Raw genomic sequence first — 144179 nt, forward strand, 5'->3', positions numbered from 1 at the left:
ACACACACACACACACACACACACACACACACACACACACCGTAGATATTCTGTCCATGGTGTGCAGAACCCAGGGACTGCTTTTTGAGTGTGAGTTTATCGCTTTGGTATTTGTGAGACCACCTGCCTTTCCAGTCTCGGCCCCTGCACTGCACCTCCCTTGGCCTACGGGCAGCTCTGCCCCCCCTCCCCGCTCCTGTCCCTGTCCTGGGACTGTCCACAGCAGCCCCCACAGCCCTCTTCATGGAGGCCACTGGCCAGCAGGTGGCCTGGCTCTACACTGGCCAAATGCTCAGCCGGCTCAGCCAAGCTAATGATGAGATTATTCATTTTATGGCTGGATTGAAATTCTGCAGACTCTCCAACAGTAGTGCATTGTAAATGTTCCTATGAAATGTAAGTTAATAAGCATGTGATATCTCTACCACATTTTATTGAGCTATGTCTATTTTTTACTAAATTAGTGTTTGAGTTGTGCTGAGCCTGTCTACATCTTGTGTTTTTATGAACTGGAATGGCTCAGTTGTTTTGGTTTGGAAAAGGCCTTTATGGGGATGTTGCCCTGTATTCCACCTGTGCTGCAGTACTGTATGCACTGGTCACTAGGCATTTTAGTATATTCCTACATTTGGAAGATGATCATTCCATGAAGTGTGATGAATGTGAGCGTAATGTTGTTTGAAAGTCTGGTGTGCTGTTTGAGATGAGAGAGCCTGCTTCACCCTTTCGTTTTTGTTTTCATATTTTTAGTACTTTAACCTTGGAAGAGGTCTCTAAAATGTGTCATTTCCTACTTTATTAAAGCATTTATTTACCAGTTGAAGGCAAATGATAATGCTTTCATTATAGCTATCCAAACTTCTTTTCATGGAAGTCACAGATCACAGTCATGCTGTTAGCTCCATGTGACACATTCATTGTGGTGAAGGGTAGATTGAACTCAACCTGTGTGATCTATGATCTAGCCTTTATGCCTTGATGATCTATCAAAAATACATACTGTAAATGTATTGCTTTAAATGATAACCATGCAGCTCTATGATGACCACTTTGTTAATAGCAAATTCATTGAATACCGGCTTTTATTTCTCTGAAATCTGTGTGAAATATCCCTTTGTGTGGGGTGCTTCTCCCTAGTGCATTGCTGTGAGTTTGTCTTCCATTATCGCACCCACAAGCCTCTTTCTCTCACAAGAGCTGTGACCCAACACATGGCCACAGACCGCGGTGTGAACCTTCACCCTGAATGGGAAGGCAGTCACATTCTGTTCCATTCTGTTCCTGGAAGAACAGAAGAACATGTGGCGTGCGTGACAATGACACTGCTTCCAGTGGGGGTCTGAGCTGAGGCAGCTGCACTGCTGTCCGTCTCTGCCCCACCAAAGACAGACAGGAGCTGACTTTGGGGTGAGCTAGCACCTCAGCAGGAGATTCAGGAGAGTCATGCATGATGAAGTTGTGATTTGGTCTTTGCTGCGATTGGTAATTCTGGCAACCTGACCGAGCAGTGCCCCTGGTGGCCAAGATGCGCAGCGACAAGGAGGCGCACATGAGCCGATGGCCGACAAGCTACCAGTACGGGAGATGCACAGTGTTTACCAATCAGAGCTCCACAGCTGGCCCCCGACTGGACGCTCGGGAGCAGACGGAGCGGACCCTGCCAAATCGATTGTCTGCATGTCCCTCATCCGCTCGCCCGTGTGTTCTCTCTGTCCCCGGGGCGTGCCGCACTATGTTGCCTGGCCCTTCTTTTTGAAGTCCCCCTGAGGCGCTCCGCTACCTTGTGATTCATGTCTTACCTGCTGCAGCTGCCACCACTTTGAACTGAGACCAGGGTCACTGTGAACCCCCATCCCCCAGAGCTTCCAGCACCTGACTCACTCATACGCTCCCAACTCTAAGAGGAACAGAACAGAGAGAAGACAGGCAGCAGGTGGGGACATACCTGGGAGCTCAGCTCAGAAGAATTCCGGTTGACTTCTCAGCTGTAAAAATACATTTGGTTTGGCATTTTGTACATTTGCTTCAAGTGGAAGATCTTGCTTTAACATGTTTGGACCACCCTTGAATCACATGTGGGTTTCTCTAAAAAGTAAGGCATGCTCTACTTCGCCATTGCCATGTGTGTATCCAATTAGAGCCTGATAAAAATAGGATTATTTTGAGATATAAAAATTACACTTGGGGAAAGTATTTGGATGCATCAAGCGCATATAAAGTTGATATATATTTCAAGGCTCTATTTATACTTGATGCTTTCAGCCAAACGCTCTGTAATGTCACCTTGAAGGCCATATTGCACCTGTGAGCCACACCAAGTGAGGAAAGACACAGCCCCGGATATGCACTTCCTGTCAATGAGCTTCCTCAGAATGCACTTTCTGTGACACCCCTTCCCCAGCAGCTACAGTGCTTGGAGCTCAGCAGCAGGTGGAAGCTGAGATGCCACATGTAGGCCTGCGCTGTGCCTATGTTTTTTAAAAAGAATATGTCCTCACAGTGAAAATATTACTTTGAATAAACCATGTTTCTTGCTTAGTAACTGAATTCTGCAGAGACTCATAGACCTCTGGTATGCTGTACCCTGCACCATGCTGTGATTCTCAGAAAATGTCTTGCTTTGCATGTGTCTCCAGACAGTCTGCAGAGGACTAAATTGTGAAATTTCTTGCCCTCTAAGATATCTGGTACTATTTTACTGGGTACAACACAGTGGGTAGAGTTCACGAAGTGTATGCTCAGTACTGATGGCAGTCGTACTTAGCACTTAGTGTGACTTAAGGGCATCACGTGCAATATGTGGTGTAGTCTTTGTACAGCACATTTCTCTCGCTCTCATAATGAAATTCATAAGATGGTTGATAAGCAGTGAGAGAAAGTGTCTTAGACTGGTGAAACCCTAATGATTTTTTTTTTATGCGTTAGCTGTATATTCATCTTTATAGAGACACATATTTAGTGTTTGTTGAGCATACATTAAGAACGTGTATGCATATACTCAGCTGTTGTGTTTTGTATTCAGTGTGTCGTAGCAGACAGTTTACCTCAGGTGACTGAGCTTCGTGGCAGTGCTGTTACAAACATAACCTTTGTATTGAAAAGAAACGGAGGCGTGTGTTATCGTGTACTTTTTTGAATAGAAAGCGATCAGCTGGAGTGACTGCGTGCTATATGAGCCTGGCAGGCAGTCACCGCTGGGTGTGATGGAGATTTTTAGCAATGCGATCCTGCCCGTGGGGAATGTAATGAGCAGATTTGTGCATAATGAACCTTTTGCTGTGATTTTACCTCCTGCAGTTTGTGCAATGAAAGCCACTACAGTCTCCCTTGCTGGAGGTGTTCTGGAAACATTACTTAATGTATTTGCTTAGCAGAAGCCATTCAACAAAGACACACATTGCTTACGTCATGTAAATTCAACAAACCATTCATATGGCTGGATTTCTACTGAAACCTTGGAAAGTAACCATGCTCAAGGACAGAGCAGTAGTGTCCACCCCAGGATCCAGATCTATGGACCAGTTCAAATCATTAAACAACCAAACTCTATTCTGCTGCATCACCTGCCTCTCTCAGGGACAAGATGGATCTGCTAAACAGATATTATTCGGCAGTCCCTTTGACACACAGAGATATGTGTCTGTGGGCCTCAAAGCAGATGTGGCCTCCACATATAATGGATGGAATTAGAGGTGCATTGTTAATTAACAACATGAATATGGAACAGTGATGTGACAGGGCCTCTCCCAGTGGACTCCTTCAACGTACTCCCACAGAGTTCCAGTGTGTGAATGGCATCTGTGGCTCAGAGTTTGCAATGGGGCAGGGTAAGTGCTACTTCAGTTTTGACCCAAAGTAGTCTGGTGAGAACTTTCAATAAACGATTTTTCACAATTTTTTAATTGTTTTGAAGTGTTATGTTAATAAGGGCTTGCCCACCAAGGAGGTAATCTAAACTAGCTGCCACTGTGCTTTGCCCATGAGTTTCGCCAGTGCATTTTCAGCAAAGTGTTTTAATCATATCTTTCAGTACTGGATATTTCTCAGTAATGTTAGTGACTGTTGAACGTGTGGTGTGGTGTAAGACTTAAGTTCATAAGCACCGTAGAAAGATTTCAGTTAGTCTGAACATCCCCTGTAGGTATTCTGGCCTCCCTCCTAAACTGTTGTCTTATTTTAGCCTCAGTACTCCACAGAAACCACAGAGAGGGTGAGAAGGGCAGGCATGGCCTGTTATTCTTTAGTAGCATCAGCGGCTGAGGTAGGCTGTGCTCTAATGCATGGGGCTGCAGTGTGGTATGGTGGTAAGGAGCAGGACTTGTAAGCTACAGGTTGCCGGTTCCATTCACTGGTAGGGTACAGCTGCTGTACTATTAGAGCAAGATGCTTCAGTAAATATCTAGCCATGTAAGTGGACAATATTTAAGCTGTGTAAGACACTCTAGAGAGTAGTGTCTGCTAAGCAATTAAGGTGAAGGATTATTAGCCTTAGGTTGTGTACATGGAGATCGGTGTCACCTTCTTCACCAATGAGAAGGCTAATTGAATTCAGATGCTTCATTTCAGTGGGCAGCATGAGTGTGTGTAAGGCAGTGGGGGGGGCGGGGGGGTGCAGGCGCTGGAGATGGAAAGAGGGAGTGCTAGTGTGTGTGGCAGAACAGGTGATAGAGTCGAGGGGTTTGGTGAAAAAGGGGAAGAGGGCGAGAGTGAGTTTGCTTGTGAGTGTGTGTTGTGCTGGAGAAGGCGCCAGGGTCAGGGCAACTCCGAATGCAGTTGCTGTAGAGACAGAGGCTGGAGTTAATCTGTGGGTTGGACTTATGGTGCAGATGGGTTTCTGCATGTGCGCATGCATCTGCCAATGTGTGTGTGTGTGTGCAAGCGAGCGCGCGCGCGTGTGTGCACGCCCTCCCTAGCTTATAGAGGAAGTGTGCTCCGCTACCAGCTCAGGAGCTATTTTGATACCGGTGCTCAGGCAGTCTCCCTCTGCAACTCTGGCTTCCCCGCTGCATCAAGGCTGTGAGCGTGGGCTGGCTCTGTCACCTGCTAGATCATTACCCTCCTTCAACTTTCTCTCTGTGTCACACGGAGTTACAGTGCAGCCACAGCAGCCAAGCAGAAGGAAGCTTGGATGATACACTGCCTGCATCTCTCAGGTTGTATACAAATGACTTATTTCTGCTTGTTATGACTCTTCTCTTGCTGTGATTTTAGTTCTGTACTGGAATGCAGCACTGTTTCTTTTTGACATTTTGAATGAAATTCCTCAGAATGAACATTGGTACCTTATCTGAAGTTTGATGTGTGTGAGGCTGTGCAATAAGCAATCAGGGGAGCTAACTGCTTATGGTTTGCAGACAGAAACGGGAAATTTCAGTGACAAAACAAATTTTTTTTTGGCTGTAAAGCAGCTCCTTTTTGGAGGCTGTTCACTCTCTGCTCAGGGAAACCTGGGTTTTGCTTCTCTCCCCTTAATCCAAGAAGTGATCCTAATTTTTGAAAAGATGATCCCAAGAGATCAAGCTTGCTTTTATAGCTTATCGAGCACATGTTGCTTTTCCAGCTTGTAAAGCAACATTCATCAACATGGTCATCTGATATTAATGAATGAAGTTTTCCTTTGCTATTAGTCTTGGGTAAAAGAATTTGCAATGTCAGATGAACTCATTTTTAGTTTCCATTTCCCATGATCCCCTGTTGACACTCTGCATATGTGCGTAAAACCTGCGTCAGGACTTTGCTACTGTGTTTTGTTTTGAACCATGCAGAATAATGCGTATGCTGACAAAATGATGTGGCATTGCGACTGTGCAGAGAGAAATGATTTGCACCCAGACGTGTGACTGCTTGTCTAAAAGCTCAGCCAATGCTCTGTATCAGACTTTAACCATGAAAACCACACAGGCAGAGGTTGCATGCATATAGCAAGTTAATTAAAAAGATTGATGGGCTGAGTAAAAGAAGTTATGTTTGACACCAAGATTTTTCAAAGAGTTAAAAAAAAGTTATTTCAGATCAGGCAGAAGCAGAAGGTAGGATTACTGCGTTCTGTTTTAATGTAGACAGCCAATTAAAATTTTCACTGACTGCGTGAGCATTAGAAAAGAGAAACTCTAAGAATGCTCCCTCTGTCCCCCAGGGAAAGTCTCTCTGCGATTACACTGCTTTGTGTGGGGGAGAGGGGAGGCAGACAGAGCTGTGTATTAATAGCTGTTTTTATTTCCTGAGTTATTCTAGCAAGGCTCAGTCAGAGGGGTAAACTTCCAGTTATTCTCCACCTTCCAAAACAACACAACAACATAAAACAATCCGCTGAGAATTATGTAGGATAGAGCAAGAACTGCTGAGGTGTCAAAGACTGAAATGAAAATTTAAAATAATAATTCATGAAACAGGTTTCCAGTTCTATAGGGAGGAACTTTATGGACACGTAGTGTGGTTTAGTGGTAAGGAGCAAGGCTTGTAACCCACAGGCTGCTGGATTAATTCCTCGGTGAGGTAGTGTAGCTGTTCAACCCCTGGACAAGTTGCTTCAGTAAATGTCTAGCTGTGTAAGTGGGTAATCCGTTTTTAATCAAGCTATCTAAGCTTCTCTGGATAAGAGCATCTGCTAAGCAAATGTAATGTATGTCATAATGACAGAAATAAATATAGATATCTGAGCATTTAATTAATATCTATCATTGCATGTATTCCATTTTCATAGTATATAATTGTGCTCAGGTGTTGATCATGGCTAATATTGCCAGAAGAGGTTAAGACATGAGGGGTCTCTCCTCATGGCCACCATAGCTGTCTGAACTTAACACAGACAGAAGGAGAACGTTAGGTTGCAACCATGCATTGTCTTTGATGTCCACCGTTTAAAATAACACATTGAAGTCTCCAGGTTATGGGCTCCTATGATTGCAGTAATATCATATATTAATATCAATATATTATTGATCTACACTGTGTATAAATATTCTGAATGGAAGAAACCTGGACATTAGTCCAAGTGGAGAGGTGTTTGAATGACAGAGCAACAGACATGGCTAGCGCTACGGCTACGCTGCTGGGAACAGCCAGCTGCCATGTCATTTGTCATACGCTTCAGGTTACTCTGAACAATTATTTTCCTATTTAAACCTATTGTCTCATAGTTTCATTGTAGATATGCTGTATGAGTTACCAGATTATTTGCATTCCAGAAGTTTACAATGGAGCATCACAGCCAGATTTGAGCAAGGATAATAAAACATTATATGAAGTAGCTCAATAAGCCATGTAGAGGTAGTCAGGTAAACATCCTGTATGGAATACTATGTGAAGATCAGATCAAGTGATCAGAGTGTGCACACGGTATGTATGCTGTTAGAAAGTGTGCAAGGCATTTGCTTTGAATGATCCTATCTCTGCACTGTTATGTGTCACGCCATGTTTGTCTGGAGTCAGTCATTTCAGTGCATTTAGTGTCCCTCCAGAGGCCTTGGGGAGTGACTAAGAGGAATGATGGAGGGGAAGCATTTCCCTGGAGGCTCTCTCTGACGCCTTCCCATTACAGCTCTGCTGTCTCTCCGTCTCTAAGCATTGCGAAGTGGTTTAGGGTCAGCAAAGCTGTCACACAGAACTGGGTGATCTGCGCTGTACAGATTACCTGAGCCCACTCAAGTACAGAGAGTGGCATTTATTTTTGATTACTCTAGGGTGACATTTACAGTGATTTGTGTGTAAGCGTGGTATTACAGTCGCTAACATTTACAGTCAGACAAACCCATTATCCTGTCTGTTCCGAGTACAAGAGGACACTGTTGTACTTTCCACTGGCTGCCTCGCCTAAGACTTGGAGGTAAATATTTGGCTGCTGAGTAATGCTGGGTTTTTTTCTGAAACTGGTGGCGGAGTTGGGAATAGTTTCCCTCCACTGAGGTGCACTTTACCATGGAAAACAGGCAACAGGGTTCTTGATGCTGCCACCATGCTTCTCCATGCTCTGAGCCAACAGCCTTTAGCCTTTAGTGAGTAACTCCAGCAGCTTCTCGCTCACAGCCCTCTTCTCACACCTGAGCAGTTTCACTGGCACTCCCTGCTGCTAGAGCAGTTTTTGGCATCTTTGTGTCCCTGTCATGGCCTGCCCTTGGTACCTTTTCCCCCATTCATAATGAATAAAGCAAACAGTGTCCTGTCTGATGAACTGACCCCAGGCTATGCTTTTTTTCCACATCCCTCTGCAGGTGTGGTTAATGCTGAGTGCCGCTCTGCATTTAAGCATTGAATTTGGTTAACAAATTACTCATTCATTTATGATGTTACAGGAAGATCAAGTAGATATAGAATAGGTCTTACTTGTCACTACCTGTGGGTTGCAGAGTCCAGATGTGATTACGATTGTTAAATCTGCAGTATGAAAGGGGACCAGTGGCATGCTAGGAGGCATTAATAAGAGTATGATAATGAGTTTGGTTAAAGAAGAGGCTAATGCCATTTGTGTGATGGCATACACTTTATACACTAAGCAAACAGTAAAAATAATTATAACCAATGCAGTGTGATCTGATTCTCTGCATGTAGGAATCAACTGCTTGTGAGTGGTAGATGCGCATGACCTTTAAGAACTGATTGCAGTGTGTAAGTAAATTCTGAAGCATAAGAGCCGTTAAGAGCTATTTGCAAGCTCAATAAATGTTAGGCTGTATTGGTATCTAGTGAACCAGATAATAGCCCCAGTTTTTATCTATATAATCTGATATGCTCGAAAGCTTCTACGCACCTAAGAAGAAGCCTTTTATGTTTCGTTCTTGAAGGAAAATTAAGATAAGATGAGGTATGATATTGTTGGTTATCACAGAAATATGCTGTATGGGCTACAGTTGCTTGTATATCATCACAACATATAGCTTACAAATCGCAAAATATATTTCTGTAAAAATGTATGAAAAATGTTATTTATACTGCTAAACACACTGTTAACCAGTGTGCCCCATTGCAACTATAAATGCATACTGCCCAGGTAAGTAGTAACTGAATTTATCGTGCACTGAACATATGGTGCTGTTGCAGGACTAAGAGCAACTGCAGAGAGATGAATCGAGGCATAACCACAAGGGTAAAGCGTGGTAAATACACACTCTCAAACCTGAAACCCCCCGCCCCCCACCCCCCCTTATAGTAAGAATGGGGGTGAGAACACATACTGCTGGGCTACCCTGACTTCATGGGCATCTGGATCACCTTCAATCTCCATTCAGTAAGAGAGTTTGATAATTGATGAAAATGGGGGCAAAAGCTGATTAGTGACAGATGCTGTGGGCTTAAGGCTGTCCTGAGTGTCCTGATGGATGCTGGGAAAAGGGCCGAAGTGTTCATATCCAGATTCATTTATTTTTCTGCTGACACTAGTCAAGTATTTCTACACTGGTTTCTACCTTATTGGAATGCAATACGAAAGTACCCACGACATCTGTGCCATCCCAGCATGTGGCTGCAGCCTTTATTTATAGCAATTTAGAGCAGTTGAGCTGAATTTTAGGATTTTAATGTAGTGTCCCTATTTTAATGCAATATCCCTCAACCCAGCAATGAGATGAGAAATATGTGCTCTGTACTTGCTTTAGAGAATTATATCACCATGGTGACAGGAGGTATAGCAGTGACATGCGTTCGCAATAAGCATGCCTGTTTCAGGGTGAATTCAGAAATTAATGATCTGTCCTTTCAGAAGCTTTGTTTGATTACATCCACAGCAACACTGGTTTAAAGCCCATTGTGTGGCAAATAATCACTTACCTCTGCCTTGGTGAGGGTAAGTCCTTTGAATGGAAATTTGCAATTCATCAGAGCTTGCTGTACGAGACACTTTCTAAATTATTCCTGCTTTAAACTTATCGGCTGGAAGGAAGGGTACAAAAAAAAAACACCCATTTGAAGTGATCATTGGCCATTAACAGAGTGTTCCTAAACATTTTCTTTTAAATATTTGCATCAAAGGTGATGGGGACTTGTTTGTCTGACACTCTTTGGCTGCAGTAGAGCATTTGATTCCTTTTTATCATGCCTGTTTACCAGCCAGGATAATACAGGACATTCTGTCCACACGTCACGTTGTCAAGGCACACTGACCGTGAGCAAACTTCATTTGGCAACATCAGAGCACCCTCTCTAATTTCAGGAACAAGATTAACCCACAGTCTCCTTGATGCTGTCATCCCCTCCTGACATGGATATTAGCACTCAGTGTGCACTGTTAAAATAAAGTGCTTTAGTAGCTACTAAGATGGCACCAATTTGGAGAAAGTGGAATGCCATCTTTGAAAAACCTTTTATCAGAATCCTGAAAAAACTGAATATTTGAAACATTGATGAAATCATTCACTAGGATTGATGAATATTCATTCAAATGGACTGCAGAATATTAATTTACATCATTCATTGAATGCTTTTTCAACTCATAAGCTATAATCCAAATACTAGTGCTGGGACAGTCAGGCTTTTTCATCCTAATAAAGGGGAGAGCTGTACCATATGCTGTCAGTTGCTGGCTTGTTTGAGACAATTAAAAGGTTTTCCTCTCCAAAGCCAAGCAGAATGATTCACTAAAATCAATGAGTCACTGATAATATAGCTCCAGACATTTCATTCTCACCCCACCAGTGCTACCAAATGCTTCTTCATTACTTTCCAGTGATAATACTGCTATGCTAGACTTATTCACCATTGAGATGCTTTTCCACACAATCTTTGGTTGCTAACAAGTTACCACACAATTACTCTGGGAATGCCAAGAAAAACTTCTCAATTTAACTGAAACAAATTATGTATATTATGTATGTATGTATGTATATTATGAACATTCACATTTGAGGTTAACAAGAGGACAGTTTTTCCATGGTAATGCAGGCTGGGCATGCATTTTAGGGTTAAATGAATTCTGTCAGCAACTACAACTTCAGCTACACACACCCAAACTAGATTTTCACACAGCATTTTCAGTCAAAAAACTGCTTTGAAACACATCCATGACTGACACTGTCAGTTCTGAAACCCCTCCTCTGGAAATGAGTATTTTTTCAATGGCTCAGAGTAGCTGACCTGGTCTAAAGCAAAGCCAGAGGGCTGCTCTTTGACTCTGGTTTTCGGACTACCACGCAGAGATGGAGAGGCAGTTGTGGGTAGTGAGGGATGTCTGTAAACAGCAGAGGTTCTAAAAATAGAGCACCCTCCCCATCACAGGTCAAATGAGCCATACTAATCTCCTTTCACACACTTCCATGTCACTGTTTAATTGTAAACCGTGGCAGGTTTACTCATATAAATTGCAGTTCCTGCAATGTTTAAGCAAAGATGTAGTTTAACAAAAAGAATATTATCTGTTTTTAAATTGATGATAGACTGTTCAGGCTGTAAAGCTTTCTGCTTCCTGATCTTTGATTCCGACATGCGCTGCAGTCTCGTTCCTTTTGTGCAGGAGTCTGCAGGGATATCATGGACGTGCATTTGAATATGCAAAGCAGCTTCATGGTCTATGGAACATGTGCAAGTGTACCATGGGTAATATCTAAGGAAAGTACAGTCTTAGATTGAATGTAGAACATCTTGACCTAACAGGATTCACTTTTAGATAGATATTAAAGGTTCACTGTGCCAGCCTTCATCTGTCAAGAGAATGAATAATCCAGGGTTTTAAAATCTGTTTTCAGGAACTAAGGATGGATTCCAGCTGTTTTTCTCCTGTGATTTATTTTTCAGGCATGCACCATCAATCTTTTGTGTTTTGGTATTAGAATTCACAGTCTTTAGGCATAGCAGAGATGATTAGTTATGCAAGAGTCAGTTTCAGGTTAGTGTCTGGTGTCAGTAAATTGGACAATAATCCTGATCCACACTGAATGTGACAATGTTTTGTGTCTTTAAACTAACAGTGACAGTGTGTGTGTGTGTGTGTGTGTGTGTGTGTGTGTGTGTGTGTGTGTGTGTGTGTGTGTGTGTGTATGTGTATGTTCATGGGTACCATCATGAGTGCTGGATCTACATACAACAGGAGAGCTTCTTGGCAGTAGCAGACTGTCTTCTACCAGACCACCTCATGCAGTAACACAGGTGTCAAGGTTGTGTCACTTACACGTCAGTCTACGTACACTCAATCTAAACACACTCATAGTGTGATCTCAACACTATGTTTAGCACTGACACTTGTTCATGTGTGGTTAGTGGTGTGCTGTTTGTGCAACTTTTCATGCCACTTTCTGCAGATGCACGGAATAAGTTGCTCTGGATAAGAACGTCTGTGAAATGACAATTATGTAAAAATATGGGTGGCATGGAGCAGGGCTTGTAACTGAAATGTTGCTGGTTCAGTTCCCCACTGGGACACTGCTGCTGTACCCTTGGACTCGGCACTTAACCCTGAATTGCCTCAGTATATATACAGCTGTATAAATGGATAACATGAAAAAAAATTGGCCTATATGAGTCACTCTATACTAAATGCCTTTAATGCAATATAATGAGAGTGGGAAATGAATTCATTAATTCAAACTGGATAGTAGTAGGAGTTTAGTCTTATTTTCTGTTCCATTTGACACCTACAACATAATGATTTGTTTTAAATGTCCTGACTGTAAATTGCTCTCTAGAAGTGTAATGGAGCTGCTTTTGGCCTTAAGAGCTGTTGACAAAAGTTTCGAAAATGACAAATTCACAGTCTTTGAGCAAAACTACTGTATGACTGTTACGTGTTGTTGTAACTGGAGTAATTCTGGGAACTGAATTGACTTTTCAGACAGGCTTTGGGGCTGGTGTTTTCCAAGCAGTCAACCCAGTGACACTGATACAGAGCTAAAAATAACTGTCACTTTAGAGCAGCTCTCTAAGGATAATTACACTGTCCGTATCAGTTGTCCAATTCAGACATCATTGCAGAGGGTAGCATGTGTACATCCTGGAGATGGATTCAGAGCCTAATTTGTTATTTGGTAAGCAACCTGCCACTGCATATGTACATGTATACGGGCTGTCAATATTAACATTAATTTCAATATCACAATCACATTCTGCGATGCATACAAAATGGAGGATTTTATGGAGTCTGGGGTTTAAAATAGAATTTGGTAAATGGAGGAATCATTGCTTAATTCCTTCTGGAAAATGCCACAAATATTTTGTAAATCCCGAATGCCCTGACAATATCATCCCTGCCCCCGATTACAGAGGTTAAGCGTGGGTTTTTGAGCAAGGGCTCAGTTACTTAGCAACAACGTTGCATGATGGAGAGGTGTTAACTTGACGTGTGCAGCTAGTATGTACGTAACAAGCTAGCTAGTAACTTTAGTCAGGTCTAAAAGAAATTCCTATGTCTAAAGAAAACAATAAAGAAACTCAGAAACACAGCTCTGCTGGCAAAGTTCAAGGCAGATGACTATCTCAGTCATTTCGTATCTCGGGTGAGGGGGATGTTATTGTTCTGCAAATTTTGCATAGAAACACTTAAATTTGTATCTTCAAGACTGCAGGAATAAACAGACACTGTGCATTACAATTCAGAACAATGCTATGTGTATATATTTCAAATTTTAATTCTGTTCTTAATATCAATTCTTCTTTGCTAAATTTAAGCACTTTAATAGATGTAATAACTGATGTGTAGTCTATAATTTTTCGAAGAGATGAACTTGTGGACATTTTTACAATGAAAATGGAAAGTGTGATTTTAAAACCGAGAAAGCGGTATTAAGAAAATAAGCGTGGATTTCATGTGTAACCTATCATACAACTAGTACATCACTTGAAATGTCAAGAGTGCTACTGAATCTTGTCTAAACTGTGAATATATACAATAGAGGGCATTTACAATTGTTAAAGTTACTTGTCAAGCCCAAAAAACTAAATTGTGCCATAACAGAGTGCCTGTTAAAAGCAAATACCTAGCTAACTTATCAAGTGATGCTTAACAGGCATCATAAACACAGTGGGGGTAGGCGGATATTGGCACGTCCCATTATGAATATTTATGATGTGCTACATTTTCAGTGACACTCTTGTCCTGTGACAGTGCGATTAGGATTGTAAACCTTTCAATTTACAGATCATTTCCATGTGGTGTACTCAAAGGGGTCAATTCCATTTCAATTCCAGTGCAATAAAAGGAACAGACAAGCACCCCTTTCTTATAATGAAATTCCAATTCGATTACCAAAGTCAGTGAATTGAAATGGAATTGACCCCAACTCTGATTCAAAGTGACCGTTTCGTCTCATTGTGCTTGTGAGTTTCTTAAAGGAGACCATTAAACATTAGGAAGCATCTAAGCTGTTGCAGCCAATTTTTCTTCTAGAGTTGTGAGTATATCTTCAGTGTAAAGAACCGAATTAGAATTTAAAAAATACAATTTTGAGCTCAACTTGAAAAGCTTTTATGTTGGCTAAATTGTTTGTTGCGGATTTCATTGTGTATGTTGAATGCATCTCTTAACACGCAGTAAAAATCGTGATTGATTGTATGGTCAATGTTTAAAATCCTCATTTGATCATGCTTGATCATCAATTTTTTAATGGTCAGTTTTAAATCATATTTACATATGTAGCCTACTGACAGGAAGGTAGATGCACACAGTGCTTTTGAGTGACATATTTTCAGAGATGGTAAGGGATGCTTATGAAGCTTAAGCCTAAGATTCAGAGCTCTTTGAGGGATTCCACAGGAGATGGGTTAATGATTGAGGACTGCCGGTGGAGTGCTGTGATTTGCTGGGCATTTCCTGGTCTGGTAAAGGGCAGTGCTGAAGTGGAGACTCACCCCATGAACCACAGCTGTGGCAGATCAATGCAAAACTGACGCAGTGTCTCTGTGGATTCACTGATACGGGTGGGTGCGGTGGAAAAGGCCTCATGGGGGATCTGAATCCTGATTTCCTCTGTCCTGCTTCAACTGAATGGACGAAGGTCTTATTTGAGCCAAAATGGCTGTTTCCATTTAACTTATCACGTCTCACGCTTCCCTAATCCTGGAATGTCTTTGGAGTTTAACCTCTCTGGTATCACCTACACTTATGTGTCTTCTGTCTGGCTGCAAATAGATGAATGAGAATGCTTCCCTGTGTGTGCAGTTGCTCGCTATGGGATGATGGTGATGCTATTGCTTGTGTGTTTGAATGTCAGAGCTATGAATTGATGGATCTGGTCTTGGGGATCCACAGTACCTCTCTTAGGGGCCCACAGTAGCAGCTGTTTTTTTTTTTTTGTTCTATGTGTGCTCTGAGTTTCATTGGTCACACAAAGTCAACTCATAGCAATGTTCCAGGAGTAAAATCATAGCTGAAAAGTAGAGTCAGGAATATAGTACATAATTTCTGCCATGATTAGATGTCTACAATTGCAAAATATGGGGGGTCTCGGGGGGGTCCCTTCTTCTCGGTTGAATTGCTCATGAAGTATTCATCGCTAACGATGCTAGTTGCTTGTCTATGCAACAAAGTGTTGGTGAGAAAAATAATTTTGAATTTACATCAAATTTAATCATAGTTACAATCTGCATACAGCTCTGCATCCATCTCCACACCGTTACTCTTGTTTGAATTAATCATGAACTTGTCATTGCATAGATATGGAACACATATCACAAGAAAGAGCAGAACCGGAGCTTTGTAATGATGCTAGTCGCATATTTGTACATACCGAAGTAATCACATTATGAAGACAGATCTCTAGTCTATGTTTGCTGTGACTGAATTGTGATAGATCTGCTGTGCATAAGGTGAAAAGTTGTACAGCAATACACAAGTGTGTGTGTCAGGTTCGCGTGTGTGCATGTGAGCGTGTTTGTCGGGTTAGGTGAGTGTGCTGTGTGGATTCTGTTGCAGGGCATAGTTGTTGCGTGGTTGTGTAGTTGTGTGAGCGGCCTTATTGTTAATGATATAAGCCTTGGTGATGTGCGTGCAAAGCGTGTATAGCCTAGTTGATTGCCTTGGCTTGCATCCATGAAATCTTGTATATTGTGTATTGAGTCTGTATAAGATTTAAGCATAACACTGGAGCACTAGGCAGGGGCATACCTGCCACTACTCCCGTTTTTCCCGGGTTTCTCCCGTATTTCAAGGCCATCTCCCTCCCTCCCATTTTGTTGTTTCTACCAGGAAACTCCTGTAATTTGCATGGCCAATTATGAATATTTATTATGAGTAATCATACACAGATCCATAAGTTTTGTATGTTTGTCTGATGTCACCCAAGTTGCCAGATTATCTATGAAACACAATCTACACACACAATCCACACACTGCATACATTATTTATTTACTTATTTATTTACTATCCACAACACGCCCCCCCCCTGCTGAAAAAACCTACCGTAAATGTTGGCATGGGGGGGCCCCCCAATTGCCACCAGATATTTCGCACACTGGATGTAACTGAAAATATTTTGCACGCAAGGTTGTGAGCTGTTGCTGATGCCTTTGATGTCTGGAATGCAGGCAGGTTCTCAGCAAATAATCTCCCTCTGAGCTGCGAATGCTCTAGTGTCTGCCTTTGATTCACATTGCAGTTCTAATTTTACCGTGTTTGAGTTCTGTTGAATAAAATGTGAAACCTTCACAATGGCTTGCTGTGGCACCCGTAAAAAAAAAAGAACAAAAAAAACAAAGTGCCTCTTTTAACAGGCAGCGTGTTGAATCTTAGATAAAACCTCCTTCCGCAGCCGCACACCACCGCAGAATAACGTTCATCTGTCATGTGACTCATCACTCTCTGCGTTTAAGGTGTCTGGGTGAAAGTGTTGGAGACCGTGCGGCAAACAGAAGTTGTTCAGCTCTGTCTCTGCGATTAAAACAAACGGGATCATTCAATGGCTACAGAGCCATAAACTGGCTTCGTTACACTGTTGCATAAACATCGTGTCTATTTGCTCCTCATCTGAGGCTCATTTATTCCTTTCATGTATTTCTAATTCTCACCTGCGGCCCCGTCCTCTGCGGGCTCTATTACCAATCAATTAATTCTCTGTGTGCAGCGGAAACAATCTCCTCTCCGCCTTTTCTTATTATTCACAGCTCTCGTTGTGCTTGCCCCCCACCAGCCCCCTGCCCATCTTTTTTTGTTTCCTGGACATTTTTTTATTTTTATATTTTCTCAGCAGAATAAATGATGAGTCAGATCAAAGAGCCTCGGCGCGGTTTAGTATTCGATTTAGATTTAAATGAAGATGGAGGTTTGTGGGGGTGGTCAGGGGACAGAACGTGACAGGGAGAGGACATAATGGAAGAATGACCAATGGCTCTGTGTCCTGGTGGGTCCCACGCTGGTTTAAGGCTCACCATCAGCAAAGCCATTCATGCCAATTCCGTTTGCTAAGTAAGTGCTTGTGATAATCTCCACAGTTAAACCCATCTTTACACATGCCTTTAATTTGATCTTACAAGGGAAACATTTTGATTGCACATTTAATACTCCTACCCCTGCTTTTGGCCTTTTTATTTAAAAAAAAAAAAAAAAAACTGACAGCAGCACTCAGTGGCATTGCACAAAGTGCAGATAGTTGTCAAAATGTTGATATACCTTCACAGCAAGGTTGTGAGAATGTTGAATGCTTGCGAAAGTGCTCCATGACCGGAGGCGTTCCTGGTCTCAGACACCCAATCTGCTGTTGTGTAAGTGACCTTTATTCACGGGCAGGCTGTGGGAATGGAAGGCTGCTGTCGGGAAGCGGTGAAAGTCTCTGTGGAGTGGCGCCCTGGCCTGAAGGGCCTCCTACTGTCTCACACGCTCAGCCCTTGTTAACCACTCAGCAAAGTTAGCGTGTGGGCTGTATGACCTTTAAATGTGTCCTAGAAATGCCAGGGGCTTGCTGTCCTGGTGAGGTGTTCCAGTTATGGGTGTGATATTTCGGTAACATTGTTCAATGACTTGATGGCAGCACTCCATTTAATGTTCTAGATGGTGTATTTTTACTTCTCTAGCCATTGTAATAGTTTATATCTCTGTAAATGCACTACTGATACATGTTTTGTAGTTTCACACGCAGCCTCATAAACAGCGTGAAACCATCTGCACTGGGGATACCACCGCTGGTCTAACAGTGGTATAACAGAAAGCAGGGTGCACCCCAGTATCGTAACCCCCCACCACCACAACAGACCACCTCACTCAAATTAGCAAACCCAAACCCCACTATTCCCACCCCAAATAAAGAACAATTTTTATAAATTGTTACAAATGTATTTTTCAAAACCAGAACAGTGAGAGGCAACACATTGTCAAACGTGATCACATTACAAACATGAGATTTAAGCATTTCATGACAATTAAAAATTAGCATGTCGATCTGTTTGATGAAAGAAATAATACACTCATTATTGTGACTCGTTATTGTGACTATTGGCACTCTGCTGATAATCATAGTATCGTACGTCCTCTCATTTAACATATTTAAGAAAACATGAATTTTTTGCAGATGCTTTATAATATTACCTATCAACAAAAACAGATATGGGCATAATACCACTAAATAAAAGTGTGGTATTTGCTGTGATGGCTGTGATCTGAACAATAGTCATACAGATTCCTTATAGTATAGACCTGCATATTATTATTAAATATTATTTTGAATATTTCCATTATGCATTCTTTGTAAGGGTTGAATGTCCAGTGTTTAAAACTCCATGCGGGGTTACCTGTAAATTTGCCCTGGTGATATGGCAGTTGTTAGCTCATAAGCAGGGTATGGGCCAGAGGTCGATGACCTCTTCAGCTCCTTCCATATACTGCAGGGTCTACTGCATGGGATGTAGCATGAGTCTAAATCCGACAGCTGGCTCTTGTGAAATTTCTTGAGAGATTCTATGTTATTTACATTACATTACATTTAGGGCATTTGACAGACGCTTTTATCCAAAGCGACTTACAAGTGAGGAACAGCAAGCATGCTACGGTAGTGTAGGAGACCTTGGAGTAGGCTTTAAGTGCAACCTAAACAACTAAACTCAGCTAAATAAGTCAAGGAAGGTAGAAAGAGGTAAACAAGGTGAAAACACAAGGATAGACAGGCAGAGAAGACAAGCAAGTAGTGACAGGAGAAAGAAGTGTGAGGCAGAAAGTGCGCGGAGATGGAATTGTGTTAGAGAACTGTGTTGTATCTTGCATCTTGAAACTTGTATTAGTCATAAAAGTGACAAGTGCATTATATTGTGGTTATGCCTTGAACAAAGGAATTCTAAACTAGCATATTTGGAGTGAGATATCGAACAAGGTTATTAAAGCAGAGCTGGCCTTGCTACTTTTCCCTGAGCACTGCACCTCAGGGGTGAGTATGCGTGACATTGCACAGACTGGAGAGTATTGGTGGAGCTGCACTTTCACCAAGACACATAATACCAGCGGAGAGAGGTGTATAAGCTTACAGGTGCGGTGCTACCTTCGCTGTGGTAACAAAGCTGGGCTGAGCTGCAGTTTGACGTGCTTAGAGAATGGATCTGCTATCAGATCAGCTCATTTGTTTTCAGGTTTAAATTAGGTACCGGTCTCAGCACGTTGCTGTATTCATTGGGAACACTTTTCTTCTGGTAATTCAAGTCCAATGACTGAGTTAGCCCTTTGGTTTGTTTTCAGCAGACAGAATGCTTTCCTTTGTGGTTCTTTATTCAGCCCCTTCAAAGGCATCACCTCTCTTTTTCCGTTATGAAGTCAAAAGAACAGTGCTGCATTCCATACGAGGGTAGAAGGCAGTGCTCAAACCTTTAACCCATGCTGACGGACTGATTTCTGCACCAACAGCCACCACAGAGGCAAAAAGGCAGGACCTTAGCTGCTTCCTGTGGGCACCATGGACACCTTTTTTCGAAGGCATTTTAAGAGGAAGGAAGCGGGCGGGGCTTCAGGAGGGGGCGGGCCAGAGTACTGTCGGCACAGGCGGCCAAGCGTGGCGGTGCCCACCAGCAAGGCACGGAGGCGGTCTAGCGCGGGACTCCCCTCGGCCATCCTCACCCAGCGCCGTCGCTCCAGCGTGCAAGCGCAGGGTATCCTCCCGGTCACCAGGGGGCGCTGTCCGGGCGGCGACCGGCTGGGAAAGGGTCATTACTCCCGTCGGCGTTCCAGCACCACCACGCCCAGCCTGAACCCTCGCTTTGCTGTACGGCGCCGCCAGGCAGGCAAACTTCGCACCATCGACACCCACCTGCTCGGGCCCTCCATGCTGCTTGCTAGCCTCATCCAGATGACAGAGGAGGACGAGAGCGAGGCCCCATCTACAGGGGAGCCACAGGAGCAGCGGAAGGGCCACAAGGGGTCACGCTCCTTCTCTGACTCGGACAGCGACGGTAACAGCCAGTGCTCAAGCAGCGAGTCCGAGGAGAGCGAGAGCGAGCACTCAGGGCCAGACGGCTGGAGCGAGGTGGAGGTGTCGGACAGGGAGTTTGAGGACACCTCCCTGTGGTGGAGCAAAGATGTGTCCCGGGGAGCGGCAGCAGGAAGCATCCAACCCAGGCCTCTGATCCGTGCCCCCCGCTGCCTGCGCCGCAACTCCTCCCACCTGCTGCCTGCCGAGGCCGTCTACTACGGCAAAAGCTCCTACGGTCTTTACGGCCGCTACCGGCGCACCAGCCAGGGCCGGCGTCGCGTTTCCACCATCTCCAAGGCAGGCAGCCCCTGGCCTGGGAGAGGGGTGCCCCTGCCTAGCCGTAGGAACTCAGTGGCGGCGCGCCGGGCCTCCCTCTCCCTCTACAGGAACTGCTCGGCCTGTTGGAGGCCTCCTGGCCGCCGGGGGTCCCTCAGCCCCCTGCAGGGTACATACTACGACCCCCAACTGGACACATGGAGTGGGTTCCTCTCGTATGTAGACCATTATTTTCATCAGGGTCTCTGGCTGTGGTGCAGCATTTGCTATGTTCAGAGGGAGGGACATTCGCAAAGGCAGATATTTGCAAAGCTTTTCAGGGGTACCTAATCTGATTCAGCACCATGTTAACAGATGAAGAGATTCCTAATTTGGGTTTATGAGGTTGATGTCAAGAACATTACCAAATGCAGCCAACAAATGAATATTATTACAGGGGAGGTGTGAGCATCTTATTATGGCTTTAATCAAAAATTCTCTGAAAGTCATTAACCTCAGACACTGTGAATTTTTGTGCAGGTCATTTATAATTTTATTATACTGTTACCATCATGCAAGCATTTCTGAAGATATTCCAAGACGGTCTCGGCATAGAGGGATTGAAGGTACTGCGTGCGGTAAATTAGACTCACCGACAGAATGCAAAGACCCCGGGAATGTACTAAATGCAAGTTAGCCAGTGAATGAATGTCTGATCTGACACAGCAGTGAATGATTTAAGAAGGCTGTCTCCTGGGTACCCTGGTATAATGTACCAGAATGCTTTGTAGGTATTGGTTCTTCAGTACTATTTTGAAAGTGTCCTGAGGTGAAAAGAAACCCCAGTGAACACTTCCATCAAAATGAATGAGCATGAGAAGCATTGGCTGAGATGTTATTGGTAGTGTTCTGCACACGATATCCAACTGTCCCACAGTGAGGAAAGGGGAGTGTCTGTGAAAGAAAGCTTTGTGCATTGTGATATTGGCAGACTTGATTGAAAAACGTGGTAGAAATAATGCAGTTGACCCCTGTGCAGTAAAAAACAGGCTTGACAAATGAAAATTTTAGGAAGGTGTGGACACGTTTGTGCTTCAACAATATCTTGAAAACAGGAAATAATTATCATTGATCTGAGTACAGTGCAGGCTCCTCTTAGTCTGTAACTTTCATTTCCTGTTGAATGGTGCATTGTTATACATCCCTCCCCTTTTGTTATATACCTTTGTTATTTTTTCTGCCCTCAATGCTTCCACCTACTGAATACAGTAGCCTACTGTACAACAGTGTCAGATACTATGCCCAGAACTGCAAAAGCAGAGAATCCCTTCAGTTTGTCATTAGATAAATGTGTCCTGTAGAAAGAAGTATTGCCTGGCATGTGATTCGCACATGATCAATACCTCTGAATCAATTAATTCAGGGATATGTGCAATGTGTATTCACAGAATCATTTTATTTGATGCATCAATTGTTCTTTTTGTTCTAAGACACCCCCCAGTTATTCCAGTTGACTCCTTAGATGGAGGCCCCATAAGCTGAGCACACCTGTGTATTAAAACATGGTAGTGAGCACATAGCATGTCACTAGTGACATTGATCAGCCAATCAGCAGGCTACACATCTGTAGCTCATCTGAAATAAGGCTAGGGCAGTTTGTATGACTGTGAATAATGATGTCTTAGCTTGAATGTGGCATTTCCTCATACTGTATTATTGTCATTGTATGACAATAGTGGTGTAAAGTGTTGGCTGTCGTAGTTTGCACTTACCACAAGCCATGTTCCATTTTTCCTGTTTTTTTTGTGTTTTTGTCCTATGCTTGTTTGGTGTGTATGTATGCATGTTAAAATTCTGAGTGCCATTTATATGTACTTTTTGAAGAAATGTCCAAATATAGTAGTGCCATCACTTCACTGTAAATATCCCAATGAGGCATGTATAGGTTTGTAGCACATAGATAAGTATGTGTGTGGAACATGGTACTGTGTGTTTCAATTTCACATGGTCCACAGCATATTATTTGCTAGTAATTATATAATGCCACTGTGCTGAATTATTTTCATACACCATATCAGTAAAAATGTTCCTTGAAGTCTTACCCAAATACCTGAATATGATTACCTTTAGTAATTTTATGCTTGCTGTAACTCTGTATATAGTGTCATTTCCACTTGCGTCGTTAGGTCCGATCATTCGAGGCTATAGACCCGAATATTTTAAGCCTTTTAACCCCGAATATTGTCGACCTGAAAAAGGAGTTGTTAATAGCAAAACAACAGACAGACTGTGTAAAAGAGCGGAACTTGACTTGCAGCATCCAAAGGTTTGATAATATTTATTTATTATAAAGGTAGATATAACCTCCCCAACCTATTGATGCCCTCCCTTCAAAAAAAAAAAGATAAGCACCAGGCAAACTTGACTTGATCTTTTCCATAGCTAGAAAAGCCCCTGGTCATTTCCCCACTAACCTGGTCAGTAAGGCTGAGACCTGAAATGAAGAGGTCAGAAGTGAGGTGTCTGCTTTGAGCAATTGCCACTTAACTGTGACCACAATATTCACTAACATATCATGTCTATTTTATGAAATTATGGACTCTGTAGAACCAGCTATACATTTGGTGTATTTATTGACTTAAACTGAATGGTCAGTTATGGATTATTTGTGCTTGAATTTGACACCATTTTGGCACCATTTTAGTTGAGCTTTTCCTTATTTTCAAAAAAGCCAGTTTGAAAAACCTTTTGTGTTTTGCTGTGTCATTGCACCTTTAGATATGAACTGATGCCTTAAAAGCTGCTTTGTATGAGGCTATTAAAAGGTGTTGGATTTTTGTCATTTCAGGAAAGCCATAGCAAAATCAGGTCTGCAGCACCTGGCAGCCCAACCCAGCACGTCAGCCATCGCGAAGACCGACCTAGACCGAGAGATCCAGAGCACCGTGGACTGGACTGTGAGTTGTTGCCACCAGAAACGCATCCCCTCCTCTCCCCAACATGAACACTAGAGCAGGGCAGTCCAAACTCGGTCCTGTGTGCCAGCAAGCATTAATTTATCCGAATAAATAGGGTACATATTTTTATGAAAACGACCAGCCATAATATATACATGAGAATGGCATACATTGATACTGTCTGATGGGTAGTAGTAACACTGGTCATCAATGCAAAGACATGATTTTATAAGGCTGCAGTGTGGTGTGGTGGTAAGGAGCAGGGCTCATAACTGAAAAGGTTACTGTTTCAATTCACCGCAGGGGTATTGCCTCACTAAATATCCAGCTGTATAAATGGATAACATGTAAAAACATAACCTGTGTAAGTCCCTCTGGATAAGAGCATCTGCTAAGTGACAATAATTACATTACATTTTCATATCAGTCTGCAGCTTAGTGACTCACCCACTGAGATTGGTTAGATACTTTTCTAGCCCTAGCTGTTTCAGTTTCACTGTCAAAATGATGTATGGGTCCTGAGTGGTTCAGTCAGTAAGGCTTTCATTTTAGCGCAGACTAAGCTCTACAGCCCAAGTTCAAACCTGCCAGTTTTTGCCTGAGCTCATAGTAGCGGAACAAATTGGCTTTGTTCTTCTAGGGATAGAGTGTCTCAATGAGCCAAGGCTTGCTTATCTCATGATTTTCTGGCAACCTGTGATTTGTCAGTTGACTGCGAGTTGCTTGGATGATGTTAGTGGGGGGTACCCACAAGAGGAACTTAGGGTAGACCTGGCAATTCTAAAAAAGGGGGCATTAAAAAAGAATGAGAAAGGGGGGTGAGATCTGTCACCAAAAACATCCAGGAAACCAAACATTTTATACCAATGGAAAAATCCCCCTTCATATTTGGAAACTGCAGTATAGATGCTAAATGTCTCTACAGAACCTTATTAAACAGGGATTGTAAAGGGATTAATATATGTCTGGGGTTTTGCTCTCTATGACAACTTATCTTAAAATATTAAAATGTTATTTACATTTACAGACATGCGTCAGTTAGCGTGCTGAGCTACACAGAGGCTGAGATTGATTGGCGAGTTGAAACAGAAGGTAGAGAGACAGAGAATGCTGTCCTTCCGCTGGTGCAAAAATATGAAGCAACCAAGCAAATGAGAAAGTAAATACAAGCAATGTAATTTGGTGGTAACATTTCTTTAAGTGCAACAATTAATTACATTAATGTGCTTCAAAATGAAAGGATATTAAAAGAGTCACATTTCTTTTTTGTTTTGTTTTCGGCAGGACCGATGAGCCAGAAAGTTCATTTATTTTGCTTACCTGATTTTGTAATTACCACAGACATACTCAAATGGTCCTTTCCACAGAATCTAGTGTGTGTCTATTAGTCAGGTTTGTTAATCAGTGCAGACTAACATTCAACAAACAACTACATTCAGGGAAACTCCACTGAAACTAACTGGCATATTAGTCTAGCTCGAGAAGATGCTGAGAAAATAGGCTTTCACACTTAGTGAGTCATGGTAAAAGATTAGATCTGACATTAACTGCAGCTCATGAGGCCATATTAAAAAATTTAAAGTTCCAAAGGGGACTCAGCACACTGCAATGTTAAGCCATTCAGACAGGCTTCTAACAATCCTATAAGGTCTCTAGCAGCTTTTGCATGGCCATAAAATGTTTGGCTGGTATCACTTAACAAGTCAGTGACATAAGATCTTCGTGGTGACAACACAGTTTCCTCTTCCTTTCTCGTGTAGAACCACAGATAAAGAATTTGACTGATTTTGAATGGCTTTCTAATTATTTTTATTTTAGAGTTTTGCGCAGTGCAGAAAAAAGTTCAACCTATCTTGAGTTTGTTAGATATGGAAGTATCGGATAGCCTCTTGGGGTGTACGCATAAGTGTGTGTGTGTGTGTGTGTGTGTGTGTGTGTGTGTGTGTGTGTGTCTGTGTCTGTGTGTTTGGTGATAAGCAATAATCTCCCGTCTTCTCTACTGGTCTTCCAGTCAATCTTTCTTTGCCACAGAAACAACTATCTCTGTAAACATTATGCATACGTATTGGCAATGTATGGTGTTGTGGATATTGCACCATCAAGATGGATGTTTTTAAATAGTCTAGTCTTTGCTTTGACAGGTTGTTATTAAGTGACATTTTCATTCTCTTTGAGAATGAGAATTTGAGAATTGGCGCTTAGAAATTTGCATCAGAGTACATTACTCTGAAACAACTTCAAAGGAATCAGACAGTGAATTGAGACAAGCCTTTGAATTATGTATTTGGAAACAAGCACATATAGTGCATACTCTGAAATAAAAAGTCTCCTCATTTTATTTTGTACTGTGAAATTCAACCAGTACCTCAGCATACATACAGTACATGACCCAGATGTCTGTTTTTGGTTTGAAATGTGTTCCTTGTAGAAAATAACACTTCCCTTTGGAATCTTTACCTGAAGTTTGGTAAGGATGAAGGACAGTAAAGACTGACATGTTGAATTTTAATTCCAGTCAGATGTATAGAGTATGTCTACCTTAGCTGAAATTAACAGGAGCTCCCCCTGGATTGCTAATACTGTTCTTTTTTCCGCTTGTTTCAGGAGAGCGCCCTGTACGGGGATCACATCTGGTTCGAGACCAATGTCTCTGGGGACTTCTGTTACGTGGGAGAGCAGCACTGCATTGCCAAGACACTGGTGAGCCCCCACCCCCCTGCAGCTGATGTCATCTTGACCCCTTCCTTTTACAGAGAGCAGTGTATGCTGTCTGGGCTACAGCAACACCAGGGGGAGGGGGAAGAGGAGGAAAGAGGAGAGGAGACAAAGGAGGTGGCAAAGGGGAGAGCACCAAAAAGAGAGGCCATTAAAACGGATATGTGGTCAAAACTGGTAGTATCCACACTATTCCAAACAACGGCAGTGAGGTAAAGTGGTAAGGGGCAGGGTAGTAATCAAAGGTCACTGGTTCACTGCCATGCTGGGGTACTGCTGTTGTGGCCTTGGGTAAGGTACTTAACCCACAATTGCCTCAGCACATGCACAGCTGTATAGATTGATGAAATTGTCAGTTGCTGTGCATAAGAACGTCTGCTAAATGACAATAATGCAACATGATTGAAATCCTACAATAAATGACAAAATAGTAAAATACAAAATATGTACATGTTTTTAGGTCTTATAAGAGAGCTCTTCTCCAAGCTCTCAATTTTTCTATGACAATTATTTATTTTTGTTTTGCTGAATTTTGTTGTGGTATAGAAAATTATAGGGACATTCTGTTCATGAGAACAGAATCGTGAGATTCTGAAACCATCAGAAAATAAAATAGAGTGCTCTCTTTAAGTACTATCTTGGCTCTGCTCTCCATATTACCGCCAGTTTGCATTTAATGGTAGGTCATGGAAGAACTCCTCTGTGCCAGATCAAAGCAACAAAGCAGGATATCAGATAACATTCTGTTAGAGGGAATATATGCAATTACATAGAATCCTTGTACAGTAGGTTACACCAGCCAAACCATTCTGACAAAAAAAGGTATATTACATCAATGTGTGACCATTTGCCAGCATTCTGAAATTTGAATGATTGAAATTTTTCAGTGTGGATAAAAGTACAATCTTGGAATTGAGCCATTTTCAAAAACTAAAATGAGCCTGGAAATTCAAAACCAGCAGCAGGAAGTACCACAAGCTTTTTTAGTTCAGTAACAGCAATAGTTGTTAGTACAACACGTGTCATACCGTTTCTGGTATGAGAGCTCCCTCTAGTGGTAAAGTGGTATGAATGCAGAATTTACAGTCTTTTTTTGCAGGGAGAACATGAATAGAACATTCTAAAAATGGCACCACCTAGAGGCCTGGGTGTTCTTTGCATGTCCACAGGCACAAGGCAAAATTTTGAGTCAGTCTTTCTTTACAAAAGGGTTGGGTTCTGTATTACATATTATGACATATAACATAGCGTATTATAAAATGTTGTAAAATTGTGTGCCATTTATTTGGATATAATGAATAGATTTATGTCCTGTGGTAATAATGTCACTTGGGATGTGATCATATACTATACTTTAAGACAGTCAAATCCATAGCAAAGTCTTAAGTTTTAAGTCACGTGTTAAGTTATTTTAACTACTGGATTCATCCCTCCACCTCAATGGCCTGCTGGACGTATTTTGGAAGTGAAGTCGTGACCTCATTGTTGGGATCAGAATGCAGAGGGTAGAAAATGTACTCTTTCTGCAATGTTTCCAACATTATTTCTGTATTGTTTTGAATTGTATGTACAGTGTGCAGTCTAAATGGGAGTCATATTAGTATCAGTGAAAACATTATTATGATATTTTAATGATGATTGTGATGACAACAATGATAATGATAATGATGATGATGATGACTATGATTATTATTATTGGTAGAGGCAGTATTGTTAGTACTATTATTTTAGGGATGAAATCTTATCAACATAATTGACCTTACAATATATGTTCTCTGAACCAAAACCATACACAGTACTGCACTAGATAGCAAAGCAAGGAAAAGCTTGTCATAACAGGCCCTTGGTTTTACTCTTACTCTTAACTTAACTTCAAGTGTAGTGTTATTGTCTGGCTTTGATGTAGAGATGCAATGGGTCCTGCTTACGGCACCCGATCAATATCTCTGATTATGCAGGTGTTTAAATGCGGGGATACCCGTGAAAACAGTATCTGGCATGGGTCTGTCTGTGTTTTCTGCTGTTCATATTGATAGTTTTTTTTTTCTCTTCCTGCAATAATGTCAAAACAGCAAAAGTCAGTTGCTCGGAAGAAATGTGCAGCCTGCAAGATAGTGGTCCACACCATCTGCATCGAGCAGCTGGAGAAGGTATGTGTCACAGCAATCACCACTGCCACCTGAAAGAATGTAAGATGTGAGAGCTCTGTGAAAGTGAAGCCGCAGTTGCCATGACAACATATACAATCATATTGTCAGATGACATGCCCATCAGTGGCTCATCTGTGACACTCTGCTATCCTGCTGGACTGCCCCTGGGAACGGTCACAGGCCCTCCTATGGAATGTGGGTATTCGAGTTCAGCTCTTTTAATTCATCTTTTAAAAAAAAACCTTTTCTTTTGGGAGGGTTGACCTTTGGGGCTAGGGAGTTAGTATTGCTCAAGGTCCTCAGTTTCTTATTTTTCAAGCAGCAAGACTGATCAGGGCTGGTGTCAGGTCTGTGAGTGCTCTCATATCTGAAGAGTTTAGCACCTTATAAAGTACCTAAAGTACCTTCGTCTTAGCTACCAGTGAGTTTACTGTATCTCCTTTGCTAGTGATTGCACTTTGAGGAAACAGAATGGCTGATACACAGGGCACACAGCTCTAGGGAGGATTTTCTAATATTTAGCCAGATCTTTATGGTAATCTGGAATGTGTTATCTGTTATCTAGGAACCCAAAAGTTATTTTATTGTTGCTCCAAGCAAGAAGAGAGAAGACGAAACACACAGACAGGGTGGAACCAATGTCACCATTTCAAATATGCTGATTAATAAAAGCCATCTCCCAAAAGCAGGCCTGGAAGGGTATGAATCCTTATGCACAGTAATGTCTGGATGGTACAGGTCCATATGAACAGTAATGTCTGGATGGTATAGGCCCACATAAAAGTGAGCTCTTGATTATCACCAGCTGAATCTTTAGGGGGTTGTCTGTTTCATGGACCATCAAACTCTTGACAAGATCTCTGGTTGAAGAGCTGAACTTGGTCATTGTCAGACCCATTTCACTTGGAAGAGGTTGTTGGTGACAGTGTACTTTGAATGAACTCCAGTGTTACATCTGATACTGTTCTATTTGGAAAGCAATCATTCACAAAAAGCATTGAGTTACATGCATTTGGTTTTCTCTCTCTAGATAAATTTTAGGTGTAAACCATCATTCAGGGAATCAGGATCGAGGAATGTACGGGAGGTAAATACCTTTTCTTTGACTGAATTTTAAACCAGAGCTTTGGTACCATTTTTTTACCAGCAGAGGGAGATGTAAACACTTGTTTCATTCCTTTCATGTAATTTCACTTCACTCTCACAAAGCACTGCTTCCCACACACTGGATATCTGTGATTGACCCGACATTGGCTTTTTCTACCGTTGCTTTAGAATATAGTATTTTATGTCTGTTAATGCTCCCATACAACGTGTATATCTGAAAGTTTTTAAAATGGATTTCAGCTCTCCAGAAGTTAGGATGTAACAGAAACTTTATTGTGCTCAACAACAGATAAAATGTATTTTACTTTACTGGCTAGATTTCTTGTTGACTCATAGTAATATAATAGTATTTTGGGGTTTTCATTTTAACTTAAATATATGCACTCTGAACTGCTTAAATTTTTATAGTGTAGTGCTGTTGTGCATGCTCAAAGTACACATATCTGTAATTGATAGAGAGAGTATGCTTGAAGATGATAGAACTGTTTCAGGCGTTTGAGAGCAACCAATGGAAAGAATTATACTGGATGTATTTGAATTAATTTATTAATTCTTTATCAATTATTTGACTGTTAACGTGATAAAATATGGAAACAGTATGTAAAGATGACTCACATAGCAATATTCATGATTTGATCTGTGTCTACATTATGCCCAGTTCTTTAATTTCTCCTTCAGCTTTACCTCCTGTAGCCACATAACCTTTGTCTTTGTTTGGTGTACTTTCCTGTACCTTTCCTTCACTTTTCAGTTATTTTCCACATTTTATCCTTTCCCTATCTTCTCCATCTCAACTGAAACCTCTGAACCCTCCGAACCCTCTGAACCCCCGGCCCCCTGTCTCCCATCATGCCTCACTCTTGTTAGCCAGTCCGTGGCCGAAGAGCTATAAAAAAACCCCAGCACATTGTGAGCCACGTAGGGGTGGCTAACCGCATGGCAAGAGCATGCGTGGCCCAGACTAAGGTACCTCATCTCCATCAAGCACTCTTCAAACTGTGTAAACAAACAGCAAGCATGTCTGTGGGTTGTTTTTTCTGGCCTGTTAAAGCAACTCAAATTTGTCACTCAAAGACTTCTTGCAGCCCATAACATCACTTCATTGGTTGAGTCATTCTACTACCCTTTTCCTTTTTGTCTTTCTTTTCTCCTCACTGGCCATTCTGACAAGTCCTCCTGAGCCTGATGTGTGTATCGATTTGAAGCTGAGCGTGGCGGTTTTAGAGATTATATTTAGGGCATGTAAGCTCTCCCAAATTTAGTTATGAGGTATAGACAGCCTGGAGGTCATGTCTCTCAAAATTGTATTAGGCAGAGGTAAACTCATGCATACTGTAGGGTTCTTGTTTGAAGGGCCAAATTAAATGAGTGGGTGTTCTGAAAATGACATCTCAAGGTTAATTTTTAGGAATTCAAGGGTTTGACAGTCTGGTTAACTAACTGACTCCTATGGAGAATGTATGAGTGTGATGAAAATGTAAGCATGGAAGTGATGTTATTGTCAGAATGAATTTAAACCAATATGGCGGGGGGAACATGGAGTTTTTCCTGGGAGTGCATCATTCTAGAGGATTTACTCATGTGAGCCTATTGATTTCAGCCCACCATCGTCCGACACCACTGGGTCCACCGGAGGCGACAGGAAGGGAAATGTCGACAGTGTGGGAAGGTGAGGGTGGGTCACTCAGACAGTTTTATGTAACGCTGAGTTATGTAAAGTGGAAAACACTCAGCGAGCCATCATAACACTCTCATAGCATGCGGCTGCTGCATAAAGCACGCACCCAGCCGGAGCCTCTAATTGCCATTTCACTTGTAAATATCCTTTTTGTTTTAACAGGGTTTCCAACAGAAGTTTGCATTTCACAGTAAAGAAATAGTGGCCATCAGCTGTTCCTGGTGCAAGCAGGCTGTAAGTCACAGTGGTCGAATGGTTTGGCAGGGCTCTGGTCTTTTTAGGGGTGCCACTGATTCTATACTACATTAGCTACTCATTGGGAGTGGAGTAAACACAGTAAAGCACTCTTTAGGTTCATGATGGGTGCTATACGAATACTAGTATTTCAATACACTCCACTTTGAGAGTCACATCCATCCACGATATTTACATTCTTAGAGGTGATTTAGTCACAAAAGCTGAACTTCCAAGAAATGTGAAAAAATGGACATTAATGTTTTTCTGTTATTCATCTGAGTAATGTCCTCAGCTGAAATCTCCGACATGGATAAAAACATGTAAACACTAAAATATAGAGCAATTCCACACAATACTTTATCAATACTGTAATATGAGTTTAATTACTTCATGTTCACAGTGATGACTCCATTCATCCCCTCCTTTGAATGGAGTGCACTGTCTTATTATCATTATTACACAGCTGAATGTGTTAAAAGTGCTGCTGCTCTACTTGTGCATGCATTTAAGTACCTTCCCAGGAACAGACATTCTCATGATAAAGGCATACAGATTTAGTGGCTTCCGACTGTGTGGTAGCTGGTTGGTGTGTACTCTCTCTGCGTGGTGTCACAACAAGGTGACATGATCTTTGTTGTGTGTGAGTGTGTATGTTTGTGTGTGTAGCTGACTGGTATCTGCTCTTCCTACAGTATCATAACAAGGTGACATGCTTCATGCTGCAGCAGATTGAGGAGGCCTGCTCACTGGGGGCACACGCTGCTGTCATTGTGCCCCCCACCTGGATCATACGCGTCCGCAGACCTCAGGTACCCTGTCACAGAGCTCAGGTACCCTGTCCCAGACCTCAGGTACCCTGTCACAGAGCTCAGGTACCCTGTCTCAAACCTCAGCTACCCTGTCCCACAGCTCCCCATCACAGAGCTCAGGAACCCTGTGTCAGAATTCAGGCACCCAATCTCAGAGCTCAGGTACTCTTTCTCAGAGCTCATGTACCCTGTCTCAGACTTCAGGTACCCTCTCACAGACTTAAGGTACTCTAATCACTAAATTCCCCAGGTATTCCTGTGGGAATATTAACATGCCCAGTGATTTCTTCATCTTCATTTACAAAACGGTCCCTTATCACTGTTTCCAGTTGATCCTGTCTGTCTCTGCAATAGTAAAACACACAATCACACAATTTTTACTTAGGTCTCTGCTGTCATGGTGATGAGTTGAAAATTATTTTATACACTCCACTGAAAAGAACAGTGCACTTTCACTGCTAAATATAGTGCCTATCAAAGCAGTTTCCATGAAGGTAGAGAAGTATTCTACCAGTGTAATAGCCCAATTTTCTGGAAGATTACTTCTTAAAAAGGGCATATGCTTTACATACTCATTTATTTAAAAGGGTAATTTGTTAGGGGTACAGTAGTTTAATCTTCTGTTGTCATGAATTGAAAAATGAAATTGAAAAATGTCAGTGTTTGAACACAATACCATGTTGTGTTGTCAGTTAATGACTTTATCTGTATTCTTTGCCTAGACTTCACTAAAGTCAAGTAAAAAGAAGAAACGGACCTCATTCAAGCGCAAGTCCAGCAAAAAGGGTGTAGAGGTAAGATATAATGTAGTATTACACTCAAGGATAGATGTCAATTCATATTATCTGTTTACATTCAACACTGTTACATTTCATATCTGTACAAAAATAAATTTTTCGTGGGAAGATAATAGTGTGTATGTGCTAGCACCTCACTTCTTCTGGGTGCTTGTCATGGCTCAAATAGGGTAGGTTGTACCTCCTTCCAATGACGGCACTGATGAATGTAAGTGCCCTTTAAGACAGAGAGTCTAACAATCACATCAGTAATGGTATAAAAACAATTTTGTGAATAACTGGATTGTGTGACCTCTGTTGACTAGCAGTGCTGCTTTGTGGCATTTATTTGACCTCCAGAAGAAACACTGAAATGTATTGATTTGATCTCAACACAGACAACCTCACAGGTTCCTGGCATGGAGGTTTAGGGAGTGTCTAAAAATTACAAGACAAAAGAAGCTGCTAAAGGATACGTAGGCAGTTAAAGTTGTAAATAACCTACATCCCTGTTTTGGACACATAAGCTAAACATATGTTGCCCAATTCCTCAGAGTACCATCTGCGCTTAAATGTAAATACTGTAATATGTCTCTAAGAAAACTAGAAACTTGCCATAGCCATGCCAGGTGTAGTGAGATGATATTTTAAATACCTGTTTGCACAAGCATTTTTATTGCCAGAAATTTTGACCCATCTCCAGTAGTTGTGACAATTTAATAATAACCCAGCTTACAAATGTAAATAAGGAAATATTTTAACAGTTTATATTCCTGTAACTTTTCTATTTTGTAGAGACTTAGTATTCCTTTAAACACATAGACCCACATCAATGGTAGTCTGTACTTTGCCATAAATGTTGTGATAGTGTTTTTTTTTTTTTTTTTGCTTGGACTTGCAAAAAACTACTGGCAGTGTATCTTAAGCACCATTGGGCTATCCTCGATCTTGTGGGGCTGCAGTGTGGCATAGTGGTAAAGGAACAAGGCTTGGAACCTTGGTTGTTGTTTCGATTTCCCAAAGGTGCACTTCTGTTGTATCCTTAGGCAAAGGGCTTAACCCACAATTGCCTCAGTAAGTAGCCGTATCATAATAAATCAGCTGTATAAAGGGATAAAACTGTAACCAAAGTAAGTTGCTCTGGATAAGAGGGTCTGCCAAATGACAATGTAATCTTAGCTGTGTAATCAGCAGTCCTTCATGCATTTCAGTGCCTGCAGATTTAAAGCCTTTCAACTAGGCAAGCATACAGCTACCTTTTTAAAGCAGTAATACTGGAACTAGTTATCCATGTTTTTGTAATTTCATAGTGATATCTAGGAGATATTACTGTTAAAAAAAAATGTTATTTTTTGCTGCAGTAACTAAGACATTTTATGGTGTGTTAACAATGCCATGTATTGACATGGCTTGATAAACCCCCCAAAATATATAAAAAAAACAAAATACTAAATGTAAAACCAACCACACAGGAGCAGTGAGTAATGTGATAATTTGAATGGATACATTTCTGTTCACTTGCAGTGGAAGTCACTCTGGGTAAGCTAAATGAATATAAAGTAATGTAAATGTAATTTTCTGTCATTATGTCAGTCTTAAATTGTAATTTTATGACCTGGACTGGACTTTGCGACGACTCATGATTTGAGCAGCACAGATAGATATCATGTGTCCTAAAGTATATAAATATATTCAGGCAAAATCATATATATATTCAGTTGAACATATATGTTTGTATATTTTTTTTTTATTGTCTTCAAATTCGGTTATAATGTAATATAAGTAATCATTAAACCATGGTTTGTGGCAGAGGAAGATGGTAGAAAACCACTTTACTTCAAATACTTACTTAATAATATATAGTGTCCATAGCCCTGTAAACAGGTGCCCTGCTTGTTTATCATCAGCTCAGAGCAGTTGTGTTGCCTGTGCCATGATTTTTATGTTTTTGAGGATGTGGTAATCTGTTCATCTGTGGCCTCTGATAGGTCTGGTTTAAATATCAGTTTATTAGCACTGTGCCTGCTATGCAAAATGCTGCTCTAAAGGAAAAGCCTGATTAATCAGCAGACAGCCTTACATGAATCCAGGGAAGAGAATCTTTTAGGAGTCATTTTTAGAGGAGTGGAATGTACAGTGCCAGAGAGACAGAAATAATCCTCGTGATTCAAGCAGACGTGCTTGAACTCTTGAACACACACATGCGTACATACAGACACATGTACACTCGCTCACACACACACACACACACACACACACACACACACACACACACACACACACACTGTAGTGCCCAGGGCTTGAAATCTCTGTCTGCTGGTTACCACATGGGCCTTGCGTTGGTGCTGTATTGCTTGAGTAAATCAGAAACTGGCACTGGGGAAATGTTAACGCAGTCAGATAAAATGAAGAGTATCCCCAGCTGTCTTTTGACTGACAGAAAAGGGTTTACTGTGCTGAAAAGAATAAAAAATGGAGCTGAAGATTCAGGACATATTTGACAGTTTATGTCTCACATATTGTGGGCATCCCTCCCTAGTTGTACAAGTAGTATTTCACTGGCCCCCAAAGAAGAAAATTGCACGTAGACATTCAATCTATGTAAGATTGTGGGTGAGTGTGGGTTGCTGTGTTGCAAATACCAGTGAATGTGAGTGGGAGTGTTAAAGCCACTGATGGCAGTGCTGTAGCCTAAAATGAGTCATCCTACAATATGTACAGTCATAGTAGCAGAGCTTATAAAGGTGTCTGTTAACAAAAAGAGAGCTCTCATGCTGACTTGTGCCATGATATTTCTTTATTATGTCTCTTCTGTAATCTTATTACGATTCAGCACCATTTGCTTTTCAGATCTCATCATTTACAAACATTAGTGGTCTGTTCTCTTGGCCTTTCTCTCCCTGCTCCAGGAGGCCAGATGGAAGCCTTTCATTGTGAAGCCTATTCCCTCCCAGCTCATGAAGCCCGTGCTGGTGTTCGTTAACCCAAAGAGTGGGGGAAATCAGGTGAGTTCCCTGCCCAACCCACATTCACAGGCAGCAGTACTTCACAAAGCTACAGACCAAAAACTGGATGCCCAATGTCAGTCCTTCTTGGATTGGACCAAATCAGTATAAATCAGTATAAATGACCCATATAGTTACAGAAGCTCCCAGTCCAGTCTGCTGTCTCTTTCCACTTTTCCTGCTTGGTTAACTTTTGCTCTGAGCTAATTCTTTTCTTCATTTTACCAGGTTCCGCTTAGTTCTAAGTAAATGACATGTGACACTTGTACAGGAGTAAAGGATTTAGAGTGTTTTTACTGTGGATCCTTGATGAATGCTGTTGCACTATTCTTCGGTTTGATGGAACAGCCTATTCACTAAAGTAGCACTGCCGTTCTAAGCTTTGGGAGCAGAAACAATTCCATTTATGATACTTCACTGTTTGTCTCACAGGTATGGTGCCGCATGCCTTTTGAGGTTCAAATGATCAATTTGACTGTATCTTTGTCATACATCACAGCAGAGTTTGTGTTGAGGGACCTGTTTCACAAAGTAGTTTTACAATGTAATCTGATTTCTTTGCCCTGTCTCTCATTTAAGGGAGCAAAGATAATCCAGTCTTTCATGTGGTACCTCAATCCCCGGCAAGTCTTCGATCTGAGTCAGGGAGGACCCAAAGAAGGGTGAGATTTAAATAGAGTTTGTGAAGGAAAAAGTAAAATGGCTGCCATTGTCGTTAGATTGACTTCTGCCAAACTCTGTGGGGCATACTCCGAACCTTTAAAACACTGAGCATGAAGCCTTTTTTGGAGTGTTACATCAATAGATATCAAGAGATATACAGAGAATTCAAGTTTAGCTTTACATGGTCACACAATTATTGGCAAAATGACAGTGGTATGGCCTGTTGTATGAATGGATATGATGTAATGCGTAATAATAATAATAATAATTATAATAATATGTTAGGCAAGGTATACTATGAGAGGCAGTACTTATGATCTGGTGACTTCTCATCCTCATAAATTCAATGGCACTACTTTTACTTGCACTCCACAGTATGCTTCTGTCTGATTAGATTTTTTGTTACATTACACCAGGGTAAAAATGGAAACACAAGAATAATTGACAGAAAAAACAGACAGTGCTCCATTATTTTCTGTTGTAGACCTGCTCCGCAGTGGTTATATTGGATGCTCATTAAGACTTTATGGAGGGAATGCTTCACATAATGGCCCAAGAAATTGGTTCAGGAAACATTTTTTTGCATAAATTTGTAAAGATTAATGGAAGTCTGCATACTGTGGTACATATAGCATTATGATAGCTATAATAATAATATTTCATTTTTCTTGGTATATTTATTTTTGGTTTTCTTTTCAAGGTTAGAAATGTACCGCAAAGTGCACAACCTGCGGATTTTGGCATGTGGTGGGGATGGAACGGTGAGTATAAAGATTTTTTTTTTCTTAATTTGACTTATATATGGCCTTGTAATTCTTTGAACAGGAAATGAAAGCTATTGTTACCTCATTGTCTTTTATGTAGTATGTCCTTTTATGTCAAGGTGAAACAAAGGCGTGAACATGTGATCATGAAAAATGTGATGGTTCCTTTACGTTTGTCAAAGTCACAGTAAAAACTGCAAAAAGGGATTGAAGTCTGTCTGAAGCCCTGAAACCAATTGAAGTCTATAAATATGTCTATAAAAGAGTAATACCAATGGTGGTCATGAACCATTTGTATTCTCTTCTCATTTCATTTCATTTGCAATAATAAATTAGGAGATGAGCTGTCATATGAATTATACTTTTTCCACTGAATACCTTTTTCAAGGGAGTGCTATTTAATCATAAATTGTAGAATGAAAGCTAAACAAGATAGTAATGTTAAATATGTATATTTTTAGGCAAAAGTTTTTATGCGTGATACAGAGTTTTCCTGTTATTCTTACTCCTTTTGTAAGTTGACGTGAGAATGCCAGTCTCTCCCCACATCATTCAGCTCCTCAGTCTGCGGATCAGTGATCCATACTCTCCCCTTGCGCAGTGAACATTCGCTTGCAATAACCAGTTGGCTTTGTCAGTCTCTGCAGGCTTTTAGAGACGTCCATCAGCTTTGCTAGCTCTCCCTTTAGAACTGATAATTATGGCATAACGCTTCTGATCTAACACACGGGCACCAGCGCAGCAGACGCCATTGCCTGGGGGAGCTGGACAGGCATACGACAGGCGCAGACATTATCAGACCATGCATTCCAGTGACGGTTCTTGCTGTACTTTCCAATAAAGCCTGGAGCTGCCTGATAAGCCTTGATGCCGTCCAGTGAGATTGCAATCTCTTCATGTTTTTATGTTATTAGGCAACACCAACAGGTTTTAGTCTCATCCAGTAACATTCGATTCTCTGTTTGATCTTTTCTGGAAGTGCTCGGTGCTATCTTTGTCCTCCCCGACAGAGAAATTGTGTTTGAAGATGAGCACAAAATCATGGCATAAAAGGCTTTAAATCACTAAGCCAGTTGTACACAAGCGCTTATATAAGAAGTTAACCTTTCACCTCCGCCTCAGTTATGCCTGTCTCCTGAGTTTCTTTGAATCAGTCTTTTAGCAGATGCTTTCTGCTGTGGTTGGGTTATTTTTAGCCTAATCCTTTGACCCTGCCATCCTTTGTTAACAGGCGTGAATTCTGTACACACATCTGATGTGATGTGTGTGTTCAGACTAATTAACGCAGGCCCAGCCTGGCCAGGAAAAGTCCAGCAATATGACTTCAGTAATAATCTTCAGAGAGGAGGGGTGGTGGGGCTCAGAGAGGGGATCTGATTCATTTGTCTGAGCCTGAGAAAGGCTGTGTCTGTGGGGAAAAGGGTGTGACACTGCACTCAAGATTTGTCCTCCTCTCAGAGGTCTCTCCTGTGATGAAGGGATTGATCTGAAGCAAAGCCAGTTCCTGTGGTGTTATTACTGTCTGACACATGCTTGCAGATTGAAGGGGGACATAGGACCGCTGGTAGTCCCAAAGGCATATATCTCAAGTGCTGAGCATATGTCTCTCTTGTCCCTCACAAGAACTGCTCTTGGGTGGAGCATGGTCGGTGAAGGCTGTTTCCCAGAGTGGTGTATCCCTCTGCTGTTTGAGTGGATACTATACAGTAGCATTTACAGGCATCTTTGGTCTAGCATGTATGAGTGCATGCATGAGTAATTCTACTAATTCTACTAATTTTACTCATAATGTTAATGCTGTGGAGCTGTACTGCTAAGTTTGACTAAGGACCTCACGATACTTCACCTTAAGTGAACCTCACCTCACTGCACACCCTTTCACATTTAACAGTGTTTTGTACAGGCAGTGTGTGAATGAAAATGGAAGCCTTATTATATGGAAGGTGATGGCCCTCTTCCTTGGTTGTGCAGGTGGGCTGGATCCTCTCCACCCTGGACCAACTGCAGCTGAAACCGCAACCCGCCGTAGCCGTCCTGCCGCTTGGAACTGGGAACGATCTGGCCAGAACCCTCAACTGGGGTGGGGTGAGTCTGGGGGCTTTTTAATACCTCTTACTGCTTATGTAACCCTATTTTGGAATCAACAATATATATTTGGCTCTTCTCGCCAAGACAACCTCTGCACTCGCACAAGAGCACTGAGGTGAGATAATTACAATCCTCAGATACACTCACACACAGCCAATGGCTGTATTTTGTGACTGATGCATTGGAAGGTGTCTTAGAACAGTGAGAAGTTAGTTCTCCTGCTGTAGGACTCTGGTCATCATCAGCAAATGACACAGCTGGTTTGGAACCCAGTCCATAGGGCTCAGCCTGTCCTCAAAGTGAACGTGTTGCTGAGTGAGCTGCTCAGATCACTTTTAAAGAGAATGTTTAGTGTAACACAGCAGCCAACTTTCCCTTAGGGATCACAAAAACATTATTTCTAATTGTTATAGAATGGAGTGCAAAGAGATAAATGTGTCATGCTGTTTGTTACCCTTAGAGTTCTTGAGGCATTCTTTTTAAATGAGAGATCATATTCATGTTTGCACGAATGTTAGCCCTTTGGTGTTTCAATGTGCAACATTAGGATAATGAATGAACATAAACATGATGACAGAATGATTTTATTGGTGAAACTTGTTAATTAACTTTTTGGAAATGTGCATGCACGGGGCCATTTAGAAATGCAGGGAACCTGTATTCTGGAAATACACAAAAATAACAGACCTTTGAAGTATGTATCTATATGTTGTATTTTGCAAGCTTGGTAAAGGGTAGCTCTTTCTGCAGGGGTACACAGATGAGCCAGTGTCCAAGATTCTCTCCCATGTCGAGGATGGGAACATCGTCCAGCTTGACCGATGGAACCTCATTGTGGAGCCCAACCTGGAGGCCAACCTGGAGGAGAAGGACGAACAGACAACAGACAAGGTGAGGGGATGTGGCCTGCTCAGTCCCCAGCAGCCACTAACAGCCATGGGGAGAGAGAATGCCATATTCAAAACATGTGTCTCCTATTTGTTCAGCAGGAAGCAGTATGGTACATTGGAACAGTAGGTAATAGGTAAAAAGGATTTTTCTTTGTGCAAAAGAGATAGCTATTTAGATATGTTTTAAAACTTGTACATTTTAAAAGTCTACAATATTAGTAATTAAATATCTTAAAGTAATATTTTAGATTCAGATTTTCTGAGGCTTGAATGTAAAAAAGGTGTTTGAAAGAGTGTGTAATGCGTCATGTGCTTTCTTTTTAAAACCCAAGGGGCTCTCATCATAAATCTAAATTTTCTGTCATAGAACAGTCAATGGTGAAATTTTCTAAATGTTGTAAAAACAGATTGTTGTAGAATAGGGACTAGCTTTATGGGACTTATTTAGCTTTAGCTTAGCTTTATTACTTGGCAGTAAAAAATGGCATGTTACTAAGCCACATGTATTTGCATGTGATCTCTCTGTTACTGGTACTGCCTATACTGCCCTGGTAATCTCATACATTTAAAACTCTACTAATGCAACACAATATCAAAGATGTTTGCCTTTGACTCAAAGTGTATTCAAATTATTAAAGTGTGAAAAATAGATTGTAGCGTACTTTATGGACATTTTGCAAGTCTGATTCTGTAGATGACTATCTGGCTAACTTTACGGGGGATAATGTGTATCTGGTTAGTGCTAATTTCTTCAGAATTAAGATTATATCAGAACTGAGTTTAGAGGATTTCAGTGCAAGATTGGAAAGAGACAAGGATGGTTTGATTCATAAGTGTCCATGTTTTCTCCTGCCGATCAAAACGTGACATTGTAGTTATTTAAACGTCTGTAGAAATCTTACATTTGGCCACAAACCTCATTAGGTCAACACACCATGTTGTTACATGTACAGTAGATCATAATTTTCACATGACAGTTTTAGGAATTATCTGAAAGGACACATTCATCTGATCAGCCACTTTTAAATGGGTATTGTGGTGCTACTGTGCTTACTCAGTCTTATAATCGACAGACTCATAGCAGCATATAATATGTGTACGAGCATTTCAGCCTTCAAATGTAGCTGCATATCATCAATATCATCAACAATATCATATACACTATGGTAAATTATATACACTATGATAAATCTAAACTAGCATGAAATGGGACTGTGTTTTTCAGCTAACATTATGAAAATAGTGTTTGAAATGTGTAAAGTGTGTTCACGTATAACAGTAACAGTGGGGTTCATTATAGTCATTCTAGTTGTATATCCAAAAGAACAACTGCAGTCAGGTTTTTCATGGGAAATTGATAATTAAAAACACAGTTGTTTTGTGAAATAAATAGTTAATCTTACTGGTGTACTTACTATTATCATTTACCCATGCATTTAATTTGTACAGTTCTTTGAAAAACCCACTATATATTCTAAAAATCAAACCCACAAACTGAACAGAAACCAATATGTTAAATACAGTACTGAAGATATCCCAGTAAATGTCACTGTGAGAACATGGTGGTAGATATTGCCAGTGGTGAGCTAGTTTGCTAATAACCATGACCTTGTGCAGTGAAAGGATGAGAGGTGAGACGATGGCCAAGAGGACCTAAAGTACAATATGCTACATTTACAGAATTTAACTCTTACCACCCTAAAATATCTTTCAATGCAATTACTATGTATTCTCTAATGTCTTTTTTAAAGCTGATTTTGTGGTTGTGATCAGACATGCCACGCTCAGTTTTCCTGGCTGGACTCCGTGTTTCTGTATATTTTCCCAGCAGAGATTGCATGGGGCCCTAAATAACCTAGCCCCAGAATGGCAGAAAATTGCTCAATATCTGTGTCTGGTGATAAGCCTTATCAGTAGCCTGCAAGAGGAATGAGAAGATGATGGGTCCCTTCCCAGCGAGGGTATCACTATGGCAGACACTGTAGTAGTGATAGGCAGACAATATGAACTAGACGTCTAACTGTGTCCTGGCAGCTTGCCGTCCAGCTGCCCCTCGCCCCTGCACCCATAAGCCCCTAGTAGCCCTCCTCCATCTCTGCTCCACTGATGAAACACAGGGGGTGTGTGAGGGCAAGGGGGTGGCCTGCTGGCTGATTCAGCGAGACAGCAGGAGTGATGGCGGCCACGATAGCTCAGGATATGTTATTGACTCCAGCCTGACCCGCAATTAATAACCCGCCGTCTCAGATTGGAGCCGAACTGCTATAGACAACCGGAGCGAGGGTGGAAATGAGGTGTTTGTACTGCCAAACAGTTTCAATTATTATCATTATGGAAACCACGGAGCTAATTACAGCAGGAGCTTCTTTTCAGGTATAGAGCTGCACATCATGCAGTAGGTCTGGGCGTTCTGCGCAGATTCTTTGCACTGATATTGTGACTGGGCTTAACAACACTTAATTCACTCTTTGAGAAAAATATGCCTGATGTGTTTTGTGTGGCTGTACAGAATGTTAGCTCTTAGAGACCTTGAAAAGCCTCCAAATTCCCATCCATGGTGTAGGTCATTGCACCTACTTTTTGAGAAAAGGAAGAGTGTGCTTGTTTTTCTGTTTTCTGACCTCATGGCCTGTGTGTGCTCTGTTTAGCTTCCCCTTGATGTCTTCAACAACTACTTCAGCCTTGGCTTCGATGCCCATGTAACACTGGAGTTTCACGAGTCAAGAGGTCTGTCTGTTTGTTTGCCGTGTTGATAAGGGGTTGCCCTAGCGTTCTTCCATCCCTCCATTGTTCTGTGTTTCTGTCACAAGAGGTTTTCCTTATTTTTATGTTGCCAGTTATGCGTGCATTTTGAACAATCTCTTTTGAAATATTGTTCCCCACACCCCTATTTATGTCTAGGTCAAGAGGACAAAGGTGAAAGTTAAGGGGGAGCGGAGACTCCTGATAAATGTTTTTAATTAGAAGTTTCTCTTGCAAACATAATTCTCCTGCAACATGGCCATCCATTATATGCTTGTGCACCCTTTTTATACAGCAGAACATATACATTTTCCACCAACTAAATGTGAGTAAATTCATAGGTGTTGTACTTACACCTTCCACTTCCCTGTATTACATTAAAGTGATATTCACACATTTCATAGTCCTGCTTCCTGTCAAACAGTTTTCATGCGTGTGGGTATATGCGTTCTGCTTCATGTGGAACATTTCTAGCCTTACAGAACATAGCAATTCATATTGCATCTTCTCAAAGATCATGTCTTATTAATAACAGTAACTCATTTAGTAAGTACAACTTATTAAACAGTTCTATGAAAGGATTTATGCAAAGCTGGAGCCAAAACACCAAGCTATTACATATTACAATGGGTATAGTTTCCTGGGGGATATCACATTTGATGTTTTTTAATTTTCGTATCCCCATCGGTTTCCCAACACAGTAAAGGACTCTCATTTCCGTATTTGAGACAGATTTTTGTTTGTATGTGACAGTTTTATTGAAATATATATCAGAGCTAGTGACACAATCTGAAATTGTGTCTGTCTTTGTCTCCTCAGAGGCCAACCCAGAGAAATTCAATAGCCGATTTCGGAACAAGATGTTCTATGCGGGGGTGAGTACTGCTGTCACCCGTAGTGGTTCCTGATGGAAACGGACAATTAAGCCATTCTTTTCATCTCTGCTATGAATGCCTTTTATCGCTTTGTTTTCTTTTGGTGCTTTGTCTCCAGACGGCCTTCTCTGACTTTCTGATGGGCAGTTCCAAAGACTTGGCAAAACACATCAAAGTTGTGGTGAGTAGATCTACCTTCTATCAGAGGAGCACAGCCTGCTGCAAGTGGTGCCTGTAGCTAACTATTAGCAGGAGATCTATGTCAGAAGGTTTTGGAGTTAAATGGATGAAATGGTTAAGCAAGGAGTATGATAATTCAGGCTTCATCCCTCTCTAGTCCCCCCCCCTAGTTCAGCTGAGCTGTTTCAAGAAGTAAAGCATGTATGATAGGCTGTCATACAGTTCACCCAGGATGGGTTATCTAACCTTTTTTTGGTACTTCTGTAAGCAACCGAACTCAAGATGGTGGCAAGGAAAGCTGAAACCTCAGAGAACTGGAGTTGAGCAATGCTTACTGAGAAAACCTTAGTGAGGTCAGCTGTCATGTGTGGCCCTTTGCCATCTTTCATTGATTTCTTTTGTTTTTCATTTTTCCTATGTATATTGTTTCATGAAGTGTCATTTGCCTTATAGGGCATGATCGTGCTAAGCTTCATTGTAGTCAGAAGCGTGCTAGTTGTGAAGCTTAGAAGTTAAAAGGAAGACTTTGCAAATTTCTCTAAGCATAGACTTAAACCATACAGTTTGACACCCACAGACCTTCTGTAATGATTTGATTGCGGTAATCAGCACCGGAGGCTAAGTGGGTCACCCTGTTGACTGCTGTGACCATTAGTGCATATCCGTTTATCATTTAGAGCTTGTTAAACAGACCAAGCCCTCTGCTGACATTTAATTGGCCCAGGTAACCTTCAAAGATGCTTCTGCATGGAAGCGCAGAGCCCTCCTTCTCCCTGATGTGTTTGTGCGTAACCTTCCTTCCTTCCTGTCTTCCTGTCTTTCCCCCCTCATTAGTGCGATGGCACGGATCTCACCTCAAAGGTCCAGGATCTGAAGCTGCAGTGCCTTGTGTTCCTGAACATTCCCAGGTAAGCAATGCCACCCAGCCCTGCTTAAATATGCCTCTGTCTTCCCCTGTAGAATATTCACAGTAGAATATATTTGACATAAAAGCACTTCCTGTATTAAAAAGAAATACTGCATCCTACTGCATCACCGGTGCAGCACATATTGAAAGGAAGAGCAGCAGTTGTATGGGCATGAAACAGAAATGAGGGTATAGGCTAGGACACTAAGCTGTGGTCTGCAGACTCTCAGGTTAATATTCTACTATTATTTCCCATGTAAAACGATGCTGTATTTACATGGAGTGGGCACAGATTATGTATGATGGTAAAACACATTTAGAATCATTACACTGAGAAAGATTATTTATTGCTGTAATTGGTAACAATGTGATCTGGTGACTGTTGTTTGATATTCTGACTGATACCCCATTTGTTTTGCTTCACACTCTCCTATGAGTCAATAAGGTCACATTCAAAGAAACTGGTGTAGCCAAGTTATCTAGATCGATATGTTTACTTGTCTACTGCACCTGTAACTGATGCAATATTTCTGTCAGCTGTCACTGCTACTTAATGTATATATTCTGAGTTGATTAAGTCATAACCTCATTGTCTCCCAATTTTTGACTATGTGAGCCAAAGCAGACCCAGGCATACTGTGACATTGCTATATCAACCTTCTAATGGCTATTGATCCAGAGTCAGCATTGATGACCTTGTTTTACCCCACACCACTTGTATTGACTGAGTTCGCCTTTGTGTGTCACAGGTACTGTGCCGGTACAATGCCCTGGGGTAACCCTAGTGAGCACCACGACTTTGAGCCGCAGAGACATGATGACGGCTACATCGAAGTCATTGGATTTACAATGACCTCACTGGTATGGGAATCAGACCTTCTGTACACATGCCAGCTATGTCTGTCAGTGTAAACCAGAGATCAGAGCTGCCTTTCACTTCGTCTCTAAATTACCATAGTCATGCACAAACTAGTAGTTATGTTCAAGCATAACAAAATTGTGTTTGAAGATCTGTTTTTGGGAGAGATTTTAGGTGAGAGAGGGTTCACACACTGTGGAAATGGCTTACTGAACTTACTTTATATTGATTCTCAAGTGAACTATACGTTATGCTATACGTTGAAAATAATCTCGTTAATTTTTTTTTTAATTGCAACTGAATTAAATTTGATTCATTTAAATTTAAAAAGACAAGATGTGGTGGCTTTGACTTATATTTCAAACATATTTCTATGCTGTTTCCACTTCATCCCAGTGGCTAACTGTGTCATAGCCTCCATTTATCACAAGCACCTCTAACTCTAAAAAGTAAACATTTCCAGTGCTAAATCACTACTTATACAGCACATCTTCTCCTCCCATGGCTGGCAGCGTACCTCCCCCTAACAAGATTGTCCTCGAATGTCTCTTAGTGACAGCTACATCTGATATCATTTAATCCCCCCTTACTCTTTTGTTTAAGGCGACATTGCAAGTCGGAGGTCATGGTGAGAGGCTGAACCAGTGCCGAGAGGTGACCCTGACCACCACCAAGTCCATCCCCATGCAGGTGGATGGGGAGCCCTGCAAGCTGGCCCCTTCAGTCATCCGCATCTCACTGAGGAACCAGGCCAACATGGTGCAGAAGACCAAGAGGAGAACTTCTATACCCCTGCTGAATGAGTGAGTGCAGTCTCTCCTAGTCTTTGTCTCCGTGGCACACTCTGCAGAAGCACTAACACTTTTCAGGTCTGTTTCTCCCTTTCTCTGCTGACTCGCAGAGACCCTAAAACACTTAGTTCTTACCCCACTTTCTTAGCACATTCTTAGCTAACCTGGTATAGGGAATACACCTAGTGTATGTGTGACACCATCAGTATTGAGTGAACAGTCCATCTCACCCTAACATTCTTAAAAGTCATTGTGAATCTGATTGCCTGACAACAGTGCATTCCTTTTTGAATTCTCTACAAGCCTCAGTACATGACAACTGGCAGCTACCTTTACCCCAGTATAGAAATCTTTTTTTACTAGGACCAAAGGAAGAGTCTTTCTTGCATGTCTTAGATAGCTAATTGAAACACTGAAAAATTTCCAGCACTTGATGGTATTCAAATAGCCATTTAAGTTGCAGAGATCCCAGATCCCAGAGATTTTTCAGTAGCCCACATCTGGTTTATTTTAATGCTTACTGTGTCTTGCCTAGAGTTAAACATCCCTACCATTATAGCTGTCATACTAATGAACTGTTTTAGTGTGTTGTTTTTCACATTCTCTGTACAACAGACATAAATAATGAAAGGGCTGTCATGGCAGAAGTCAATTAGAGAACATTACAGGGAATTTAAAGAATTAAAAATTAGCATAATGTTGTAAACAGAGATGATTTCTTTCTCAGCATAGCCTCATGACCCAGTCATATCGTTATACTTGAACTATAGATACAGAGAAGACAGAGTCAGATTATTAAACCCACGGGACATCTGAGTCATGCCTTTTCATGTTTATTAGATACTGGATGTAATAAAAAAAAAATGGCTTTGTAATGAAATATACTCAGCTGTGGCATAGGTCACATTTAAGTTCTTGCTTTGTGATTTAATGACACACTGGAGTGTGAGCCTGACAGTCAAAACAAGAAAGGATTGATCCGGGTTCACCTGAGTCTTATAGTGCTCACAGAGAGAAGCCTAAGGGGTGTGAAGAGTCAACTGCCTAATTCCTACTGACAAGGGAAAATAGGCACTTCAAAACCTTAGACAAATTTATGGTTTCCAAACCTTTTCCTACGTTGTAGTTTGTATACTTGGGTTACCCTGCAGGTGGTTCAGAACTGCTGTATTGACTACTGGTTTTTGGTCAACTATGATATCTCTGTTTGTATAATGGTTGTAGTGGAGAAACACTGTGTTTGGGAGAACCCTGTTTGGGAGAGTTTGGTGTACTGTACTGTTACAGTACACTGTAACATATTTAGCTGCATAATTTTTCTTGTCATGTAATGTATCACTTTGTTCCATCTTTTATAATCTTTCACACAGAATTTTTTCTCTGAGTTGAACTCTGTCCTTCCTTCTTGTCAGAGTTCTGTGTGAGCATGTAAATGTAAACAGTAGCCCTGGCACTTTGGGTCACAAGTCAAAACAGAAGGAAAACTTGATGACTCAAGTGAAATATTTACATATTTCACATATTTACAAGAAACCAAATGTTGCATCTTAAAAAAAGCTATTAATATGACAGTGGTTGCATAAGCACCTTCAAAACATTAAGTGGGCAGTGAGGCTTAAAAATCTACTGGACTTCTCATTGTTAATCTTGTTTAATGTTTCATTCAGAATAGTAGCTTTGTTCCCTCTTGAACTGCTCCTGGGGGTATGGGGAGTCACAGATTGATTTATAGAACATGAGTGAAGTTCAGATGGTACACTGGGTATTTACATGTGACTTGCCAGTTGTCCAGTAATTCATGTCTTTAGTGCATGTTGGGCGTGCTCCCTCCCTGGGCTGTTGTCCTAGTCTGTCCAGCTCATCAGTCACCTCTAGAGTGTTCAGTCATCTAGTCGCTATGCGATGAACAGGCCCTCCCAGATGCTTATTACACATCAAAAAGCCTTTAAAGCACATTTCCACTGGAAAACCATATTAGCAGTTGATGAGAAGGCAAGGTAAAAACATCTGGATTCCCTCCTGAGACCTGGATGTGAGCCTCTCTGATTGTACCCTGAGGTCTCAGGGGGCAGCTAGAGGTTGGTCTCTTTCACTTTGAAGCAGAATATGCAGAAATATGTTAATACTTATAATAACTGTCAAAACGATTCTGTTCACCTTCGTCGGTTCAATTTTGCTGGTAATCTCATACTTTTATTACCAGCATTTGAAAGAGTTCTATTCATGTCTTACTTCTTGTTTTGTGGTGCTCTCCTGGAGATGACAGTACTTATTGAAAGCTTCAAGTACTATCAAGGAGGATATGGTGAATCTGAATTTATGAGTTCTTCTGCAAATAAAAGCCATTATTGAATGTTGAATGCTCATTGTAGCACAAGAGACAGCAGGACCTCATAAAGTGTATGTACAGCATCCAGGTCAAAAGGGAAGGTGTTGAGTAAGTCTTCAATAAGATCTAGTGTAAAGATGTTAACTAATGGCAACTATTTTACCTACCTTAGCTAAGTTACAATACAAATTATTTTTACTTCAGTGCCGTCTGACTATTCTAGCTTAAGTAATTAGCTTGCCAGTTTATTAGGTAGTTTGATTGTATTGTCAGAATTAGCTCAAGAGATTGCTAACAGGATTCAGCAAACATACAGTAAATAACAACTTGTTCATGTGTGAGAAAAGCTAATTTCATGTTTGATAGATGCTAATTTAGACAATCTGTGAAAAATATTTGGTGGAACAAATAGCAAATTTTCAAATGTGTTTAATTAATCTGTCTCTATATGGCTAATATGTGTAGCCATAACTACAGCCAGCTGTATGTGTGGCTATAGCTACCTTTTTCAGTTTATTCTTTGCAGTCTGAAGACCCACCTGTCCAGATTGCAGCTTGACACCCCTAAAGCTGACTCTCCCCTTTTCTGTCACTAGTGCAGTCATCATTTAGTGTAGTCCTATTTTTCAGATTATGGCCTTCATTATGGTCATGTGTTCTTCAGTCACTGAGCTTTTCTTGATTCTGTAGCACTGTAGAATAGCACTGCAGTGATTATAGTACTGTCAGACACCCCCACTTTAATGTGTTACTGCTGTTTTCTGGATCTGCTCTGTTCCTGTATCTTTCACCAGTATTCACTAATATTGACCTATGTATTGTACATTTTATTGTAAATTGCTCTGGAACACGCTATCTGCCAAATGAGAACATTTTTTAAAAATGTAAAAATACTCCTCTTTTAGGTCTTCCAGCTCACTCTTCATCATTTTTGGTTCAATGCATGTTGACCTTTCACCCTTATGAACCCAATGAAAAGTCTTTTCTTGTCAACTTCTAGTTTGAGGGTGTAATAATTGCTGGTCTTCTCTTGTGTCCCCACAGCCAGCAGCCCATTCCCGAGAGGCTGCGAATCCGCGTCAGCCGCATCAGCATGCACGACTATGAGGCCTTACATTATGACAAGGAGAAGCTGAAGGAGGCTTGTGAGTAGCCTGGCTCTCTGGCTCATGCACTCCCACAACCTCACACCACACACAGCCCCTCATCGCCTGCTCCACAGACGTTCCCACTAACGCTGTAAGGCAAAAGATGAACAGAGTCAAAAAGCAACAGCTAACATGTACATAAATGACAATAAAGACAATTATAAATTATAGGAATATTCATTTACATATTTATATTTTATATCATTTAATAACAATAATAATAATAATAATAACAAACAACAATAATAATAATAATGAAGACATTACATTACATTCATTTAACTGAAGCTATTATCAAGAGCAACTTCCAGCACAAGAGAGCAAGTGTATCCATCCAAATTAAATGAGGAACAGTGTCAGATCAGGCTAACAACATTCCCAATCTATTGAAGCACTACCACAAGTTAGTTTGTACTATCTGGAACTAGACAGCCTAGAAAAGCACGGGAAGTCACGTACGTACACTACCTTACATTTCCATATCACTGGATTGCAGTATCCATAACTACAAGTAAATAAGCCGAAAGTAACAGTAGTACAAGAAGCCAAGACATAATTAGATATTAAAACGGGGAGGCGGTGTAGCATAGTGGTTAAGGAGCAGGCCTTGTAACTGAAAGGTTGCCGGTTCAATCCCCATGCTGGGACACTGCTGCTGTACCCTTGGGCAAGGTGCTTAACCCACAGTCGCCTCAGTAAATATCCAGCTGTATAAATGGATAACATTGTTTAAAAAAAAAAAAAAAAAATGTAACTGATGTAAGTTGCTCTGGGTAAGAACATCTGTTGAATGAAGTAATGCAAAGCAGTCAAGAAGCTTGACAATGTCATGCTTTCAAAGTATATTTTGTACTGTCAGGTTTTTGTTGTTAGCTCTGAGCGACTTTCAGGCAACATGCCACTGCCCAAAACAACAGTTTGACTGACCTGATGTGACCCCAGCAGACAGATCAATCTGATTGCCAGGGCACACATCGATTTGAATGTGTAATGCAGTCCCCCAAACGTCAGAGCAGGCTGTACACTGTGGGAAGGCTGAATGTCACCATCAGCCTGCTGGTGAGCATGAAGGTGATCCTAAATCTCTGTTAGGAGCACATCTCTCTCAGTCACTGTCAGACGCACATTAGTACAGATACATCATAATTGTGGAAGGCAGAGTCAGCATCAAGGGGGGGCATTCACGGGCCATGCCCCCCCTCAAATGAGTTATTGTGCCCCCCCTTGCAGGCCAGACCTTCGGTGCCAAACTTTGCATTTTGTTCATTTATATTTATTATATTAAAAGTGAAAACCTTTTCCCTCAATGATAAGAATATATATAAGAAAATAAAAAAACACATCCTGTTGGTCATATTTGCGTAAGGTCACGTGGGGAAGTAGTATGCTAATTTGTCTGGTGCTTTGGTGCTACTGGTTTGATTTGTTTGATTTGTTGATTTGTTGTCATTACGTCAAGATAAGCGCGCACATAATGTACATTTAGCATTAGCAAGTCAGACGGCGCTTGGCACTAATATGTTTCAGTGAGAGCAAGCAACTATCAGACTGCACTTCGAACAGAAATGGATATATATATATAGTCTGTTTCAAATGATGGTCAAATGGTGCGCACAGTGCAGTGTGTGTGTGTGAGAGAGAAAGAGAGACAGAGAGAGAGAGAGAAGGATGTGGCTTGCACTTAGGCTATATTTTGTGCAGTGTGTGTGTATGTGTGCGTGTGTGTGTGTGTGTGTGTGTGTGTGTGTGTGTGTGAAAGAGAGAGACTTTTCAGCATGTTTTGAAATTGGAACCAGGTTGGTGTGTTGGTTGTTGACGGCAAACTCATATTATCAAGCATTTACATCATAGATTGAGTTCTCGAACGCCAGTTTGTGCCCCCCCCCCCACGGTTACCCTAATGCCCCCCTATTAGATTTGTTCTGCCGCCGACTCTGGTGGAAGGACACTTCTCGGCTCAGGATGGTGTTTAAATGGTGCAGCCATTCATTATGTCAGCTAATTTAGTATGGACAGGGAAGTCCCTTTGATTTATTCGGTGCTTAGCAGCTTCCTCATGGATACTGACGCCTTTCAGTTCGCCTGGCTCTGTTTTTGTCCCCCCTCCTCTGCAGCTGTTGGTCTAACATGCGGGATGCAGATTGATGTAACTGGCCAGACATCAAGGCAGTAATGTGCTAATGAGAGAACAGCTCCTCGCTGTCACTAATTGATGCCCTGAGACACTATATTGGCAACCCAAGTCTTTCAGATATTATACCTGTGTCAGGACAACAGGAGATCTGCCTCTGTAAACCAGCAGGGTATGCTCCTCCTAAAAGACGACAACATCTGACTACCAACACAAATACGCCACCTAACTTTTCCAGACATTTTTCCAGACAGTTTGTTCTGTGCCTAAAAGCAAGTTTGTTTGTTTGCATTCCCGTTAAATGTCAGCAGGAGCAGTTATTTGGTCTGGTCTTTGAAGCTGGTTGCCCTTGGTTTTGCAGCAGCGTATGACAACAGCCTCCCAAAACATGGCAAACCAAGGCCGCTGTGAGGCCATCTTACATAAACAGCATGAGAGGCTTCCAGAGGCCAAATGAGTCCGTTCTGTTTCATAGCTCAAGGCTCCCACCCTTTCGATTTTTTTCACAGTGGTGGAGCTCTGATCATGCCACACTTTAGTGATAATTGCTAGCTTATGCTATCGTTCATACCTTTTGTAAGAGTCTGGTATGAAGAGGTTTTAAAATAATGTGTAGATGAGTGATGATGGTGAGTTTATGCTGGCTTGTTGCATAATCAAAGTGTCTGAAAATAGAGCATGGAGACATTTTCATGAGATGAAGCATCAAGCTCTAAACACAAATCTCAACACTAGAGGTCAGCACACACAAAAGTGTGTTTGGTCTGTAGATGTGATTCTCAGGCTGACTGATTAACTGGTCCAGTAGACAGATAACAATTCATGACTATTCATTCCTGTTTACTTTGTGTGTACACTTACAGTTAGTCACAAGTAACATATTTTTGAGACTACCATGATAATGTGATACCAGTCATAATCTGATTTAGACTCAAATAAAGTGTAGATATGCATTCCTGTTATTCATTTGCCAAGGTAATGCCATTATCCAGGGAAACTGTGGGGTTTATATTTGACATATTATCCATTTTTACACTTGGATACTTAGATACTGAAACAATTCAGAGGACAGAACAGCCCACCTGAGAAATAAACTGCAATTATAAGATCAGTTTTCTCTCCACACCACACCACTACCCCATATAATTTTGTATGAAGACCGTCCTAATTTGCTCACATTACAGTTATCACAAGCTAATTTGAAATACTTCTGTTGTGTGCAAACCTGCTTTAGGCCATTTACCCCTCACGCAAAGCTCAAAATGCATTACATCTTTGCTCTGTTGATTTTTGCAAATTACATTTGTGAAGCACTTTGTTACAACTGATGCATTGCCTTTTACCCAAATTTGAACATTTTGGCAGTGTGCTGGCCGTGTGTAAACAAAGACACAACCAGCACTGCATTCTAGGGAATGGAGATAGACAGAAATTAAGTAAGAGTATACCCGAAGGCAACTAGAATTTAGAGAAATATAAAAATTAAAATAATAAAATAAATAGGTTTGATCTTTTGGGATAGCCATATGTACATGCTTTGAAGGCTCATATGGAAACTGGAAAAAAACTAACCAAGTTATAAATTATAAAGTATCCATTCATTACTCATATTTAAAGAGGCCAGCATGGAAAAGAAAAAAAACAAAAAACAACTGTGGAAAGAAATTCATATTTCTCCACTGTGAATTCAGTTTTTTGCTTCACAAAATGCCTGTCTGCTAAGCTGAAAAGTGAGGAACAACATAATACGTTTCATATTTTCAGATAAGTTTTTCTTTAGGGTGTAAACAAGACCAACTGTCTTAGCTGAACTTTACAGTTCCACTTCCCTGTGAACCAAAAATATAACACTTTAGAGTATGCTACCTGCTCTATAGCTGTCTGAGTTGTCTAACACCTATACAGAGCACGGTTAATGGGGCTACTGCTGACAAAAAAACAGAAAAGACTAAGAAGAAAAGAGAGAAAAGCTGGACTGAATGAGAACCCGCATGTTCCAGGGTTGCTAGGTAACAGTAGATTCTACAATGAAGAAGTCTGCCATCTCTGTGCCTGGGAAACTCTGAGGCACCCCCACACTGGGGTTTTCATTCATATGTATTGGTCCATCCTTCTGCCTTTCATTCAATTATTAATTAGTTATTTAATTTCAGGTGACACAACTGTACATCAGAGCCCTACTGGGTTTCATAACAAGGTCAAAGAGCGAGGTCACAGATGCTCCACATAGGTTTCTTCTCATGCCTAATTCAGCCAAATCCTGCTGATTTTAATTAAACCAGACACATGCATCATATTTACTGTTCTCTGTGCCACAGAGGTAAGTGTCATTGAGGTTTGTTACATGTTTTTTGATGTATAGTCAGTTTTTCATGAATGTCAAAGAAAAATTGCCAAAACATTCTGCTTGGTCCCTTGAACAAGAAAGTTCAAGTGCATATGTGGCTGTTGATAAAAGACTGTCCCCAATCGAATTTCACATCTAGTGGGGCATCTTAATTCATGTTGGATGTTGTTTTTTCATGCACTTAGAGAAACTGCCTCTAAAATGGTGAGCCCATTGTCTCTGCCTGTGCCATAGTGGTGTCTGTCTGCAGTGTAATACATTCTAACAGAATCCCATCTCTCTTTGCCTCTCCCTCAGCAATCCCCTTGGGTCTTATTGTCATCCCAGGAGACAGTGACCTGGAAACTTGTAGATCTCACATCGAGAGGCTCCAAGAGGTAATGATGGGGTGGAGGAGTTAAAGGGAAGAGAGAAAATGTGAATAAAAATAATGAAAGAATGTGTGGGAAAGGTCAATATGTGATTGTGACTGTCAATGAGAGAGAGAGAGAGAGAGAGAGAGAAAGAGAGTCACTAATTTCAGATCACCCTCGGCCATGCATGCTGCCGTTCCTGACTGACTCTTATCGCTCAGCTCTTTATTTAAAAGCACAACTGCTGCTGTTTACCCACAAATGTAGCTGAATTTTGCCACAAAGCTCATTTGTCTGCCCCAGACCCCTCTCTGTTTTTCTTTTAATGAAATATATAATGCATGAAATAGGGCATGAAATTTTTGAGCAGTGAAAGGCCCAGACTGTTGTACAGCTGTGCAATCAGTGGCTCTCTGTTTTAAATCCGAAATCTGTCTCTTCTTTGGCTGGTTTAAAATGATACAAGGTTTCTGGAATTAAACTATATTTCTGGTGTAAGATTCATTACTTGCAAACAAAATGACTTTGTTTGCTGCAAGGGGAAAGATATTACAGAAAAATAAGCAGAATAAACGAATAATGATCTCTTTTTTATTGACTCAACAAATACTAACCCCTTCTATTAGTTTAAGTGGGTTATGGTTTCTGATCCCATCCAGGATTGACATCAGATCCTTCTTTGTACTCACCAATGTTACTCAAAATCAGTAACTCACAGTGCTACCTTTGCACAATCGATGGCACTATTTTGGCCCCTTTTGGTTCACTATTTGGTGCTTTTCCACAGGACTTCATCTCTTGTCATCCTTCCTTCCAACGACTGGTGCTCCAGGTGTGTAAATGTGTCTGGAGCTACCATCACTGTTGTGAACAAGTGTGAAAAAATTTCCTCACCAGATAGCTGCAGACAGTCGCTTTCAAGGCGAAATGAACTGTCGTGATTGAGCTCTAAAGGACAGTACATGTATCTTGCAGCACTGGGATAGTACTTGTCAATTGATTTCACTATGCTGTAAGAAGAGAAGACATGCAGGCAGATGTTGCCAGATGAAACCCCCTTCCCCCAGATTCCTATGCACTGTATCTCTTCTTCAGTAAAGTCTTGTTTTTCCAATACAGATGTCAGTCTTAAATTATTAATGAACCACTCAGAAGCTTCACTCAGTTCTTCTCAGTACAGTGAACCTATAACTGCCCATTTGTGAACATGAAAGACTTTTTCTTCTTGTTCCTCAGTGCTGCGGAGCATGGCTGTTTTTTGATGAGCATGACATGGCACCACAAAGCATGCATGGTGACAGTTGTGTGATGTCATGCTGTCAAATTTTCTTTTTCAACGCCAGGCCACCTTTGCTTGAGCAATCACATCAGTGGCATTGTGGAAGTTCTTGTCAAGGTGGCACAGTCCAGTATGCTCCCATTGATCTCAACAAAGAATGAAAAAATACTACTCCTCTGTTTACAATATATTTTTTACTGTCTCCGCTACCTTGAAGCAGAGCTCGTGCTTTCACAGTTATATGGAAACATTTTTTCTTTTATAATATCAACTTAGTCCTTGAGACAAGATGATGAATCCTGTCCTGAGGATAAAACAAGTATTGACTCACAGATTCAGCAATCTCAGTTTCTACTATTCTTGGTTGGGAAGTTTGATGGGTGTAATGAAAGCTTTCTATTCTGTGTCAGCCATTTAGAGATGCAAGACCGATGCAGACTTATGAAACCCCAATGAAGTAGTAGGCTGGCTATAGCACATATCATAAAGAGCAATATTTAAAAGGTGTACTGCAAATGTACCCATCATACCATACTAGCTGGAGTCAGGGCTGGCATGTCACACAGATCTTGATATCATAGTTTATGTCACTCAACTCAAGAAGGTGATACTAATTTACTAATAGAAGTATCATCGCACTTGCTATTTTCTTACTAGCTTGCTCAGAGTACTGAATAAAATGCTGAGACAAACAAAATTGTGTCCGGTTGTTCCCAAGACTGACTGTTGCTTTCCACTGATAGTGCTTCTGTTGTTGTGATCTTTATGTTTTGGTCAAATAAATGATTCTGTTTTGCCCACATATTATGAACTGCTGATTTTTGCTTATGTCCAATGCATGCTATTGCTTGGGTCTTTGTTCTGTGTTTTTTGCCGTTGCATTTTTCTTTGTCCACAGCTGCCTCCATGCATTTTGCAGGAAACAGCCGCTGGAATAATACACTGTTGTATGGTCATGCTTTATTGTTTGTTACATGTCTTTCCCATCAGTTTATCTTATGTACCCTGACACTAAATTCTGGCAAAAAAAAAAAATTAGTAGCCAGAAACTGACATGCAGCTTGTAGGTGTTTGCAAGAGCAATCGTCATAGTTTGCAAACACCTGACACTGTTGAGTTAATGTATAATTTCCACATGTGCACACTGACTTTCAACTACAATCCCTCACTCCTAATAGCACCTTTTAGCACCTTTGAATAGGAGATATTATTGACATGTGTGTTCTGTGGCTGCAGGATCTCAGATATCACTCATGGTTCTGCAGCAGCATGCACTACAGTAGAGCCACTCTGATTGTTCACTTTTCTTCTCAGGAGGGGGACGGTACAAAATCGAAGACCCTATCCTCACAGAAGCTCTCACCAAAGTGGTGTTTTCTGGACTGTAAGTATTCCTTTCCAAGAAAATGTTATTTCTGTAGACTTACTTCAGTGTAAAGGCTGAACTGTATCAAAATTCCTCATAGTCCTGAGACTTAGTCCCAATGTCAGATAGGATACTTCCACTTTAGCCCTCTCACAGAAGCAGAGCTTCTAGCCTAGTTGATGCCAGAGCTGTGTGTAGTGCATGCGTATGACGCCAGGCGTGCATAGCTAATACTGTTATTGCACTCGTGGTAGTGGATTAATTTATCTGAATCAGGAGTGTCCACAGAACAGTACAACACTCCACAAGGATCATAAAGGTTTGTCATTGTTGTGCACCTGCAGCCTATTTTGTAAGTGTAGATACATATAAACATACTCTAAATTTAGTGCAAAAGATCTTGGTTTATATATATATATATAGCAGTTTTCTAGTCAAATTGTCTTAGGATGTGGTCTTGTGCAAGTGGTAAACATATACAGCCAATTTTAAAAAGCTGTGTGAAATATTTAAAGGCAAGCAAACCTTTTATTTACTATCTGGTGTATTTGGTCATTATGCGGCTGTAGCCTGTGAAACGCTCACTCAGTGATGGGGAAAAATTGTTGCATCTGTTGCCTGATCAAATTTGAACTAGGTGGAGGTATGTAAACACAGGATAGAGCAGAGCAGTACTACAACTTGAAATCCAATCTGTTCAAACAGACAAATTGCACTACGAAGAAGGGGTAGCAGTGGGGATGAGCCATGGATGACGTCAGTAGTGCCTGATAAGATCTAATCATGAGCCAAAGCAGTGAAGTGCTCCAGCCTGATTGAATTTGAGGGCAGACAGACATGCAGCACCTAGGCTAGCCACCTAACACGCCGTGCTTCATACCTGCACACAAGGCAATAGAGCTTGAGTACAAACAAAGGAAAATGGCTGGGGAGAACCGCAGCAGGTATAAACTACAACATCACGAAATCAACAATATGAAGGTTGATTGTCCACAGATACAGGAAGATCAACTCAAAGATGGTCTGGTCTGTAGTACAAAAAACTCCAAGAAAGGAAGGAACAGAGGATTCAATAACATCACAGTTATATTTTGAGTCATATATAGGAATATATGAATATGAGAGTATTTTACTTGCAGAAATGTGATGACGTCTGGAAGTATAATTTTCTATGGAGGTGTCAAAGCGATATACTCTCCATTGGGGTTCTGACAGCCCCCATCGCCCTCACCCCCGAGTATTGTGTCTGGAATTCTCACAAGGCTGATCTATGTATGCCAGCTGGTCACTCTGACATAATCAGCCCTCCTAATTGAATCCCACAGCGGGGGTGTCTATGGGTATTAGGACAAATTCACCAACCATGAAGGAGGCCAGGCTCAAGCTCCAGAAACCACCCCACAGAGAGCCCTTTGAATGGTTATTAGTGTGGGAAACATGGCATGTTTAGAATACAGTGTCCTCCAAGAAAAATGAAACCCTCTGAATTGTTATGTTCCCCACGTGTTAGCAAGAATCTTATGATTTATCTTGGCACGTTTATAGAAACATGTTGTCATTTGAATTCTCAATGAGTCTTGGTGTATAGGGTGAGTTTGACAACAGAGTGGGTTTATTGCATGCCATGGGTAAGAATCCTGTTCTCCAAGATTCTCCTTAATTGAGCCCCAGATAATTCTTGAGTTATGCAACATTTATTACATTTGCATTTTTCATAACATCAAGAGCACCATTTCCAGTGTGAAATTAGATCTCCCAATTAAATTAAAACAGGGCCCAGTAAACGTATCACAGTTTTAAATTAGATTGTTTAATCAGCCAACTCAATGCAACGAAAATGAGGTGATGAAGCATCCAGTAAACATATTCAAGAACACTCCAAACAATTAATTTCTTTTATATCTATGTTTTATATACTAGTGTTCATCAGAGTGAAGAAACAACTCAATAACAATAGCAACAATAGCAACGTGACAGTTGTACTGCAGGTATTTATTTGAATATTATGGGAAGTCTTTTTCAACTACCATTTCAAGTCAAGGTAGTTGTATTTCTGTTCCCAAAGCGTTGTATGCAATGACAGTGGTAATGTTTCTCGATGTATATCCAGCCTTTGCAGTGGAGTCAGATAGCTTGAGTAATGTTTTGGGATACCCATACAGTAATACTTCAGTAAATGGTGTAGTAGCCACAGTTTCGGACACAGCTGTAGGTAATGGAAACACCTTGTGCTATATTTCTTCCTGCTTTTGTGAAATCAGTCTCATAAATGTGGACTCACCCTTTGTAAAGGAACCATATTACGGAGGTTTGAGAGACCCAACTTAAAGACAATGTGCATCATATATATTGTATAAACATTTTTTTCTCCACTGGGAGCAATAATTAGGCCTTGACTACTACCATATGCTATAATTCATGTCACCTGGGCTCTCCACTGCTATACTAATTGGCTGCAGCATTAAACCACTTTAATATTTTTGGTAACAGGCATCAGTGGCAACAAGAGGACTGTAGATGGACAGAACAAACCCATTTTATATCCCAATCAAACTGGTATCAAAGCGTGATCATTCAAGACAGACTATTTCAATCCATAGTTCATGAGTTCACCAAACCCTCTGATCATATGAAACAGAAAACCGACACTTTTGGCTAATTTTGCTTTTTGGTTGTGTTCCGTGAGGCCCTGGCTGAAAATGAAGGCAGAGGAAAAGGGGGTAATCTTTGCCTTGGCAGCTCTTAGGGAGAGGAGGAGGCTGTGCAGTGCAGCCGTGCTGTCTCTCATCCGCTCCCACTGGGCAGGCCACAACTCATTTCTTTCACAGAGATGAATCAGCAGCTGGAAGTTAATTAGCAGGACAGTTAAACACAGCGCCTCTTAGCATAGGACTGCGGGGAAAAAATCATCCCTCTGAACCAACTCACATTCAACCAGAGCGAGAAACTTTCCCCTAAATGGGCTCTTTCTGCATTCTGTTTCGTTGACAAATCTTCCATTGCCAAAGTAATTAAACTATGGTCATTTTATGTCTGAGAAAAGGCTGATCTCAGCATTTCCTTGCATTTTGTTTTCGATTGTCACAGAGGCAAATTACACCATTGCCCCCCCCCAGCACATTATTCAGGAGGAGTTTCCCTTAGGCTACAGTTGTGTCTTATGTGGAAGAAGAAGCTGTATGCTCCCTCTATAATGGACTCTGTAAGGAATCTCTTATCACAGGGCTGTTAACCTGGCGCTCTTGTGCTTGTGCCATTACGTGATGACTGGCGTTACCTCAGAAGAGGAACAGAGGCAGCCAGATGCAGTGGATTTGGCTTGATAATAAGCAGGACAGACACAGTGCTGTTAGCTCTTCCAGACCCAACTCTCTTTCTCAACTTTCACAGAGGAGAGCTTACACATTATATTAAATAAGCTACAATGTTTACATTAAACTTTCACCACTCCTTACTCTCTGTAAGCAATTTACAGATCTATAATTTTGCTCAAGCAAATTCAGGCTGTTGGGATTTGAACCCAGTGATCCTCCAGTTTGAATGTCAGTGGCATTATTAACCATGAGATCCTGGATTTTCACACCAGGCACTGCTCCTTTTTGACTATTGAGAGTGGGAAGAATGTTGTGTGCAGTCTATAGTGTGTGGCTATACAGGTGACAGCAGGACATACCCTCACACACAATCACCTGGTACAGCTATTCAGGAAAAGCTGATCTGAGGCAGAGATTTGATTTGGATTAGCTCAGTAAATGGAATAAGTGAAAGAGGAAAGTTTAATTCAAAGCTGTGATTGTCTGGTTTCTGCTTGACATACTTTCAGGCCAAAATTGTTTGCACCTAACATTACAACATTTATATAATAATAATAATAATAATAATACTATAAATTCAGCAACTTTTTCTGTTTTTTAATTATTATTCAAAGCCATGTGAAATTTCCCAGGTAATTCATTTAAAATTCATTCAGTGTATACATTAATATTGCTGTCATCAATGATAGTGTATTAAAATGAGACAAGTAAAATAGGACAAGCACTGTGCATCATATTGCAGGTGCAACACTTTGTGTCTCTTTCAAAATCCCAGCAAAACACTTTACTTTAGTATGTGTCAAAAACTCATCCTAAACAAAAGACAAGCTGAACCATCAGGCTGATTATCAGCAGTAATTTCGCCTCTGTGCCCTGAATCACCCTTTAACCACTAATGCAGCTTTACTGTTTCTGTTAGTATGCATGTTATTTACCTTCTCTCCTCATAAAGGAACATGTGGCAAAGGCTGCTTTCAGAATGAAAACCAGGATGCAGCTTTGATTAAGCCTCAGACACCTCTCTCAGACCTCATTATAGGTGGCCTCCTTTCTCTGTTGTGCTTGTTGTTGGGCCATTAACTTTGTGGCATACAGATGAAGCCAAGAAGATGCTGGATAATTCACCAGTCAATTCTTCACCTAAACATTATCAGTTCACCTTATTTTCGGTGATAAATATAAGCATTGTGCATAGTCTCTTGACTTCATCAACTAAGATCCGTCATCCTTTCTATCTGGCCAACTTGAGCATAATTTCCTTGGCCAGCAGACTGGGTTGAGGTGTTCTAGTATGTCAAAACAGGATCTTGTCATATGAGCCACATCTGCTGTGCCTAACAATGTCCTCTGGGAGAAGAACAAGGAACTTCAAACCTGTAACTGCCTGACATATTTATACTGCCATGCTGATTCGATGACACGCAGGGTGCTCTGTAATATCAGACATCACACTGAGTGTTGACATTCTGTCCAATATGACGATCAACTATATCATGCTCTTACCTGCAGTATGTTTTATCTGGGTGCATTTAGTTTTGACTTATATTCTGACATAATAAAAGGTTTGCGCTTGGATTTGTTTCAAGTTGTCCTTATTTACTGTTTGTTCCAGCTACCACTGCTGATCGATTTTACAGAATTGACCGCGCTCAGGTAAGCCTAGAGTTCATACATTATCTCTCACATAAAACACAATGACATGACATGCATGCCATTAGGGATGTTTTTGCCTGTTTTAACCTGTGTTAATGTGTCTCTTCTCCAACTACTTTATTGATGTCATCAAAGGTTTTCACCACAGGCCTAAGATAGATCATCTATGTGCAGTTTGGGTCAGCTGGATCTTCAGCAGTCCCTAAATGTGAGGAGCTCACACATGCCCTCTTTGTCTGTGAACCCCAGGAGCATTTACACTATGTGACAGAGATCTCCCAAGATGAGCTTTTCATCCTGGATCCAGAGCTGGTCGTCACTGAGACGGTGAGCACTTCCCCAGGGATGCCAGATCTGGTGGATTCATCTGGAGAGGCCCCGGCGGCGGCACGCCAGTTTGCCTTCCCATCCTCCTCCTCCTCTCCACCCTCTTCCCCAGTCCCCAGGTGAGTGGAGGGAAACCATCTGAAAGCAAAGAACTAATCCCTTTCAATAGGCTTGAATGCCCCTGTGACTGTTTCCATTGCGTGCTGTCTTTTAATATGTGATTAGGTTATACTGTTCATCTTTCAGTTTTCACCCGAGTATTTCTCCTTACTCCCAGGAAGAAATCTGTGATGTGTGTTACTGCATACCTGATCTCCGCTATAGACTTGCACCTCTGCAATTGTTATCATTATCAACCCAGTATGAGCATTATAAGACTGTCAGTACACTCACATGTCCATATGTCATATGCAGTTGCTAATGCTGTCAATTTTCTCCTAAGCTCTTCTTTTTGATCTTTTTCACATATGAGGCATTGTTTTGTCTTTGAAGTTTTAACATTGCACATACTGCTTTAAAATCAATCATGTGCAAATATGAGATGGAACTAACTAGCTCATGTAGTGACGACATGTCAATGCCACATTTATTAAAGAGTTTTCAAAATTCTATAGCTAAATCATGTCTATATGTTATTTGCAATGAAAATTTTCCAAACGCAAGAGTTGCTCCTAAATCTAGGTAAGATAAGCATGATTGTTTTATCTATGCTGTAGGAACTGCTTGTGTCAACAGAACTGTAAAATGTTTAGCTGTACGAAAGAATGTAATTAAATTTGTGCTTTATGAGTCATTTAGGGTTGTGAGATTTTAGGAAGGGGGGGCGGTGTTTGTGGTGTGTGACATGTCATTACTGCTCTTCATTAGCTATGCCATCATCTCTGCAACAGTATAAGTAATTATTGGGTTGTCCTCTGTTTTAATTTTGTCTTGAAGTTTGTACGGTATAGACATGGTCATGTCTGCTAAATAGCGGCACCTTACATACATAAATAGAACTACAAGTAAGAACTGTATGATTAAAACCAGTATTAATATCAGTTTTTTAATCTGGTATACTGATGCTGTGGGAAGGAATGTGATTATGCCCTCCAACACAGTACAATCTACATAATTATCATAATCTTTCTGTATTATATTACATAACATTACTATTTATCTTGCCTTGGGTCCCTCTCAATAATTACCTGTGGAGATCCTGCATACTTACCTTGGATCCCTCTCAGTAATGACCTGTGGAGATCCAGCATACTTACCATGGCACCCTCTCAATAATTACCTATGGAGATACCCTATACTTCACCTTGGTTTGCATGAGGATGGCACATCCTCCCCATTCCTCTCTTGGTCACCGTGAGAAGCACACATTTTTGAGAAAATAAGCTTTTCTGGTTGCTTTATTACTTTCTCAGCTCAGCAGAAGGACCTGCTCAATAACTGTCTGGGTGGGTTGTATAAAAATTGTGAATTATCTGCACAGTTTATTTATAGTTGCCTGAAAAATGTATAATCACTGCTTTCTTTATACTTGTGGAGGCCCCATGCAAATGTATGCAGTAGGTTTTGTTTCATGTACAGTATGTTTTGGTGAAGTGTTCATTGATGTTTGTTTATTCATCTTGGAGAATAAGGATTAAAGTGATTTTGAAAGCTAAACAACAAGTTGACACATCCTTGAATCTGTAAAATGCCTCCAGGAAATAGAGCAGTTTAAGCCATTGACTGGAAAACTCTAGATGCAGCTGAGAAATGGTGATCTGTTTTGAGTGTCACACACATATGTTACCAGGTTAATAAAAGGGACAGTGACCCTTCCCCTCTTGATGCTGGGTTGCAGCTGAACACAGCTTTAATATGTGTTCTGTCTCTTTGTTAGCATAGTGTAGAGCGTTGGATGCCTGGCTGGGAGGTTTTCATTCAGGAACGGCTTCTGTTCTTGTCTCCTAAATTGACCTGGAAAGGGCTTGGATATAGGATTCCAGGAACAGGGGGTGTGCAAGTTGAGAGGTGGGATCACTGCCAGTTCCAGTACTCTGCCTCTCCTTTGGTAAACAACGGTAACGTTAGCACCTCGCTGACTGTTCTCCATCTTGCCTCCTGAGGCAGGCACACACCTCACCGTCTTTTGATGGCTTCAAAGCAGACGTCCCATTATTTCTGTAGTCGCTCCTGCTGGGGCCTTGCCTGTGCTTGAAATGGAATTCCTAATAAAATCCCTTTGGATCCCCACAGCCTTCAAAGGTGAAGAGAGGGGGGTTTGGTCATGCTGTGTGCTTTTTCACATCCTACCAGTGCTTTCCTTTACTGGGGCCAAACACTGCACCGTGCAACATGGGATGGGCTAGCCACACACATACTCACATTTTCAAAATGCATCAAAGCTTGGGGTAGTGATGATTCATTGATAAGCGGTATACCACCTTGCCCGAGGGTAACCTTTTCAACCCTTTGGAAATCGAGTGCGCCTAGACCGTGTATTTGGCTTTGATCCAGCAGGGGATAACATAACTGCGGTCATCGGGGTACCTGAGGACTCCATGTGTTTCCTGGGCCATGATGCATCGCTGGTACCAGAGTGGGCAGGGGAAGGTGATGCCCACAGCAGGGTGTCCTGTGCTCCCTTCATCTGCTCAACTGAAATATGTGCGGCTTGGAAAGGAATTGTTCAATGTGATATCAGAGAGTGGGTTTCTCACCAGCAGGGGGTACTGTAGAGGGAGGAGGGCCTAAAGTGGTGTGCGCAAAGAAGGCACTTAAAGCAGGATGGCTTGACAGTAATCACACAATGCTGTCCAGCTGAACAGCTCCGTTATCTGCTCTATCCTGTTCCAGTCACTGCGTCTCCTGGATTTTGGGTCTCTCTGTTTTTCATGACTGAAATGTTCCTGTTTTTTCTCTTACCTTCCTTCCCCCACCTGGCCCCCCCTCCCCCCTCCCTGCCCCGCACCCCCCCGCACCAACCCCTCCCACCCCAACCCCCTGACTTCCAGTCCGACCAGCCCGCACTCGGACAGTGAGGCCCTGGCTCGGCGACACAAGAAGTCCCTCTTCTCTTCCCACTCCGGCTTCCCCTTTCCTGTAAAGAAGAGGTATCTCCTTCCAGCTTTCCTTCCTTCTCTCCTCTCCCTCTCTCTCCTGCCTCCTGCACACCTATCTCATTCAGCCCGGCCCCCCAGCTTCACTTTCAGCCCAATCCACTTTCATATTATTCACACTATACCCATCCTCCAGGAGCTTTGGACCAAAGTGATTGAGTGCCATCACCCATTCATGGCTCCATGTCAGTGGTTTGCTTAAGTGTCTGATGTTTTGCTATGGAATTTTTGCCATTATGATGTGATTTGAGGTAGAATTTGGCTTTTAGGGAATGGATAAACAGAGAGGTAAACCAGAGAAGCCTTTTACTGGTGAACCTAGAGTAGTCTTCCTGTTAATTAATTTCAACAGATTTACAAATGGATACATGTTGGACCTATTGATAGAGAAGAGAGCCGAATTAAAGCAACCTGCCATTTATTCGATTCGGTGGTTATAATGGTTATAAATTATTTTAATAAACAATCAGTAATAATAGTAATCATCATTAATTATAAGTAAAATCAGTAATAATAAATAATCAGTCCCTGCCAAGAGAAAATACCACCAGGTTATGGATTTACAAGCCTGGTCCGGCTGTGGTCTTACTCAGTAGCAAATTTGAAGACTGTCATTTTTATTATCTATTTATTTATTTTTGGAATGCATTTATCTGTAATATCTTACCAGCCTGCCATGACATACGTATAATGCATGGCAGAGAGAGCTGTGATAACGAGGGAGTAGATGCAGAATAACAAGCTACGCATCAATGATAAATCATCAAAAGACAAGCGTATAACCAATCAGGTGAAAACATTCACCCTGTGCTTAAATTAAAAAAACTCATTGCATTCAATGGGTAAAGTGGGGGAAAAGCAGACTCCTTTATGTGTTTATTTTTATAGCTCAGTATTAGCGTGTATTTTTTGCTCGTTGCTTTTTACTCCTGTCTACAGCTTTATTAAGTCCATATCTGTGGGAAATGGCTGCTGTGGAAGTAGGGGGTAGAGAAATGTTTTATCAAAACAAATTTAGATAGCTCCTGCTGAACCAATGATTAGAAGAGTCGTTTTCCATATTTACCACGGTGATTACCGTTATTTGAATTGCAAAGCGGGCTGTGTGGGACTGCTGGAGAGTGGCAGGTGGAGAGGGGAAAAAAATCAAAGCCTCGCGGTGGAAAATGCAGGCAGCGCAGCTCTGAGAAGGCCCGATAATGACATGCGTTAACAAGCAACACCCTGGCTGCAGGGACGGGGAGGGTCTGCACTAGCTGTCACCCCCGCTCTGGGGCTTCCCGAGACTTTCAGATTTTTACAGATACATAAAAATAGATACCTCTGTTATGATGGAAAAAAAAATAATCCTAACAATTTCTTGTATAGTTATCCAAACTCCTGGGAAAACTGTATGTCATGTTGCACTCTTCGCAGTTCTTCATGTAGCTTTCTTAGATGCTGGTATCAACAAAAGGAGGATACAGCAAAAAAGCGAAATTGTCTACAAAGGGGCCTATAGAGTGAAATTGAAAAAAATGAACTTGAAAGTGGGACAAGTGTTCTGCTAAAAGTTGTTTGTGTCTAAGTCTTTAACCCCCCCCCTGATTTAATCAACACTTTCATGTCATTATGACTCAAGTTAAGGAGGAATATTGATTCAATGCAGAGGCAAGTCTATTTGTAGATTATGCTTTCCTGACAACCTGTGCTTTTTTGAAGCTCTCACATGCATTACGTATCATGAGTTCACGATTAGGTTTTTTTAGCTGATTGCAGGTTCTTAAGTATCTTGTCCAGATTCAAGTCTCACCTGTGTGTGAGCAATTTGTTTGGCTAGACATATTAATTCAAACTAAATCACAATATTTCACCTCAAACAAGCAATGAATAAGCAATGATTTACAAATGTTACTTGAAGACTCTTCCAGCTTTTATCAGACCACAGGTCTCTGTGCTGTTAATACATATTTGTATTGCCAGTAAACTTTCAGAAAGCAGAATCTGTTGTTCAATTTTCTTACAGAAGTGTTAGTTGTTTCTCAGCTCTTTTGACTCTTTTCCGCTGAAATCATTTGTAATTCAGAATACTACGGTGAATGTAAGTATGAACCCAGTTGGTCTTTGAAAGATTAATTTTTTTTTTTTCACTGAGATCATTATACTCACACAACCTTAGGGAAAGGAATAATGATCTAAAACCTTCTCTTAATTCTTCAGACAGAATTGAACATAAAAGGATTAACATTTTAAAAAGGCATAATGAGCCTTTATCATGATCTCTTTGTGATATTTAATTTATTATGTTTACTCTTTTAGTGTAATTTACTTAACCTTGTTAAAGAAGGAGAACGTAGACACCTATGGGAAGGATGAAGGTGTTGGCGGTGATTCTCAGCAGGAATGAAGCTGTGCTCTTCACGTCCCAGCACTTCTGGAGTTTGTGTGAAGGAGACCTCCCAGAAGCCTCTCTCCCTCTTCCTCTTTCTCACCCTTTGGTTTTGTTCCCGCACTGCTGGCCTCAGTAGCCCTACTCAAGTGCGGGGAGTTGTGGCCCTCTGGGGTCCATCTGTCTCTGTCTTGTTTGAACCAAGCTTTTCTCTCCCGGAAGATGTTGTTTATACTGTCATCGTTTGAGCAGAGCAAGTGGCCGTGCTCACTGTGATGCAGCGTCCATATCAAAAATGATGGAGAAACAGAATAACCCTTTCTAGTTGAGAGTTGGGGTCTCACCTCCAGACCCCGATTTCCTCGGAAGAGGGGGAACAGTGGCAGCGCGTTTTCTGGCTGCCTGATCTGGCAACAATGGCCTGGTTTGTTGCATGCTGCCCCCCCCTCCTCCCCCCTGGGGAGCGTGCCTTTCTCTCACCACTGCCTGTCTCTCTCCCACCCCCACTGCAGGATCCTCGAGCTCCAGCGTGCCACGCAGAGGAAGCGCATTTCCAGCGACAGCTCCGTTGCCGAGGCGCTGGCGCACAGCGACTCTCTGAGGTCCACAAAGCCCACTCTCAGCAGGTGAGAAGAGTCCACGGCAGGAAAGAGCCCTGAAGGAGGCCAGTCGCAGGCTTGTGGGCTTTTCATTATGTGACTCAGAGCAGCACCAGTCTCCCCCCCTGCAACCATAGAGAGATTTTCACCAGAGGTTTTCTCTCATGGTTGCCAGCAACTGTGCCAACCCCTCAGAAACAGCCATTGTGCTCTCCATGTTGTTAGAAAGAGAAGCAAAATTTAGTAGCTTATTTAGCAGGGAGGGGGAATGTCCAACAGAGCCAGGTGCTGAAGAACACACCACTGGGGCCTTCATTATCAGGGGACAACAGCACATGCCCTGATCTTCCAAACTGCAGCTCAACTGAACCACCACAATACAGGAAACTACTTTAACATGACCTGCTCATTGTGAAGGGGGTGCTGTAGATCCTGTTTGTTTTTGGCTTCAGGGTAAAGTTTCTCTAATTCATATCTACTTTATGTTCAACACAGGACAAGCTTTATTTGAGTTTTGGTTCCTCATTATGATGCAGATGTATTTAGCAGTAGTGTTTCAGTGCAGATGTTACCTCGAGCTGCATGCAGCTCTCATACTGTACAAAAAAGGGAGGCATTCACCTGACACAGCTAACCCCAATGGTGCTGTGTCCAACCACTTTGAAAAGCATGTTTAAATCAATGTAGGAATTTTTACAATTCATACATGTCATTTTGAGCTTGGCAGAATCTGAAATGAATTGTATACATACAAATTGACAAGCACAACCAAAATAAATCAAATCAAAATAAACTTTCCTGTACTTGCAAAGTACAGCTCTTGACTCTTGATTGTCCCATGCAATTGAGTCATTAAAAGGTCTTTTACCTTTTGGACACTTGTGTCTGCAGTTACTTCTTTGCTTTATGGACTGAAGAAATGATTCTGTTTTTTTTTTTTCCCCTTTATGCAACCCTATTTGGAATTGCCAATTGTACATTAGTCTGGTCTTGCTGCAGCGATCTCTGCAGGTGTGCTGGTGTGATATGAATGCTAACCCACACAGTAGACCACAGTGAACTGGGTACTGATTGGAGGATATGCACCACTCCTCTGACATCATCCAGGCATCTGACAAATCACACGTGGCCTGAGATCAGTGAAATGCAGAAACCCTGACTGACCTACCCTCCCTATCCCCAGCAGGACAAAGCCAATTTGTTTTATCTCTGTGGGCTCTCAGCCATTGTTGGCAGATGACACAGCCAGTTTCTAACCTGGGTTGATGGACTCAACCTGCTCTCAAAATGAGTGCCATGCCAGCTGAGCCACCTGGGAGGCCCATGATTCTGTTTCTTATCCACATTTTAAAAATCGACAGGAAGGAGCAGAACATGCCTAGTGCTCTGCATAATGGCTGTACCAAGCATGGCCTCTGATTCCAGAGTAGAATCCGCTGTGAAATATCAAGCCTTGAGGCCTCTGTATGATTTGCAGCTGTGCGAATGGCAGGATGTGCAATGGGGAAAACATTGCTTGCAGCCGTTATGGATACTGGCTTCTAAATATGATGTGAAGCCAGGAAACAAATTGCTGAAATTTCACAGAGGGCACAGCACAGGTATATTGAAAGTGTTAAAAAAAACAGAAAATACCGAGGCTTGGCTGTTCCCATTTCTTGAACCTTGCTGTAAGTTTTTGTAGAAGAACAGATGTGAAATATGTCTCAGCTTGCCTTGTCAGTGGCCATAACTCCACCCCATAAATCATAAATTTGAAAAGCTTTCACAACACAGTGTTGCTCCTACCCTGAGTGTGGCTTGTCATCCCTCTCCTGTGTGAGGTCAGTAATGGTGATTCTACCAGTGCCAGCTTCAGTAAATGGGGTGTGAAAACTGATTCGAAGCACAGCACTCTGTGACTTGTGTTTTATAAAAATATCAATTATTGGTGGCATGAAGCTCCACTCTGAGTATGTTTGTTATACACTCATCTTGTTATTTGGCTACATCTGACATGTAAGATTTGTTTTTTGTTATTCTTTTTCATATTTTGTCATTTATCATTTATTCATGTAGTTCTTTTGTCCATTTTGTTTTTGTGGTTGTTTTAAAGGAAGGGGGCAAAACCTGTCACTGTTCATCGGTCTAACACAACTGCAGCCGATTTCAAACCTACAGTCAGGTGAGAGATAACCCCCTTTCCCCCACTCACCAAAGTATTGTACAAGGTTTCCTCATACTTCTCTCTCCCTTCTGACCCTGAGGCTGAAAGTTTCCTCTCTTCTCCTCACTTCTTGAACCAGTCAACACCTTTTTGCTATTGTTTCACTTGGCAAAGTAAGACTTTCTCTCAACATACCTTTCACAGAACTCATTGTATTTCATGAGAAAATTTATGCCACAGTGTGTTAAATAGCTTTTTAAAAAGAGATCCGTGTTAAGATGTGTGTTTGCAGCATGTCCTCAGTGCTAGTGTGTCACAGTTTGCTCTCGGTACCTGAATTATCCCTATATTGGTTGACACTTGATATGGTTTCACTCAAACTTGGATACAACAATATTGGAACCCATCTAGCTGTCACTGTAGCCTGAGCGCTTTGTTTTAGTGGTGCCTAGGTGGCATCTATGAACAGCGTCATAGCTGTACTTTCCATCATAAGGGACACACGTAAGAACACTTCATTTCTCCAGCTCAACAGAGAAAGGCACAAGCTTTCTAATGGTGACACAGACCTGTCCACCAGAGACCTTTAAGCAGGAGAATGACAGCTCTGCCATTCTGCCACTCTGTCCTCCACACATCCATGTCATGGAGGTTCCAGTTTTTCATGAGTTTTCATGATCCTGGGGCTTTCTGCTGCTGGCTGACCATGTTTTGTCATGATTAATCATTATGGGATATCAAATCAGAGTGAGAGAGCAAATCTGAACATTTTTTTGCTCCAGAAATGACAGAGATTGAATTTTCAATGTTAACACAAGGAGCACAGTGGAATTTCTGTCTGGTAAACAGAATATCTGTTTTTCCACCCAGTAAATTCATGTTTCATATGGGCTTGTTTGGAGTTTGGAGTGGTACCGGAGACTTTCAACGTGCTGCCCAATTAAATAGCGTAACATCAGCCAGCCATGGAGCAAAAAAGCAGCAGCCAGCACTGCCCGAGACATGGGGGGAAAACGAGCCCCTCTCCACATACCGAACCTTTTCAATAAAATGGCCTCAGTGGCTTAAATAGCCAATGCAAGGGGCTTTTATGTGAAAGGGTAACAACCAATTGTATGATGCCACATTCACATTCCTGATGATTCATCATTTCAAACATCTTAGCATATGTAAAATGAAACTTGACTCACAACTGTTTACCATTTTTACCATTTACCATTTTGCACAGTATAAAGTTCCTGTGTGGTAAAACGAGATTCATCAAAATGATCATAGTATGATCAAAGTATGAACACTTTTCTGCTTGGGACAAGTGTATAAGAAGTCATGTCAGATTCACAGATTGTGCGGAAATACCCAATTTTGACACATAGAAGGTATATCAGACTACTGATTAGACTAGTTACTAGTTAGTTTTTGTGTGTGATGTTTTTCTCTTTGGAGAATCTCACAGTGCTTTCAAAGAGGGTAACTTTCTGTGGAAACATGAACATCATGCATGGCCATAATACATAGCCATAAATACACAATACATAATACATAAAACATGGACATAATCTTTGCCAAAACAGTTCACATTTGAGTCCCCCTTTTTATCACACCACATAACTGAATTCATCCTCTTTTGGATTTGCTTTTGCTACAATTGTGTCCATTTCCTAAGCCCTCTCTCTCTTCTGTCTCATTCATTTTACTTTGTCTTCATTTACTTGGTCTTCACTTGGCTTCATTTTATGGTCTGCCTCTGTAATCCTCCATTGAGCTCTCTCTCTCTCTCTTTCTCTCTCTCTCTCTCTCACACACTGTCTCTCTCTTTCTCTGCCAATAAAAGTATGGATGGGTTCCTGATCCATCACACACCAACCTTACAGGAAGTGCACATCTGTTGACTGGTACGGTACTCACTTATACTCCAGTTTGACATGGAACAGAAAGAGGCTTCCTTGTGTGCATTCAATACAACTTGCACAGCCATACTTGCAAGTAGTCCCACATGGGACAAGGGAATGAGAGCACATTTTGGTGCTGTCATTGGTGACGGTAAGCTCTCTTTTCCTCACCAAAGTACTGCCAACACTCAGTTGAACAAAGGGCCAATCAGAGAAAAATAGATGCCAAAGTTAAATCGGGTCTGTGTGGATATTTTGTATTTCCCAACACTCCATCCTGCACTCCCATTTCTCTCTCCAACGTTGATAAAATGTGTGTTCCACCAAAGCTTGCAATTCCACCTTCTCATGAGATGGGACTATTCTGTAGCTGAACTGCTGAATTCTCTCTGGTAGTCTGACACTGCTGTGCATCTTCTGCTTTTCATTGCACCCTCACCACCCCTTCCGTGTCTTCACCAGGGAAAAGTGACAAGATCCTGACAGGGACAGCCTGATTGCTGCCCGTCATTCAGAAGCCCCTCCCAATTCACTGTCAAATCTCTTCCTTTTTTACAGATGACAGATTGAGCCTCAAGCTCTTCAAGGGGCTTTTGCCTAAATTACCCAGTTCTCCCACACCAAACCCTCCACTGAACATGTGGCAGAGTACATTGAAATGAATTTGATCTTTTCCTGTGAAACATCCCTTTTGCAGTGCAAGACAGGGGGGTAGCATTGTATATATGTAAAACCATACATTTTTATGTTAAAAGAAACAGACCTCTCCATCGTGAGGGTGCCCATGGACTGGACTTGTATATCTTGTTATGGGCACTTACTAATAAGCTGAATTCCGGGGAAAATTTCTTTTATGCTGGGTTCAGACTACACGATTTCAGCACAATTTTGACACAATTTTGTCATAGCCAACAAATTTCCAACGTCAGGCCTGAATATGAACATCCAGAACGGGTCTTTGTAAATTGACATCATTAAAAAACAGAGATGTGGCGTCTGGGATGCCCCATGACACCCTGACGAAAAGTCTAGCATTTTTTTGAGAATTTTTTGAAAATCTCCAACGACATGTTCCAAAGTTGACCAATAGGATGACAGAGTGCTCTCTGCAAACATGGCGGCGAAGACAGCGAAGCATGATGCTTCTGTTGCTCGGTGGAACAACGAAAAAAATAGAAAACGTTACGCTTCATAACGTATTACTGTATTCATAACACGAGGTATGGGCTGGGTCCGTATTGACTTGCCGTTCGGTCCGGATGTGGATTGAGGTCCAGACTTTGAGCAGCCCTGCCCTAGGGCCATGTAACGTTTGTGTGAAAACTGAACACATATGCTATCACTTCAGGCAGTGGTCAATGAAAAGAACTGGAACTATATTTATCGTTTTCTTGCTTTCAGTTATAGTGATTGTGAAACTACCTGATATTAAAACATATCTTTGTATCTTTATTTACCAGAGAGAGTACACAATTGCCAAAACCCAATCATTTTTCCTACATGAGACCTTCTGTGTACATACAGCGAACGTGGTAGCTAGCTACATTTATGTAATGTTCTTGACATTACACATTCGTTACCTTTGAAATTCTCTTTTGTAGGATAGACAGCCCATACTGTTCTTTTCATGACACCCAGGAACAAGTCCACAATCATTTTTTTCTTTTTTTTCTTCTTTTCTGAACAGAAGACCACCAACATCACACATAGCGCTTCTGTAGCCATGATTGACACTTTCTTGACCCTCCTCTCCGACGACACACAAGGACGTGAACGATGATTGGTCGGGGTCAAAGTTGTAGTGTTGCCAGTCTCCCGACCAAGATGCAGCAAGATTTTATGGCACTTTGACTGCCTAGTCTGACATGGTGACCGTCGTGAAAGACAAAAAAATGTGTAGTCTGAACCTGGCATTAGGTAATTATCAAATATGCAAAAGTAGGCTTGCATATAAACCCTCACATTGGATAATTATATTTAATACAGCCAGAGAGATGGAATCAAATCTAACTTTCCTCCATCTTTTCTGTTCATTTGCCAGCTTTCTCATGAATGTTTTATTCTATGATTTCTATTGTTTTGTTATTTTAATCAGTTGTATTGCAGTCTGTGTCAGGTATAAGATTTGTTGTGTATTTCCCATAGCTTTGTGTCAGGGTGAATAAGGATAACGTAAAAAATTCTATCCTTTGTACAACACGACACATAGGCACACTGAGGGATCTCTATTGTTGAATTTCATGACATTTAAATCTGATGCGCTATGTCTTTGTAAGAAAGATTTCTTCATGTCATTTTTGCTCCCTCTGGTCACATATATAGGGTACCACCAGAAAATGCTAGTAATATAGAAAATTAATCACGTCTTAATCATACATATCTTCAGGGATTTTCAAAATAAATTTCAGTCTTCTTTGTTCAAAATTGCAACACATTGTCATTTGGCCTCCGGTTATAAATTGGCATGCGTGCTGTGATTGATTTGGGAGTTTGTGATTTTTTCTGCACGTCAGACAGAAGCTCAGTGTATTGGCGAAGCCTGTTTCTTTGTCCTTAATGGGATAATTACCTCCTAATCAGCTCAGCGTCAAAGAATTCCGTACAGAAAAGGGCCCTTTTTAAAAGAACACAACAGGGTTGTTTGAATTCTGTTTAATCAGATATTCTTTTGTTCAGGCAAATTAGACTCGTTAAAATTAGCAAAAATGTGCACTGATACCCCATTTAATGATGAAGAGGGGTGACATTCTCAATGAAAAAACTATGAGCAGTGTGGCACTTTTATTTATGTGGCAGCATACTTGAAAATGTAGTGCAGGTCCGGGAGGGCTGAAGGTTCTGCAGGTTTTCATTTAGGAGCTTAACTGTCTTGCCTAACCAGTCATTGTTTTGGTTTGTAATTATTTTCTGTGACTTTTTATTATTTAGAGACATTTGGAAAGGCTGTTGGAATGTGGCTTACTAAGACCAGATTTAGAAGGCCTGCCATAGTGTATCATCTTGTGCTGACTTATGTAATCACCATTATAGCTATTGAATCTCAGCTTGCAGTAGCACTTGCTGTATGTCCTCAAACTCAGTTTCACAGCACATTAAAAACACATTGAGATATTTTGACTGGAGGTGTGAGAGGAACTATATCATAAACTTGTTTTTTTTGTTACCAGTTTGGGGGTTTTTGACATATAGAACATGAATGAGCATGCCATGAAAAGAATGAGTGTGGTTACTTCATGTAGTTCTTCTCCAACACCATTTAGATGGCGTGTCATCACTTGTTTGAGTGTAAATACAAGCCATGAAAGGATGTCAAGATGCAGGGAGGTATTACCAGTAATTACATAATTATTTACAACTCAGTGTTGGAGCTAATTTTGTAGAAAAATCTGGGACTGTGACTCTTAAAGCCGAGGGGTGTTTTTCTTTGAAAACAGAGACACACATGAGGGTGAAATACGCTGTTAAAAGTACACTCAAACACAGCATGGCCACCAATCACATCTTCCCACATTGGTTTGTAAAGCAACCCTGTAGGCTGTAATACTTAAGCACAGAAGCTCATCCAAGGCCTTAATCAATGCACTGCAAGTACTTTAGGATGAGACTGACTCATTAGCACTTAATGTGTATGTCCCCAGAAATCAAGGAAATGTAATTCAGAATGGAATAACGATGGTGACAATTAGCCCTATATCATGTTTGGCAGGACATTCTTTTCCCCTGGCAGCTATCAGCAAAGAGCACAGCAAAACAGTTGTATGTGTGTGCATGTAAAAGAGCTCTGCCAGTAGATACTTAAGCCAGGTGGGTTAAAAGAACCTCTACAACCCTGCCAATAAAGATTGCACATTGTTGGTTTATTGCATTAGAATTAGCCTAGCCATCCAAGCTGTTTATATTTGCACCCTTGCTATTATATTAATGGCTTTGTTAGTGAATTTACAAGAAAGGTTTCCTGGCATCCACATCGTATTTCATGTAATGAAATGCCCAGCATTCCCGTTGACCAGCAGGGTCCGATAATTGCTTATTAAATCTTGTTCAAAAGAAGCCATTTTCCACGCACATGTGGAAGTATACAAACATGTGGAGGCTGTTTGCATTAGTGGTCTCAGGGGTGCCAAATTGCATCCATCTTGTGGTCAGGCTCTCTCTCAACCCTATCTATTGCAAATGGGATCGAGGTAAACCTGTCCACAGGAGACAATTACACTCAGCAAGGAATCAAACCCAGACACACTGCATGGCTTTAATGTTCCTCAAAATTTTGGCACCAAAGTATTCAGAATCTCTTGTCTTTGTTGTTCATTTGCACACTTTTCCTGTGTCTCTGAATGAGGGTTTCTCCTATCTGTGAAGAAGACTTTAGACAGCAATCACAAGTTTCCTGTCAAACTCTGGCACACTCTGGCAGCCAGAAAAACCAGCAACTCTACAATGGTTTTGCTGAAGTCATTTTGAGCTCAGCAGCACAGAAGACCCAGTCCTCACAGGCAGGATCACTACTTTCTATCTCTTTAATAATTGAACAAAAAGAGAAAAAAACCTGGTCTGAAAACCCCTGTGTGTCTCGTGACTCCAAGCTCTTGTAATGAGACCTGGATTCCTGTGGAGTGAGATAAATCTTCTGATCTAGCCCTGATGACCAGCCATAAAAAGTTGTGGTCTGAGCAATGACATTGCCTTGATCTGTTTCCAAGGTATTTCTCAGTATTTAAAGTGGCACAGTGAGTTTTTATGAGGGTCAAAACACCCGTTTTCAGAAGATAATAATCGGTCAGAGATGGTCCCATATAGCTTTTGTGTGTATGATCTGCTCTTATGTCTTTAACAATCTTACCGTTGTTTATCTCAAAACCCAATTTATACGTTAAAACATACGTTATCATGTTCCAAACCTCTGTTCTCTTCCATGAATCTCTCAATCCTAACACAGAATCACTGTTAAGTTTTCAGTTTCTGTTTTGATTGGGGTGAAAGGAGCTGATTGGATAAAGTGAATAAAATAAAGCTTTGCTGCAACTACGGTACAGTGCCATACCTAATATAGCAACCTGGATGTTCAAATACCCTCCAATCACATTTGTCTTCATTCTCTTCATTTATTTGGAACTATATGAGCAATGTTAACTGTATGGCTCATCACACATTTTGTTTTGTTATCTTGATCTTTTATTAGAACATTTCAGTGTTTTTAGTGTTGTGTTGCTGTGACTCAATGGAAAAAAACAGAATTATTTTCAGGATACTGATTCCCTTGTGTATTCAGATGAAAAACTAGTTGTCTGGGCCAGTAATGAGACTGGCAGGATACTCCTCTCAGAGCTCTCTGCTGGGATTACATGTTCTTTCACAGGGTTTCACCAAACCTTGGGGCAGATGTGAAGGTGACAAGAAGGAAGCGTCAGACATCTTACATGGGCCCATAGATCGACACAATTTTATATATATATATATATATATATATATATATATAAAACTTATATAACTTATATAAATATTAAGTTTTAATGGACAGTACAATTGCGTAAACCTTTAATTTGCACCGCTTTGCTTGTGGTCAGCCATCTTACTCTGTTAATGAGCAGCAGTGATGTGCACAGAACAGCTAATGAGGTCCACAACACAACCTTGTCATTAGGGCTTGTTGATACAAAATTTGCAAGGGCACAACAGATGTCTTCACAGAAGATTTGACTCTGATTAACTCACCTCAAAACAATCACTTTGTCCAGCTATGTGCAAAGAAAAGGAATAGTGTTTGTTTATTCAGTAGCTGAATTGTGCAAGCTCAGAAACTTCAGAACTCCCTCTACAAGCTGAGAATCAAAACCCTGTGCTGCTGGTGATGTGGCTGTCTTTTTGCTCTCTTTCTCTGAAGCATAGTGAAAAAGACTATCTAGACACGACAGCAAAGAGCAGCCATTGGCTGTACATGTGCCCAGTGTAGAGGATTTGCTGTGATATTCAGTACATCTGGCTTAGATCAGATGCATTCTGCTTAGAAACAGAAAAGTTGGACAGATGAGCAGGGGACCTTATATGTAACTGTCACAACCCTTCAATTAAGCACCAATTGCTGGTCACATGTTATTTCAGTGCTTCTCTTTAGGATGTCATGTATCCAGTGTTTAAAAATATATAGCCTTTTCATAGATGTTCAAACAGATCCTTTTATCTGCCTTTGCTCCACTCGCAGTATAACACCCCTCAACAATTGGTGGTCCCAGCATCTCTGCCACAGATCAAAGAGGGTTGCCATGGTAACCAGGCTTGCCAAGCATCACACGCATTCTTTTACAGAGTGTTGTTGATATTGAAGCTGGGTCATCTGGCTTTAAAACACAATTGACATGCCCTACATTCCATATAGATGTCATGGATCATAGTAAGTAGCAGCAGTAGATACCAGCAGAGGTGCAAGGTGGGTGTCTGAGTGTTGCATAGTCTGCCCTGATGTCATAGGGGTCACGCAGAATCATCCGTCTTTGAACAGTTTGGAAGTCACCTCAGTGGACTTCCCCTTTGGGAAGACTGCGCACATGGATTGCTTCCACTCCCCCTGCTGATTGTGCATTTGTTGTACGTGCTCCAGCCCAGGTAATAAGCACGATCACAGTTTTACACCAGGGTCTCCAGGCTGCTGTGCAATCAAAGACAGGTGAGGGTAGGCAATGAAGACAGGAGCTGTTCAAAAAGAAAAATGAAGAAGGCGCCCTTGGCTTTGATTAAATATTCATCTGAAATTTAATTCAAAATGAAAACCTGCCTCAGAAGCAGGAGATGGGACACCAGGCTCCTGATCCACTCTTTAATTACCCTAACAGGATAAAGCTATTCCATTAGCAGTGCTGATAGACAGGTGATCCTGCAATGTGCTTGGTCTTATTTTATCAGCAGTTTACTGGGATCAGATCATGCTGCTTTCATGGGCAGCTTCAGTGTGTATAGACCATCTGCCCTGAAGTCACAGCTAAGTCTCTGCCCAAGCATCCCAATTGCAAGAGCAGCTTCTCACAGATGAAAACCATGGCTAAAATTCTGTGATGATTCCAAGTAGATCTGGTAACAACCACAGAATTCTGGAGCAGAACCTGATAATCACAGTCAGGTCCCAGATTAGTTAGCTCTCATCTCCCAGCTGTTTTTCTTCCACATGTGCAGACCGCTGTCCACCTCTTTCTTCATGACTTTGCACAGTTGGCATGTCTAGGAAACCTACTACACAAGGAAGTATTTTAGGTGATTCACTGCATGATTTTCAGTGGTTTCAGAGGGCTTTTAAATTTCAGGACAGTTACTATTAAACCTTTCTTAGCTGCAAATCATGGCTAAGGTTGGTTTATAAGACAGACATGTGCGGAAGTAGCTTTTTTTAAATGGCCTCCTACAAGGACCATGTTTTCAATGTTTAAAAATTTTACCGAAATTTATCCTTAACATCAAAAGAAACATTGTATGTCTCCTGTGTCTATGCTATCAGGTTCATGTTGTATTATCAATATGTTGGCTATCTCTTTTATTAAAGGCATCATAGTGTTCTCAAGTTTGTGTCTGATACACAAATTAAAAATGCCATTTGCATAGGTGCAGTAATTGCATGCCAATAGGTATTTGTAGGCTACGGTGTCCTGAATGGAAGTTTGCCAGTGTCTGAGCAAGATATAGTCTTATGCAGAGAGAAAATGAGTGCTACAAGAAAGGGAGTGAGTTCATTTATCTGGTTAGCACCAGTCTGTTCTTTGGTCCAATCAGCTGTAAAAGCGGGTTTGAGGCCCCAGGAGCTACAGACCACCCCAACCCCCTCTCAGCCTCCTCTGCATTGTCTCAGCATTATCCTTGCATTGTCTCAACGTTATCCCGGCATCTTGGCACTCGGAGGATTACCTGCAGGAATTGCCTGTAGGCAGTTTGACAGTTGGTACCGAAGGGTGCTTAACCAGCTGTGATAGAATTGAGATTCCAGCACAGTTTCTGGGCCTGTTCAGAGAGCCACCCTGCCACTTGATAGGAAAGGTGGGAGTCCAGGGTGTGTGGAGTGTGTGTGTGTGTGTGTGTGTGTTTGTGTGGTTTGTGTGTGTGTGTGGGGATGTGTGTGTGTGTTCAAGCAACAGAGTAAATGGGAAGCAGTGCGAACTTCACACACTACCATCTGTCAAAGGTGAGCAGGGGGAGGCCTCGAAAACTCCCAGCATCCTCAGGTCCGTCTAATTACTCAGACCTCCATTCTTTGAAGCCTGCCTTTTTCCTGTCTGCACTGGAAACAAGCTGATTGCAGGCTGTCGCTTTGGTTGGGTTTTATTTGTTGTTTTTTTAGCATGGAAGTATGCTGTCAGTCTTCACAGAGCGTGCTGAGGTGCTTTTGACGAGAGAAATGGTTTCCTGAAGAAAGGATGTCAGGGCTCCCAGGCTGGCTAATTAAACAGAGAGAGGCTGGGTATCAGCAGGACAGAACTCACAGCTAACACAGTGCAGTTCCTCATCTGTTGACATAGTATTTCTGCTTTTACTGAGTTTTTTAAAAGTGTTTTTTTGGAATTTATATTTCAGGGTGTCCCAACAGAAGAAGGATTCATGTGGATCAAGCCCCTACACACACACATACACACACACACACACACACACACACACACACACACACACACACACACACACGCACACACACACGTATATGTATATGTAATGTGTGTGTGTGTGTGTGTGTGTGTGTGTGTAGACAGATAGAGAGAGAGAGAGAGAGAGAGAGAGAGAGAGAGAAACACATGCATTCATCATGCTGCTTTTAATAGTTTAATAGTTTGGTAAATATTTAATGCATTTTTCTTTTTTATACAGGTCTGAGAAGACTGCCATGTGTAACACAGATAAAGGTAAAGCCAGAATTTCACCTGACTTGGAGGGAAGGGGAATTATAAGTATACAAACTAATTATGAGTCATGAAAATTCAACATCTGCTGTTGTTTAATTTTACTTTTAACATCTCATGGATGTAACAGAGTCAGGAGTCATTGTGCAAGCAGCGAGTTGTTCTGTGAACAATCTGCTCCTTTGGAAAGAAGTGTACTCTTTTAGTTTGAACGTGTGAAGAGTGAGTCAAGAGGTGGTGTGGACCCCCTGCTCCCTCTTTAACCAGTGTACCTGAATCTGCAGCTTGACAACACTTGAGATATGCTTTTCTTGACATTTAACCTGGGAGCTGCTGTGGTATTATTAAAATCCTTACCACCGCCTTCATTAGTATTCTGGGCCAGGGCTCGCCAGATTCTCTTCCGAGTCAAAGAGGAACACATTACTAAAATCCAACCTGACTGTAAAGAAACCTCTCAGACTTTATAGAAGTTAATCATTCTCATTTCGAATGCAGAAAGAGAATTCTCAAAAGCATTTGCCATAGAATCCATATGGCTGTTAAACCAGGATAGATGGGATTTATGAATTCAGTATGGGAAAAGGAATGAGTTTTCTGTGTGCATATTTGCGGGGAATACATGCATATTTTTGGATTAGGAAATTAATCTACAGAGGGCATTCAGGCACGTTAATAAGAATTTATGAATGAATTCAGAGAATTCAAGAAGCTCTAACATGATAATCTTTGTTAATTAAAATGTTTTACTGTTTTTTTGTTTTCAAATATCAAATTTGAGGCTTTGCTAAAAATGTTATAAAAATATAAAAAATTGAGGCTTTGGTAAATATGAGGCTTTGCTATTAGTCTGCTTGTTTGAAAACCATTTTCTGTGTCGTGTCATAATTATGTTTTTGTTGTGAGTGCACAAATACACCAAGTAAATATCTGTAATTGCAAGGATACGGTGGCCAGTTTTAACATTAAATTATACCTGAGTCACCAAATTTCCCAATGTAAACTCTAAATGGAACTTCTCCCAGAGGAAAGTCTCTCAGTAAAATACAAACTCCTGACAGATTATCAGAATTAAGCCAATAATATAAAAATGTAACTACATGCAACTACATTTCCTTTCAGTTTCAGCAGAGGTGCTTATTGAGTGTGTGAAGAACAAAGACTATCAAAGGGTGAGTAAGGAATGAACATACTATTTCACTGATGCTTTTAAGAAGAGAGTCATGGTAGTGGATGCATTTAGGAGAAGAACCTTGAGGTTATGGATGAAGTGGATGAAACACTGAGGTCTGCTACTACCAAATCAATTAACAGCCAGGTTGAAATGTATAATCAGATGAATCAACTTTTTTCAGCATTTTATGGTTTCTCAGCATGCGGTTTTTAGTTGGGCCAATCTTATTGGTCATGTTAATTTAAAGAAATTTTTTACAGCCGTGGTCACTGTCCTCAACTGCTGTTGTATGTGTTTGTATCTCAGTTACACAATATTTCAACTTTTTCCCACACAGAATGCTGATTGTAAAATTAAATATTAAAGCCAAACTTTGGACAGTCCAAATGGTTCTAAATTGGTGAATGCTGCATGAGGTGGTCTGTGGAGTGCGTGATGAATGATCTGTGCTGTGGAGTGACCTAAGATCAGACCCCTGATAAGGCGATGAGTACGACAGCGCACCTCGCCTCACACAGAATGAAGAATGGCTTCCATCATGACCGTGTGAGAGCAGTCTGCTTTCCTCTCACGCAGAATTTATCATACAAGCGGCACCACTGCTCAAGGCTACTCAAGCCCCATTTGGGCCTAACAGTCAGGATCACAATTTCAGTGAGATCAAGAATCGTGTTCTCATTGCACAAATGGGATACCTTCATGAGTGACGTTAGCTTAGCATTTTATTAAGGAGGTAATGAACAGGATACCAAGGGCAATATAGTGTCTGCTTGCTACCCACTCATGTATGGCCCATGCTCATTGTCACATTATACTAGGGATGCATGATATTGGATTTTTGCGGATATTCGATATGCCAATGTTTTCAAACTCATTTTTGCAGATTGCCAATGCCAATACTGATATAGTGTGCATATGTATATATATATATATATATATATATATATATATATATATGGTCTATCTTATTTCCCATAGCATTCTCTCTTTATGGAGCTGCGATATTTATTTTGAATGAGCAGAGACACAATAAAGTTACAGAAAACGTTATTCGCTGTCCTGTGTCATTGTGTAAGTGTACAAACACAAAAATTGCGCCCTCTGTTTGAGTCCCAATGCAGGAACTAGGCGATCGCAGGTTGTCTTGTTTTATTTCCCATCGCATTCTCTACTTAACGAGCCGCGATATTAAAACAATGGTCTCACACCCCTCCAGAAACAGAGAAAAGCTTATCAGCACACAGCTAGCATTCTCCCAGAGCAAGAAACTTAGCTATATATTTTACCCCTCCTCGCATCACTGCTGCTTTACAAGCATTGAAAATAGCAATTCTCTTTCAAATTATACTTCCATACAGCTTACATGTTGAATCTTGTTGCTGGTGCTCATAATAAACATTTGACGTCATCGCATGCGTATAGTTAACACGTCACCTTATCGGCCAGGCACATTGGCAGAAATTTTATCGGCCGATGCCAATAATTAACTTCTTAAGTTTTCATTGGCCGATACTGTTGTCGTGCCGATATCATCGTGCATGCCTACATTATACCATTACAGTTACCAGTGTTCTTTCATTGGTCTTCATTCAAATAAACAACTGTTCCACAGTATTATATTATATTATATTATGTTATGTTATGTTATATTATATTATACATTATTGTCATTTAGCAGATGGTCTTATCCAGAGAGATTTACATAGGTTACAATTTTACACAATTATACAGCTGAATATTACTGAGGCAATTCAGGGTTAAGAACCTTGTGCAAGGGTACAGCAGCAGTGCCCCAGCAGGGAATCGAACCAGCAACCTTTGGTTACAATCCCTTCTCCTTTCTACTACACCACACTACTGCCTGCTGTACACCCTGTTGATAGCATTACTGGTTGGGTTCTGTCAGTTCGTCTTCTGTGCAGTATGAACTGCAGGTGACACCGAGGTGATGTTCACCTGGAGAACAGGAGACGTTTTGTCCGGTGGTGTGCAGGCATTGGAGTGACCAGCAGACCAGCAGGGGAAATGTTGGGCTAATGCTCGGCTGTGCATTGCGCAGCTGTTAGACACTGGGTTAGATATTGGGTTCAGTCATGGAAGCAGAGGCTGAAGGTGTGATGGCATCATGTGACAGCCGGTGCTTGCTCTTCCCACAGCTGAGGGATCTTCACAGACTGGGGGCAGACCTGTGCGTGCAGGACTCCTCCGGCCGCACCTTGCTGCACCACGCTGTGGATGTAGGCAGCAAAGAGATCGTCAAGTATATAATCGACAATGGTAGGCCATCATCTGCACGGCCTGGTGTCTGGAGGCCAGTTTGATTGTGTGACTCTGTATTGTATATCATCAATAACCTTTTCTGGAACAGTGAAAAACAATTAGCTAGAGGCCAGTGATCATGGAAGGCTACATGTTCAGGTCTGGTCTGAGTTTGGTATAATGAAAGCAGCTGATGACCTTAGGGACAGTGTGAGGGGGTTTGTGACATGCACTGATTGCTCTCTTTATTCCCCTTTTTAAAAACAGCTCCCACCGATATCTTGGATGTAACAGAAAAAGAAAAGTATGTAACTCTTTTTATTACCATTTTACTGTTTTTAGGATGTTTGATTTGCATATTGTGAGGAGCAGGTACTGTTCATGTTGTGTTTCTGTCTCATAAATTCAGTCCAGCTACATATCACAGTTTGAAGTTAGGCCTCAAAATTATATGGTCTGTGCGTTTGGATTGCTGTGTCAGTAAAACACCATCATTATCCAGAATTTGGTAAGAGTTATGGCTCAAGCGAGAACAGGTTTTTATGGCACTATGCTGTGGATTTGGTTATGCATTCAAATTTGTAAAAACTTCCTGAACAGTTTACTTGATCAGACCCTAATGGAAACCCATCTGTAGAGATATAAATGTGTATATGGATTACATATGTATGATCTACTCATGTCTAAGAAATGTACATACACAACCATCCGGTATACGCACAGGAAAGCGACACCTGCTCATTCAGCTTTACAGAAGTGATGTCAGTCCCACGTAGATTGTGACTCTGCCTCTCCGTGTTGCAGTGGGGAAACAGTCTTGCACAAAGCCGCCTCCCTGTGTCAGAGGACCATTTGCCATTACCTGGTGGAGGCCGGGGCGTCTCTCATGAAGACTGACCTGCAGGTGAGGTCGGGGAGAAAGAGGCTAGCACCAGTGGTCACCGTGAACATCAGGCCCCTTCTTACCATAGATACATTGATTGTAGTGGCAGGGCATTGTGGGTACAGCAGCTGTGAACATGGTGACTCGCCACAGCTGTAATCTCTGTGTTGAGTGTGATTTACCCTCCAAAGATAAGCTTACAATTCCAAGTTTATCCCCTCCTAACAGTCACGTGCATACTGGAAATTATAATGTTATAAAGGAGTAGATGGTATGGCACATCCCCAGTAGTATTTATGGTAATGCCCCATGCTCAGATACTATCAGCATCTGGAAATGAGCCTCTCTCTTTTATCAAATTCAACATCCAATGATCAGGCTGCAACGAAATTCTCTGACATAATTACTACCGTCATCATATAAAAGCATGTCAAAATGTCCTTTATCTCTAAACTGAAAGGCCAGGCCCCAATCAAGCAAATGAAAGCAGCGGAGTAAATGCCCCCCTGCATGGAGATGTCTGACTCGTTTACTCAGATTGGGCTCTCCTGCAGAGATGAAGAAGTGCTCTGCAGCCGCAGAAGCTGTGAGATCAGGCGTCTTGAAGGCCAAGGCCTTCTTTTACAAAAAAATGAACCATGCCAATGCCAAGCCTGTCAACCAAATTTGCTGTTCATGCAAGTTTCCATCCTAGAGGATCCAGACACAGATGTTTACACTCTTGGACCTCAATTTTGTTAAGTTTAGACAACCACCAGTAATCACTTATAGTTTTCATCTCAAAAAACAGGCATTGGTCCCATGAAAACTTCTCTCCATGTAATAAATCACAGAGGTGTGCTACCTTCCCACCCCCACACCGCCTTGTCCTCAGTTCACTAGAAGACTATAAAACATCCTGACATGATGCCCTGTGAGCTATTTAAGATTAAGAAATATTTCTTTTCCCAGTCTCTCCCACTCCCATTCAGTTGTCACTCCCCTGGCTTGCTCCAGACCGAAAGTGTCCAGTCAGCACTCCGCAGCACGCCCGTGCTTTCCTCCTCCTCCTCCTCCGTGCCTCCTGTTTCCTGACACCTCTGAGCTAGGTGGCCGTGAGCGCGGGCAATGATGAATGGGCACCATCAGTGAATAATGTAATCCTACAGGATACTGGACAAGCATGATTTATTCCCCAATGGCCTTAGGATACTGTGCAGCCTTGTACCTCTCTCTGTCTATCTGTGTCTCTGGATGCGATGAGAATGGGAACTGCTAACAGCAACAGCACACATTATTTTTCATGGCTGTTTCCTGTGACACACAGGGCTGCATGCAATAGGCTGAATATCCCGCTATGCCAGAGACCTAGAGGACTATTTCAGCCTGACTAGGGAAATCAAGTTCCTACACTGCACCAGGAGGCAAAAGCCATTAAAGGATCGGCACCTCCCCCCAACGCTATCTGAGTAACTCATAGGCACCCGAGTGTGTCACAGAGTGCACCTGTCTGTACAGTCAACCATTAAAACACCCCCAGCCCTCATTTCACAATAGCATTTTCCCCTTTTTTTCCTCCTAATGCTGAATTGAAGCACTGCAACAGAGAAGGGGCTGGGATACCTTCCACTGAACTCATGCTAAAAATGGAAGAGAGGCTGGCAGAAACACAGAGCAGGCTTATTCATTTGAATGAGCAGGTTTTGTTTTTATGAAGTGACAGACCTCATTAGTGGACAATGACCAGCTGGCAGGTGGAACCAATTAAAACCAGAGAGCAAGGGAGAGAGCTGGAGTCAGACATACAGTGTAATCTTAACTCTTTATTACAACCCCAGAAAAAATTCAGATCTAATTGTACCCCTGAAACAAGATTGTTAGGTACATCTCATACTTCTTTAAAAATACAGCTATACACAATTGCAAATTCTAATATTAGCAGCATCTGGCAAGAGAAAATCTGATTGCTGATCAGCTGTACAAGGTGAATTTGTTCCCAAATGATGCACACACTGGGCTGATTTTCAGCCATTCTGATTAGATGGCCTGCCCATTCTGTCATTAGCTGATGTTGACAAGGCAGACTAAGTGAGTATGTACAATTGTTTCTAGGTAGGTTATTTCTGGTTTCTTAGGTAGACTTCTCTTTAAAAATTAATTATCACTTTGGATCATGTACCAGATACATACTTAGTAACATAGCTATACATTAACCTGATTATATTACATCATCGTTGAAGCCCTGGCACTGCCACAGTTCTGCACTGCACAAATAAGATCAAGGTTTATGTGACTTCTAGGATTATGTTTGTAACCAGCAAGCAGTCTTGTTGAATTATCTACTTTTAGATAAATGCTCAATGCATGCATATTGTATAAACTGGTTATCAAGGTCTGCTTTCCAATTAAAACTCATTCTATTTTCATGTGTGTATATCTACAGTGAGAATATGAGTTGTAAGAGGCGACTGATCATTTGGCCCAGTTGGAACGTTAGTTCTGCTGTTTGTTTCTCTCATGAAAGAAAGCAGGGAAGCCCAGACTGTGTCGATCAATCAGACACTGTGGGAAGTTAAGTATTGATCGTGTCCAGGAAGGCAGGCTCCATGTTCTCGTTACCCACAGGCTCTTTAGAGCAAAACAGCGGAGAGTCCTTTGTCTGGTCATTTAGAAACATTCCCCCAAAAAAGTGTTTCAGTCAGAGGTTCTGCAGCAGCTGGTTTATGTTTGTGGAACTCACCCCTGTTTGACTGTAAGAAGATATAGCCAAATTGGCAAGCATATGGTTTGTGAAGGAAAATTAAACATTAGGTGGCTTGAATTTAACAAGTCAACCTCTCACCAAAGCAGATGTGCGTGGTCCTCTTCAACTGCCTAAATTATTGATGTCACAATTCCCTCTCTCTTTTTCTTCTCAGGGTGACACACCAAAACATCGGGCGGAGAAGGCGAAGGACCAGGAACTGGCCGCTTACCTGGAGAACCGACAGCACTACCAGATGATCCAGAGGGAGGACCAGGAGACTGCTGTGTGAACAGCCGTCCCGTTCCTACACGTGCCAAATCATCCTCAACCAAATAGAAAATTGAAGTTGCTGAGGTCTATAGTTAGAGTGCGCTTTTCACACGTTTTTGTACTGGTTCTGCTGGCCAGTGCTCTGCCAATAGTAGGCTTTTAGGGCTATGAGTAAGGCCTTGACTATGGGGGGATTTTTTTCCTTTTATCTTCAATGCACTGCCAAAAGTCATAGTGCTCTAATGATAAACCTGTCAGAATGCATTCTGTTTCATTGTGCTGTTAGCTCCGTGGCGCCAGACCCACAGAGACTGAATGTTAGACAAATGCAAAGGGAGTTTAAAGAGGTTTTGATACTGGGACAAGGATATTTGAATGTTACAGTGGTTCTATTGCTCTTCAACTAAATGAAGCTAAACAACAGAGAATCCGTCCTCATACAGCATACGGTGTGAATGGCAGTGAACAAAAGTTCTATCACTCTAGGGGTGATTTACTATAGGGAATGAAGGTTACCATATTCAAATACGGCCAACAATGCTATTTCGTATGATTGAATGTTGCTTCAAGAGACATAAGAGATGGAAACGTAGGAAATTTTTTATAAGACTGCTGTAGTTTTATTTGTAATTACATTTGAAGTGATTTGCTGACCGATTTGTTTATTTAGACAGTATGTTGGTTCAGCCTTCAGTCTAAGTTAGAAGGGATATTTACACTGAAAGCTTTTGCTGTAGAATTTCAATATTGAAGAATGCTGTTCTATTGAGAACTGTGATTTGTATTATTTGAGAACTATACTACTCTAGCTAGAGTAGATGTTGGACTTCTAATGAGAGCATTTGGTACTGTAAACTCATCTTAGTAGGTTCCTGTCAGAGTAGTTTTACACTTGCCTTGAGTCTTTTTTTCTTTTTTGCCTGAGTGTTTGAATTTCTAATTGATGTACTAAAATTGTGGTATATTTCTTATTATAACTGAAAGTAATTAGATATTTATATAATGCATAGCTGTAAAAATGGGATTTGTGTTGTCTTGTTTGTATTATAAAAATGTACATTTGATATATATTTTTTTCAGAAGTAGCTTCCTATCTTCCTGTTTACTATTACATATAACCTGCCTTGCAAGGCTTCGCTGTGCTTATTTGTATGATTGTCTCGGGAGGAGCTGCCCACTTTGGAAGAGTATTTATTTAGTTAAACATGGTCTTTCTGGATTCAAATATTTCTCATCTGGTGAATATAGGTCGTTAACAAATATATAACTGTAAATGTTTAGATTGTAAATTCTGAAAGTGAACAGTGTATTATTTTGCTGTATCATAACAATTTAACCAGTTTGTCAAACATCAAACTTAAATTTTCTTTTTTTTTGTTCTGTGTTTAGTATAAAGTACAATTGACATTTAAAACCAGAAATATTTCATCAAACATCTTCAATTTATCAAATAGAGCTTATTAAAGTAGTTGCCATATTTTTGAAAATGGCACTTCCTTTACGCTAAACGCTTCCCCATTTTTTATGCTGTCTGAATGCAGTTTGCCCATATCTAGTAGCATGAAAGTGTGAGAATCTGCTGTATCTATTACCTTTAGTAATACTTATTTGATTTAAATATATAGCTACATAGGTAATATATACATACAAACATATTCTGATGGTCAAATGTGATTTGAAAAAAATGTGCAGTTGTACATAAATTTCCAAAAAAAGACATCTCAGCCTGTCCTGACACTGTTGTCACTGATGTCCATGCTAACATCAAGACAGATTTCTTGTCACTTTTGTCAACAATTGGCTTTCTGTAGGTCACCATCTGAGCAAGTTTTTAGTAACAGACAAAATAGACAAATAAATCATGTTGAAACAACAGACCCAATATTATCTCTCAGAACATTGTAATCTCTCAGAACATTTTGAAATGGAAGTCCTAAAAGACCATATGTATGCAATTTTTTCCATAACATTTGCTTTCAGTAATGCAATTAGCCCTCTCAGTGTTTTTGACAAGTTGAAAAATCACATTGGAATATTAGTAATACTTTACAGCTGTGTATTTTAGGAGATGTATAAGTGTTATATAAGACTGTAAGATCTAATTCCTATTGAATCAAATCAGAACAATTTTTGGAATGGAAACCAGCGTACCCATAGCCCACCAGGAAATTAACCTGACGCTTCATTACCATCTGCCACAGTATTACCATAAAACACCTGGTCGTGTCCGATCTTAAGCAGGTAGAGTGTGTAAAACAATAAATTCTAACAAATATAAATATCAATTATGTATTACAGACTGTAGATTTCCAAGGTTTTTTATATTAAACAACACAGAAACACAACACCCAACACATGAAAAAAATATAAATAAACAATCATTGCATTGTTGTGCTCTCTCAAGATGATGGTAATGGTAATAGCATTACCACTGTGGCAGAACACTAACCGTTGGACATTAGCTGGCTATTGCTACTTAATTTATAGTCAAATATGTGATTTGCATACTCTTAATTCAAAGAATGGGTTACCGGAATCATAGCTGGTTCTTTTATGGTGGTCTTATTTCCAACCACAATGAGACAGGGCGATTATTTTTATGAATTCCATGTTTAAAGTAATGGAAAGTAAGATCTTTGGTGGCTAGGTAGGTAGCTTCTGTAGCTCTGTATACGTATATTTATATACTTAAGTCCCATTATCACTCAAAATGCCAGTTGGTTGAAGACTAAAAGAAGAAAACAGGTCATTATTTGTTGATTAATTGGCATGCACACACATGTATACAGATACAGCCAAGTGTATGCAAGTACATGTGTATGCTCCATTTATAGATATTGGCTCAACACCCATACACTTTTTTCTTTTTAATAACTTGATTCCTATTCACCAGACATGAGGAAATATGCTATTTTGTGAGAAGACTGCTGTTATAATCAAATCTTTTAAAGATTGCTTTGTTATATTCTCCTTAGATGCTATTTTCTTTTTCTTTATCAGAAATACTTACTTGTATAAGAATATTTGCAAGATTTATTGCTCTTAACATTTTTCCAGTATGGTTTTTGCCTCGTGTGCTTAAGGTCTTGTTCTGGTATATATATATATATATAGGGTCTCCTGATGCTCTCACTCTGTGAGTCATGTAGTCAAACAACACCAATAACTGGTGAACAGCAGTGAATTGTTTTGGGATTATCCTGTTCCACACATACATATAGAAAGTTATAACATTTCCATTTACATTTTGTTGCTTAGCAGTGGCTCTTATCCAGAGCAAAGCACCAGATATGAGTAAATAGTGTTACATTTACATTGCTAACATCCAGCAGGCATTCCTATTCAGAACGACTCCAGAAGTCAATTAAAAAGGACCTCCAGCAAAGTGACACAAAACGTTACACGGACAAGGACACCACCATTCACACACAAACAATAGCCAGGGACAAGGCCGAAATCACAAATGCGCACCCGGCCCAACATGCAAGTGCAGTACAATATACCTGACAGGAGTGTACTATTCTAGCACACTACCAACACATACCCAAGGCCCCCAAGTGGCCCAGTCAGCAAGACACTCATCCTGAGCGCAGGGTCAAACCTCCAACTGAGGGTGAAAACCAGACATGCCATCTGCCAACACTAGGCAAATATTCACATCAGCGGAACTAATTGGCTTCATTCTGCCGGAGATAGGGGTGGCCAGGTTTACCTCATCTCACTGCTTTCAGGAATCCTATAATTCATCAGGCGCCTGTGAGTTGCTTGGATGACTTCTGTGCAATAGCACCTGTGCTTCAGTCACTGCTCCCACATCACTGTGGTGCACTGTGGAACTTGTAGTATGAAAAATAGCAGTTGGCTGTGTGTGAGTGTGTTGGAGGTTTGCATTAAATTCATTTTGGTGCTCCTTAAAAAGTGCAGGTTGTCGCAGTGAGACAAGTGTAATATACAATGGGCAATTCCAAAACAGGGTTGCATGATAGGAAAAAGGCACAAAAAAGATTATGTTCATTCTGGAGGTCCTAATACCTAGAGAATATCAAGCCTTAACCTTATTTCAATGAATGTATCTATGAAGGATAATTCACTCCTTAGGTCAAAATTGTGGTAGCAATGCTTGTCATACATTATAACCTTAATTTACAGAATTGCACTGAATTAGTGTCTGAAATAAGCTTATGCCAAAATTTAGCACAGACATGGGCAATCTGTGTAACCTTACAACATACATAAATGAATCATGTCACTTCCCTCTGAAAAAGTAGGTTATTTTGCCAATAGCAACATTACTAGATTCATAAATCATATGTGTATTACATGCTTGTTAATATTAAAGCAATAATGTCTCCTGTGAACCATGAAGCCACCATGCCATTCCAACAACAGGCTAGAATTCAGACAGAATCTCAGACTGAAATTCTGAACAAATGTTAATAATGGATTGCATACAGTCACTTGTAACACTCTAGCACTGCAGTATTATTTTCACATTAAATATTCTTTTCTGGGCATTTCAAAGACACCCTTCCATTGTCCCTCTTCAATGGGATACATTCTCTTAGAGTATTACACAATATCCAAAACGGTATAACCAATATCATTTGCAGGACCCATCTAAGTATGGTAGACAATATAACAATTATGAGTGATATAATATAAAATTGTTTCTATCCTAATATAATTTAATTACCAAGAGCACGGTGTGGACTATTTAAATTTCATTATTTCCCTCATTTTTCATTGCAAAACTTTAAAACATCTTGGTTTACTTGTTGTCATTCCTGGCAGCTTTAGTATGATATTTAACCTAAAGTCATTCACAAGCTGAAGATTCAGCTTCAGATGGAACTGTGTTAGATCTGAAAGTTCTAAACATACAGAGAGTGTGTGTTGTAGTCTAGACTATTGAATTAGCTCTGAGCTATTGGTCTTGTAATATGCTCACGTTAATGTGATTAGGTTTTGGTTTCTATTTGGACAGATGCATTTTGTGGGGTTGTTGACATATCCATGTATACTTTAAGTGGGTTTGAGAATGATTTATATTGTACATTTATATTTGTTCCGAAAGGGTTTCTTATAAATATGTCAAGAAATATATAATAGATCCCACCATTTTAGCTGATGATAACCTGTTTCGGACAGTTTTTTGATGTTGAGATATAGCTCACACCTTAGCCTCCTGAAGGATACAGAGGTTGAAACACTGTTTTGTAGCTGTGTCGTCTGCTGGGTACATGTAGTGACAAAGTGGACTGAGGAGACGAATCTGTGATTAAAGTCCTTGAAACGTAGCATGTGTGAATAAGAATGGAGAAGTTCCGTTTTACATTAAACCAGAGATAATCTGTTCCATTGGAGACTGAAGGCATTTCATAATGTCACCACTGTCGTCTGCCTTGACCTTTCTCTGAGACAGATCATGCATTGTTTAACTTAATATGTCAGCCAGTGTTTAACTTCAGGACTTTGGGGATGCGCAGTACCTGATACAAATAATGAAATTAACTTTGAAAAGTTAAAATTGCAGCATTGTCATTCACAGGGAACATATTTAATGCTTTGGATGTTTTTACATGCATAATTAATGTATTTAATATATATATATATATATATATATATATATATACACACACATCTGTTGAAACAAAATGATGCCTAATAAGAATGACCTATGGTCTAAAGCTTTATTTTCCATTTTAAGCAATTTATCCATAGTTTAAATTAATATTACAATGCAGATTTCCAACATGTATGACCGAATGCAGTGAGGCCATTCTACTCTTACATTCTCAAGGAGTTGGGAATCTTAGTTGTGTATATTTTTCATGATTTTTTTTTGTTTTGCTTTGATTTTGTTTTGGTTTTTTGAGTTGCTGTGCAATTCAGGGTTAGAATACAGATATTTAAAAGGAAATGTGTGACTTAAAGTGCAATATACAGTTTCTGTAATTAGGAAAAAAAATCGACTTATATGGTGACCAAAACAATGAATAAACCATTGTGTAGTTTACACGATATTGAGCTGTATGTTTGTTCTATTGGCTGCTTTTGTTGCTGTTTGAAAAAAATAAATATTTCATAAATGCGTGTGTGTTTACACTTAAGTGGGAATTACAGTATGTGCATCAACATGAAAAAAATGGGTATTTTTTTCTGCTTTAAAAATTGTATCTTGGAACCTATGCCTGAAGAAGAAATAAAAGCGGTGATAACCAGTTTAAAGAATACTAAAGCCCAGGATCTGATGGCTGTACAAATACATTGTGTAAATTTTTACAGTGATGAAATCTCCTCTTTATTACATTTCTTATACAATGACAACAGGAGTGGAGTACTCCCACTTTGAGTGATTCAATCAGTACAGTTATTCCAAATTAGGGCAAGGAAATCTAACTGAATGGTCCCCCTTTTGTCCCATATGATTACTGAGCATGGACCTTAAGATACAAACTCTAATATTAGAGAAAAAGCTGAAGATTGTCATCACTAAAATAATACACCCAGCCTAAAGAGGTATATCTGGCTGTCATCTATCAGATAGTACTTGTAGACTGCTTAACAACATGTCCCATACAAAAAACAAAACCACAGCATGTCTGGCCGTGGTCGTAGATGCAGAAAAGGCTTTTGACTGGATACCCTGGGCTTTTCTTATTAAAATATTAAGTTATGGCTAATGGTAGTCTTTCTAAACCATTTTATTGGCCAAGGGTCTGAGATAAGGTTGTCCACCATCTCCCCTTTAATTTTCAGTCAGGATAGAACCCCTAGCTCCAAGGATAAGGAATAGCACAGATAACAAAGGGATAGAGCTGGGTGGAGAAATGCATGGAATTTCTCTGTATGCAGAAAATGCCTCTTTATATATCTGACCCCTTGACATCAAGTCCAGAACTAATGAAATGTTTCCAACTTTTTTTACTCAGGGTATAACATAAATATGAAAAAGAGAGAGACATTAGATATAGATGGATTTACCTCTCATGAGGTAAAACCTTCCTTTCTGTTCAGATGGCCAGAAGAAGGAATTAGGTATCTAGGAGTTACCATCATCCCTACTATCATACTGTGATCCCTCACGTGATTTTTTAAACTAAGCCTATTATGTAGGACTAATTGGGAAAATAAAAAAAGACCTCAATCGCTGGTCTACCACTGACATTGATTGGGAGAATAGAAATAATTAGAATGAACATACTTCCTGTTCCTTTTTCAGCCATTACCAGTGCCAATACCCAACACCACCTTTACTTGATCATCTCTCCCCAACATTCATTTGGCAAGGAAAATGGCTTAGAATATGTTTAAAAACCTTTCAACCACAAAAATCACTTAATGGAAAAAGCCTACTGACTTTCTACCCCATTTTCACATGGAAAGCATGGTGATTTACAAAGGATGTTCAATCTCCCCACTGGAATGTCCTCTTTAACATCAAGCATCCATTTAAGAAAAGTGGTCTCCCTTGAAGTGTTATACCCCAAGGCTGGCTGAAGTGGTTCACTGTAGGCTGAGCCTTCTAATTAAAAGCCCTCAGTCATCTGACCTGTGGTCACACAAGGCAAGGTGTGGAGCCCAACAGTATATTCAGTGGAGTATGTTATATTTCAATGCAAGTTAAGTTAAATGCAGGTGTAATCTCAAATGTTATGACTTATGTTTTAAATAATCCAGCAAAAATGTACATTTTGGACTTCAGTGCAAGTGATTTGGCATTTGGGCCACCATTTTATGACTCTTGGGTCTCTACGCATTATACTCTAGTGTTTCTAAGGCTGGCAGAAATTGTTTACAGATGAGTGAGAACAAAATGAATGTATGATTTTTATGAGTTCATTGCTGGGCTCCCTTACATCACTACATGAACACAACACAGAAACCTGAAGCTTTGGAAAAATAGTACACCTCTTCAATAGCAAAAAGACATTTGCAATTTGTCTGCAATCACTTTAAGTAATGGATCGCTATCACATTGCTTAGGGATGAGCAGAAGTAATTAGTAAGTAGAATATATTATGATTTTCTTTTTCATGCAGGCGATCTGAGTGTGAGCATGATGAATCTGATTAATTTTTATCAAGCCATTTAAATTCCCTTTCTGCATAAAAGGAGTCTTCTTATGAAGTGGGGCTGATGATGTCAAATTTGTGAGGTGATTTAATTATGCATCATATAAGTTCTGTTTGATTGGTGCCAGTAGCTACTGTTTCCATGTACTACAACATGTCAAGTTTGAATTCCATCTTTCTCTAGGCTTTTTCTTCTGAAAAAGAGTCAGGTGTAGTCTTAATGGAAATACTCATGTCAACATACAATGAGGACCACACATTCTGAATGCATAAGGTATTAATAACAAAGATGTCATACCAAGAATAGCTGTTGTATTATTTCTGTGATCTGACAGGCATAGGCACAGTACTCAGTTATGTCAGCTTTTATATGTTTTTATATGTCAGTTCATTTTTATATGAGTTTTATAAGGATCAGTGTTAGACCCCTTGCTATTTTCTTTGTATGTATTCCCCCTTGGCAATGATACCAAGGCCAAACCCATCTAATGTAATGCCTAAAAACATACAAATTTAGATGTGCAACAACTTCCCCCAGCGTAGGCAGAATTTTAATTGTTGGCTCAAAAAAAGGAAAACATTAGTTGTGACCAAAGCTCCTTGGCACTAAGTGTTAAACCAGAGATGAGAAACGTAGGTGAGATCCTAGAGTTAGACTTATGCACCCAGCCTCATTTAAGAAACAGCACCAAAGTGCACTTTTTCATCTGGGAACATAGCCAGAGCTAGACCATTTCTGTCACAGTCTGATGCTAAAAAACAAATACACACCTTTGTTTGCATCAGGTTAGTTTATGGTAATGCATTCTGGATTTCCAAAGCACAGTGTTGAAAGATTGCAATTAGTTCAAAGCTGCTGTTGCAAGAATACTGACCAAAACAAGGAAGAGAGCTCATATCACCCCCAGCATTAGCATCTCTACACTGGCTGCCTTTTTGTTTTAGAGCTCATTTTAAAGTTCTTTTCCTTGTTTTTAAAGCCCTTAATGGCTTTGCTCTCGATTATATTGCTGACCTTCTGGAAACACATCACCCCAAGCGTGGCCTTTGACCTGCAGAGGCCAAACTTCTCTGTATTCCAAAAGTAAATTACAAAAGAATGGGTGAAGCTTCATTTTGCTTTCATGTTCTCAGACTGTGGAATAGCCTGCCTCTGCAGAGTGGAGGTGCAAACAGTCAATTAAAAGTAATTTCAAAACACATCTTCTCCAGTTAGCTTTCAGTTGATATGGGCTACTTTTATTTCTTTTATTCTGGATTTATAATTTTATTTTATATTTTTTATCTTTGTATTCATTCTTGTTTAATTTCTTCTTGACTTTTTCAGTGTTTCTATTCTCTGGAGTATGTTGAAATTTTATTCTATGTATACAAATGTTTTTGTTGTTGTTATGGGCTGTTTTTACAATGTCGCATTTGTCATACTTCTTTTATTGTCTTTGCGAAGCACAATGAGGCTACAATGAGTGTATTTAAAAAGCTATATAATACTAGTACTACTACTATTATTATAGCATGTGTTATATAAATGAATGTCATATCCAATCCTGCCAACAGTGTCACATGGCATCTATGACACAGTTGGGATGAGAGATGTCACGTGACACTGTTGGAAGGGTTGTATGTGTCATTGATTTCTACATAACACTTGTTGTGACATGTGATGAAGTATGTCCTGTACCATCAGCAGTCGGGGCTGGCCCAAGCCCTGTGGGTGGTCGCACAGGGTGCCACGCATCACTTGGCAGGGGGGCATGTGTCATTGTTTTAATTTTCAGCAATATATTAGCTATTAGCTCTTAAAACTATCTAGCTATCTTATAAGGATCTAGCTTGCTATTGAACTAGGTGTCTGGCAGTATAATTAGCATGCTGGCTGCAATACCGTAATATTCAGTTTGCTATAATAAGTATCTAGCTACAGGTAGATAAATAACCAGTTACAGCTCTAACTTTACATTGTTTTTCTCCCCTTTCCTCCTAAGCTGGAATACACAGCTATGCCATTAGACTGCAGCTTGTTGCTGCAAACACTGCTAACATGGAGAGTGCAGCTACTCTCCTCCAGAATACATGATGTCGTCACTTTTTTCACTTCACAGCTCCCATGCCAAGGCTGCCACAAACAGAGCCTCTTTACATAGAGCTATATACACAGGCAGATTGTGGGCGCCCATTTAGGGTCACTGGTGAGATGGACAAACCTTTGCCTACCCTAGACCTTAACCCTACCCTAAACCTTTGCCTAGTCATCTTTGGCTGATGAAACAGCTGGACTCAAACCCAGGCAATTCAGGTCAGCTTGAGTTCAAGGCAAATGCATTGACCACTGAGCTACTTAGGAGCCCAGATTTACATTGTATCAGTATCCTGCAAGAAAAATTGACTGTCTGTTAGCTCCTATCACTATGCTGTTGACACTACTCTGTGGCCTTGATAAGAAACTGTCAAAGGGTCACAGCCAAGATTCAGACAGTAATATGACTCATGATCAAAAATGATTTAAAACAAAACATGCACCTTTATTTTCACAGCATATGCAACTTTGTTTGCATCTGGCATCCGCATGTAAATGTATTCATTTATATAAAATTATTACTAGTATTTAAATACATCTGTATTAGCTGGTGGCCAACCTGAAAGATCTAGCAGCCTATCACTGGCCACAAAAATACTGGCTGATGGGCCAAATTTGAGGATCACGTCATGTAGCATATAAGATGCTTTTATGGGTCTGTCCTCCAATATAGAGGTCAAATGCAGATTACATTTTGCAGTTTGAGTTTACATTGCTCTTAGACTTTGTATAGCTAGCTATGACTTGCTTATAACAGGACATCAAAAGAGCATAAAGGCCCCTTGTTTCCAGTTTCTTTTTTGTTGTGTTTTGTTGTGTGCACTGCACATAGAGGACAAGAACAAGATGGAAAATGTGCTCAGAGAAAAACAAAATGCCTTTAGGTTGGTGAACAGCAGATAGCCCAGCATACCTCGTACACATGCTAGTTAGTGGGCAAACAATGAATGGATGCACCTGGCCATCCCTTTTTTCCTTCAGAAATAAAGTCAGGCTGCTTAAGAGCCAACTCCACCACACATCCGTGCCCCACTGGCCAATCATTTCATGGTTTGTTTGAAGGAGAGCGATGCAGGGCGCAGGGCAAAGGGAAAGACTTCCTCGCTCGGCTTGGCCTCAATGTGAATTTTCCGGCCTACAGGGCTTTGCTGCTCTGGTGGGTGGCAGGCAAACAATTCCCCCACGCATGACTGATCCATTCCGTCACAAGGAGGGGTTGCGGGAGGTTAGGGGGAGTCAGTTCCTCTTCAAGAGGCGACAGCAGACAAAGACAACGCCAGCAAGAGATATAAATCTCCACCTCTGGGCCTTTTTGCCCTCCTTATTCTTTCTTTTCTCAGGGTGCTTTATCCCTCAACCTTGAAACTTTTCACATTGTAGGGTGCCTCTGTCACCCTGTCCTGCCCCCTAATGCTTCCCAGAACAGACCCACAGCTCCTTTGCTCACCAGAGAGGATACAAAAAAAAAAACGACAAATAATGATGTGCTTCAGTTTACCAAAACAGACAAAATATGCTGCTTTGTGGGTCAACTAAATGCGTATGAAGAATTTCAATGGGACTCTTCATGTAAAAGTTCTCTGGCCCCAAAACAGGGCAGCTTCCATGAAATTAGGAAATTATACCAAGTATATATACCAATTACACTTTTCATATATGTTTTCTTTATCGTTTTTGGCATTTCCTAGAAGACTTTTAGAGGGACAGAGTAAATTGAGAGAACTGTGGGTGCAGTATCCTGCTTCAGAATGAGGGATAGGCACAGCTTGGGCTCAGGGTGGGTGTTTTTACTCTTACTGCCACTCCAGCCTCCCCTGTTGTTGTTTTCATCAGGTGAATGAGATTAATAAATAGTAAAGGCAGGTTGGAATTTTTCACCAGTAACAAAGTAAAAGGGGGAACTCTAACTGCCATGGCGCCTTGTGCTTGACTTTGAGCAACAGATTTAAACAAGTGTTACATTTTGATTCAAGATTTACACATCATTATGCATTTGGCAGTGAATGAAGTTAAGGATGGCTATTATGTGAGAGTCTAAAAATTAATACTTGCTTAAATGTGTTGCTCAGATTGACTCATTCTAAGGGATTGATTGGATACCCTCTCAGGAACAAAAAGAGGCAGATTCCTTTGCAGGTATGCCATTTACTACTCTAAGTTACAGGTTGGCAGGACATGCCGCATATCTATACAATACCAACAGTTAAGCTTTTTTTGGGGTACCCCAAAGAAATAACCATAATGACCCTCAGGTCTGTCTCCTTACAGACATTTGCTTCTGTACTGTTTGTCTTCATCTGAAAGCACACAATTCAGACAGAACACAATACGGCCACAGAATGACATGGCCAACCCTGCACCCTTCTGTGCCTCCTTCATCTCCACATTTCTGGTGATTATATCTTTCATGGACGTGCCTCCAGTTGTGGCTGACTTTGGCATGTGCCTTGCTAGCTATTATGTCCAAGATAGCTAGCTTAGTGAATAATGATGATGTTAGCAGAGCAAACTGTAACAAGGAAACTGTAACTCATTTTGTAGTTGCATTTGCAAATAACATAGTAAAATAAATTTCACTTTTGAGAGGATTTAATTGCCATTTAAAAAAAAATAAGTCACAGAATTTGTTGCATAATTTCATAGACCACATTCCATCACTAAGGATGTTTTTCAGATCACCTCCTACATCTGAAGTAGCTTTCCTTCTACAGTACAGTACCGTATGCTTGTTAATTCCTTGCTTCTCTAGCCTCCTTAATGGAGATGATGCAATTATTTCTTGAGAATCTTTTCTATTCTTGATTCTCATCTTTCTGCCCAGATCTCTGTCCACTGCATCTTCTCTTGGATGGACCTCCATCTTGCCAAATCTAACCTCATTCCTGTCTCTTCATGCCTTTATTTATTCTCTCTCCTTTCCCTTATTCTAAAAACAAGACTTGTCTCTGGCCTCTATAACCATATTCATATTTGAATTTCTCTTGCTGATTATTTTCATTGAGTATTCATAGAACACTCCTCTTTAATAAAATTGCACAAATACATGTGCCATTTCTTGTCTTGACTATTATAACTCTCATTTGTTAGACCTTTGCTATTATGCCCTTTGTCCTCTTCAGGTCTCTCAGTTTTTTTGCCTGGCTTGTGCTCTCTCCTGCTTTCTCTTATTGTACTATACTGATCACTTACATCTGTTGCCATCAATTGTTCTTTCTACATTAAGCCTCGGCTCTTCCTAAATCCAGAATATCTTTGTCTGTCTCTCTCAATCGCTGCCATTATCAGCTATTAATAAAGCTGATACTACATGCTGTATTCCACCTGATAAATAAATATGCCTTTTTCATGGGTCTCCCAAAAACAATAACAGCAATGATAATAATAATAATAATAATAATAATAATAATAATAATAGTAATATAAAATGATATAATATTATCTTCCCTTGATTTAGACGTTGTATGAGAGGAAGCTAATAATATCACATATCACATATCGATATTGTGGTAATTGTCAGTTGCCGCTGAGTTATCTTTATTGTACAATAATGAGTAGCTTGTCATAGTAAGAAACCATCTCATTGTACTTTGTTACAGGAATGTTTTGGTCTCAGGACCCAGACAGGACAATGTGCTGGACATTGTTTTTTGTATTCCACTATGAACATGGCAAATGCTTATATATATGAATATCTTAATAATTATATTGATATCAGGGAAAGGAGGATAAGAGTGCTCCATGTTTTGCTTTGGAAGAAAACAGCTGGCAATTTAGCAGCCACAAAATCTTATTGGTTATTAAAACATAGTAGTTTTACCATTTAAATAAATGTGAAGTACTCTAGCATTTGAGAAGGAGCTAGCAGGCCAATGTGGGACTAACAAGGGTCTTGGTCTGCTTTCAATTGAATGAAAAACGTGTCATTCAGCCACACAGCCTCACAGCATTCAGTACTGGACATCTCAGTGCCGTGGAACAATGTCAGAGCATCGCCTGGGGCAGAGGCACTGGTCACAGGGAACCCTGTGGAAAACGGAAACTGGAAATGGATTTGCTTCAGCTATTGAAAGTGAAAATGGGATCCATAAAATTATTTTTTTAAATACAAGCCCACTAATCAGGTAGACAGTTCAGCCTCTAGTTTATTCTGGTGGTTTCAATCATCTTGTTACTCACTGCTTTTGCAAATGGTGACTCAAGCAATAAACGACAGGTGAACACGGATGTGTGTGGTGTGGTTCAGTATCTGCAAAAAACAGATGATGGCTCATTTGATATTGTGAAATACTTCAACCACATTAACTACAGGGAGTGTTGGAACAAATTATATAGTATAGTATTTTTCCTACACAAATCTGCTTTAAAGCTTGGGCCATGTTTTTTTAAAGTCTTGGATGTGTAAGATTGGCTAGTCATATTGGATTGGATGTTGCCAGGGTGGAAGGCAGAAATCTCTTTTAAGGCCCATCAGTGTCTTTGCTACTTATGTCACAATCACTTATCAAGGCCTGTTTGTATGAAGTGCCAGTCTCTGTGGCTAGTATTGTGATTCAGGCTGGGAAGTTTCCCCATTCCCATACACCCACTTTTCCCCAAATTATAAACAATTATGACACTAGTGTGAGTATTATAGTTGTGTTATGACAACTTTATGAAAACAATTGGCAAATGTACATGGAAGTAAAAAACCAAATGGTATTAATGCAAATATGTAATAGGTAGAATACATATTGGGAATACAAACAGCAAAAATTGTTAATGAAATCTTTATACAAGCATTATTTACTATATATTAATGTTTTATATTCAGATATAATTCTGATGTTATTTTTATTATACACATTACCTGTTTACACCTGTTAAACTGAATTTCTTCCCTATTTGTCCATTTTTGGTTGTAGTCTGTAGTAAACACTGTTCTGACATATAACAGCTAAAGGCTTAACCGTATCACTATTATTAGGTGTCAAGAACACAAAATGCAGTGGTTTCCTCATTATTATACAAACAAATTTAGGCTTGCCAGACATAACAGTTTTAAAGTCACGAAATTATTACTTACTGAATTGTAAAGTTTTAATATCTACAACAAAGCAGACAGCGTGTTTATTTCACCCAGCAGGGTTTTAAAGTTTTTATCACGTGGGCGAATGATGTCACCGGGTGATTAATTTAAATGTTGCCCATATGTGACCAGCTCAAACTAGTTTTGAGAAACAAAGACCGGGGCAACCGATAAGAGAAAGCAGTCTTGGAGTACTGGCGAGGACAGAGTGAACAAAAGCGTAAGTGGCTTGGAGCAAGGAGTTTATTCGTGAGAGACACGATCTACCAAGTAAGTTGGATGAGATCATTTGTTTTGTAAGATAAAGCAGACTTTGGATAATATTATAAAATATTAATTTTACAATATTGAATTTAAATGAATTTAAAATTTCGTAAAAATGAAATCAGGTCATGAAACTCAACTGTCATAACGATGACATTCTGAAAAGTGTTATAGGACCTAATCATATAGTGTGAGTTAGAAATGTAATAACTTTGGATAAAAATTCCGGTATATATTTTACTACTTCATATATTAGGACTACTTAATAGGTGTTGTTTGTACGTCTGTTTTGGCTGATGACGGACACTGAGAGGATGCTAAAAAGATTAGATTAAAACGTGCACCATTTTATAATGAAGAATGGGCTGATGTCTGTATTTTAATAACTTCGAGCCACTACATTATGCGGATTCTCCCCCAATGTATAATATTAATATAAACAGGATCACGTCTGATAAACTACCTCAATCCGTACAGCATATAAAGAGCATATTTGATGGGAAGACTACGGTCAGTTGAGGGTGAATTGTCGGACAGCAGCGCACTTCAGGTTCTCTAGTCTCCCATTTCCGGGCAACAGTTACTTTTAAGTGTTAAATTAAACTCATTTTACACATGTTGTCAGTTGATACATCATCTGTAGGAATATTTATCTGACCTGCTGGAAATGCGAGACATTTTAACGATACTTTAGAAGTTGACAACAGCGGTTTCCTACCGCTGTTCTAAGCTTTTACAGTTCTTTCCTGTATTAGCTTTTCCTAAAAAGCGCTTAAAACACAATCTGAAAGATATATTAAGGATGTGTTTAGCAAGTTGGAGAATGCAGATTAACCGAAGTTTATTTCTACCAAACTGAGTGTTAAAAATAAGCGCCAAAACTAAGTGAAATAATTACCTAGAAATGCAGCGCACATGGGTACCAGTCATTAATACGGCGCTTTTTTCGATCTGAAAGCCTCCGTGATATTCATCACCCTAAGTGGAGTGGGGAAAATCCTCGTGTAGCTGTTTTGCGCGTACTGTAAAAGAGGACAGTGACGTATTTAGCATCAGTATTTAATCCGATGCTATTGTGGTACAGTGAATATGCTGTACCGAAATCCTTAACCTTTCAGTGTACACTTTGGGCCAGCGAGAATCTGCTGGAATAACTGCGCAAATTTCCCTGTCCTAAGCACTTCTATTGAATACCATTGATGTTTCCACCGCGCGTTGCTTCCCTATCGAAACTAAACAATTAACAGGACAACAGTACTTGTTTGCACAATACACAGAATACCTTTTCACCGAGTGGAGATAACATTTATAATTAAAGGTAGGTTAACCTTTATAAATATCATGGTTAATGGTATGTGCATTTTTCCGCAAATAACATTAACCACTTCCTTAGCAATGTTAGTGTACTGAATGACACAGTGGCCACTACTTTAAACCTTTCACCCTCCCTTAGTAAATATTGAGCCAGGTGGTAAAGAACAACTTGAACTTTTACCCACTGATCTGTAATATCCTTGCTGGGAGGCAGTGTGGAAGAGCGGCTGTTGAATATATAAGCATTAGTTTGTAGGTTTGGGTGCAAGTTAGGATATTGCTGCACCCCAATACCACTATATCATGTTCCATGTGTAAAAATCCTTATGTATAAATGAATAGTATTTAATATTTAAACCAGCTGAGTTGCCTAGATAATGGCATCTACTGGACATATTAATATAAGGTACTTGCTTTACTGACAGTTTGTTGTACATTTGGAAAGGTATGATTAAGTTTAGGAAGTGGTACTTCTTGACTTATTTGGGAATTTGATGAGACTGTCTGGGATATAAGAGCAATACTGTCTGCATGTAAGCTGCTAATAATCTGAAATCATGCTGTAGTCTTCTTTGGGTGATGGATAGCAGGATGACAATTTTATTTGAAATGTAAGCGGTACAGTGGATTTTAGTGCTGTGTTCTCTTGAATCAGCAGTGGGGTACACAGGGTACAGCAGTCAGTGTAAATGACTATTTTTCTAAACCTGGTAAACACCCATAAAATGCACAGTAGTGTATGTTGACATTGTAGTGCCAGTGTAGGTTCGGTGAGACATGGACATGTCGCAGCTTATCCTTTGGAGCAAATATTGCCTTTCCTCTTTTTCTCAGCACTCTTCTGTAAGAAGTCCTGTGATCACTGCTTTGAGAGGGTTCTTCAGTGTTTTGTGTGTTAACATTCTTCATGTCTTTCTCCTGGTGGACTGAATAAGCAGATAAAAACTGCCAGGATCACACAGTTAGAATGTAAAGGACCAGCCTTTAAGAGCTTTTCTCCTTTTACTGGTATGACCTTTTCACCTGCTCCTTTTTGTTAGTCTGTCTTCCATTCTCCCTCCTTTCCCTTCAGATGCAAAGTAGCACTTTTTGGTTGCTAAGAAAATCGCTTTAGATAGTACAGACGCTGCACTTGTAGTTGTGGATTACATTCATGTGGTAGCATGTCAAGGTCTACAAATAACCTTTATTTTGTTGTTGCCGTTGCTGCATTTTGAGGACAATTCTGAGAAAGGTGTGCTTTGTGATATACTTGGTAAGGTAGTGGTACCCCTTGGGCATGTCAAAAGAAAGAAATCTCTCCAGAGCGATGTCAGTTTGGCAGACGGACCTCAAGCACAAAATAACAGTTAACAAGAGAGAAAAGAGCAGCTTTGGAACAAACAGGCAACTTTTTCAAGCTGCTATTCAGTGAGATTTTCAATCATCTGGCCTTGCAGAGCCATGTTATTCATGAATCGCTGCTTTCTGTATACCAGGCTTTGTTCCTCCATCACATTTCAATACTCATCTTATTCTGACTCAGCAGGAAGCTGAGAAATAGTGGTGCCCTCATGCAGTGACTGTATTTTCTTCAATAAAACTTTGGCTCAGACATTTTTTTGTTTGACTGATGTATTTTTATGTGGGGAGAATTATAATGTAATGTAGAAGCTAACTAGGAGAGAAGACTTTTATTTCAGTTCCAGGTTTACTCTTCATATGTATAACCAATACATTTCAAAACTGTTTAAATTAAAATTAAGCCATAGAGTTACTCAGGAGGAATGTATTTCCTTCTACTGACAAAATTTATTTTATTTTATCCTCTTATGTCCCAATGTCTTTATCTCTGTGTTCTAATAAAACACTTTCAAGGCAGTCTAAAGTACATTTGTGTCACGTATTGATATGCTTTTTATCTCCTTTGGCAGCCTCAGCATTGATGTATGCAACTTGCAACTGTAAGGCAGAGTTTGAGAAGGCAAAGGATTGGAAATATTGCCCCCTGATCTTTCACATATCAAATAGACCAATTTCCAGGATATGACTTGACCTTCCAGAGTGCTTGTAGATTGTTTGCATCTAACATGCAGCTTTGGCCAATGATTTAACCAGGAAGAGCTTTTTGTTTTCCTTCCCCCTTGGGTCTTCCTGTCCCTGGTGGTGGTTGATAGAATGGTCTTTCAACAGCATTGCCAGCATTCACACAACTTTTCATGCCGAAAAGGACCCATAGCTGTGGCACTTACACTGTCCCACAACTGACCAAAGGATCAGGTCTGAAAAAAGTTTGAATGAACAGTTCATGGAAGTTCAACCCTTAAGGGCACCTCCTATTAGGTCAAGGTTATACAAAAGCAAAACAAATTTTATTTTGTTGGGGGTGGGGGAGGATTCAACAGTAAATGCTTCATGCAACTACCTTAGGGAAACCTCTACAGGCAGAAGCATAGTGCTCTTCTTAGAGAGAAAATGGGATAGTACCCAACACATATGTACTTCTCTCCATGGAAAGGATTTGATCCATTCTTCCTCACAAGTTATAATCCAGTATGCAGATCCATGGCATATATTTCAAAGAGGACATCACTGATGCATGCAATTGGTCATTGTCTACTGATGCCTAAGGAAATCTGCTGGTTCCTGAAGTGCTCATGGGGGCTCACAGCTGACAGGACCTTTGTTTCCTGAGTCCCTTTGAGAGCACTTGTACCCTGAGGCCCATCTACAGGCTCGCTCCGTGAGCCTTTGCCTTTTTTTGTCAGTGGATTTTCTGAGAAAAGGAGACGAAAAATGTGGTAAAAGAACCCTTTATTAATTTTTGAGCTGTAATTTCATGCTCTCCCACCTAAATGTGATGTCATCGGGCACATTATAACAGTCAGGGTTTAAATGACTTCAGATCTGTTGCTTTGTCATGGGGCTGTTAGTCTTTCTTTATGTTTAAAACCAGGCCTGACTCAGCGAGGATATTTCTTGCCACACAAGGAAAGCAGACAAGTAATTATATTTAGTAGATTCATTTGGGGCAAAGTCCATTGTGGTGGTTTTAAGCTCATTTCTGTGAGCCACTTTGGTCAGTGGCTGAATTACAATCTTCAGTAAGTAAATGAGTCCATAATTCATGAAATATCATATACGCACTCACCTGAGGACAGAGGGGAAGGGTGTTATTTAGCAGCACATTCTCTGCAACATGCCCTGTTGTCATAATTTCAGTGCAATTTTGGCTCATGGCAGTTCAAAAGCTCAATGAGGTAACTTAAATACTAGAAATACTCGATACAAAAATTTACTTTAACACAAGTCATGCATTGGCATTAATTTTCCATTGTAACAATTTAAATGCTACATTGTTTATAACTTAAGTCAGTGGGCTACATATATAACAGGCTGTTTCAGATTAGTTTGAGCCTCAAAATCCAGTCTGTCTGTTACATAATTAACTTTAATTTTAACTTTAATTTAATTAATTAATTAAAATGCAGAGGAATCAAAGAGCCTAGAAAATCCACTATTTCCTGAATTTGTGGGAGAAATGCTCATACATATAGTAAAACTGAAAACCATCTGTGATCTTTTTAGCAATGGTTGAGTGGGACTCATAAAATGAATAAAAGGCATACTCCTGTATTATGACAGGGATCCTGGAATACCGGATCAAGGTGAAGTTTACACTTGTTCAAAGGGAGCGATGAAGGGCAAGTGAAAGTTCCTCCACTGGGACACCCTCGACCACATGGCATGACACCATTTCGAGGGGATGTGAGCAAAAATGCCATTTGGAATAAAAACTGGTGTTTGCAATGAGATGCAGGTATCACAAGATGTGCTTGTCTAAGCCTGAGGCAATGTTTCCACTCATGGAATAAGATAAAACCAGGCTGCCCTTAGATCAGATGCTGGTGGGAGTTTTATCTTTTCAAAAGGAAAGCTGAGTGGTAACAACTCTCCTAGGAAGAGGGAGCATGACCCATATCCCAGTTTGGGGATTTGTCTCAATTTGCAGAATAAACTCTGCAGTTACTCTCAGCATTCTGATACCTTGTCAAGTTTTTCTCAGGAGACTGTGCATAAAGTAAATGTAAGGGTGACAGTGGATACCCATGCTGCACTTATCTTTCAGTTTTGGCCAACCACATGTTAAGTTACTGCATTTGGCTGGATTCCGCTCATTAGTTATCCATGAGAATGATTTAATTTACTGTACATAAACGATTGAACAGATTAAGACTGCAGAGAGATATGGGTTCTGATTAGTTTAAAGGTTAAAATCTCTTTTAATAATGGAAGTAAAGGCTATTTTAAAAAAGACTTCTTGCTAGGACACAGGGACTTTAAACACACCTAAAAAAGGATGACTAAATTTATTCACACTAAGAACAGCACAAAGTCTGTCACTGGAAAAGCTGCTGAATAATTTACCAATGTTTGTGTTCATATATGGAGTATATGATTCCTGTGCATCTGCAGCTTTTCATTTTTTGTATGCAGGAAGTGTTCTTTACAGCGTTTACATTTATGAAAGGAGCATGATGCTATCCTAGATCATTTACGCATTTAAGTTTAAATTCAGATGGGCAGAGGAAAGGCTGGCCTCTGAGGCACGGCATGGGACGTTTGAGTCTTTAAAAAGAAATAAAAAGAGGCAAGAAAAGACCTTGTTTTGAACCAAGGAATCTGTATTCCTCGCAGAGGGTAATAAAAGCTATTCAGAGGGAGCTAGGCCTCACTCTCGGCAGGGCCTGGTGGCTGAGATGAAGCCTGCTGAGTGCTGTTTCTGTTCAGACAAAAGTGTTGCCTGGAGAAGCCTTCAATGTCTACGGCCAAGAGAAGAATGTCATTGGTGTGGAAAAAAAAAAACTTTGAGAGCCTGCCTTTCTCAAAAAAAGATTTGTCCGTAATTTTTAACAGCAGTACAAAAAGAGAGAGGGAAAGATTTATGGGGTCGGGACTGCTTTATGTGGTCTGCTTGGTTGCTGGTGCTTAATTATGTTTGTTGCGGAGCAGCAAGCTTTAGTGGGTCAACAGAATATTTTATGAACTTGCTTTAGAGAGTGTTAAGTGAACACTCAGTCAGCCAGGTTGCCTTTGCCTTTGTTAGACTGGTGCTTTAATTTGCTGTGCATTCTGCTGGAGGACTGGCCAAATAAGTTCGAAGTGCTTTGTCACTGGAGGTAAAATTGTCCAATGAATGTGTGGCATTTCAGTAGTGAGAAACTCATGTAGCCAAGCCAGGCTGTCTCTCATACGTGGACGGCATATGGGATTGCACATTTAGCAGCTGAGAATATGGCTTTCTCTCACTTAATTTCCACACTCTGGAGAGAACCATATTTTGGCTCTGTGGGAGATCTCCTAGCATATCAGCTTGACTTTTGGGAAGAAGAGTTGATTTGTCCCTTGTAGATGACCTTTACAGTAGCAGCAGTGGGTGGCAGTATGCAAGGATGACTAAAAGTGAGTTTGCTGTTCTATGTGTATATGGCACAGCTGCTAAAGACCCACCTCTGTATCTGTTTACCGGTGACTTTGACTTTGTCATTTGAAGAGGTAATCCAGTGTGGTTAACACCGTTGCACAGCTTTCATCCTTAAGTATGACCACAGAGCACTACTAGGTTGCTTTATTTTGCAGGCTTCAGGATAGCTTCTGAATAGCAGCAGTAAAAAGGGAGCACAGATGATTCTCGTACCTTATGGTTAGGAGCACGAATGCATGAATCATCACAAATTATATGTGATATGAAGTATGAATCCGTTGCAAGGTGTTAAAAAGTCTGCCATCCAGATCACATATAGATACACAAGTACTGCAAAAATCTGAGCAGTGTTTTTTCACTGGTATTGCTTCTAGTTGTAAAACTTTTAATATCTCAGAAGCAACATTGTCCAACTCCCCCTGCATATTCTACTTCATTTCTGTGTTTAGGCAGTAGCTGTGAATGTGGGAAAAGAAGAGAAAGGCTGGATTAGCACACTTGCTCTTTACTAATCCTGTCCAGTGTCCTCTCTTTGATAAGTAGCGCTTGGATGGTGTCCAGAGGTACACTGCTAGGATTTTAAATAAGAGCCCTGAAGGAATAAAATTAATCGAATCTCCATTGATGGTGGTCTGGTTCAACTCACAAATGAATTAAAAGGAAAACAGGTTTGGCTTGGATGTGCACTGAAAAACATACTCTTATAAAGGATGTTTTCTTTCCTTTCAGAGAGGATTATGCTACCTTGTTTGGCCTCTTTTCCCGGAATAATAAGAATGACTCTTTTTCCAGTTTCCATAGTGTTTGCTGGAAGAATGTCATCCCACAAGTTAATGCTATTTCACTTGGCAACACAGTTGCTGCTGTTTCACAGCAGGTTGAACATTTACCATGGTAATTCCCAACCTGCTGTCAAAGATTAAAAGATGCACCAAAACTGTGGTCATGAGTAATTGTGAATATTACTACACTGTTTCCCCTCGGATTTCCACCAGCCATTGTGTGAAAGCTGCGGGAGCCATGAGAGCTACACAGGCGGAGGGGTGTTATGGCCTTTATCTGCTTCTGGAAAATAGCACTCTGTTTTCCTCTCTTTTTTGCCTTATTTTCTTCTGCATCAGTTGCATCTCAGACTGATCAAGCCTTGGCATGTTCAGGAGAAATTTTACAGCCAAGCACAAGCCACTCTTTTTAATATCAGTTGCAGTCACATCAATGCCAGAGGAATTATAGTTTCTTTGCATGTGCTGCATGTTCACAAATAGTTTGTCATCCAGTATTCAAATCCCAGCAATTCTGAATTGTTCTGAAGTTACTGGCTTGGTGTTGTTCTTTGCCCATAAAGCACCAGGGAGTACACTGCACTGTGCAGTCACAATGTTGACCATATTAGAAACTTTATCAAACCATTATATGTATTAACCGACATCAGTTCATTAAAACATGGCCTCCACCTGATCTCAAGCGATAAGGAGCATTTGGAGTAAGTCTTCTCTCTGAGGTTTTCCTGTTAATCCTGTTGGAACCCAGTGACGGTTGATTAGGTGACCACGTCCAACTCATAGTAAAGATGTGTTCATCATCATATAATCATTAAAGTCACAGAACACTGTCTTTCAAAGGATGCTGAGATATGGCAAATATGTTGAGGATGCATATCAGCTGTGCTGTTTTCCTCATTTGTAGTTTGGTGTGAAAGACGGCACGTGGCCAGTGAAGCCTGGCGCTGATCAACACTGTTGTCTGTGATGTGTTTTTCACAGCTTGGCTCATTACCATACTTGGTTCATGGAAAAATCAATCTGTTGTTTCAATGCTCACATGTTGGGTTGAGTGTAGCCCCAAGTGCTTATGTTGATATCCACAGATGACCTTTGGAAAGCATAACATTCTACAATTTTCTGAACTTTATGTAAGGGTTTTCTTTCAAGACACATAATTCACATATTTCAACTTCCAGTAGTGCATTTAACCACTTAATTCCTCCATTTCCATCTTAATTGAACTAATAAAAGTACTGGGTAATTCTGAGCATTAGTGATAAACAGTTTACAGAAAACCCAGGATAAGGGTTGCATTATTGATATGTATGTTTATATTGCCATATTTCAAGAACTTATCTGAAAAAAGCCGAAAACTGCATAGACACATCCACCTACTCATCTGACATTAAAGTGGAGGGCTCCACATTCTCAAGAGTAGTTTAGTGCTGTGCTGAAGAACCGTAATTTTACCATGCAAATGCATGAGCAAGTCATTGTTGAAACATCTCTGCTGTGAATTGAGATGTCACAGTTTCCATGGAAACAAAAAGAAGGCGATAAACTGTGTAAGTTAGTGCCTTACAACTTACAACTCTCTGTCAATGTTGATAGGTCTGCTAGCTTCAGGAGTAAACCAGCAATAATCTTGTGTTTTATAACTGTATGGGGGATTTTCAGCTTCCATGGCTACGAGTTAAAACAAGTTCCAAACCGATTACCTGATAATGCACACTATATTAGCCACAAATACTGATGACCATGGCACTGGGAAGGGGTATTCAGGAGAAATGGCTTGCTGCTTGTTTAGTGGTACTAAAGATAAGGAGTCCTATGTCCTTTAGGTCAGGTGAAAACAAATCTATACAATTTACTGAAATGCCTGGAGTTAAGAAGGCAATGCTTTTTAGATGAAGATAAGAACTGAGTGCGTTACACCAAACAGGTTGGCTATCCAGATATACTGTAGAATGGGTATTGGACACAGTGTAATGACTTGCATATAGCCGACCTTTAATAGCTTTAATAGCTAAATGTTAATGAAACAATTTAAAATTTTAATTGATATTGACTTGCTTATTATCAGTTAAATTTGCCTTTACTACTTCAGTCGTAATTGAAAAAAAAATCACCCGATCTTGTCTTCACGAACATAGTGATAACTTCCTTTATCAATAGTGTGCCATTACAATATTTTAGGGTTGCAGGCTCAAGAGTTAATAGGGAAGAGAACCAAAATAAGCTATACCACTCAGAACCATTTCGATTTTCCCTCTCTGGATTTTTAACTGTTAGATGTTTCTCTTTGCCTGGGATATACCATGACTCCCAGTCCCCCATTGGTTAGTTTTGCGTCTGCCTTGCCTCAGGAATGAAAGTGTCCTGGAGGTCAACGTAAGTGAAACAGACCTGACAAAAATATCTCTGTAAGCAATTTATAGCACTTTCATAATCAGTCAGAGGTGATTGCATAATTGTTGGAACTCTGTATTGATTTTCCTGTTTGTGAAATGACAATTTCCCAGTGATGCTCTCTCTCTCTCTCTTGTCCAGAATGCAGCGTGTATTCTCAGTGATCGTGGTGGTGCTGCTGGCCTTGATGATGGTGACCACAGAAGCAGGCAAAAACAAGAAAGGTAATCTGCATTGTTTGACTCTTTTCCATGCCCCCAGACTATTGGATAAAAATACCGCATTTTTTCTGGGCTTTTAACTGAATGATTTATTTTAGCACAGGACCAAGGTGTGACGTGTTGGTGTATGTGACCTTTAATTCTCCATTGGGTTTTTCTGAGTACAGAGAGGGGGAAAAGTCCTAAGGGTACATCGGACTGCACAGAGTGGCGCTACGGCAACTGCGTGCCCAACAATGGAGACTGTGGGGTTGGTGTGAGAGAAGGCACCTGCAACGATCAGACCAAGAAGCTCAAGTGCAAAGTGCCCTGCAACTGGAAAAAGGAGTTTGGTGGTAAGTCAAGGCAGTCTGGCATTCACACAGAAATGAACTTGAATACATTGTGATTATTCAAAAAGACATGGGGTCTCATTCATCAAAATGTTAGATACTGGCGTATTTCATGTTTGGGAAAAGTACTCAAAAAAGTCACATCAGATTGATGTCCAGTGATTATGGGATGTGATGATGAATCCCAGCTGTTCTTAAATTAAAAAGATGCTTGTGCATGTCACTTGTAATTAGCCCTAACAATCCCTTATAAGGACTCTCTGGCTTCCAAGTTGCAGGTATTGCCAAAATTCTGTCGAAAGGAAAAAAGGGTTTCTCTGTAATTCACAGATGTTAGCAATCCTGACAGAGGTGGATACCATAATTCTCTTTTTTTTGTAGTGTTAGCAGGGGAGAGTCTGGGTCTGAGTCTGGTAAATTGGTGTTCAAAATAAGCATGCCTTGAAAGGACACCAATATCTAAGTCAATCCTTAGATAAAAAAGTTTGTTGTCTTGTCCAACAATGAGATTTGTACCCAACACAAAAAGTATGTCAATATTACAGATGTAAGCCAAAGGTAAGAAGTTGCACGGTTATATGCAATTCATACCTTTACTCAAAGATGCTCACTTAATTCTTTGCGAGTTCAGTGTTTGCTTATAGGTGCAGAATCAAATCTTTCAGCACATAACCTGTCACCTACAGCATAGGCATATTTGCAATTGTAATTTCACAAGTGAGTTATTTACTCTATATGCTGATTAGATTAGTTATTTATTTTTTTGTTTATTGCAAACTGAAATGCATTTTATGTATTTCAGCTGCAAAAGGTCACACTACATTTTCACTGTATGTACACTATGTGCACAAAAACGTTCATACGCATGAATAATGAATGTGGCCCATTATGTGTACATTGTCTGTAGTACTTGCTGAAGCTCAAAATTCTGTATGGCACATTGCTCCTAAGCTAAAACTATACACTGCAATTTACCAGACTTTCCCCAGGAGGTTATGCTGCTCAGTGGGTTATACACTCAGCTCATATTGTTTAGCAGTGTTTTGTTTTGTTTAATACTTGACCTTTTGCTTTCACTGTCTCAGTAATGCCTTATCTGTGAAATATATACTGTCCCAGTTTTATAAATTGAAAATTGAAATAGAATGTTCTTTTTAATAGCCAGGTTTTCAGTATTCTGTCAAGCAGGTTCCACACAAAAGGTGGTGTTTATCTGAAAAAAAAATCCCACTCACATTCACCTCTGTGAATAATGTTTCAGTGTGGGTGGAGTGTTTTGCTTTTAGCATGTTACAATACCAGAAATTGTACTGCAAGGCCTTGCTGAAAAGTTGGCATGTATAGTCCTTCCACCTGACCCAAGCTAATTGATTTGGTTCATTTGTGCATTAACATGCAAATGAGCCTGTCTCCTTCGCTGTTCAGTCAATTTTTTCAAACATTCCCGATTGAACACAATTCACTACAACACAAATGCCACCAGCACCAGCAAATTTAACTTTTTAGGAGGGCATGGCAGCATTAACGTTTTTAATATTTTTTTTATATTTCCAAAAGTTCATCAATTCACATTACTTGGAGGCCAAGGTGTCCTGAAAAAATGTAGTTACTTTGTAACTTAGATAACTTATGTAATCAAATACAGCAATCTAGGAGCAGAGTGAAATTAGAAAAATACAAGCAAGCACCCAAACGATTAAATTCTACCTGTGTTTCTTTCAGCTGACTGCAAGTACAAGTTTGGTAGCTGGGGGGAGTGTGATACAACCACTGGCACAAAGAACCGGTCTGGAACCCTGAAGAAAGTGCTGTACAATGCTGAGTGCCAGACAACCATCAAAGTGTCAAAACCGTGCCCCCCAAAGACCAAGACAAAGGCCAAAGGTAAGCTGATTGCAGGTGTATATATATAGATCTGGAAGACTAGATGCTAGCTAGCTAACATTCAGATTAGGCTGCATCTAATTAGATGTCAAGCCTACTTGTCTACCTTGCCTGAATGGCTTGCTATAAAGGAAGATACCTAGCTTAATTAGCTAAAACAATCCTCTGAAATTTCGCTAACTGGCTATCATAAAGACTGCAGGCTGATATATTCGAAGTTATGTCTAGCTATGTGTGTGTCAGCTGTATCTAATTTTGCCTGGCCGGCTGACTCGCTGACTAGCTACCATAGCCATAGTTGAAAAAATATTGTTTTCAGCTAGTAAAAGCTAAGCTTTCCTTGATGTGATATCTGGCCAAATGTCAAACATAAAAATGTCGACATCACTTACATAGACTTTGTGACCTCCTGGTTACTCAGGCCACTGCATTTCTTTAATAAGGAACATGATTGATGAAAACCCTTAATTTCCATTCTGATAATAAAACTAATTACTGCCATTCACATTGTTTTAGTGGAGCAGAGCACAGTGACACTGAACTATCATAAATTATCATGGATATTTAAATAATTGGAGATAATGATGGAAACATTAATTATGATCATATGATTGATTTTCCCTTTTTTGAAGTAGGCTCACTGTTGAACTAAAGACATTTATGTTTTCCATTTCTAATATACAGTATTGATGAAAGTAAAAATTTTCCAAATATATGTGTCAGCTACTCTCTACACATCAGCCACTGTATCATTGTCACTGTTTTGTTTTTAAGTGAACGGAAATGTACCTTATTCTAAGAGAGTTCCAGTTGACTCATGGCTCAGTAAAAAGGCTGGACTGTCAGTTTAAGAGGCATTTTATAGCATGAACAAACATTTTTTCTGACTATTCTTCAGGGTTCAACCCACAAGTGACACCTCTACCCAATGTTTCCTGTATATTTTACATTGTGTATATATACACAGTGATATAGGTGAACTCCATGTGTTTGCTTGTGATTTTGATGAAAGGTCATCACTCCCCTCCATAAAGTCACAGGTCATGAAATGATGTCACTTCCTTTGAGGCTGATGGATGCTGCATTACTCCCCCACAGGAAAGAAGGGGAAAGGGAAGGAGAACTGAGGAGAGCTCGAACGTTGCAATGGACCTCGCATCGCCTCCAGAATACTGCACCAGCACAATCTCCCCTTCTTTGCCAAACATTTCGGACTACACTCAGGGTGTCACATCAGCTGTAAGTGATGCCTCTCTAAAAACAAAAACAATTTTCTGTTTTGGAACCAGTGTTTGTAATGTACAGTACTTTTTCATTTTTTTCTTCCATCTTAGAACAAGCTGAAAGATATAATCAAAGGGAAGAACAGGTCCCTCATTTGCTACTGATGAAAATGTAAAGATTGTTTTAAAAATTTTTTAAAAGGTAGATTCATCCAAGGATTATATGATTCTGAATGAAAATGTCAATGCTATATGACTATGTTTTTGTTTTTCTTTTCTGACTACCAGGTAGAGCTACTAACAGAACTGAACAGGTTTCTTAAGTGAATTTGAATTGTGTGCCAATTACTAAGCTTGTAGGACCCAAATCATCTAATTATTTTAGTGGACTCAGGCTAGCCAATGTGCATTTCATGTATGAGAAGGATGTAGGGTTTGAATGGTCAAGGAAGTAATAGGATTTGGATTATACAAAAAGATGTGTTGTTAGTGAAGTAGACTATTGGCTTTGCAATATATAAGGTTTGTTTGGAACAAAACATATGGTTCAGCATTAAGTGTATTTGTGGAAGACTTAATAAGAGCCTATTTGAGTGTGCTTGTATAATCTGTATACACACAGATCCTTAAATGGTACATTTTATCCTATTCACAAATGCTGTCAGCAATAAAATGAACCTCTCCCAATAAATAAACTTTCTTAAAACAACTTTTCAGAGCCTGTGTTGTTGGTGAGTGCTATTAGTACTCTGTCTATATCCATGTAAATTGTCCTGACATTACTGCAAGGTTGACTTTAACCACACTTTGAGATGATAGTATTTATTTACAAAAAGCAATCAAGAGATAGCCACCCTTCAAAAATGTGGTAAAACCACGATGACAGTGTACCACAATATTAAATTAGTAAATACTACATCACTAAAGTGGGTGGGTTTAATAAAGCATTTGAGCCAAGACCGTTTCCCAAGAACGTTTCATCACATTCTCTAACAGCTCTTGAAATAGAGCTAGTAGTTTGATATGTGCTTATGCAGATGTTAAGTAACAGCATAATTCAAGCATTTACCACACTTGTGGTGTGAATGTTGATAAATTTAAAAATATGTTTTAAACATTAAAAACATAAAATGTTATTATATGATAATACTATGTATTTAATATATAATATTATAATTATGCTGTTATTGTACTTATACAAATTTTTACAAATCAAGTAAACGTGTATTCTTGTGGCTCAATGGTTAAGGCATTCACCTTGAATGTAACCTGCACTGTAGGACCTGGGTTAGGCCTGTTGTCAGCCTACAGTATAAAACCAGGAAATCTAAATTCATGTTATCTTATTACAGTAAACTGACAGACATACAATTAATATTGTGAAAATTTTATACCATTTCAGCCTTAAAATGCATTTTATGTATACAGTGGATCTAGAAAGTCTATACACCCTTTCAAAATTTCTTGTTTTTTTTGTACTTAGGCCTGAAACACAAGCCTATTAAATCAGTTTTTTCCACTTCCAAATAGACATAGTAACCCTCAACATCAAAGTAAAAAGAAAAAGCAACACATTAAATTTCTACATTTAAAGTAGAAAAACTAAAACACCTTGGTTGCATACATTTACACACATAATGGTAGTTGTAACTGTGCTCAGGTAATTGTAATCACTCACCATACAAATCATGCCCAAAGCTAACTGACTTTTCCTGTAACCAGTTGAAGTGATTCTGATTAGTTCAGGATAAAATCAGATGCTCCTGTAGGTTTTTTCAGCAGGGTTCTTTTTGCTTAGTACATGCCAGTATAAGGAAACAACTATGGCCAACAAGGACCTACCAAAACATCTCTAGGATCAAACTGTTGAAAGGTTTAGATCAGGAAAGGGCTATAAAAAGATATCTAATGCCTTAAATATATGATGGAACACAGTAAAAAACATAATCAAGAAATAGATTAAATATGGCACCACCAGGACCTTGCCTAGATCATGCCATCCCTCCAAGATGGGTGAATGTGCAAATAATCTCATCACAGGGACCACCAAGAGGCCAAAAGCAACATTAAGGGATCTGCAGGACTTCATGGCAACCATGCACACAGCAACAATTTCATGTGTTCTCCACAATTCTGAGCTGTGCGGTTGGGTAGCAGGAAGAACATACAGTCTTGTCTGAATTCTGCAGAAAGACACTCAGGATCTCTTGTTGTCAAGTGCAGAAAGGTCTTGTGGTCAGATGAGACTAAGGTATAATTTTTTGGCCCATCAGCCTAACACTCCTTATTGTCAAGCGTGGTGGTGGCAGCATCATGCTATGGGGCTGTTTCTCTTCAGCAGGGACAGGAGCTCTGGTGAGGATAGTGGGGAAAATGAAATAAAGATTTCATTTAATTTCATAGAGGATAAAATCCCAAACGATTTTAAAGAAAAACCTGCTATTCTTTGCGAAAAAGCTGAAGATAAGATAGGGAAGAATTTTACCTTTCAGGATGACAGTGACCCAAAGCACACAGCCAAAACCTACAGTGAAATGGATGGTAAAAAGGAATATCAATGTCCTGAAATTTAAGAGAAGTCACAATTTAATTGAAGTTGAACTCTACTGCAAAGAAGAATGGGAGAAAATAGTAAATTGTAGATGTGAAATGTTGGTAGAGTCTTATTCAAACAAACTCACTGCAGTTATCAAAGCAAAAGTTGCTTCTACCAAGAATTAATTTAAGAGTGTGCAGACCTATGCAACCAAGTCATTCAAAGTTTTTCCTTTTAAATACGTTTTTGAAAAACAGAGGCCTCTAATTTTCACTTAAACATTGTTGGTTTTATGTGTAAATAAAGCTAAAAAAAGTCTTCAAAGGCTTCACTTGTCTTGATTTAAGCCTTTAAGGCACAAAACAAAAATTTTAAAGTGTGTTTAAACCTTCTAGGTCCACTGTATATTTTCACAAAAATATATTTTTATGTTCAGGTTTAATGCTGGCAGAATCCACAGAAGAATGTCAATGAAACTACCTCTGCATTAAACTCAGCCTGCATAGTGCTGAGATTTCAGCACACTGGTTTGATACATGGTATGATACCTTAGCTATATTGGGTGATTTCACAAATGTAATCAATAATGTTGATCACATCAGCAATAATACTACTGCCGAAGACTCAAACTTTATCTCAAACAGCAGAAAATATGGTCATCAGTGGACAAGATGTATAATGTTGACCTAAGTCCTTGTCCTATTATGCTGAAAACATACTGTTTTAGACAGATGCATTTCTGCAAGGCCCTTAGAAAAAGTAACAAATGCCCAGAAGGTTGAGGCATCCCACTTTCTTCAGAAATGTTTGCTGACACTGGATTATAATTCTTCTCTTGCTTTTGCCTTTGGAGAGAGGGGGGACTTCATGTGACTATTCACTGACATCCTGGCAGTACTCACTTGGCTGCTAAGGAAACAAAGAGGATTGCATTAGTCACACACTTTAGCCTCTTAGCCTGATGGGGAAAGAAGGAATACATGAGATTTTTCCATTTAGGATTCAAAACCGTGACAATATATTCTTTCAGGTCCAGTCCAGTTTCATTAAACAGGACTCTGCAGTTGTCCAGAATAATGTAGACATTTTTTACTGTGAAAATGGTATCACCATGTACCTGTTGATAGCCCTGGACCTGACACTATGTATGCAGGGAAAGAATTAAATGTTTGAAGCAAGGTCCTCAACTTACGTTACCTGATCATTCTTCGTAACCTTTGCAAATCCAAATTTGCATTCTTTCTGCATATTTACATTTACAGTAATTTGGTGAGAGTCAGCTCATGTTTCAATGTGACTTAGTTGTATATATGTCAGTCATAAGATTAATAATAAAACTGAAAGTAAAAAATATACAGTGCCCCCCACAAGTATGTTAATGACAGAGTGGAAATTGATGTTTTCTACTTTAGGCATTTGCATTTGATATCAAAAAATGACTATGAGACCAAAGTAGAGACTAGCTTTCAGCTTTTATTTCATGCTGTTTACATGCACATATGTTTTTATCATTTCATAGAAAGAGCCATTTTAATGCTGAGTCTCTTTTTTCAGATGTGCAAAAGTAAGTCAACAGATGAATTTCAAACCAAATCAAAGTAATAGGTCTAATATTTGGTTGCATAGCCCTTTGATGCAATGACTGCATCAAGTCTACGACCCATTGACATTAAATGTGTGGCAACTTCTTTGGAAATGCTTTTCCAGGCCTTCACTGCAGCTGCTTTCAGTTGATGTTTGTTATGCTCTCTGTCTTCAATCTCCTCTTCAGCAAGTAAAATGCATGCTCAGTTGGATTTAGATCTGGTGACTAATTTGGCCAGTCTAAAACTTTCCACATTTTGTCATTGATAAAAGCTTTGGTTGCACAGGCAGTGTGTTTGGGGCCATTGTCTTGTTGCAGGATGAAGTGCCACCAATGAGATTGGAGGAATTGCTTTATACATAGCCAGACAAAATCCGTCTGTACACTTCTGAATTCATCCTGCTGCTGCCGTCATCTGTTACATCATCAACAAACATGGGTGAGCCATTTCCAGAAGCAACCATACATGCCCAGGCCATGACATTATCTCCTCCATGTTTCACAGATGAGGTGGAATGGTTTGGAACATGGGCAGTTCCTATCTTTCTCCACACTTTCGGCTTTCCTTCACGTTGATGAAGGTTTATTTTGGTCTCATCTGTCCATAAAACTCATAGAACTCTTCAGGCTCGTCTCCGTATTTCTGTTGAATTCTAATCTAACCTTTCAACTCTTGCTGCTGATAAGAAGTCTGTATCTTGCAGTATACTCTCTATAATTCTGCTGTCAAAGTCTTATGTGAACAGTGGGTTGTGATAGTTTGACACCTGCACTCTGTAGACTGGCGGCAATGTCACTAACTGTTGTTTTAGGGCTTTTCTTCACAGCTCGTAGGATTTTTCTGTCATAAGCTGCAGTTGTTTTCCGAGGGCCACCTGCTCTGTGTTCATTTTGAAGTCCACCAATGGTTTCTTTTTTTCATAACTTTCCAAACTGCTGTACTTGATATAGCCATTTCCTGTGCTATGGTTCTTAATGACTCTCATGTCATGTCTCATGTTCTGTCTTCTCACAGATTAGCTGTTTTTCTGCCATAGTCAGTTCTCTGGTTTTCATGCTGGTGTATGCCTTCTTGCTCCAAATGCAATCTTCACAGATGAAAAGATGAAGGCTGAAATCAAGGCTAGACACCCACTGTGCTTTTATGTGTGAACAATCCATGCAAAAGGAAACACCTGAGCAATGAGTTACACCTGTCAGTCATTCCTTAACCTACTTTTGCACACATGAAAATGGGGGCACTCAACACAAAAAGAGCCATTTCTCTAAAATGGTCAAATTTATGTTCATGTGAAGACCATTAAATAAAAGTTGATATTTCATATTCATCTTTTCATTTCAAATCCAAATACCTCAAGTTAATGGCAAAAATTACACATTCCATTCTACCGTTAACACACTTTTGGAGGGCATTGTGATAATGGGAAAAGTAAACGATGGATCCATGCTTTTTGGAATAGCCATTGCTTTTTGAAGGTGTGGCAGAAACAGTGCTAAATGACAAGCAGAAAAATATGTTCTGACAGTTACAGTAATGGTTAGTGCAATTAAAATGGACTCTATCCATATAAATGCACAATCCTAAATGTAAACTCTCAAAATTCTCTAATTGGTATATACAGAAATTTCACTATATTCAGTTATAACTTCTGATTATTATGATTTTTGTAAGGTTCAGTGGAATGCAAATAACATTTATCATTTGAGAAAAAAAGAGAAAGAAAGAGAAACGCACCCCCACATTTTCATATCGATAAATAGATTCAATGAGTACAGGTTCTTCATAACTACAAGATATTTATTTAGCATTTGGCAATAAAAACAATACAATCTTCTGTACACGGTCCAGGTATTTCAGGGAAAATAACATGGACTATCCTAATGGCAATTGTGATGGTATTATCCACTGCATGAACGTAATGCCAATACAACATGTTTATGCACAATCTGTCCATTTTTTCTCCACATGTTAAATATGGCCTAGCTCAATTATGTGAAATTACTACGGCCTGAACTGATGAAGCGACAGCTGTTGGTTTCTCTTTATCAGTATAATGCATGAGCTCTTAATAATTGCATGCTTTATACCTAGTTTCAGCGTGGGATGTTCCAGTCTGTTGGTTGAATAAGGCAACAAGGTAACACTTTATATTGAGAAATCTGTTCTATGTAATTGTTACATAGTATAACTACTATGTAAGTACACATTACTATCCAGTTACCAATGTAGATGAAGTCATTCGAAAAACCTTAGCTTTACCCCAAAACCATAGCATCCTCTACTCCAAACCTAAACTCAACCCTAAAAAATTGTCAAACCAACCCCAATACTTTAATTACATACATTTTGTAACAATGCAAGACATATTACAGTTCCACACAGTAATTCCACTTATATCATACATGTTCATTTAACAACCAATTGCATAGCTGTATTGATTCCTTAATAGAAAGTGTTTTAGGCAAGGAATATGACAACAGCATGAAGTAGGTCAAATGAACACTAGCTGACAGCCAGAGCCTTTTAGTGTCATTTAACATGGAACCACAGCATGGTCTATCACAGTTCAGAACTGAACTTTGGGATGGAAAGGTCATGTAAGTAAACCCCCACATTCTAAAGAAATTGACTTAAATGAAATGAAAAATATATCCTTTTCATAACATTTTTTTGCATACAGGCAGCGAAATAGTTTATACTGTTTGTAAAATTATTTGTAAATTAATATCACTTTTAGATAGATAACAATGAACCAAATACAAGAGAAGTACGAACATCCAGATATTAAATACATGAGACAAATTGACTCCTTTTTCCATGTACCATACTTTATGCATACATTGGCCTAGTATTTACAACTCTTTGAACAAGAAAAGAAAATGTAAAACTTTTTATTATTTACTCAGATCTTTCATTAGAGGTCCCATATGCAAAACGTTTTGCTTCGCAGTTCCATACATAAGCAATGCATTTGTTCTAAACGGGCACAACATCCATAACTTTGTAAAAAAAAACAAAAAAAAAAAAAGAAAATCTCACCATGATTTCAAAGGATAAATGAGATAGCAACATTTAAAACAGGAACATTTTTCTTCATTGTCTCTGCTTGAAGCATAACATCCAAACATTTACAGTACTATAGCAAGAAGCAACTGGGATGGAGGCAGCAGATTGGGTTAGGAGCATGTGGCTTCCCTCAATGATCATCTGAAAGGGTTCAGAGTACTTTCCAGCAGTGTAAACATCAGTTGAAATGTGACTTTTTTTTTCGCAAAGATTAGTGTTTGCAAATCCTGGTAAACTGAAATGTTAGTGTAATTTTTTCTCCTAAAACACTACTACATTTTTGCCATACTGTATAAATATGTCTTCCTTTGTCCAGCTTTCATTGTTGTGTGCAACATGTTCATGATTTAATACTTTTACCTTTACTTCCAAATGCTACATCCTTGGCTCTTTTTGTTTCAGTACATGCCACTTCAATTAGTTCAAGACACTGGATCTTAATTTCTCTGAAGAGAGAAATGTCTGTGGAGAAGAATGCCAAAATGCTTAAAAAGCTCTAAATGAATAGATCCATATGAATGACCAGTGTTTTATTTCTTAATCATTGACGTGAGTTATACGAATATATAACCATATATATGACCATATGTATATTGTATATATACTGTATTTATACATATATATGATTGGTAATTAAGGGAATACTCTCTATCTTATCTTTCAGAGAAACATGACCAGTTATTTGTAGAATCATTACTACAGTTATTTGTTGTAATGTTTTTCATTGTGAATTGAAGGCTTGGTGACTAAACACCAATTCACTGTGCTTTGTTTGAAGATTGTCACCACATTTCTGTTGATCTATAGATATTCTGTAGGTCCAGCATGACCTTGGCAGTCTATCACAGACCAATAGCTGAAATAATACTGCTGAAAGCTCTGGCATCAAACCAGACAATATTTCGCTATCAGCATGTAGCGAATGCCTGGCCTGGCCAGCATTCCTATTTTCAAAGTGAAAGTTCCTTCCACTGTGCAGTACAAACACCTCTACAATGTATGAAAAAAATCACAAGGTGCCTCTTGGGATTCTCCACCATTGCAGTCATTATATGAGGGTTAAATCCACAAGCAGGTGCCCTGTCAGAAGTTTGTGTCTCACATGTGCAAGCTAGTCCCTCAGGCTTACCTTGTGCCAATGTTTTTATATTGACACATGAGGAGGTTCTTGAAGGTCTTCTTGAATGTCACATTGCAGAGAGCGTAACATGCAGGATTGATGGTGCTATTGACGTAGCATAGCCAGTAGCCTATTGCCCACACTGTGTCTGGGACACAGGAGTGGCAGAAAGTGCTGATGAGAACCATGACGTTGTAAGGTGTCCATGTGATAATGAAAGCCAGAAGGATTGCAAAAATGGTCTTGGTCACCTTCTTCTCCCTGGCTGCCATCTGTCGCTTTCGCTTGACTTGGCTCCTGGCAATGCTAGCGAACTTCCGCGCCACTGTCCTGGGCCGGCTGACAGGGATGGAGTTGTTTTCAGCACTCGGGGGGACAATTTCAATGGCAGTGATGCACTCGTCCCCTGTTTGTTTGGTGACAATCTTGATCTTTGACCACTTGGAGGCAGGGTTTAGTCTGACGGGTAAAGGGTTGGGGGCAGGGCCCTCAGAGGCGGCCACACTATTGGCCCGCTCCTTGGTGTCTTTGGGGGCAATGCTAGCTGTGCTGGAGTCGTTGGAACTGTCCTTCTCTTCTGGCTGGACACTGGAGTCAGCTTTGGTGGAGACGGTCTCATCCAGCTTGCCGTTCTTCACTCCTTCAGCGCTGGACTCTGTGCTGGGCTTGGAGGAATTATTGTTGTTCTGCTTCAGGATGTGGCTCTTCAGCAGGCTGGTAGACTTAAGGGCCTTCTCTTTCTTGGTCTCGGGTTTCTGCTTTGACACACGGCTGCGGCTGGCCAGAGAGATGTGGATGTAGAGGACAGTCATGATGATGACGGGCAGGTAGAAAGCAGCAATGGCCGTGCCAAAGGTCACGGCGGGGTTGGAGAGGAACTGTATGTAGCACTCCCCCTCTGGGACTGTGCGCTCCCCCACAATGAACTGCCAGAAGAGGATGGCAGGTGCCCAGAGGATGAAGGAGAGGATCCAGGCTGCGGCGATCATCAGCCCAGCCATCTTAGTCGTGCGTCTGGTTGGGTAAGTCAGGGGCTTAGTCACGCAGAAGTACCGGTCAAAGCTGATGATCAGAAGGTTCATGACAGAGGCATTGCTGACCACATAGTCCAGAGCCAGCCACAGATCACACACCACAGGTCCAAGAGGCCAGTAGCCCTTGATGATGTAGACAGTGTAGAGGTTCATGGAAAAGACCCCGATTATGAGGTCTGCACATGCCAGGCTGAAAAGGAAGTAATTGTTGACCGTTTGTAGATGTCGGTTTACTTTGATTGAGAGCATCACCAGGATGTTTCCCACTACGGTGACGAAACTGAGGGACCCAGTTACCAATGCGATGAAGACCATCTCCACTGTCTTGTAGGGGCTCCCCTCCATCTGTCCCACTGAGCAGGAGTTGTTGCTCCTGGGACTGTTGCAGCTGATGTTGGCTGGATCTGCACTGCCAGACACATTGTACATGGAGCCTAGAGGAAAAACAAAATAGACCATAAAATTTAAAACAAAGTAATCTATTGATAATTTTAGCCTTCAACAGACTGATCTCAAATCTTAGCTTTAATTAAGTATGTGATATTAAGACCTATAATTAATATGTCACTGTAAGAAAAACCTGAAATGGCTCATTGTTGTGATGCCCTCAGTATAAGCTCTGGCACTGTTTCAAGTTGTTGGAACACTGTGGAAATAACTTACAAACAAGAATTCATGCAATGAAAACATTCTGTGAGGTTTCAGTCAATCTGTACACTATTCTTTCATTTTTTCTTTATTATGGATAATGTCATTTCATTATCATTTCCACTGGTGTGCATTTATTCATCTGCTGACAAAGTCCTATTTTTATTCCATACTTTCTACTGCAACTTAAAATAAAACATTCCCGTACATCTTGAAAGGCCAAAAACAGTACCATTGTGATCTAGGATCTATACGCAGTATCCACTGCCACAAATGTTTATTACACATCTTGGGGTTATTATGGCATAGGAATGGACAGTCTTCACAATGTCCTGGAGCTGGATAGCAATTAAATATCTGTTCCACATTATGACCTTTTCTCATATTCCTCAGTAACCAGTGGTCCTCTGGATATATGTTCATTAAGCTTGAAAAGCTGTTGACATTACAGACATTGAATTTAGACATACAGGAAAAATTCAAGGCCTCTATTAATATGCATTGAATTCTTGCCATGATTTTGATTAATTATTTAAGCGTGTCATTATTACTTTAATGCTGTAAAACTGAAGAGGAAGAGATCATCTTATGAGAACAAAAATGTTTTGCACTTCCCATGTACACAGATGATAAAATGTGAGGTATATTTGAGAAATAGGATTAAATAAGGATTAAATATTCATGTACGCTATTAAACTGTCATGACAGCACATGACATCCAGCACTGATTATGCATAACAAACACAGGTTGAATATTAATGTTGTTCCATGTATAACTCTGGTATTGCCAAATTAAACGTTGAATATTTTCATCCTTTTCACACCACATGAACAGTGTGTTTCTGCGGGTTTCATCATATCCCTTCAATTTAATAATTCTTTGTGTATATTTTTTACAGTACAGGAACACAGCATTGTAATACAAACTAAGCAGGGAAGCCACTGGTGCAACCTGAGTACCTCAGTGCTCCGGGTTCTGTTTTTTAAAGGAGGCGATTTCTACTCGGTGGTTTTGAAATTATAATACCTCAACTCTCCCAAGGCAGAGAGCAATCTGAAAGTGATGTCTGCATGAGCATCATGTTACATGTCTCACGTGGGGTGACAGTTGAAACAGAGAAGGTGTTTGTGAATGCTGTTAAAATAGGAGAAACGGGAACTCTTCATCTATTGAATTAAATAATGATGAATGTTATCAATATCAGTAGATCCTAACAATTCGTTGTAGAAAAATGTCAATGATGGTAATGTTAGTACATTGCAATTGTTTGTATACCACAGCAGTAACATAACTAATTACATCATAGATCATATTAACAGATTTCACTGGTACTTTCAAGTAGTCATTTTCCCAGTTCGGGGAATTTCAGGTAAGTTGTCGCAATGTAAATGAACCAAAATGAGCAAAGCAATTTTCCTAATATTAAGTGGTTAGGTACACTGACAAATACCATTAATGTTTACCATACCGAATATCCCGTAGCTAGAAAGGTTACATTACAAATTACAAGGTTACAAATAAGTTGTTAGAAAGCTGTATTTATTTAACATATTAGCACTCAACATTCAAATTATGGCACAGTTAATTCTAAAAAATACAAACAATTATTGTGTAAATTCATGGTAACAATACACTTCAACAGCATCCTCTAAAAACATACGTTTCATAAGGCAACAACACCATTTTGTCTGTACTCAATCTAATAGATTTAGTTTAACCATCTAACCGTACTCCATTAGTTCCAATAAAAGGCTACTAAATATTTTCGTTTCAGTCAGTCAATATTTACAATATTAACAAATTCATTGGCAAAGCAACTCTTAAATATTTGACAGTGTAATCAAACAATTTTATCATGCCTTTCAACATTACAATCCTGTTAAAACAGGAGAGACTAGACAGTTGACAAAACCAGGCTTCTTCAGCAATTTAAAGAGAAACTGAACCACTATTACATGTAGGATTGATTTGTCAGAGGTGCTGTTTCCATATTAGTGACGTGCAGTTTGTGAATGTTCATTCCTTTTGAAACAATTTTTTTGGTGAATCAATCTAATCGAACATTATCACGAGTGAATCAAACTTTAGTTAAGGTAATCAATCTTTCAGAGCAACCGAGTCAAGGCTAAAAGCATTCAATTCATGATATGTGCATAGTAGCATCAGATTACAATTTCGGCTAAAGGGTGTTGTGCATCCAGTGGACATGTGGGTATTGCATCTGGTGAAATAGGTCACAGCACAAAAAATTGTTAAAATAGTCTAAGTGGTAATATGTGAAATTATGTGCACAAATATCCTTAGTTCTGTGCCAGATATGAGGGACTGTGTCATTTTTCAGTAAAGCATTTATTTTGTTTGGATAACACAATCACACCTTTCAGTGTAGATGTAATAGTCTCTGTAGGAACACATTTGTAATCTAAGCTGATAACACAGAAAACAACTGGCTACAACTTTCACATTACTAAGAGCTAGCTAGCTATCAAACTAATAAATCCTCATCACATCTCATCTGACCAAATAGTTAACCACAGACACTGCAAGCAACCTGTTCTGTCAACTTTAGTACTGTTAGCTAGCTAGCTACCAAATTAACACTATAGTTAAAGACTAAAACAGTTCAGTTATTTATTTTTTAAATATAATTTAGATTTCTTTGTTTCCCTGGCACAAAAGGGGGGATAAATAACAACAAACACAAAACAAAAAAAAAAATCATCGTTATCGGCATCGGCTATCAGCCAAATTGTTATTTTAAACATTGGTATTGGTATCGGCCCAGAATTTCGCAATTGGTGCATCCCTAGTAATAAGGGGTACATTAGTTTTCATGCTACAACAGCCAGCTAGTTTAACTGACAGTCTCCACCAATGCTACTGTTAGCTACGAGGAAGTTTACATTTCATGACAGTGTCAGTGACAGTGAAAATAAAACAATTTTGCTCAGTGTTCATAAAATACGTTTTACATTTGCATAACCTACCTTGTTCAAAGTATCTGTCTAATATATTTTTTTTCTGACAAATATAATTTTCATTAATTTCTGGCTTTGTCATCCAACAGGTTTTTGTAGGCTGCCCTACATGTTTTCAATGAAAGTATTTGGAGGACTCAACATTTAAAGGTAACTTGTCATGCACAGTGTTACTTTTTTGTATGGTCCCTAGCGTAACATCTGGGCTGGCATACGTGTTGTTCCATACTCCACTACTGTATTGACTGCAGTGGGAGCTTGAAATAATGGCTGGTCTAGCATGTGGTAGGTGGACATTTGCCTTGGTGTTCTGTCTTCAGTAGATCTCCAAGGTTGCAGATCTAATAACCTGTCCTTGGTCAGTCTGTCTCATCCTACTCAGTCATTCTTTCCGACTTCTTGCAGATGGGCTCCTCTGTGTGGGACTCCTCAATGGCATAGAGGTACACTCAGCAATTCTTGCATTTTGTTCACTGTGCACTCTTAACCAGTACTGACTGGCTGCAGAAGCATCATCTGATTCTGATGTGTTGCTGTCCACAACATTCTGCCTCATCTCATCTCTCCAGCACCAGTTTTCTCCTTTTACCATCTAAGATTCTCATCAGAATCTCTACAGGAATGTCATTTACCATTAATAGTAAGTTCTTGTGTAGTGCCTGAATCCCTGGTTCCCCTGAGTTGGGCTGTATCCTAGAGCTGTGAATCTGCTCTGTTACCTTGTAAATGCCCTGCCCCCAGTAGGATCTCAGGTTTCGTGGTCCTCCTCACTTGTTAAGGTTCTGAACCAGGACTCCAAATTGAAAAACTACTCCTTGCTTTTGTTGAGTGTGTCTTGCCTCTGGCTCTGGCCTGCTTGCTGTTCTCTGAAGTGAGCCAGTATGCTACCTCTGCCCACTTCTATGCATGGCACTTTGGTGATTCCTGTGCCTCTCCAAAGTCAAGTTTAAACAGATGTTCCACCACAAGATATATGTCTGCCACATAACAGAAGGAAATGTAAGTAGCCTAATGTGCAGTTGTATACGGGGACCACTGGCAGAAGATCATCTTCCCTTCTCTGCTTCTCCTTCTCCTCAGGTGTTCTCTCTGTTGTGTCGCCCTGTGAGTAGATTGGGATGTTCTCATTAATGTCCCTCCTTTGTGTAGGACCAGTAAAACCGACCTCTTGCTGGGCTTGTTGGAGCAGCTTCTTGTGTGGCCAAGCATCCCTCTTCTCAATTTGCTGGAATTCTGTTCATTTCTTTTACTCTCAATACCTACTTACAGCCTACATCCTTTCTCTTGCAATCTTAAGTTCCTCTGGGCAGTGGTTCATGGATGTGGCCCTCCTCTGTCTGGTCTTGAGTGAAAATGGTTATGAATGTGGCTAACTGTACATCATTTAGACTGTACTGTTTCTTCCCATGCTGCTTTGTTCGGACATCCACTGGAACCTCCTCTCTGCATTCCATCACAAATTTGTTGATATTGAAGCGGCAAAGGGACAACATATCAGCAGGACTTTCCCTGTCCAGGACTTGATATCCAACCTGAATTAAATATGTTTACTAGCCCAGTCATGACCTATACCATTCTAGTTTACACTGCTCATGATGTACATTATGTCAGTGGGTTGTGATCTTTGTAGATGCACAGATCTTCAAATTTCTTGGAAAGCACCCTCTTAAGGATTTCATGATTACAGTTCCACTTGGTGTTAATGTTAGCGGCCCATAGTCTATGACCGTCAGACTCCCATTCTTCTGTTGGTAAAGGACAGCACCCAGACCATCCAGAGACATCTGCATGGTCCTCCCCTTCACCTACAGCAGCTCATATGTCAGCTTGGAAAAGTCTTAGCTCTAGGTGTGGAAGAGTTTATGGACTATGCCCATCATTCCAACATTTGTGTGCTTCACGATAATACAGAAACACTGACTGTGATCCGTGTAAATGCAATCTATTCCTTCAAAAGAAAATATCATTTAGATTCTTTGCATTTATGCGAAAAGTTGCACTTACGCAAAACACACATGAACAGATAAGCTTCCCTGTCTTGGTATATCCAAAAGCAACATTTATTTGTAGTTAATGGCTCACTTGGATTGAATTATTACTTTGGAGGGCTGACCTCTACTGGTGAAATGCTACATTTAAAAAAAGCAGTCAACATTTTCTGTAATGCTGCTGATAGCAATGTAACAAATAAGGCATTGCTACAGTTTAAAAATATTTGTGTCACCATACCCTTGGATCATATCAGCACGCTTCTTAGGGAATTTTGTGTGAATCAGAAGCATTGTAAACAAAATTAGAATTCATGCTGTTGTTGCATCAAAAATGATGCACGATTTGTCATCGTAGCTGTAGGGGGCATTGAACATAATAGAGAAAACTGGAAAACATAAGTTATGTACAGTATTTTCATTTTCTTTGGAGTACCACCTTAATTGGTCATGTTACTGATTATGTGTCTACGTCAACATTTGTATGCATTTCTCCAAATTCACAGCTATACTGTGTGGTGGACTCAAATACAATTTTAAGATTTAATGAAGAATTTTAAAATATGATGAAATACTCAAACCTAGTAAATTAAATACATGGGGTTACATTACATTCAAATGAAATGTGATGAGCAAATGAAAATATAAGTTTGAGAAGAGGTGGGAGTAAATGAGCACAGTGACTTTAAATTGCAATTGGTGAAAAAAGGTTTGGAGAAACCAAAAGCAACTGGAAACAACAAGCCATTTAAAAGGTATTGTGTTTAACAGCAAATGGATGGAATATGAAAATTCAGTCCAGATCATGGAGTCAAGTAATATGTATGTCCCTGGACTATGGAAAAGAAAGAGAAAAAGAAAGAATATTAAAAATGTTATTAGATCTCTGTGTTGCATTGCTGGAAGGACAGGTATATTTCAGATAGCACAGATATTCTACAACTGTATGTTCTCGTGTTATTGATGGACTCGGTGAAAAAAATACAACCCCTTTAGCATCAACATTGCCTTCTCTGCATCAAAGAGAAGCTTGTTGTTTTTCCTATTTAAAGGCAGTATCTAGGATTTGAGTGAAAGATACATCTAAAGAGATCTGTCTGTTTAAATCCATATTTCATTCTAGTGGGCTTGCTGAAAATAACCTATTCTTTCTGAAACTCATCTGATATAAATATCATCATCTTACTCTTTCCTCAGAGCATCCTCGAGTAATGTCTGTCTTTCGGTCCAGACTGATCTCAATCATCTGAGATGTCTTTGGATGCAAGCTGGTGGCAGGCTCATTTCTTTCATACATGAAAGACAGTTAATAAAGATATCGGCTGTAAGTCAGCTCTGATTTTGACAAAAAGTGCCTGCATTTTGTTTCCCATCAAATATTAATTTTCCCCATAGTCTTCTGATATAACCCTGATGAAAACCACTGATACGGAGTCAGCTCAGGGGCTGACCACACTAAATTCCACTGACAATGGAGTGCACTTTGAATTAACTATGGTGTCTTTTCAGGTGAAAAAACTTAGTAGGCAGACATTCAAGATTTAATCTAATGAGCATTTCAGAAGCTTTGATCCAATTCCTTATTGTGGTGACTACAGTCACTGGTAAATTGTAAGAAACATATTACAATAAAAAGTTACAGGATGAACATATTTAATAAGAGCAAACGGCACAATTCACAAGCTCAGCTTGTCCAGGTACAAGCTGATGAATGGTGCACTCATTGAGTCACCTGGTTGAGTTAAGACATTCAGCTGTGCCTCTGTGAGATCATCAATTTGTTGCCAGAGTTAGGGAAAGACTACTTGAAGAATAATGAAGTAAAGACTGATTTCATTGTTAAACGAGAGACCAGTTTCCCAAATAAATGGTCAATACTTAGCTCAGCCCAGATGAGTGAATTCACCATGGAACCAAACCTTTCATTCTGCAACGAATGCAGGTAAGGAGTCTTTTAATAAGCAACATGCAACATGGAAAGTTCAGAAATAGCCATTTCAGTATAAAATGTTTGTAATCAAAAATAAAGGATATTATCTGGACTCCTAGCTATTTCTGAACTGTATTTCTCTAAAATTAGTGAAAACATAGTGCAACAGTGGCTCTTTGACACATATAGGCAGAAGTTTATGGAATAGATGAGGGTGACAGTAAAATGTTGTCTCTTTCTGAATGACTTATTATTTTGGAGATACACATTTTGAAGACTTTGTACTTTTCCAATAAACTAGACACTTCATCATGCCAGTTATTCATTCAGTCATTCTTTTTGTCCCCAAGAGAAAATCTGTCATTTAGACATCTGTACATATTATACAAATCCTGGATATATTTGAATGTTCAGAGAGATTACGCTGTTTGCATTCTATATAATAAGACAACAATTTAAGGAATAAATGGAATGTATGTTAAAGCATTTGTAACTGCACTGTACTGTATTAAAAATGAATAATTCCATGCTTATTACAGCAGCTACAGTATATCATTACTATTTTCAGAATGGACATTAATTAAAAACAATAGCTGCACCTAAACCAATACCTGTGTGTTTTCTCAACTATATATATATATATATATATATATATATATATATATATATATATATATATATATATATATATAAATCAAATCCTGACAACAACTCTATCAATATTATTACTGTAGCATACCTAACAGCTGCACACAAGAATGGGACTGTGATAATGGCTATGGCACTATAATTTTTAACATAGCTCTCATAAATAACCTTCATAATTGAAATGCAAAATAATATTCTATACATACATCAAACACAAGGCATTGCTCTGTTTTTTCAAAGCACACATGCATAAATCAAGTACACTGATTTTTACATGTTGAGGAAATGGTTTTGACATTAATATAGTTAATTGACAAATCAAGAATAATCATGATGTTCTCCATGCACTTTGGCTGCTGTATAATCACTGTATCATCTCTGTATTATCAGGGAGGTGGAAGGGCTCGGGTGGTTTAAACTGTGAACACCAAGTCTGGGGAAAATCAAGAGAACACAGAAAGGAACAAATAACTTGTTTATAATTCACACAATGTTTTATCCTGCTATCATCCTTATAGGACTGCCATATAGGATAACAGCCAGAAATTTATAACTTGGGAAAATTGGTAGAGCAAAACACAATCTGTCCATAACAGGCCACAATCTGGGAGACTAAAAGTCACAAGATCTTGCTGAGGCATTTTAATGTTCCATCCTCAACATATTTTTTAGCATTGACAGTTCCACTGGAAAACCCAGGTCACAAGAAAGTGCTCATCAGTATGCAATGTAGTCATGTTACTGAAAAGTGCAGTTGCGTAATGAATAGACACTTCTGCCAAGAGCATTACACTTGGACCTCTCTATCAATTGGTCTGTTGTCAAAATTAGCATATTGTTTTCCTCTTCTCCATCACATTTACCGGTGCTCATCAGGATAAGCTGAATAAAACTTTGATTTGTCACTTAGAAGTTATGAGTGCCATTACTGGTGAGCAGTCACTGGGTTTATGCATCCTTACAGTTCACCTGAAGATCTGTGGATTGTTATGACCTGGCTTTGCCGATGCAGTAGAGCTTGCAGTGTAAAGCCAGCCATGAAGATGGAGAATGATAATGTCTTGATTTTGGTGTAATGTTGTGACATGTGGTGTCCCAGACTGTAGCCCCATCACACCATTGACAGCCATTGGCTGTAATGTTATCCCAGGCAGAAATGTGTGGACTGTAAACAGTCAGCAATAAGCACTGGGTTTTAATCAACATTTGCCCTTAACTGGCTCATAATTAATTGAAAAGCTTTTTTCTCTCCTAACACAGTTCAGCAAGTTCAGCGATCACCAAAGTTAAGTAAATAAATTTTGTTTTAGGTAAAAACACTAGCATTTATTTGAGAAACAAAGTTAATTTAAGCCAGGCCATAATCTTAGTCTCGAACATAACTGATGACAAAAGGATTGGAAGTCTTAAAAGGCATATTGCTTCCTTTGTATTTGTATTTTTAATTTCACCAGACCTGACATTCAGTGGATTAAATCATGACCTGTGCCCAGCCACTTCAGAACAATGGGGTGATGTTGTGCCTCTGCAAGGTATGTCATCATAAGGGGAGTTCAATTACTTAAATTAACAAAAAAAATCTAATTCATTTTATTTCATTGGAAATTTATTTTTCTAAAGATATACATTAACACAAGCAAGGTTCTTTAGGGATTTTAAACACTTTTTTGTATCTGACATCTCTCCACCAGCAGGGGTCAGCACAGAGCCCAGAGCCAACTTCAAGCTTTTATGAAACTACTTTCTTCAAATCTATGAGAAATAAGCACATCTGGAAAGAATGGGCTTTAGGGATTTCATGGAAATTCCTAATTTAGATGATGTTGAACTAGCAGTTTATCCACCCACTGATTATCTGTCCATAATTACTGCCTTGACAAACAAGTCTAATCTCTTCCATTTATCCATTTGTTCATTCATTAGTTCATTTTTTCTTACCATCACTGGTTAATGTATGAGAACTGAGGGGGCAGTTCTCATGGAAATGGGTAAACAAGTCAATGAAGGATAAACAGCAGCACTCACATGACAAGATCAAAGAGTACTTGGATTCTCAGGACCTGCCAAGGATCAAATAAACCTGACTTTGATGGACTTTGTTTAAATACCAAACAGACTGACTTGGCCTATTTTGACCTTCTTCACTGTGTAGCACGATGCACATAAGGTCAGCAGTGTTTGTTAGTCTTTAGTGAAATTCTCTGAGGGGAAATTAAACGTGCTAGGTGATCAATGGCGAAGCTTCTTGCCTTTTCCGTTTATACTTCAGTTTGAACATCGTAACATCACAAGAAGATCCTGGAATGAAAAATAAACTTGTGTGTGATTGTGAGTGTGAGTGTGATGATTGAAATTCCTCAGAAGGTTCCTCAGATTTATCCTGCGTCAGGATCTGAGCTCTCAAATGCATGCAATTTCCTGAGGCAATTTCATTGTTTTTCAAGGACAAATTCAAGCAAAATGCATATGAGCTTCTTCACCTGCACAACAGAGGTTGTCTCAGTCTCCTGATTAGATCTGGAGTGCAGGGTTTGATGAGTTTGCACTTAAAAGCCAGTCCCTTACATGACAGACTGACAAGCCTTAGGAAGATGTTATTGGTGGGTAGATAGGGAGCTGCTCCACCACAGATGGGATTGTACTTGAAACATATGAACAATGATGCTTGTGGTGTCTTGAGAGCAGAAGTAATCCAGATCCCTCTCATAAGAGGTAGCTCTTTCAGCAAACCACCATCTTATAAGTGCAAGCAAATGTCAACAGGCCCTTTCTGTTGTTGCCGTCCTCCTATGAACCCCACTGTTACTTGATCACATTTGTCAGGAAGCCTTTTTAGGGAACTATATATATATAAAAAATATTCTTCTGAACTTCCAAAATAAATGACTTGGTTCTCCACATAAGGGTCCTCCTATTGCAATAGATGTCTAGGGCAGTGATATTAGGTACTGAAGCATATGAAAGGCTCCTTAGATCATAAATTAATTACAGCATGAAAATGATTGAAAAAAGGAATGCTTTGAGCAGTGAGCAGTTGAGAAAATCAGGCTAACTTAAGATAACAATATCAGACACCTTTTTCAGTAGTGATGTCTCTTAAAATAAAGTAAAAGAGCAACTAAAATGTGCAAATGTGCACTAGTGTATCTGAGTATTAATGTGTACTATATAATGTGCTGTAATTATATTTCAATAACAGTTAAACTGTTACTTGACTAAATTAAATATTATTCCAGTTTCTGTATGTCTGTCATTTACTGTGTGCTTTCCATGAAGTTAAGTCCTACAGGCCAGTCCATCTACTGCATGGCAGCTGTTGAGTATACAGCTGTTTGATGCATAGCCACTTGCAAGCCTATGTTAAGAAATGTAGCTGGAGGTGTTTTCACTTGCCTCGTCAAAACCCAACCAGCTGCACAGCACAGGCGGTTTATTCTTCCATTATGCTGACCACTTTCCCTCTCTGTCAACAGACACCTATTAATGACCTCGTCATTTATTAATGCAGCACTTTTGTTTTTTGAGGTCCATAATAAGGCATTATGAAATATTACCTATAAACACCACAGACAGTGAGGACTCCAACTTGATTATACATTAATAATTCTAATATACAGTGAAATACAGAGCCGTCGTCACAGAGAGTACCAAAAGCACATTCTGCTCAGACAGATTTCAGTGGGTGTGGAACGCTATCATGGTTTGCAGGTTGCCAGCACAGAGCGGCAGGATGGAACAGACAGCAGATGTTTCTGATAACTAAATGCAGCTATGCGAGCAATAAAAATTCGGCATGCACCAAGAAAACTACAGGATCACAATATTTATGTTCTATGCATATAGCAGTTAGATTTAATATGCAGCCCCTTAATCTGAAGCAACACATTTTTCATACTTATTTAAAGCTACATTATGAATAAATAAAATAGTGGTTTATTTCCCCAGTTGGGTAAAGAAAAGACTATGCCTGGTTTTGACTATTTTTATACATACCAGTAGAATAAGCTTTCAAAAGTGGTCATTGTAAAACTGTCCCTGCCTTCAATCCAAGTTTAAATTCTTATCAAATACCAATGGCTGGGTTTCAAATATTTCATCAATTAGTGACGTTCTTTAATTCCGCTCCAGTGCATACAGTTTCGAGCTCAGTGTGAAACCAGACGGTGCATGAAAACATGTCAAAGATGAGTTCTGAACTCGATTTTGTGGATTGTTAGAAGTGGGGCAATCCCAGCATGCTTGGTTCTCACTTTAATTCTACGTGCTCATTAGTTCAGGGCCTGTACTGTGCTGTGTGACTTTCCTGGTAACTTTTCAACTTTGTTTTCCCTCTAATGAGCGAGGCACTGGTGCTGATGTGCCACCATAATGAGCAAAAGGATGTCACGAAACAAGTTGGGAATTATGACCTTTTTACAATTTGCCAAAAAGATTATTTTTCATTCATGTTAAAAAAAAAAATGGGCAGCTAAATAGGGCACTGAACAACATTCAGAACACCATACACATTTGGAGGGCTTAATGTTGTATTAAAAACCTTTTTGTACTCTGTATGTATTCAGGTGAGACTTGTGGTGTTCCTATTAATTTGTAATAATTAGTTATGCTTTTCCCCGTTTTGGAATTGCTCATCGTGCATTAGGCTCTACACACTGCAACAGCCTCTGCACCCATGCAGGGACGCTGAGGCAGGATAAATGCAAACCCCGCCCCCAAAAAACCTGCATGCAATCAGTGGCTATTTTTCACACAAGGAATCACAGAGTACACTGCAATGAATTAGCCACTCATTGGAGGATAGGTGCTACACCTCTGACATCATCTGAAAAATTTGCTGGTGCCTGACGAATCACAGGGAACCTGACAGCAGCGATACGGGGAAACCCTGTCCAACCCTACCCATCCCTATCCCCGGCAAGAATCCAGATGGTTCCGCTGTTTTGGGCTCCCAGTCGTTGCCAGCAGAGGACAGCACTGGGTTCTAACCCAGGCTGCAGGGCTTAGCTTGCATTCAAGATGGCATCTGGCTGACTGAGACACTCAAGCATTAAGCACATTAAGCTCAATTTTTGTCTAAGTGTTAATCTACCATGTTCAACTTGCTTGAAGCACATCTAGATATTGAAAACAAGCCCCCTGCACCCCCCCCCCTTTCTACCACATGATCAGGGTGTTCAAGAGCATACAGCATATTCCCTGAAACAATACTGCATGTAATAAATCGACTTTGGCACAGGTTACTGTCTCTCAGTACAGCATTGTTGCAGCCTGTGCTTAGCCTTCAGACCCCCCATCTTAATGGGACAAATGGCTCAGTTTCAGTGGCTAATTAAGTCACTTAATCCCCAGGATAAATAAAACTGTCTGGTGTGGTTTTGTTTAGAGATCGAAATTGCTGCATTAACTAAAATCAGGGGTTTAAGGACAACAACCTAGAGACCCGGTTTATGCTCCCTAAGTGGTCAGGCAAGTCCCCTAAGAGCAAGCTGCTGAATTGATCCATTATTCCTTGTATGTTTTTGTTCCTCTTGAGTAGAATTGGTGGGATGCGCACAGCTAATGGCATCAGAGGTGCCTGATAAATGGTGAAACCTCCTGGGGAAAGAGAGGAGTCTGCCTTGGGGGTAGATGAGATGGGAGACATAAATAGCAGCATCCCTACATGACAATACGACGCTGAGGACTGCTGAGATGGAAGCCGTAATGTGGTGGGAAATATTAACCATGACACATTTCATCAAACCATCCATTAACAAGGCAGAGGGCTCTGTGACATTCAATGTGATTGGTCTTCCTGCTCCTGCATGGGGGTCACTGAAGGGAACACAAAACAGACTCCTCAAATGTCATTCTGAGAAAAAGTATGGTTCAGCATTTAATGCGTTTAATTTGGTAACCCAGTCTCAGTTGGTGCCACTAGTGTATAACGTCCAGATATTCTCCACTGTTCAAATCAAAGTTAAATCACACAAAGCATACCATTCCTGCACATGTGAATCAGTGCCTCTGCATTTACTCTGAGCTGTGGCATTGAATCATGTCTGGCCATGCTTCCAGGCAAGAAAGAGAGCGGTAGATTATAACTGAATGGGCCTGTCCGTGGGGGACCCCTTCATCAGCTGTAAGAGGCAATGATAATATCTTTTTTGCATTGAGGAAATAGCAGCAAACCCCTGAAGAACTGGAATAAAAATCAATAATGTTGATAAAGAGAGTCATTTAATCCTTCCTTTGTCTTTCAATAATGAAACAGAACTGCTCAGCGCTGTGATAACTAGGGGTGAAAAAAGAATAGCATTTGCCATCTTAAGTGCTATAAAATACCAAGCTAAAGGGAAACAGTTTGTGATTCCACTGTTCACAGAGTCCTAAGCCTCCATAATCATGGGTATTTAAGCGCTTCCTCTCCCAAAAGGAGTTGTGTTTCTGAAGCTCACTGGGCTGTTGAGGGAGTGTGATTTCCCCCCAGGCCCCCTGCACCGTGTGAGCTCGCAGCATCTGTGCCTGGCACTGGCGCAATGAGCCGCTGCAGCGACGGCACATTAGCACCCCAAAACTGGGTTAGCACGCAGGCGTGATGGGACGCTGAACTGGAGGGCGTGCGTTAACACGATAAGAGAGTGAAACACACTCACCCCCCCACCACCACCTCTCATCCCTCGGACAGACTCTTTCTTCAGGTTTGTCCGCCGCACCACCCATCATAGTCGGTCGGGCTTACCCATCTGCATGGTGGACAACCAATTCACGTGCAACGTTGCCACAATGTTTCCATAATGTTTCCATTTTGTGACGCACCAGCAGAAAGGCTGTGCATGCCTCTGAACCTTCCCATAGACTCACCACATTAAAATGTGAAAATACATTTTTGTGATGTTTGTGGAGTACAGTCTGGATTAACCACTTGCAGGATGATTACCATGCTAACATGATGTGTTCCAATAACATTTTGTAACACATTTTGCCAAACAAAATAACCTTTTTAAAACATTATGTACCAGCAGGAAAACCTCTCATATCTATACAGCAAGGCTCACAAGTGAGCATAAGTCCAGAACAGAATGCAATTTCAGGACAAGATTCATTCGGTTATAGAGGGGCAGATCCAGATGTTTAAAAATTAAGGTGCAAGAAAATGATGGCTTCTCATTGTTAAGTTGGTATGGATAATTACTGATGTCCTTAATTGGAGCTGGGCTACGTGGTTCTGAGGGTTCAGGTCCCCTTTCAGACCAATGGAATTGGTGTTGTGTAACTTGGATGCTGTAGTCTAAAGCCTATCGGTAATTATAGTGAACAGCGTGGTTGTTTAGAGGAGGGGTATGTAGCAGAGCTCAGAAGGACACATCAGTCTGCTACAGAGGGTGATGTCATTCTGTAGAGTCAGGACCATACTGTGATTAGTTTCCTTAGCTTAGATTGTTGTGTGTTGTGCTGCGTGATTCAATTCCATGGTTCAGCTCTAATGTTAAAATGAGTACAGGTTTCACCCCTTCCTCCAAATCCTTAAATAAATGTGTCACATTTAAAGATAGAGCGACTTTTTTCCCTAACAAAACTAGGTCACAGCCAGTCTTAGGAGAATGTGTTTTTGTGTTTTAGAAAGGAAGGGGGTGGGGGGTGGGGGGTTTGATGATGACAAGCCTTTTTATTTTGAATTTGATGTCATGAGGAACATTATCCAGTTCTGAAACAATAGACTCTGCCATCATTTTAACAGTGTGTGTCCCTGTACTGTTGCGATCCCTGGTTCAAATTTCCAATGCTGTATATAGCCATAACTGTGTCACATCTACTGATGAAAAGACATTAAAACGTTGCTGGGTGTCTGACTATTCCTGCTGTACATTTTTTATTATGATCCTGCATTTTTAATCAGCAGCAAGTCATACGTGATCCCTTCTCTGGCTGCCTCTGAGACATACTGTGTCAAATGGGGAATTTACAGATCTGTCATCCAGGTGTCAGGAAAGACGACTGGAGATTTCTTCTCTTCTTTCCAATTAGTTTTGGCTATTGCGGCAGAGCCACACGCCCTCCTTGTCTTTCAATTCATCATCTGCATATCAGCTGCATCAACGGTAAGAGATCCAGCAGAACTGGACTCTTCTGGAGGACATCGTTGAACCTTGTGTCTCAACAAGTCAGTGAGGTTGAATTGTACTAGAATGGATAATGAACCTATTGCACATAATGATAAGAATAGTCTTACGGGCTAACCACAGAACTGGAAGATTGAGTCCCTGCCCCTCTCCGCAAAGCTGCCTTGGATTGATATACGCTG

General features: G+C 40.2%; 3 protein-coding genes across 4 annotated transcripts in view; 2 read left to right on the forward strand and 1 right to left on the reverse strand.

Moving 5' to 3' along the window:
- Positions 1–4612: 4612 nt before the first annotated feature.
- Positions 4613–90135, forward strand: LOC118788164 (diacylglycerol kinase zeta-like). Of its 2 annotated transcripts, XM_036544056.1 has the most exons (37): positions 4613–5153; positions 19737–20789; positions 23402–23510; positions 26115–26210; positions 28298–28375; positions 29406–29462; positions 30350–30448; positions 31083–31151; positions 31323–31394; positions 32090–32206; positions 32929–33000; positions 35892–35987; positions 36567–36649; positions 37351–37411; positions 39386–39499; positions 40253–40393; positions 43041–43119; positions 43954–44009; positions 44128–44190; positions 45024–45097; positions 45846–45957; positions 46559–46758; positions 50120–50220; positions 54999–55078; positions 55842–55886; positions 57648–57717; positions 62626–62666; positions 62916–63112; positions 65984–66082; positions 68969–69082; positions 71151–71219; positions 81926–81960; positions 83080–83129; positions 85288–85408; positions 85658–85694; positions 86195–86294; positions 89171–90135. In XM_036544056.1, the coding sequence occupies exons 2-37, from the start codon at positions 19786–19788 to the stop codon at positions 89285–89287; spliced, it is 4128 nt and encodes a 1375-aa protein (XP_036399949.1). In that variant the 5' UTR covers positions 4613–5153; positions 19737–19785; the 3' UTR covers positions 89288–90135. The 2 variants fall into 2 exon arrangements, with proteins under 2 accessions (XP_036399949.1, XP_036399951.1); XM_036544058.1 differs by lacking the exon at positions 71151–71219 and having other exon boundaries at positions 4614–5153.
- A 14501-nt stretch (positions 90136–104636) lies between these two features.
- LOC118788000 (midkine-B-like) lies at positions 104637–119069 on the forward strand. Its single transcript, XM_036543813.1, has 5 exons — positions 104637–104755; positions 114842–114924; positions 115089–115256; positions 116976–117137; positions 118236–119069. Exons 2-5 carry the CDS (start codon positions 114843–114845, stop codon positions 118262–118264), a joined length of 441 nt encoding a protein of 146 aa, XP_036399706.1. The 5' UTR covers positions 104637–104755; position 114842; the 3' UTR covers positions 118265–119069.
- Positions 119070–126230: 7161 nt separating this feature from the next.
- The window catches only part of LOC118788483 (muscarinic acetylcholine receptor M4-like), a 21307-nt gene continuing 3358 nt past the window's right edge, over positions 126231–144179 (reverse strand). The window contains exon 2 of the mRNA XM_036544498.1: positions 126231–128136. Coding sequence (XP_036400391.1) covers positions 126674–128136 — 1463 coding nt within the window. The 3' untranslated portion in view covers positions 126231–126673. The remainder of the gene's footprint in view (positions 128137–144179) is intronic.

This window comes from Megalops cyprinoides, chromosome 13 (genome assembly GCF_013368585.1).
Source record: "Megalops cyprinoides isolate fMegCyp1 chromosome 13, fMegCyp1.pri, whole genome shotgun sequence".
NCBI classification, from domain to species: domain Eukaryota; kingdom Metazoa; phylum Chordata; class Actinopteri; order Elopiformes; family Megalopidae; genus Megalops; species Megalops cyprinoides.

Coding starts and splice junctions, on each gene's coding strand:
- LOC118788164 (XM_036544056.1), top strand. CDS start 19,786: ATGGACACCTTTTTTCGAAGGCATTTTAAGAGGAAGGAAGCGGGCGGG. Junction 30,449..31,082: donor CATGCGTGGCCCAGACTAAG/GTACCTCATCTC, acceptor TATTGATTTCAG/CCCACCATCGTCCGACACCA. Junction 66,083..68,968: donor CCCTTTCCTGTAAAGAAGAG/GTATCTCCTTCC, acceptor CCCCCACTGCAG/GATCCTCGAGCTCCAGCGTG.
- LOC118788000 (XM_036543813.1), top strand. CDS start 114,843: ATGCAGCGTGTATTCTCAGTGATCGTGGTGGTGCTGCTGGCCTTGATG. Junction 115,257..116,975: donor CTGGAAAAAGGAGTTTGGTG/GTAAGTCAAGGC, acceptor TGTTTCTTTCAG/CTGACTGCAAGTACAAGTTT. Junction 117,138..118,235: donor GACCAAGACAAAGGCCAAAG/GTAAGCTGATTG, acceptor ACTCCCCCACAG/GAAAGAAGGGGAAAGGGAAG.